At 43.6% G+C, this 144,179-nt stretch overlaps 5 protein-coding genes across 12 annotated transcripts in view; 2 read left to right on the top strand and 3 right to left on the bottom strand.

The window, feature by feature from the left end:
- Positions 1-8,839, top strand: part of plce1 (phospholipase C, epsilon 1) — an 84,520-nt gene extending 75,681 nt beyond the window's left edge. For 3 of the 5 annotated variants that reach the window (XM_076298506.1, XM_076298505.1, XM_076298508.1), the window contains 8 exons: positions 492-753; positions 1,385-1,566; positions 3,023-3,151; positions 3,978-4,211; positions 4,599-4,757; positions 5,023-5,235; positions 5,574-5,694; positions 6,380-8,839. In XM_076298506.1, the coding sequence (XP_076154621.1) occupies positions 492-753; positions 1,385-1,566; positions 3,023-3,151; positions 3,978-4,211; positions 4,599-4,757; positions 5,023-5,235; positions 5,574-5,694; positions 6,380-6,537 (1,458 nt within the window). In that variant the 3' untranslated portion in view covers positions 6,538-8,839. Of the gene's footprint in view, positions 1-491; positions 754-1,384; positions 1,567-3,022; positions 3,152-3,977; positions 4,212-4,598; positions 4,758-5,022; positions 5,236-5,573 lie in introns of all 5 variants that reach the window. The other 2 variants (XR_012990147.1, XM_076298507.1) reach the window with 2 other exon arrangements.
- Positions 8,840-9,133: 294 nt separating this feature from the next.
- Positions 9,134-22,002, bottom strand: noc3l (NOC3-like DNA replication regulator). Its single transcript, XM_076298509.1, has 21 exons — positions 21,863-22,002; positions 20,936-21,143; positions 20,445-20,571; positions 18,884-19,038; positions 18,602-18,658; positions 18,156-18,286; positions 17,645-17,806; positions 17,015-17,108; positions 16,608-16,783; positions 16,209-16,337; positions 14,990-15,121; positions 14,513-14,593; positions 13,884-13,984; positions 13,176-13,248; positions 12,509-12,572; positions 12,104-12,175; positions 11,492-11,673; positions 11,148-11,276; positions 10,234-10,331; positions 9,675-9,759; positions 9,134-9,345 (listed from the first exon to the last, which is right to left on the bottom strand). Exons 1-21 carry the CDS (start codon positions 21,872-21,874, stop codon positions 9,214-9,216), a joined length of 2,400 nt encoding a protein of 799 aa, XP_076154624.1. The 5' UTR covers positions 21,875-22,002; the 3' UTR covers positions 9,134-9,213.
- Positions 22,003-23,547: 1,545 nt separating this feature from the next.
- Positions 23,548-43,014, bottom strand: tbc1d12b (TBC1 domain family, member 12b). Of its 2 annotated transcripts, XM_076298503.1 has the most exons (14): positions 41,539-43,014; positions 40,745-40,856; positions 36,166-36,222; positions 33,583-33,716; positions 30,508-30,590; positions 29,088-29,205; positions 28,256-28,362; positions 27,320-27,400; positions 26,570-26,667; positions 26,241-26,312; positions 25,776-25,904; positions 25,217-25,326; positions 24,602-24,860; positions 23,548-24,055 (listed from the first exon to the last, which is right to left on the bottom strand). In XM_076298503.1, the coding sequence occupies exons 1-14, from the start codon at positions 42,852-42,854 to the stop codon at positions 23,984-23,986; spliced, it is 2,748 nt and encodes a 915-aa protein (XP_076154618.1). In that variant the 5' UTR covers positions 42,855-43,014; the 3' UTR covers positions 23,548-23,983. The 2 variants fall into 2 exon arrangements, with proteins under 2 accessions (XP_076154618.1, XP_076154619.1); XM_076298504.1 differs by lacking the exon at positions 36,166-36,222.
- A 1,025-nt stretch (positions 43,015-44,039) lies between these two features.
- On the top strand, positions 44,040-45,368 carry drd6b (dopamine receptor D6b). Its single transcript, XM_076299014.1, has one exon. It carries the CDS (start codon positions 44,040-44,042, stop codon positions 45,366-45,368), a length of 1,329 nt encoding a protein of 442 aa, XP_076155129.1.
- A 15,435-nt stretch (positions 45,369-60,803) lies between these two features.
- Positions 60,804-93,540, bottom strand: LOC143138078 (poly [ADP-ribose] polymerase tankyrase-2-like). 3 transcript variants are annotated; one of them, XM_076298502.1, is made up of 27 exons: positions 90,830-93,540; positions 90,257-90,481; positions 89,974-90,069; positions 87,432-87,468; positions 86,837-86,912; positions 86,149-86,243; positions 84,898-84,964; positions 83,826-84,012; positions 83,210-83,331; positions 82,857-82,948; positions 82,596-82,674; positions 81,751-81,922; positions 80,481-80,560; positions 79,600-79,745; positions 77,812-77,977; positions 75,328-75,547; positions 74,623-74,732; positions 72,599-72,787; positions 70,380-70,632; positions 69,018-69,100; positions 68,481-68,601; positions 67,698-67,795; positions 66,268-66,342; positions 65,766-65,871; positions 65,298-65,484; positions 63,770-63,926; positions 60,804-63,513 (listed from the first exon to the last, which is right to left on the bottom strand). In XM_076298502.1, exons 1-27 carry the CDS (start codon positions 91,035-91,037, stop codon positions 63,454-63,456), a joined length of 3,507 nt encoding a protein of 1,168 aa, XP_076154617.1. In that variant the 5' UTR covers positions 91,038-93,540; the 3' UTR covers positions 60,804-63,453. The 3 variants fall into 3 exon arrangements, with proteins under 3 accessions (XP_076154617.1, XP_076154615.1, XP_076154616.1); XM_076298500.1 differs by lacking the exon at positions 72,599-72,787; XM_076298501.1 differs by lacking the exon at positions 72,599-72,787 and having other exon boundaries at positions 67,698-67,765.
- Positions 93,541-144,179: the final 50,639 nt, after the last annotated feature.

The raw sequence follows: 144,179 nt of genomic DNA, 5'->3' as shown, positions 1-144,179 counted from the left end.
ACACACACACACACACACACACACACACACACCACTTACACCATCACGGTTAGAACTTATACAGGGTTACACACACACACACACTCACCACCTACACCATCACGGTTAGAACTTATACAGGGTTACACACACACACACACACACACACACACACACACACACACCACTTACACCGTCACGGTTAGAACTTATACAGGGTTACACACACACACACACACACACACACACACACCATCATGGTTAGAACTTATACAGGGTTACACGCACGCACGCACGCACGCACGCACACACACCACCTACACCATTACGGTTAGAACGTATACAGGGATACACACACACACACACCTACATCATCATGGTTAGAACTTATACAGGGTTACACACACACACACACACACACACACAGTACCTACAGCTACACAGCCTACACTGTTTCTCTAAGTTGAAAAACGTCCAGACATGTCCAAGCCCTGCCTGTGTGTGTGGTGCAGGTGGTGTCGGGTCAGAACGTGTGCCCGGGGAACGCGGCGGGCAGCCCGTGCGTGGAGCTGGAGGTGCTGGGCGCGCCGTGCGACTGCGTCCACTTCCGCACCAAGCCCATCCACCGCAACCCGCTCAACCCCATGTGGAGCGAGAGCTTCACGCTGGCCGTCCACTGCGAGGACCTGGCTTTCCTGCGGCTGGCCGTGGTGGAGAACAACAGCTCACAGGTCACCGCCCAGCGCATCCTGCCGCTCCGTGCGCTCAAGACCGGTGAGGCCGCGCCGCCGGACACTGACTGCCCTCACTGCATTCTTTTACATCACATCCAAGATAGCAAAATCAGATTGGCAGATAGCGGACCGCTAACTTGTCATGAATATTAAGAAAAAATAATAAAATGATATATGGAGTATAACTGAACAAATGAAAAAGATTTTAGACCATTAGTGGCAAAATATTGGTCAATTTGTCTGCAACCCGCCAGCGAACCGATGAGCAAAATGCCAGCGGACCGCCAGCTATGCCCCTAATGGACCGCCAGTGGTCCGCCAGCTATGCCCCTAATGGACCGCCAGTGGTCCGCCAGCCTCTTGCTATCTGGGATGTGGTCATGCTGAGATAAATGAAATGTAAACTTTATTATAGTGCTCATCCTGACCCTCTGTGTATGTGTCCACCCATCAATATATGCATTAATAGAAAGAGGGGGAGAGTCTGGGGTCATTATTGGTCATTTACTAGTTTAAGTGGCTAGTACGTCAAATTCCGACCTCAAGTAATATTACAGACTGTTGTTTGTTAGTTAATTGACCAGCAGTTAACTTTAAGTACATTATTATTTTATTTTATTTTATTAATCACTTTGCCGTGTATAATGTGGCTCTGTCTCTAATGTGTCCAGGCTACAGGCACCTGCCCCTGAGGAACCAGCACAACGAGTCTCTGGAGGTCAGCAGCCTCTTCATCTTCAGCCGCAGAGTGGAGGAGAGCGCCGGAGCAGCCGCACTTCCTGGTGTCACCACAGGGGGCGCTGTGTCCTCTGTCTCCAGCGGAGGCATGGCTCCTGGGCTCCCTGCTACCATGGTGAGTGGCTCAGTAGCACTCCCTGGTGGTGTGAAATACTGACACAATCTCAAGAAGTATTGGAATTTTTGTTTGTGTCTGTGTCCGAATGTGTGTCAGAGTGTGTGTGCGTGTGTGTGTGTGTGTGTGTGTGTGTGTGTGTGCTTGCGTGCTTGCGTGCGTGCGTGTGCGCATGTGCTTTAGCTCAGTGTTTCCCAAAGACTGGGTCGCGACCCACAGGTGGGTCGCAGGAGATTTTATTTGGGTCGCCAGCACAATTTATGTTGTCTAATAAATTAAATATTGGTGGTTGCATGCAGGTTGCATGTTAGATCTGAAGTGAAATCGGTCGCGATGGTCTGTAATTTTTAAAAAGTGGGTCCCCAGAAAAAAAGTTTGGGAAACACTGCTTTAGCTCATCAGCCCACATTCCCAAGCTGCCCACGGTGTGTGTGTGTGTGTGTGTGTGTGTGTGTGTGTGTGTGTGTTTGTGTGTGTGTGTGTGTGTGTTTGTGTGTGTGTTTGCTCATCACATACCACAGGCTGCATATCAGCCAGTCAGTAGTTTATCCTGTAGCTTACTAATCTCATTCCTGACCTTGCTCGCTGAGCGCCAGTTAAGACAAGCATTTCCCATAACAAGCTTCTCTCTAAACCTAAATAAACTCACTCATTGTGCCATTGTCACAAGCACCCGCCCACGCTGTCTGTGAACAGCAATCAGACCCAGTAACTGACCAGATAGCGCCCGTCCAGTGCAGGCCATCAGACAGGAGGAAGTGAGCCACAGGGCTAAGAAAACAGTGGAGATATTTCTTTTGTTTGTAAAAAGGAGGCGTACGGAGAAGCTCTTCCAAACAGTCCACTGGCCATCACAGGCCGGCCCGTCTGGTCTTTCTCTAAAAAAGGAGATGGTATGGAGCCGGACAGTGACGCAGGGTGGATGGAGGATAGAGAGATGGGGATGTGATGGAGAGAGAGAGAAGTAGAGTAGGGGTGGGCTGGACCAGAGTGACCGAGGAGACATTAGTGAGGGGTCATGGTGCTGGAGCGAATCAGCTGATGGACTCAGAGATTAACAGGCAGAGCCGGGGATCCAGTGTCAGCAGACACGTTGGTATCTGATACGTTCACATGGGGGATGGCTGAAGAATAGATTCTTGGACAGTTTTGTGTTGCGTTGAAAAGGACTTGTCAGTGGGAATTCCCAAGTGCCATGAAAAGATTCCAGGTTTAAAAGAACTTGTTTCAGTTTTTGTTTTTAGTCATTTGATATTTCTCGTTTGAGCAAAAGGGGTAGAACTGATGTAGTGGGGCCGCAAGCATGAACACAGAATTTATGTGTAGACATAATAAAAAGTGTGTGTGTGTGTGTGTGCGTGCATGTGTGTGTGCGTGCATGTGTGTGTGCGCGCGCGTGTGTGTGTGTTTGGCTCAGGCATTAAACTGTGCTGCCCCTCTTGTGTGTCCCCTGTAGCTGTTCAGCACTGAGGAGCGGCGTGCTGCTGTCCAGTACAAGGTGACCGTTCACGGAGCTCCAGGTGAAGAGTCCTTTACTGTGGTGACCGTGAGGGAACACACCACAGCCAAACAGATCATACACATGGTGAGACGGATGGAGAACTAAACCATACAAGGACGTGCACACACACACACACACACACACACACACACACACACACACACACACACAATCAATCTCTCCTTTACACACACACACATATACACACACACACGATCAATCTCTCTCCTTTACACACACACACATAATCAATCTCTCTCCTTTACACACACACGATCAATCTCTCTCCTTTACACACACACACACACACATAATCTCTTTCTCTCTCCTTTACATTCACTCATACACTCTCAAATACACACAGGCACAGGCATACACACACACACACACACACAAACAGACACAGACACTTAGTACGAGTATTCTGCCTGATGAAAAACAGATGAAATACCCCATATTTATATAGAAGTCAGCATGACAACAATCCCCTTCAGCTGTGGTGTACAGACACTGACCAGAGCAGCTATAGGGCTCCTGGACTTCATCTCGGAGTTGACAGGGACATGGTTTTGATCCACATAACTGATTATGTCAAAGAGGGGGTTTGACGTTTCTATGAATTTAGACTGTTGAGGTCAGATTGAGCCTCCCACCCCCGTCCTTTGTGATAGTGTGGGAAGTCCTAGAGCTCTGTGTGTGTCAATGGCCTCCTGTGTGAAGCTGGACACTGTCTGAATTCCATTGGTATTGGTCAGAGTTTCTCTCGACCCAAACAGTATTGACTGCAGTGCAAGTGTATGTTATAGTAGTGGAACGTATGTAGACATTATGATTAACTGTGTGTGTGCATGCTTTCGTGTGTGTGTGTGTGTGTGTGTGTGTGTGTGTGTCTGTGTCTTTCTTTCTCCAGCTTCTGGCCAGTTCCCCGGCAGACCACAACACTGACTCAGATTCGGACTCTGACTCCAGCGTGGGCTACTTCCTGTCTGAGGAGAGGGTTCCTCTGTCCAAGGAGAAGGGCGAGGGCAGGAGGCTGTCTCGCTGGCGCCCCCTAGCATCTGAAGAGGAGGTGGTGCGGTTGGTGAACAGCTGGCCCCCAGAGGAGGGATGCATAGGGAGACTCTGGCTCAGAACGCAAGAAGAGGTACTGCTCTAGCTGCACACTAATCAACGCCAGAAATTAATCTTTTATTGTTTGTTTTAATATCGGTGATTTATTTATTTTATTTTTTTATTTTATTTACGTTACGTTTTTTAGTGGGGGAAAAAAATTCTGTACAGCCGGAAACGAAAGAGCAATTATTTCCCTACTAATCCATACTTTGTAAGAATCAATGGATATGTTTGCACTCTTGTTGAAGGACTAGAGTGGCATGTTTGCCAGGCGTACTTTATGAGGTGTACAGCCAGGGAGCGCACAAATGCTCAATGAATGTTGCTCCCATGTGCCCCTAGTTGTTTCCCAGTGCAAGGTCATGAAGCTGTGCTGGAGACAGGGTAGTAACAGGCGTGGGTGGGTGTCCTCTGACAGGAGCTGAATGAGAAGAACGGGGAGATGGAGGGATCACAGGAGGTGAGGAGCGGAGAGGAGGAGATGTTCTTCGTGCAGGTGCACGATGTCTCGCCCGAGCAGCCGCACACGGTCATCAAAGCACCGCGGCACAGCACGGCTCAGGACATCATCCGCCAGGTACAGGCACCCTCCAACACACATACACACACACACACACACACACACACACACACATATACACTCTACTACACAGATGTAAATGCAATTACACACACACTCACACACACACACTATAACACGGCATAAAATGGACCATGGACACAGACACTCCAATTAAACAATTAAACTCCATGGAAACACACTCTCAAGAACACAGTTCAAAATGTCAATCTGGTGATGGAAAGTATTTGAACACAGTTTTGACCCTTTCCCCCCTCCGTAGGCTCTGAGCAAGGCCAAATACTCGTACAGTATCCTGAGCAACCCCAACCCTGGGGACTACGTGCTCCTGGAGGAAGTGAGCAAGGAGGCAGGGGGCAAGAAGGCATCGGTGGGCAAAGCCAGCCAGCGCGTGCTGCCTGAGAACGAGTGTGTGTACCAGACCCAGAGCCACTGGAGAGGAGCGGGCAGGTTCATCCTCAAGCTCAAAGAACAGGTGACACACACACACATTTCTACTGGCACCAAACTGTGCAGATATTCTCACATGTAGACATTCAAACATAGCAAAAACACGAGATGCAGAATACATGTACAATATTTACACACACACACACACATTCCTCCCCTTAGTAATATCCATAAGATTTAAAGGCCCATATTTACCACTATTTTGTTAAGATCATTTTACTCCTTAACTGTTGAAAACTATATATCATAAATCCCTGGAGTTGCAAGTTTTTCATTGGTTTCTAAGGAGTTTATATGGGGCTTTTCTACCTTTCCCAGTACTGACCATGTTTCTGTCTCTGCTGCTGTGTGTGTGTGTGTCAGGTGCGTGAGGACAAGCGTCGGGGTCTGTCGCTTGCGAGCGAGTTTTGGAAACTGACGGGCCGCAGCCGGAGCCTGGCTCATGAGAGCAGCAGCAGCAGTAGCAGTAGCAGCGCCCCCTACAGTAAGGAGGAGCGCTCTGCAGGCACGCCCAGCTGGGCCGAGCTCTCTGAGTGAGAGCCTCGGAGACCAGCCACCCACCCCACCTGCATCTGTTTCAGTGTGTGTGTGTGTGTGTGTGTGTGTGTGTACGTGTACGTATGTGTGTATGTGTGTGTATCTGTGTGTATGTAACAGCATGCACAAGCACCTGTCAGCAGCCTGCCACCCCCCTGCAAGGTACGAGCACCTGTAACGGTTAACTCTCCACCCTCCTGCTCCTCCTCCTGTCTCTCCTCTCCTCTCCTCTCTCTTCATGATCCTCTGAGGGGCAACTTTTAGTGCTGCAGTCTCATTTAAAGGCTGATTGAGGTAGAAAGTCATATTCATGGTTTTGTAATGCATGGTTTGAAACATTGCAAGTCTTTTTTTTTGTAATTGTTAAAACTTTCATAGAAGCTACAAGGAACAATCTTATGGAGTTAAAGTGTGAAGAGTTGTGTGTGTTTAACAGCAGCATGGCAACTGCTCCTTTACCCTAACACTGCACATGTGTGTGGACATGCCTTCATATACTGCTGGTACACAGTGACCGCACAGCAGGCTTCATAGACCCCATACGCTCACAGCAGGTTTCATAAGCCCAACACACACACACACACACACACACACAGTGTTGATGCATATCTCTCTCTACCATCTCTTCCCAGGTGTGCTCCCGGAGCAGCTGAGGGTGTGGATCAACACAGGGGGCTGGTCAAAAGGGCCGGCCGCCACACTGTCCACCAATCGCAGGCTCCCTGTTAGCGGCCCAGGCCCTTCCCCCTGGTCCCTCCCACTGCTGTGGAACTGGAAGCTGCACAAATGAGCTCCGCCCTCACCGGCCAATCACATTGCACATTTGTTTCCTTGACGTCGCCGACGGCAACAACAGGCTGGGTGATGCAGTCTCCAGCTGTGAGGGATGCTCCAGTTGTGGCTCGGAACTGGCTGTACCGCAGAGTCGAAGTGAGTTGTCCAATTCCGAAAAATGAGCATCAGGTGATTCTCTTCGCCGCCAGCGGCATCTGAAGAGCAGAGTCAAAGATGATGGCGACTCTTTCAGTGGGACAGTTCTCGCCCCCTCGCGGGGCTACCCACCAATGAAATGGCTGGGATTTCTTGATTTGCTTTTTATTGTAGCTTCACATTGCTGTCATTTCACAAGCCACCCACCCCATGAAGTTTCTGGGTGGTCTGCTTGACAATCGACCCAAAAACCAGCTGACCGGACTCTTGTCCAGTTTAGGCTCCCATCGGAACCTCCCTTCTTCTTTGTCAGTAATGCTCAGTGCTTTGCAGTGGCATTGCTCTATGTTAAAGGTCTGTATATTAACTTTAAAAGTAAAATATTTAAAAAATGTAAATGTATCTGGTCCCTTTCGAGGATAATAAGTATTTAAGTGAATCAAGTGGAATAGATTGTGTGGGATGAGATGTCAGTGTTTATTACTGTGAGTGCTTTTTGCACAAAATTGATGAGTGATACCGAAATCTTTTAGGTTACTCCAGTTTTGGTTAAAATTATATAAAATTACTTATTTCATTGTCAGTGAGGATTGTGCTGGCATCCATGAGCATTGTTGCACCTTTGAACAAGCAATTTATTTAGGAGAAAATATTCAGCAATTTCCTTTATTGAAATATTCAATTTAGTTTTAAAAATGTCCTCAAAGAAATTCAGAACTTTTCCTGCGAGGTGTTCTTTTATCGTTATAATATAGGCATGTTTGAAGGATATCATTTTAATCAATCAATTTTAATCATCTAAGTTGGTTAGATAACATTCTTGAATGTAGGAGAGCACAAGAAAGGATAGCAGTGAATGGAAAAAGGATGAGTGAATATATAAATATATATATATATGAATGATGTTTTAAGTGGGTCCAACAAAAGTTAGACAGAAACATGGTCAGTTGAAATATAAGATTATAGCCATGAGGATGGCCTCTCATTTTCATGGCCACTGTGTGTTCCTTCCTGTTTCTTAAGAGTTTTATTCCATTTTAGTATAAGCAAAGCACAGCTTATTTCTGTTTATGGTTTTATCTGTCTCCTGTCTTTTATTTTTGTTCTTTTTCTTATGATTTCCAAATGCATTTGTATTTTAATCTGCACACTTAAGTCCAGTGGTATGGTCTCAGGAGCACCTGAGATCGCTTATAGAGGTCTAGAAGAATCACAAGCACTTTGGTAACATGATGTTGCCTTTCTTTTTAGGCATGTGACACAAACATGTCATAATTCATTGGAAACCGGTCAGTGATCAGACACTATTGAAAGTGCTAAAAGAAGTAATGGCAAATGCCAGGGTCATAAACCGCTGATTATACCGCAGTGCTTGTATTTCAGATGTTAATAGCAGATTGGCTGCTTAATTTAGCAACATGTTGCTCTTGTATGTTATATTTATAATTATCCTTTTTTATCATGTAAAACCAACCAATGACCAAGAGTTGCTTTAAGAAGTGCTCTCATGGTGAAGTAGGTTCCTTTTTTTTCCTTTCCAACGTTCTTTATTTCAAGTGTTCTACACTACTACAGCAAAACAATTTTGCTATTTTAAATATTTATTTCCTGTTTTTGCCCAGGTTGGCTTTTGTCATGTTTTATAGCTGTTCAGTGTAAAACCGTTGGAAAGTAATGTGTAACTTATTTATTTTTCTACTTTTTAGTGGGTCCCTGCATTCACCTGTTAAGAGTGCGATCGCTCCGCTCTTTATCTTTTATACTCGTTTTAAAGTAATAAATACTATGGAACAATCAGCGGAGAAATACTCAACATTTCATGTAGACGCTCCGAGACACGGGGCCGATGTATGCTGAAGTGTTACGAGATATTTATTTAAAGCTAATTAGCCTCTGCTTTTAGAGTTCATGTATTTGAGATATTTAATATAATTTCACTGTATCGAGAGCTTAGTGGACCAGCTACATACAGTAACTCTGTGTGTGTGTGTTGTATTGTGCTGGCGTTGCTGATGCAGTTGGAGCACTTGTACGTTCATCCTGTGAATGTTCTTTTTATTTGTTGTTCTTGTGCTGTCAACTGTTTGACTACTTTCCCATTTACTTGAAACATTTATTGAACAGCTCGATTAATTAAAAGCAGTTACGAACTAGAAATGAAATAGTTGTTTGCCTTTTTCATTTGTCAAAGTCCATTGTTTTCTCCTGTCCACAATGTAAAGGTTAAATATGTAGTTTGTTCATACAGTTAGATTTGCTTTCAATTACAGCTGAAAACACTGACCGCTTATTTAGTTTACTACCTTACAAATACTTTATTTGATCTTTTACTGGGTGTTTTGTGTGCTTTACCTAGTTAAGCACCTCAGGTAAAAAAAAAAGAAACTCAAGAGGTAATTAAGAATTTCGGTTGGTATCATCCATTGTTAAGTTAAATAGATATTTTAGGGACACAGTTAAAACCTGTACATGGGTTTTATTATGATAGATTTTATAGAAAAGAAAACATTCCGAGCAGCATGTACAATAAGAGTCCTTATATTTGTTCACTTGAACTTCGATGTTCTGCAAAGTTCAACGTTGTGAGGTCCGGTTCCGCCTCTAGAACTTGGTCGATCTGTGTCTTTAGTTCCGTGTCAATAAAAGCATGGCCGATGGTGAAGTGATCCTAAAAACAACACAAAAAGACCCGTCATGCACTGAGACGTCATTATCAAACCCAGCCATCTCTAGCCACTTCCGAGATTATTTGGATTCAAGTAAAAACATGAATTTAACCACTAGCTTCAAATGAACACAATAGATTTCATTCATACATAAACAACTCAAGGTACACATTATACACAAAACACGATCAGATTTTTCAATTAAGGTGTAAAACATTACATTTTAAATATCATTTTTACATATCATTGTATTAACAATACCTTAATATAATGTTAACACACGTAAGAGTATTGGAATGAATACACTCTAAATCCATCTGTTGAGACTAACCTTTTTCTTTGAGCTGGGTGCACTCACTGGGGGGTTAAAGGTCATGTCCTTCACACTGTACTCCTCAAACAGCTCGACGGGCAACCTGGACAGGGAAGAGTTCAAAATGAACAGCAGCAACTTTCGCTAGCTGAACTACAAACTGCCTGTGGTTTAAAGGTGCCATGTGTAATGTCCGCCAAAAAATCAATTCATACTCCACATTCCATAAAAGATGGGGGCAGTATACCTCCAGAAAGTGAGTTGGTCTACCCTAGAGTAACAACGGATACACGTGTATTGCAGTTTGGCTGGTGGTTATGCCCGCATACCGCCTCCCATGGCCGAAACTGGTATTATGACACCTTTTGGATATTTTTGCCTCAATTCTTACACATGGCACCTTTAAATAATGTGTACAAAAATGACAAAGGATGACGTCTTACTACATTTCACTCTTAAATTCCAACAAAATATAAAATAAAAAACATTTTAACTCAAAGGCCGACCAAATACACCTCTTCAGGATTGTCGGTTTACTTATGTCCATTCCATTGGGAAGTTTGCAAAGCCAACCTACCTGCGGCTCAGATCCGCGCCGAGAGACCCAGCACCCTCACTCGGAGCGCCCTTCATCAGATGAGCAGCAAACTTCCTCACCACAGGGTGGTAGTGACGCTACAACACACACACACACACACACACAAACACACAGTTAGCTTCTCACATATAAAGGTTACTGATCTAAAATAAAGCGTAACATTTTCATTTAAGATAGTGTAAAGATGTATCTCTTGTGTAACATATTTTGTTTCAACTATTGGAGTATTAATATTTCTCTGTGTTGTATCTCCATGTGGAGCCTCTCAAGGGTTTAGGTTGTCCGGTTGTTGACGTTATTTTATCTCTAGAACATTCTGTGCCTCCTCACCCTCAACTGTTGTTATCTATGGACACACTGACTTGTGTTTTTCCTCCATTCATGCAGTATCACAAAATACACACACACATTCAGTCAGCCATGTCTCAGAAATACACCCATTATCACTGACTACAACAATAATGAAAGACAAAGACACACACACACAAACATACAAAAAACATACACACAGACCAACTTTACAATTTTTAAGTAATTGCGATACACCGATACATAAAAGGTGTGGATGGTCCACAAGGAGGAATGGCACACTGCCCACTGCACTATCCCAAACACACACACTGCTCTATCTGCACTGCCCACTGCACTATCCCAAACACACACACTGCTCTATCTGCACTGCCCACTGCACTATCCCAAACACACACATGAACATTTTCTCCCATCAGCTGTCATCCATTTCTCTGGCTGACACTTATCCAGAGCCACTTACAGATGTCAATTAATAGCAGGGCCAGACTCACAACTTTTCAGGCTGCAGCATGCAAACCTGACTCCTTATCCACCACGTTACCATCGCCCCCCCGTGGTTGTGTGTGCGTACGTGTACACACCTTCAGTGTGTGCAGCTCCCAGAGTGATGTGTTCTGTGGGTTGCAGTACTCCGGCTCATCAAGTTCAGGCAGGTACGTGCCACTGCCCTGCATCTCATTATCCAGCATGATGTCACTCTTAGGGAAGGCCTACAGCATGCACGCACACACGCACGCAAACACACGCACACACACACACACACACACAGATACAAAAAATACCAACAATTAGTCAATCACAAGCAATTCATCACTTATTTGATCATTCTCTAGCAGTGACACTGTTGAACAGTGACATGCACATGTCATACACTGTAAAAAATTCCATGTATGTAAGGTGTGTGTGTGTGTGTGTGTGTCCTCACATGCATGATGGTGCGGTTGGCGGCGAGGACTCCGATGGTGGCGTCTGGCAGCAGGTGGAGGCTGAGGGTGCTGAGGCGCTTGAGGAAGGCCTGGGCGCGCTGCAGGGTCACCTGCTTACGACGCTTGGTCAGCATGACGTCCAGACACTGCAGCACGATCCCCGCTTCCTCATTAAAACGAGCTGTGGGAATATCACACACACAGACAAAAACACACACACCATACAAATACACAGTTAAAAACACACACACCATACAAATACACAGTTAAAAACATGCATATACACAAAACACACAAATGCATTAGACACCATAATCCTGCTCATTTAACAACAGTCACTAAAACTTTAAAAAGTCACTTATCAGGTCATTCATCAATAAGAACTTCAAAAATGTAGGACTTCCTGTTTTTTTATCATAAACACATGAAACCACAGGGATTATACCCGCACAGTGATACTAAGTTCATGACTGGTGTACAAAGAACAACCAGCCAGGCAAAAGTTGAAGTACCAGTTGGAGTGGAATACAATACATATAAGCAGCACCGTCATAGTTCCACAGAGCGGTCAGAGAAACGCCTGCAGGCCAGGCGGCAGACACGCGACTCACCTGCGCTGAGGGCGAGCAGGGTTTTGTACAGGTGCGCGTAGAATTTCAGCGGGTCAATGTTAAGCACATCACCTGGTGGAAGACACAACAAAGCAGACACCTGAAACCTCCACTAGCAACCCACCTCCAGGTAGACCAGGTAAAGCACTGCTCCAGTTTCCACAGTATCCAGTCTCCCTGGCATACCAGTGTGTCCAGTACACATATTCACCTCCCTTCTCACAAAAAGCTGCTGGTCTTTTCCTGGCATCAGAATGTACTCAACGTATTATCAATAGATGAGGACTACATGTCCTTTCTTTACATATGACAATAGAAGAAGGGTCAATTTGTGGTTAAATGTCTGCGCACTAAAGTTGTCAGGACATAATGTTCGTTTGATGGGGGGGAAAAAACATCACTAACCTTGACCTGAGAGGATATGGAAGGCAGTCTGGATACAGTGAAGGCTCTCACGATTGGACAGATCCTGGGTGGGATTTCAAAAAGAACCAATCAGGCACCGCTTCCTAGTTGATTTTTTTATGCAAAGTCGTGGCATGAAAGTGTCGATTACCATCCTGCCTCTCTCCCCAGGCCACTGTGCTTATAGCCTAAACACTCAGTCCCTCAGTCCAATTCTGAGAGAGTTGCTGCTAAATACCTAGTCATTTCCATGGCTACTTTCCAAGGCAAATGAGTGATCCACATGTTTAAGTACTATCTAAGACACATATGTGTACAACCACAACAAGGAGATAGAGCTTTACATGGCTACAGTACAACTTGAAATGAAAAGAATAACCTCTTGATTAAGAGCGGGGTGGGGGGGGGGGGGCTAGGGACCCTGATTCTGACTGACCAAGCAACCTGAGGACCACTGCTGAATAAAAACAAAGTGACTCTCCCAGTGACCCTACATTACTGAGTGCATAGTAAAGGATAACCGCTCATGCCTCCACAGACCATAATAGGGGCTGCGGACAATAACGGATCTGCGGATCCTTGGCCAGAACATGACTAATTCATAACTAAGAAACGTTTCAGATGTCGGTGGGTGTGTTGTGTTATGATGGATTGTGAGTGGACTTACCCCAGAGAGGATGAGATTGTGAAGCACTGCCAACAAGTCATCAAAGAACTCCAGGTTAATCAAATGAGCAAACCTGAAAGGAGAACATTAGGGATGAATAAACAGGCATGACATTAAATTAGATTATTAGTCATTTATTGCTACTTCTAGTGAATTAACTACCAACACAGTCTCCCTGGAGCTCAATGATGGGAGACCCTGGGATTGAACACACAGCCATCTGGTGTTCCCAGGCCTGATACCTAACCACTACACCACCACCATGACTTTCACCAGACTGACTAATGTATAAGTATAGTTATAAGTATATATACTCTTTTTAAATTTGGTCTCTGCATTTATCCCAATCCATGAATTAGTGAAACACACTCAGCACACAGTGAACACACAGTGAGGTGAAGCACACACTAATCCCGACGCAGAGAGCTGCCTGCATCAACAGCGGTGCTCGGGGAGCAGTGAGGGGTTAGGTGCCTTGCTCAAGGGCACTTCAGCCGTTCCTACTGGTCAGGTTTCGAACCGGCAACCCTCCGGTTACAAGTCCGAAGCGCTAACGGCGCCCCAATTCATTGCTCTATAGAAGCACTAACCTGAGGTTAAATACCAGAAAATAGCAGAAAATGCATCTTATATACAGTAAATACAGACAGACGGAGACATTCTACATAAATCAACACAAACAAACGGTCCTGAGCACTAGGGCCTTACTTAGCCAGCCCCTCCAGAACAGCAGGGAGCAACACAGACTTCTGGGCTTTCTTCAGGATTCTGAAGTAGATGAGGAAGACGATATTCAGCGTCTCAGTGTGCTGTGGGGAGAACACAAAGGGACACACAGAGTCAGACACAGAGGATGAGGCACACAAGACACTTCACTTTTACTACTGCAATTCCTTAGAAACCGCAAGTCTTACTTGCTCTCCCCTAGGCTGCACAATGACGTATGTGTGTGTGTGTGTGTGTGTGTGTGTGTGTGTGTGTGTGTGTGTGTGTGTGTGTGTGTGTGTGTGTGTGTGTGTGTGTGTATATATATATATATATCAAAAGTATATGTGTTCTAAAGCCACACTCATTCTCACTAAGACAACTCTGCAACAATCTGTCCTGGGAATTGTCGAATTGTCAAAAATCGGTGAAATCAAAATAAAAAAACGCCGACAAAGCCTATATGACTGAGCGTGCTGCGCTAGTGCTAGGAGTGGTCATAATAATAGGGCAAAAGGTCAGATTGAACGGTCAGGTGTTTAATAATGTTATTGTGTTTAGAGTAAAACAGTGTCTGCCTGCAGTGCAGTGTTGCAGATCACAGTTGCGGTGTTGAGAGAAGAGCGCCTCACCAGTTTGAGCTTCCTGCCTGTGCTCTCAGAGGCCTCTGCTTCCAGCAGCTCTTTCTGAAGCTTCTCCTCGGCTTTCTTCCACTGGGAAACACACAGACACACACATTTCAATGGCAATGAAAATGATTGACACGCACCCACCCACTCATTCATTCATTCATTCCCTCTGAGTTCGTCCCTCCCCACACACACACACACAAACGCACACACACACACACACAATTAAAGTTCTTGAAAAATACTTTTTGGAGCATTGGAAGTCCTCTGGAGACTTGATGATTGGCAAGTCTATCTGTATTAGCCAATCAGGAAACACCAAAAGAGACAGGAAGCCATGTCTACCAATTATATTTCATGTACCCCCACATACTTAAGAGTGGCAGGAGAGCTTACACAGGGGTGAAGTTTGGTGGAAGTTACCGAGAACTGCTATCATTTCTGTAAGCCAGCTCGTACTGCCATGCTCATGTCCCGTACCTTTCTCTGCATCCTGGACAGGTTCTTCTTCTTCTCCTGGTAGGTCATAAACTTCTGCTTGGGCTTCAGGTCCTCCGAGTCCTTCTTCATCTCCACCTCTTTTATGCGCAGACACAGCAGAGTCTTCAGCATCTGCAGCCGCAAGAGAGAGAGAGGGGGGGGGGGCAACAAGTGGGGGGAGGACAGAAAGATAAAAAAAATGAATTCTGCTGCTGGCGAACAGCGCAACTCAAGCTTTGCAAGTTGGCAAAAGTTTGATCAACTAGCTCCGCTGGTGGGAAAACGCATGGGACTCATGAGTTGTAGCGCTATCCTATTGTGTGCAGAGGGGATTTGAAAGACAACTGTTTTGAAAGACAACTGTTTTGAAAGACAACGGTTTATCCCGGACAGAAAGATTAAAAAAAAAAGAGTAAGAGAGTGAAGGAGGGAGCAAACGCAAAAAAGAGGGAAACGTTTTCAGCTCTGTGTGTGTTGTAAAAATGGAGCTCTTTTAAAAAAAACATATTTGAGTAGCCTAGAAATCTAGACGCAATGTAATTTGTAAATGTAATTTACAATGTAAATGTAATTTGCTGCCAGGGTAGTCTAGCAACTCTCCGTTGGCTTGGGAGCTGGAAAAATGTAACTTCGCTCAGGCCAATCACATCGTGTAGAGTGTCGGTGGGCGGGCTTAACATAATGACGGCACAGTTGCGACGGTTCTGCATGAATTCCCTGCTACTTGAAAACAAAGAAGATGGATGATGCTGCTGGCGAACAGCGCGACTCGAGTTAAGCTTTTTTTAAGTTGGCAAAAGTTTGATCAACTAGCTCCGCTGGTGGGAAAACGCATGGGACTATCCTGTCCTACTAGCGCTATCCTATTGTGTGCAGAGGGAATTTGAAAGACAACCGTTTTGAAAGACAACCGTTTATCCCGCCCCTCGGATTGAGCACTGCCAATGGTGCCAATTGATGTGGGTCTGGCTCGTCAGGCTAATTTTTGGGGGCTTTTTATGCCTTGTGACAGTGATGAGAACGAAAGGAAGCGAGTGGGAGTGTCAGATGGGGTTAGACTCAAACCTGGGTCCCCCCTGTGAAAAGGGAGATCTTCTTTGAAATACATAAAGAGAGATGGGGGAGAGATGGGGGAGAGAGTGAGTGTGTGTGTGTGTGTGTGTGTGTGTGTGTCTGTGTGTGTGTGTGTGTGTGTGTGTGTGTGTGTGTGTGTGTGTACCTCTGGTTTGACGTGGTAGTTCCTGCTCTTGATGATGCCGGACATGACCTTAACCAGGGCAAGAGAGGCTTCTCCTAGCTTATCCTGCCTCAGAAGTTTCTTCACTGCATCGGAACACATTTCATTCACCTACAGCACACACACACAGGCATAAACACAACATAAAAATGTGTTACATCATAGATTAACCGCTTCAAAAGTTTCTACATCAGCATCACGCACGCACAACACGCACAAATATAATTTATATCCTTTAAGGAACTACCTATACCTCACACACCCAGCCCCAAATCTAGACGCATGCACAAATCTGGACCTCACACACCTAACCCTAGCGAGCCTCTAGCTTGTAACCCCCCACCCCCCTCCTCCCGTGTGGACTGTGGCTTGGGTTCTGACCTTGCGCACAGGGTCATTCATGTGCGGCACCACCATGACGATGATGTTGTTGTGGAAGTTGAAGTGGGGCAGGGCCACCATGAGCTCGCACATGCAGCGGATGGCCACCTCGGCCAGGCCCCGGTAGCAGTCCAGGGACACGGCACCACTGGCCTTCTCCTTCTTCTGCTTCCAGTCTGGGGTGGGGAGTTACAGTGATGAGGAGGACATTTACATTTGTGTGTGTGTGTGTGTGTGTGTGTGTGTGTGTGTTGCAGTAGGGGTATTGGAGGTTTTTATGTCTTGATGTGTGTGTCTGTGTGTCTGTGTGTCTGTGTGTCTGTGTGTCTGTATTCTGAGGCAGTGATAAAGATTGTGGATCAACTGAAGCTCTTCATGTGTGTATTTGCACTTTAGAATGTTGGTACCTTTGACGACCCGTTCTAAGTTCTCCAGGTAGAACTTGTACTGGCTCACCAGGCCCTCCTCAAACTCTCGCAGCTGCTGCGTCTCCTTTTTCACCTGAGCAACACACCAACATCACCCAGGTTTACACAAAGACACACACACACACACACACACACACACACACACACACACACACACACACACACACACAGACACACACAGACAAACACACACACACACATACATACACACAGACACACACACATACACACACACACACACACACACACCAGGAGCACACGGACCTCCACACCTCTGCTCCATCAGACCTAAGCACAGTTCAATAATGGAGGTTTATCTAGTGACCTAAGAAACTGGCCATAAGACATGCATTCACCACTAACGTCAATGGTTATAAATAACCCTCAGTAAAGAATGGCATACAAATACACAGGCCGAATCGGAGTTCTATGTTTTCAGTTGCAGTCTTTGGGGACATCATTTTCTATAGATTTTCCTTTACTTCACTATGTAAACCACAGGGTGTGTTACTGCTAGACTGTGCCATAAATATGACTTGACAATCAATGGAGATTAAAGGGACATCTGCTCAAAAGGGGGAGGAGGCAGAGAGCTGTGAGGTCACCCACCCTGGCGGTCTTTTCGGCCTCTGTGAGTGGGCGGATGCGGTAGGCAGGGACGATGTCCTTAAAGATCTCCATTAGGGAGACCATGACCAGCTTTCTGACGGTGACCGCCACGCTGGGGTCAGTCTCCATCAGCATGGCCCTTAGCTCCTTCACCTTCTTTATCTGCAAGAGGAACAGGAACACACACACACACACACACACACACACACACACACACACACACACACACACACACACACACACACACACACACACACACACACACACACACACACACACACACACACACACACACACACACACACACACACACACACACACACGAGACAGTGAGAAGATCAGCTGGGAGTTGGAGGTGTCCATTTTCACTCTTACATTGTTATTAGTAGGATCAGTGTGTGTGTGTGTGTGTGTGTGTGTGTGTGTGTGTGTGTGTGTGTGTGTTCTTTACATTGTTCTAAATGAGCATGGTTGAGGTCAGTTTGGCTGTGTGTGTGTGTGTGTGTCTTACGTTGGCGCTGGGGTCAGCGAGGATGGCTGAGCCCAGTTTGGCGATGCGCTCCTTACGCTCCTGCAGCTTCTCGTTCCGCAACTGGAACTGCTCTTCTGGACTCAGAACGGGGCCGGCCTGGGCTTCCTCCACTAGGGGACCACACACACACACACACACACACACACACACACACACACACACACACACACACAACCAGATATTCAATCAAGGCCCGCAAAAAATACCAAAACACAACAGTGAACTCATCCATTATGATCAACTATGTAACAAATCTATTATGACATGCTGTGGTTTTGAGTAACAAGTTTAGTTCAAACCATTGCTTTCATTGATATCAACTCTATGTATATAGGAGCTTAACATAATAATATATCTCAACGTGCTTTACAGAACTCAGAACATCAATCAACAATCATCACTGTAAATGAAACAGCCTGACTTACCCGCTTCCATTTCTTCTTCTGACTCTTGTTCTTCCTCTTCCTTTTCTTTCTGTTGAACTACAGAGAGAGAGAGAGGGAGTGATTGAGAGAGAGAGAGAGAGAGAGAGAGAGAGAGACTTTACTCAATGACTCTTGTGCCAATAGCTCTGGACATGTGTTGACAGAGGTACCCTTATCAGAGAATTTGACAGTGCAAATAGTGCCTCAATCATTTGACAGAAACAACATACACACACACGCACACACACACACAGACACGCACGCACACGCACACACACACACCTGGCTTCTCCATGCTCTGCGGGATGAGGCGGGTCTTGTCCTTGATTGGCAGCAGGTGGATGAGCTCCTTCTCTTCGTCCTTCTTCATCTTGCGGGGCGTCTTCTCATACGACTCCACTTGCTCCCCCTTGCGCTTCTTTGCGTGCACTGGAGCACTGGGCGAGTCCACAGGGGGAGAGACACAAAGACATCCTGGTCAACACACTTCTTCTGGACTGGACGTTATCATTGCTTTTTTATGCTTGGAAATCCTGTATGCAGTGCACCCATGTCTTCAGATGCAATGGCTTTCTTTGTCCATTTAGAGGTGTGTGTGTACATGCAGTGCATCATAAACAGGAGGAGTGAGTCATGTGGAATGGAAGTATAAGTATAAGTATAAGTATATACTCTTTTGATCCCGTGAGGGAAATTTGGTCTCTGCATTTATCCCAATCCGTGAATTAGTGAAACACACTCAACACACACACACTAATCCCGGCGCAGTGAGCTGCCTGCATCAACAGCGGCGCTCGGGGAGCAGTGAGGGGTTAGGTGCCTTGCTCAAGGGCACTTCAGCCATTCCTACTGAACGGGGTTTGAACCGGCAACCCTCCGGTTACAAGTCCGAAGTGCTAACCAGTAGGCCACGGCTGCCACACAAATTGAATGGAACTACAAATCTAAAATCATCACTGTTATTGTTACAATTAAAGGTGCGATTTGTAGGATTGTTAACGAACGTTCTGTAGGCCAAAATCAAAACACTGGTGAACGTTCTCAAGACTACCAGACGCGAGCCTCTTCTGGGTTGCCAGATGTAATGAAGACTTAGCTAACGTTAGTTGACCTGCAGCTGCTTTAACGTTTCTCCAACCATGACCCAGCTACACATTACGGAAACAGTGAAAACAAAAAATACCTCTCTAACCAACGTAACATATTTAGCTGAAGTTAGCGATGCAGATTTTAGAAGTTTAGCATAGGCTACCTGTTGTGGAGAAATATGGCCAGCTCTGCGTCAGACTTGATATTCTTAGTTTGACGAAGACGTCACCATCTCAGGAAGCTCCTCCGATGTCCACTTAATTTGTTTCTTGTTTTAATTTTGGAAATTTGCCTGCCTCATGACTACAACTGACAGCTGTTGACAGTTGGCCTTTGCTAATTTGGCAACCCAAATAGGAGGACGCGCTAGCCCATTATTAATACGCTATTCTAGAATTAATCGTTCAAAACATAAACGAAAATTCCAAGAGATTCCGCCCCGTAACTGATTTTTTTTCATGGGTTTTACAGGGTTTCACGGGTTAGAGTAATGTTGTCAAATAAGCCATTACTTCAATTCATCGTGTTTCCTCACTCTCTGACAACATATGGTGATCATTTTTGGAATGGTTACAGTTTATTTTCCATTATTTCCTACATACTGGACCTTTAAGTGTTACATTTAACGCTGTTACATCTGCTGTTACATCTGCAAGATACTTCTCTCTAGTGAATGTTTCAGAATGTTTGTGTCTGTAAGCGTCTTGACTGTGTATGTGTGTGTGTGTGTGTGTGTGTGTGTTGAAAGGCCTACCAGGAGGAGAGGTCTCGCGTTATGAAGGAGGCCCTCTGTGCCATGGCCCTGATCTGCTCCAGGTCGTCCTCCTCCATCATGTCGGTGGGCAGTGTGTCCAGAAACTCCTCCTCATCCTCCTCTTCCTCTGCAAAGAAGAAGCACATGGAGGCACACAGCTGAACTTAGACTCTAAATCAGATCACCAAAACCCAACCACTCCCGAGGTGAGAACTGTTATTATAACCATAGTTACTCATCCGTGTAATTAGAGGTCATTTATCATGAAACTGCGTGTTGAGCTTAGGGGGGGGGGGGGGAACAATCCTAATAAACCCTACAGACTAAATATTCTGCGTTTTATTATTTATCATTCTCCTCCACTGCAATTTCCCTTTCAGATCAATTAAGTAAATAATTCAATAAATCCATCAGTCAAAAGACTGGACTCCATAACCAAAGACATTATAAAAATATAACTACAGTAAGGACATCAGTCTTGAGCAGCTCACCTGGTTTCTTGTGATAGCGCTCCAGCGGCTGTGGGGTCTTGGTGGACACATCGCTGATGGCCTGCCGGAGCTTGCGATGCTCCTTGCGTTGCTTCTTGGCGGCGTTCTCTTGCTTGAACTGTTTGTTCCTGGTCTTGTTGTCCAGCTTCAAGTTGCTGGTTTTCAGCAGCTTGCGGAAGCTGGGCCGCCTCTTGTTGTGGTTCCTTTTCTGTGAAGAAAACAAATACAATGAATAATGCTTCTCTAGGAGGATATTAAAACACTGTGCATTTATGGAGATCATCATAATCAATTACATCCTGTACTATGTATCAATGTACACTTCCCTGAACTTCTCCAGTACATCTAAGGGCCCCAATAAAACACAAAAACTTGTAAAATTGTAAAGTTAAATATCAACTCATTCATAAAGGAATAAAAGTAACAGACAGAGTAGTAAAAGTGTCACCGCACACTGGTCAAAACAAATACCTATTATCTCCGAGTTTCCATTCGCATCTGTTTACATCTATTTAGACAGCCATTTCGAAATACACAACAACACAAAGGCAAACGCACTAAACGGCATCTGTGATATGATCAATTAGCAGCTTTAATGTTTAAAACTTTAATGTTTACATTTCCTGGCATTGATTTTCAGGCAGATGCAACACTAACCATATCCATACAGTTAACGTTAGCTAATAACGTTGGGTAACGTCAGCCAATGCTGTAGCAAAACAGACAACTCTAAACTCAAAAGACAACTCTACGCCTAACATCATGACATTTTTATTTTTCATCAAGTGTTGTGGACAACTTGAAATAACGTTAAATAAAACAAAAATATCGTGAAGTCAATTACTAACGTAACGTTAGCTAAGCATGTTATCTTAAGTATTGGGCTATGCTAGACTTAGGCAAAATCTCAATAAAATAATCACTTACCCCCGTTCCCATGATGCCCCGGTGTGACAGTCTAATAAGAAACTAAATTAAATAGTTTACTCTAAAGACATTTAATTACAATTGTTGTAAACTCATATTAAGAGGACACACTACACATGTGTTCTGGCAAGTGTGTTTTGTTACCGGAACTACGTATACGAGCGAAAGACAAGTCCTATAGTTCCCACATACTGCCACCTTGTGGTAGGGAGTTCTTGCTCAGGGTAGGCTACGTTGAGCGCATAGACTGTCTATGGTTGATATCACATAAATGTAATACATAATCACAACCAGAACTTGAATTTTCAGCTTCAATTTATTTACATGAATTTTATCTAATGATCTTTTAGCAAGGGCATAATCTATTTACATTTAACTCATAACTTAGTATGAAAACTGTACAACACAGAGAAAGACAGAAGACAAGATAGTGAATCAACTTATCAATTATGTAGTAGCCTACGATTTAAAATCAATCATACAGTTGCATTTTTTTTACATCAAATCATACAGCTTTAGAGCTTTAAAATCCAAAATAAAACCAGGTATCTGATAATATGCAACCAAACCAATCCATAAAACAAACAAACAAACAAACTTCAGTACTGAACTGAAATGGAGCGCTATTATAAGCATACCAATGCTGCTGCATCAATAGGAAGATTAATAAGGTCCTCAGTACAGATTAAACATTCACTGCATTTAAAAAAGAAAGTCATCAGTTGCACCTGTTGGCCCACAAAAGCACTGACACTGTGTAACACGCAAGTGTTGTGCACAAGTAACATAGCGACTGTATGCTCTCTTAACATATCAACCATTGCTGGCAGAGACAGGGAGGAAATAAAAAGCTTTTTTTTCGAGATTCCTCTCGATTTTGCAAGTAAGTACACTCAAGATGCCTGAGCATCAACAGTAAGACACACAGAGTGGCTATGCTCTGGGGGTTCCTTGCTGTCCTAAAGCTACGATTCACCATTGCACTTCAAAAGATCTGGCTTAAGAAAAAAACAAAAAGCAATTTATCTCTGACCGAGTGTGAGAGTGAGAGAGACACTACAAATCACATTTATCAGGCATTTCTTTGTTTTGTTTCTTTTTTTCAAGATTTTCAGTCCTTTTTTTTGTGTCGGGTTAAATAATCCTGATTAATTTCATTCCTTCATATAGGTAGCCTTACCTCTTGACGAGGCAATATCATAACATTAAAGTCCATGTTACAGTTACTGGTCCATTTAAAAGTCAGTCCATTTAACAATGCAAGACTTTTTCAAAGCAGCTACGATGTGCGATCTCCCCACAAGAGTATACCTAAAGCTTGCAGGGGTGACGGCTTGACTACTGGTCCAATAGCTCCTTGGTGGTCCGAGATACGACTAAATTAAAAAAGAAGCTTAGAGAGATGGTGTTTGTCAAAAGCTTGTTTTCTTGGAACTGTTAAAACACAGCTATCACTCACAGCTAGTCCGCTCCCTCAGCCTGTGAGCTCATACCGAGCTCTGGATCGACAGGTTTGTGGGGACACAAAGCCAGAACAGTAAAAGAGTGTGAGAGAGCAAAAATAGTGACAAGTTTCTGATGTGACTGAGTGTCTTTAAAAGTTACATCAGAAACCTGCTTCATGTGCAAGAGTTGAGACTTGTGTTGAGTTGAGACTTTGTTGGGGGGGTGGGGGGTGGTAGTGCTTTCAGAATTCTCTGCGGTCCACTCTTTTGCGCTGTCCATAGAAGCCCTGCTCCATCTCGGAGCCAGAAGAAGTCTGAAGTGTTTGTGAAGTGGACATGCTCCCACCAAAGCTCGAGCGTTACAGTGGGAGGGAAAGGCAGCAATTGTTCCGACATTGACCAAATAAATAACAACAACAATAACAACCATACAGTCCCATACTTCAAAGCCACAGTTTGTCCTGATCGTGGAAGTAATACTGGCAAAGGTTTTTTTGTTTTTTCGAGGATTCAAGTGTTTTCCCTAGGCTCTCTAGGTGACCTCTCGACATGTGAGAATTTGGTTTTGTCAGTTAGAAATTCATTTTTGATTTAGAATTGGAAAATTCTAAGTTCTTTTGCGGCATTATAAGTCCTCCACAATGAGAACTAGTAGCTTGTGTCCAGGTAAGCGCAGTTAGGAGCTTTTAAGTGCTGGACTGCCGGTCTTCTCTGCGTCTTTGCTGTCCTTCATGAGTGCGCTGAAGACCTGATGAGCACAAAGATAGAAACATGAGATAAAATCCACATGGTTTGATTTTTAAGATAACATCTATAAAGAGGGGTGACACACTGGTCAGACTGTAAAAAAGTAAAGCTATAAAATCATCACATAGTAAATGCAGAGTGAAAGTTCATGGAGACCTTTAATGGACCGAAAAGCATGTGAACTAACTAAAGAAAAAACTGCTGCATGGAAAACATTTTTGATAAACACCTACATTTTGAATATGTTACAAACAAATTCCCTGATATTCCATGACTTGGGTAAAGCATGATCAAATCTGGAATAGCTTTTTTTTTTATTATTTCATGACCTGTGGAAACCCTGTACAATACAATAAATAAACAATAAATGCAGGAGTGATCAAGTGAATAAATACACTACTGTTGAATGACTGAATATCTGTACTAATGACTGGACTAGAGAATGCATGAATTACTGAATGAATAAATAAGTGAATGAGTGAATATATGTACTAATGACGGGATAAAATACTGAATGACTGAGTGAATGAGCGTAAAAGAAGCATACCTGCGCCCACTTCCTGTTGCCGCTGAGCATTTGGGTGGCGGCAATGCAGGTGAAGAGTGCGTCGGAGGGCAGGTGGTCCGGCAGGCGCGTGAGGAACTGCGCCATGTGGATGAAGTCCATCTGCAGCAGCACGTCCTCAAACAGGCGCAGGATGCCCAGGCCCGTGCGGAACAGGAACTCCTCGCCGTCCCGACAGAACACGTCCCACACGCGGCACGCCACGTCCAGCGGCAGGGGCCGGCTGTACAACGTGAAGATCCTGGAGGGCACACACACACACACACACACACACACACACACACACACACGCACACACACACACACGCACAGATGTATATGGTCAACATACACCTGCATCAATGCTTCCATTTAGGGAATGCTAAGGCTTACAGTTTCATTAATAGATATTGAAAGTTAACCCACCATTCCGAAAGTACACACAAAATACACACACATATAGACACATAAACCATTACTCTAAAAGTGTGTTCATCTTAAATGAAAAGAACACTTGTCACTCTCCATACACCCTCAAGAGAAAAACCTGTTTTCATGATTTACCTGACATTTTCACCAAATTCATATTGTTCTTGTTTGTCCCTGGACTCTACTTACCAGTCTATCAGGTAGAGGTCTGGGGTGAGACTGCAGCTCTTGAAGTGGCTAAACAGCCTTGGGAGGTTCTCCTCAAAGAACACCTCAAATGCAGCAAAGTACTTCATCATCTGATGAGTTGGGAAAAATACATAAATAAAAATAAATGTATGTAAATTCATATATGTATACAATCCTATTAAAAGTCACACATGTTTACAACAATGGCATCATACATAGGCATGCAAAATGTACAGTTAATATTACAAAAATGCACCAATGTGCCTCACAACCTTTGGGCTCTTAAATCTCCATTCAGGCCTACAACAACCACATGACTTCAGTGTCCAGCCTGGAGCTAAGAGGCCAATCAGGTGTGGTTTCTCCCCTTGACATAACAAAGTGCCATCCAAATGAATCTGAGGATGCTATAAATAACTGACTACCAATAAAAAGAAATCTTTTGTGTTGTCTTGTCTACAAAAACAATAAACACCCATGCATTGAGGCTTGAAGCGAGCAGCTAGTGTAGAGAAGGAGCGCTGGTTTGCCTGAGGAAGGCTGCGGTAACAGGCCCTACCAGTTCATGGTCCACTCTGAAGAAGGCCAACTGGCAGGGCTTGTTAAGGAGGTTGGCGAAGGCGATGAAGGCGTCAGCTTCCTCCAGGTTGAGGATCAGCACGGCGGCAATGAAGGACATTCCCTGGACCTGGGGTCAAACGTCAGGAGGTCAGAATGTTCATTGTTCATTGCCAGGATTTTCATATATGACATCCTGACATGCATAGATTCCTCCTCACACTTCTGTAATCTCTACAACCAGGTGCAGTTTTGTGTGTTTAACACAGCAGCGTGGCTTTTATCATACACACACACACACACATCACATTTACTCTGCACTGAGAGACTGAAAAAAGGGGAATGTAAAGAGAACATTCCTAAGGCAGTTCCATAAACATAGAGTGGCAGGTTCTAGAATGTCCACCTGATGACCGAAAGATTGGAAGTCACAGCTGTGTGGGTGTGTGTGTGTGTGTGTACTCACGTATCCTACGTCTGGTCTGTAACAGGTATATGCCCCCAGGATGCTGTGCAAGACATCATGGTAAGGCCCACCCTGAGAGAGACGAAAGCCAAGAAACACAACATATGGTTAACACACAAACAAACACAAACAAGCAAACGCACACTCATCAGACATAAGAAAAACACACAGTCAGCAAACATGAGTAAATACACACAAACATGCCCATAGACACACACACCTACACTTACACTCAGAAGCACACACAACCAAACACACAAAGCAGTCATTACTCCCCCCCCCCCCTTACTTATTCACTGAATTGAAACTGTTAGGTAGATTTGTGTTACCTTCTGGAAGATGAAGAGGGAGGGGAAAGTGCGTGAGATGTCCAGCTTGATCACATCCAGACTGGACTCGCGGTCCGCCACAGATGCCCCTGATTCGGCTGGAGATTAAAGACATGACTTCAGGTCAAATACAAGGGCGAGCACAAACTTCCACTGGCCACAGTGATTAAGGGCTGGCACTGATGTATTCCCTACAGTCCCCAACATTAGATGTCCCCTCAGTAGGGGAGTTTTGAACATTACAATAAAAGAATGCTTTCATCAACAATGTTTGATCGTGTGTGATTCTAAAATTCTATATTATAGTCAATGGACCCTTTGGAACATTCAATGGAACATTCAATCTATATTCAAGATTGTACAGTATATGGTGTATGTGTCAGTGTAGGTGCGTGCATGCATGCATGCATGTGCATGTGCATGTGCATGTGCAGTGCATGTGCGTGTGTGTGTGTGTGTGTGTGTGTGTGTGTGTGTGTGTGTGTGTGTGTGTGTGTGTGTGTGTGTGTGTGTGTGTGTGTGTGTGTGTGTTTGAGAGACAGGCAGGGCCATAAGTTCTACTTCTGCTGGCATTCAACTCAGCACAAACAAATTAATCAAACGGAAAGTAAACTTTTCAGTTTGAACCTCATACACAAAGATCCTTGAGGGAACACACACACAAAACCTCTTTTCTCTCTCACACACACACACACACACACAAAACCTCTTTTATCTCTCTCACACACACACACACACACACACACTTACCCTCGGTCTCCGTCTCCGAGCCTATTTCACTGAAACTCCTCCAGCGTTCCTTGGCCCTGGAGAGGAAGATCTCGTACAGCTCTGGAGTCGCAGAGAAGCAGTGGAGGAGAGGAAGAGGAGGAGGAGTGGGGGAGGAGGAAGAGGAGGAGGAAGAGAGAACAGCGAGAATCCAGACAGTCAGACTGGCTCGGCAGGATCAAAGAGTTTCCTGGACGTCAGTTCAGAGCTTAAGCTCCTCTAGGGTAAACTGCAGCTCACAGTGATTGGGGGCTGCACATCCCCAAACACTTCTCTTTACACCAGCCAACTCAAAGGCCTTCTCCCAGACACACGCAGCAGAGAGGGGGCAGGGATCTAAAGCAGTCTGTTGACATGAGGTTAGGAAGGCAGTTTGTCAAACTGAGATTTATCTTGTTGACTTTGGTAAAGCCTGGCTAGAGTTTACTCCGAGACTGCGTCCAGTTTCATTAGCCTCTTCACTGAATGTGTGTTGCTGTAGCATTTTTTTGTTTGTTTGTTTTTTGGGGGTTTTTTTCGGTTGATTAGTTCTGTAGCATTTTATCATGTACAGTTTTTTGTCTCAGACTTGTAAAAAAAACTGAATTAGAGTGAGAATAACAACGATTAACAACTGTGAATTAGCAATAATGGTAGTAGCATTTAGCTGGCTATAACTGAATAGTGTATACGGCACCAGAATGCTTGGCTTAAATGAACAGCTTCCAAAACAGCATTGGAACATTGGGCACTACAACAAAACCTGCATCAAGCCATCATCCTTACACACACACACACACACACACACACACACACACACACACACACACACACACACACACACACACACACACACACACACACACACACACACACACACACAGCAGACACAAACGCAGCAGACACAAACGCACACACACACACACTTATCCACTTTACCAGGGGTGATGTTGAGCTCGTTCCCAATCGCCAGGCTCCAGACTTTGCCGCGGACGTTGGGTGGCAAGCCTTGCCACCACAGCTCCCTCACGCGGCGAGTGCCACGCCTGCCAACAGGACACACATGGGCACCGCCATTTACACACTGGCAAGGTCTCCAAGACACCTCTAATATTTAATATTGCTATGCAAATCAATGGAGTTTAATTTAATTCCTATTCAAACTGAAAAATACCATGTATTTGGAAACACTGAATTAATTTGATGCTATATATTCATTAGATGTTATTCAGTATCATCCTATTGTTAAAATGCATTGTTCAATCTGGTAAATAGCAGCAGTAACAGCAGAAACGTCAAGTAAAGTTTCCCCAAAAGCTTTGCTTTGCTTTCAGACGCTACCAATGTTTCACCAGGCGCTCCGCCCATCTGCAACTGGATTTGCATTTCCTGAACAGACTGGTATTCACATTCAGTTGCCCCCAGTGCATTTTGTTTACTTGTGCAGAGCCTCTGAGAGGGGGGAAGAATGCTGCATATTATGCTGCATATCCGAACAGTGTTTTACAATGCAGGCCATTATTATATGGAAATGATGTTTCCCTTTTGCAGTTCTATGCAAAATTCATGACAGTTGAGACGCTGATGAGGGCGGTGTGAGTTTCTGTGTAAGTGTGTGTGTGTGTGTGTGTGTGTGTGTGAGTGTGTGTGTGTGTGTGTGTGTGTGTGTGTGCGTGTGCGTGTGTGCGTGTGTGTGTGCGCGTGTGTGTGTGCGTGCGCGCGTGTGTGTGTGTGTGTGTGTGTGTGTGTGTGTGTGTGTGTGTGTTCTCACATGCTCTCCCAGTTGGGCAGGATCTCATTGTTCCAGGCCACCATGGCGCTGGCGATGCTCTCCTCCTGCTTGAAGCGCTCCTTCATCATCTTCTTCTTCCTCTGGGCCTCCTTCAGCTCTGCAGGACAAACAAGACAAAATCAAATAAATAAAAAACATAAGCAACAACAACACACACATTCAAAAATACATTTTCAAGTCAAATGTTTATGATTGATATGTATGGCTGAAATAGCAGTGTTTTTCTATGGCTGTGTGTGCCTTCTTGGAAGCTTTCCAGAAATTTCATTCAACTCATCACATCAATCAGATGTTGCCGTTCAAAGAGATTTCCATGTCACTTGTTTTACAAAACAATTGTCAATACTGCCCGGTCCAATCAAACAGAAATCACTTCTGTGCGCTCAGAACTCATTTTTGCTGAGCCTAGATGATGCATTTCCAGTTGGGATTTGACGCTGAGGAGGCCTGATTTGTGGTCAGGGTTTGTGGCTACAGCACGTGGTGGTGGGCTTAACAGAGCGCCTTCATCTGACTGCAGCTTGGGTGTAGGCTTTAAAACACAGACTGGAAGTGTGACAGTCTTGAGTTTACGGTCAGTGCTGGAATTTAGGGCTTAGAAGTTTACTCATTCGTAAACTTCATCCACACTGAATTAGACTGCCTAGTGTCCTACTGAGAGTAGTCCACACTGCATTACACTTCCTAGTGTCCTACTGAGGGGACATGGGGGGCTTTGAAAGTGTAGACACACTACTTGAGTTTGGGCTTCAACTTCAGTACACGCAACAGCTAGTCCAGACCTCTCTGAGGCCCTTCTACCTGACCTGGCCATGCAAACCTTTTTCCATTATCATGCAGTCATACCTGATAGCCCAGTACTCTCGCCCCCTCCTTTAAGGTGTAGCCCGTCTGGAAGTGTGCAAGGATTACGCTACAAGGGACAGCCCTATGAATGTTATGCCTTATGCAATGTTGCTTGTGCACCTTCCGATTGATAGTGAGTAACACATTTCCATTTGAAGAACACTGATGGCCACTTTTCGTAATCATCCAGATTCACAGGAGTGGCCCTCTGAGTCATTCGTCACAAGAGTGTGTTGGTTTTACATCACAGTGAGGGGTCATGGCAATCAGTCCAACCTGACTTAACATGTTGACTGAATTAGTGGTTACGGTTAGTGTGTAAGGGCTCCTAATTATAGGGGACATACTTCACAAGTCTGTGTGTGTTGAACACTGAGGAATAGGTCCTGAGAGGTCAATCTGACTTGACTGAGGATTTGAGGTTAGGGTGTTACGTCTGCTGGCACTAGCTTCAGCGTGTGCAAATCTGCTGGGATGGTGTAGATGTGGTGTGTGTGTGGGCTGTAGGTGTGTGTGTGTGTGTGTGTGTGTGTGTGTGTAAAAGGAGACTCACCTCTCTTCTTGGCCTCGGCCACCATCTCGTCGTACTCCTGCCTGTGGCGCTGGGCCTCCTCTGAGGACTTAGCCGGAAGGTTCCTGGAGGAGGACAGAGGGTACAGCAGACCGCAGTCAGCCAGGCAGCCAATCACAGACCACCAAAACAAATCACATGACTCACTGACACACAAACAACACAACAGAGAGGTGTGTGTGTGTGTGTGTGTGAACTACGTGAAGTGGATAAGTGTGTGTGCGTGTGGAGTTGTTGCCTGGAAGAGACCTTCTGAATGGCATGAGGCCAATCACATGATAAAGCCATAAATCTCTGCTCATGTGCCAGACAGAAAAAAGATATCCAGCACACCACAGCAAGATATATCGCTGAGCAATGAGGGCATACAAAGAAGGCAGAGCACTGGTTCCAACCAATCCCATGACTTCCCATGTGTCAAGTAGGGAGAGAGAAGGAGGGATAGAGAGAAAGAGAAAGAGAGAGAGAAAGAGTGTGTGTGTGTGTGTGTGTGTGTGTGTGAGTGTGTTTTAAGTAGCAGTGTGTATGTGTGTTAACTCAGGCTGAGCTCTGCCTTCCGTGGCCATTCATAGTTAATCACGAGCAGCGTCCTTGAGGGTGAAACACAATCACTCCTCCCTGCTACCTCAGTGCCAAGTCCAGGCAGCCCTGGCCGAGGACCAAGTCAGTGATATGGATCTCTCTCCCCTCCTCTGTCTGGACCTCAAATTAGGAAGACTCAGAGCAACACAACGGCACTGCGGCAAGGTCAACAAAGTCATCATCATAAGTTACAAACAAGCAACCAAGAGCTAGTGACCCATATTACACTTCACCTTTACACACCACTCTTACTGGGAATAGTTGTGTGTGTGTGTGTGTATTGCTATTCACTGAGAAAACACACATTACGAGGGTAATGGAGAGGTATTTTAAGCCCCATGAAAAAGCTAACTCGACATTTTTATCAAACTAATCAGTAGCCAGCAGATGACACGCTGACCTGGTTACCAAGCAACCAACTGTGTGGCCCCCCAGCACATGGCTGCAGATATTCTAAAGGGAGGTGGCTCAGAGGTATGGAGAGGTGGGGGTAGATCAAAAGAGTGACCCGACACAGGATTTGCCTCTAGTGGTTCCCCATCAAGACAAAGCTTCACATTAAATGGGTTCCTAGAGGAACATTATTGAAAGGCTTAATTTAAGAAGCATTATAGGGTTATGGAGCCGCAATGTTGGCAATGCATATAGGAAGTGAATATAATATTACAGGAAGGAGTTGAGCTTGCATCTAAATTCAGTGAGCTAAGATGACTAGCCAACAGCTAACACACTTGTCTTGAAAACACCACCATTGTGGGTACAGTGGGTGTGGTTAAAAGCTAGCCACCAGCTAGCTGACTACAGAACTGAAAGCAGTACAAGCTAAGCTCACACCTTAAGAGTGAAAAAACAACACAATGTTAAAAGACAATAGGCATGTTAAATCCTCCACTAAGGGGTTAACTCGTGATAACTAAAGCATTACTCTTTACAGTCCATTAGGAATGGGAGGCCCTAATACACCATCACCCTTTAATGTAATTCCCTTCAACATTTCCTTTACTGCTACAGAAGCAATCCATAAGTAAGGGAACATGCTTACCTTAATGGAACACACAGGCAGTGAAGCAATTATTCTTTTGTAACGTTGCCTGAGCTAGTTTTTATAGTTCAATCTTTCAATCTCATCTCATCCTGGTGTTCTTTACATTAGTGCAGATCCTATCCCTTAGGGCAGTTATGCCTCCGTGATGTGTACAATATAATGTAAATTTCTTCAGTCAAAAAGGTATATTATTATATTTATAAGAGGCATTTGGTGCATTTATAAATACGTGGTGCATTCATAAATGATGGTTAAGTTCACTTCTGTATAACTAACTAGAGATTATATGGCCCAAGGAGAATAGCTGGTGTTGGTGAGAAAGATTGTCTGCCATGTGATAGCCTATAATAGGCCCAGCATTCATTCACTTCAGCAGATGCCACTTATCCCAAGCAACTGGCAGGACAATGAAAGCATACAGTCATCAGGATATCAGAATATGAGCTCCTTATGAACTGGAGTCAGGGTTTCAATGGAATAAGAAGTACCATGCTATGCCGTGTGTGTGTGTGTGTGTGTGTGTGTGTCTCCCTTATCCAAAGCAATTCAAGCACAATCACAGCGCATGGTTATCAGAAGAATGTAAGCCGTGACCACATTAACGGTACCATTTGGTGTGTCTTTCGGTGTACACAAACATGTGTGTGTGTGTGTGTGTGTTGTTTGTGCTGACTCATTCAAGTCTCTCTTTTAGGTTTCATATTGTGGGGTGTGATATGTGTAAAGTATGTGAGAAGGGTGTGTAATCAAGGTGTGTGTGACTGTGGGATTGTGTGTGAAAGTGTGTGTGTTAAACCATAAGTGTGTCCTTCCGCAGATGGAAGGACGTGGGTATGTGCTTCACATGGGTGTTTCTGTGTGAGGAGTAAATGTGCACAGGTGAGCAAGTAAATAACACCTGCCAATTCCCCGAACGTATCCTGGTCAGCGTGTATCAGTGTGACAGTGTGAGTGTGTGTATGAGAAAGTGAGAATGGAGTTTAACTTTCGCTTCTATTGCATTTGTGTTCTGTCTGTTATACATTGTGCAAGCATGGCTGACGCTGACACACACACACACAAACACACACACACACACAGTTTTTCAACTTCTCAGTAGCCAAGGGAAAGGGGCACCCGTAGACAAACCACAAGACAAATATGCTTGTTCCTCTTTCGCAGCACACTGTAGCATGAACTGTGTATATCTGAGTGTGTTGACTCGTTTTGGTCTATCCACTGTGTAAGTGTGTGTGCATGTATGTGAGTGTGCATGCATGAGTATATGTGTGTGACAGCATATACGTGTGTATGTGTGTGTGTGTGTGTGTGTGTATGCATGTCCTATGCATGTCTGTACAGTATGTGTATGTATAGGAGTATTTAAGTTTATGACTGTGTGTGTGTGTGTGTGTGTGTGTATTTGTATTTGTAAGTGTGTGTGTACTTACGCTGGTCTGTCCTCCAGTATGAGGGCGGTGGTGGAGAGAGGCTCAAACTCCAGGTTCTTGCGGCGGCCCGGTCCACCATGGGCCGCCTGGGAGGGGGGAGAGTGGCCCGACTGGGCACGCTTGGCCTCGTACTCCTGCACACAGGGGAGACACACACACATGAGTCTCACAAATATACACGCTCAGGCCTATCTGTGTACACACACACACACACACACACACACACACACACACACACACACACACACACACACACACACACACACACACACACACACACACACACACACACACACACACACACACACACACACACACACACACACACACACACACACACACACACACACACACACACACACACACACACACACACACACACACACACACACACACACACACACACAAAACACACACACGCCCCCCAGCTTAATGCAAACACACTCTCCATAAAAACAACACCTATTCATAAGAATTTCACACAGAAGCAGTAAATGCAGATCAGTACACATGATCTGACACGCACAGACGGGGGGAAGCAGTGGAATGGGATCGTCCCGGCTTTGCGCAGTGAGAAAGCTGGGATCTGGTGCTGCTTGTTTTGGAGCGGAGCGCTTTTTAAGCAAGAGGCACAGCTGATTCGCATACTGTACACTGATCATAAGGCTCACACACACACACACACACACACACACAAGCCTCAGGGTATGAAAGGAAGCATGGGGCCTACTGTGTTTGAGCATGTGTGTGTCTTGTGAGAGAGACGAAGCAAAGGAGAACATATATGTGATTATGTCTATGAGCCTGTGTAAGTAACAGAAAGAGGTGTGTGTGGGTGTGTGTGTGTGTGTGTGTGTGTGATTTCTGAACACAGTGAGAAAGACTGCATGAGCACGCTGCCTGGAGGAGCAAAGAGAAAACGACTGAGTTAATTCCAGCATCATCCTGCATAATTATGCCCACCCAGGGGAGCCTGCCAGAGCCCAGGAGTTCCCATCTACACTGCCCACTGTTCAAATACTGTGTGTGTGTGTGTGTGTGTGTGTGTGTGTGTGTGTGTGTGTGTGTGTGTGTGTGTGAGAGAGAGAGAGAGCGGGTGTGAGGTTGTTGACCCTATATAACCTAAAGAAATATAAAGGCTACACTGTCAATAACACTGCTCAACAAATTAAGCTTAATACTGTGTGCATGTATGATTATAACCATTCGTGGGCGATTTGACCAACACAATGAGTGTGTGTGTGTGTGTGTGTGTGTGTGTGTGTTCTGCATCAGTGGCTCCACCCATCCAATACTCGTCCATTAATCTTTAACGCTTCCAGAAGCTTCCGATGTCTTGTGACACTTAGGGCAGTCAATAGCAGCACTGTCACGTGAACACCACCTTCTCCCTCAGGATGCCTATGGCCACAGTCACAAACCAATCACCAAGTCTTAACACACTGTTGACCACTACCGCTTGAGTTATGTCTTCTTTATACATTACTTCTTTGCAATTAAGAACTGAATGCCTCTATTTAAAGTTTCTATTTAACTTACTCTGTAAAGTTGAGCTGGCCCCGAGTATAAGAATTACGTTACTGGTATTGATGTGACATCTTTATGTGATGACAGACTAGAAAATTGAAACTTGGAACTTCGCAGACCTATCATAGTGAAGGACATGGAATATAGAGAGAATGTTGGCATTGCCATCATCATGACATCAGCACTTTTTTCCCCAAGTTCAGAGTTTGCCCTCGATCACTGACCAGTTCCATGAAAAGGTTTATCAGTCATCTCCAAGTCTACTGGACAAATAATTCTACTTAAATTTCACTGGCAGAAAGAACTCCGTTTCAGATGGTGGTTCCGAGACTGTTGTGTCAGCTATCTGAATTGGTCTGGGTGCAAAACTCTGACGCATAAACTGAGTAACGCGATAATAAATAAGTCAGCAGATTTGTTCCTGACGGTGTAATCAACGTGCCAGGAAGACTGGAACTCTGGAAGCCTCAACATCTCCCTATCAGTCTTTACTGGAATCTTAAAACATTTCACAGTGGCCATGTGTTGGGAAGACACTTTAAAAGACTCGGACCAAACAAGCCTGGTGTGAACGCACATGGAGAGTAACGGCAACTGAACTGACAGACTGACAGACTGACGGACTGACGGTCACAGAGACATGTGCATGGCATGGGGCGCTGATGGGTCACAGTGAACGCGTCACAAAGACAACTTTCACTTCCTTCTTCCCTTCTCCTCCTCCGGGCACTTAAGCAGAGATGGAACGGACGGACGTGTGCGTCGAGCAGACGGACCAACAGACAGACAACAGAGCGATGGGGGGATGCGAGGACAAACGGAGAGAGAGAGAGAGAGAGAGAGAGAGAGAGAGAGAGCGGGAGAGAGAGAGGGAGGGAAGGCGAGAACGAGGAGGAAGTCTGCGAGCAGAAGTGAAAGCTTTTCGCTGCCCCATGCACGGCCAGAATGCTTGGAGGAAGAGATGACGGAGAGAGGGAGAGAGAGCGCGAGAGAGAGAGAGAGAAGATAAGCGAAGGAAAAATAGTGAAAAAGCGGCGAAGAAGTAAAAGGTCCTACCGCCGGGCCTAAGAGACTGGGTGTGGAAACAGATGTTAGGCTGCCCTGGTTACTGTCCTACATGAGAGAAAGGAGAGAACAACCAGAGAGAGAGAGAGAGAGAGAGAGAGAGAGAGAGAGAGTGTAGGGGGAGTGAAAGAGAGAGAGAGAGAATGGGGTGAGGGATAGGGAAAGGGAGAGAGAGAGAGAGAGAGAGAGAGAGAGAATGTAAGTAGACTCAGCCAGAGGTCACCAACCCCAGACCTCCATGGAAACATCACACGTGCACACACACACACACACACAACACACACAACACACACAACACACACAACACAATCATAATGATTGAGGTCCTGGTCCGCCTGAAAAGGAACTATGTATCTTTAAAGAAAAACATAAATACACACAACTACAAAAACACCTCTAAAATAGGACACACAAAACACAAGGTAGCCCCTTACACATAATATGTGTATAATATGATATTATTAACAATGATCAAGCAATGATCAAAGTCTGATTCTGAACACTTAATAAACACATTAACGTTTTCCCCAGGGATGTTTCCCAGGGCTGTAATGATGTCCTAGGAGGACTGGTGACTGTGCAGTCATAGCGGGAAGCTCAGGGAGGGCAGTTTAGGACAGGGGACGAGAGGCTCAGTCTCATCAGTCAGTCTGCAGTCTGTGTGTGTGTGTTTCTCTGTATGTATGAAAGTGTGTAGGGAAGGGTATTGTCATTAGTTGTTGTTGTTGTTCTGTGTGTGTGTGTGTGTGTGTGTGTGTGTATGTTTCTCTGTATGTATGAAAGTGTGTAGGGAAGGGTATTGTCATTAGTTGTTGTTGTTCTGTGTGTGTGTGTGTGTGTGTGTTTCTCTGTATGTATGAATGTGTGTTGGGAAGGGTATTGTCATTAGTTGTTGTTCTGTATGTGTGTGTGTGTGTGTGTATGTTTCTCTGTATGTATGAAAGTGTGTAGGGAAGGGTATTGTCATTAGTTGTTGTTGTTCTGTGTGTGTGTGTGTGTGTGTGTTTCTCTGTATGTATGAATGTGTGTTGGGAAGGGTATTGTCATTAGTTGTTGTTCTGTATGTGTGTGTGTGTGTGTGTGTGTGTGTGTGTGTGTGTGGTGGAAGGGCGTTGTCATTAGTTGTGTGTGTGTGAGGGGGCTGTCATTGATTAGTGTGTATGGTTCTCTGTGTGTCTAGGTGTGTGTGTGTGTGTGTGTGTGTGTGTGTGTGTGTGTGTGTGTGTGTGTGTGTGTGTGTGTGTGTGAGGAGGACACCGGATGACTGGCTAATAAGGACAATTTATGCTGAAATTAATTTTTCACACACATGGAACATCATCTGACAGGAGCATCGACCTCCCAAATCTCTGAGCTCACACCACCACTCCAAAATGTCTCAGCCTCGGTGGTTGGAGTGAGTGTGTGTGTGTGTGTGTGTGTGTGTCTGTGTGTGTGTCTGTGAGTGTGTGTCTGTGAGTGTGTGTCTGTGAGTTCGCATGGGTGGAAAATAACAAGGGATGTGTGCATGGGGGAGACTAACCCACTGACTCAAAAAGAGCTTTAGAGCTCACTCCTGTGTGTGTGTGCGTGTGTGTGTGTGTGTGAGAAAGAGGGACAGAGAATAGTATAGAGTAATAGATTATAATCCCAAACCTAATTTGAGCAAAGATTAAAAGCTTCATCTCAAAATAACAAGCATCGAATTTTATCCCAAAGAAGCATGGTTGATGATAACAGGATTCGGGGGGGTATCTTATTTCCCTGCCAAGGCGCTCATCGTCTGCAAGCACAGCAATTACAGTAGATGAGATGTTATCCCACATCACATCAGATTACAATGTAACTGAGAGGACACATCACATGGGGTGGTGAGGATGGGTAGGGTACGATCTGAACACATCCTCAACACTGATTTCACCATCTGATCACATCCTCTTCCTTCTTCTGAAACAGGCCATTGGGACCTGCTGCTGACACCACCACACACAATAAGGTTCTTGTTTCAGTAGAGGGGTCATCCCCTGGCTGCGCCTCTCAGTTCAGGGTTTAGGACTAGCTCAGGCGTGTCCGCAGTCTGGCCCGCGGGCCAAATGGCGGATTTGAAATGCCCCCCTGGCCTCTCTCACAAGATACAAGAACAATGGCCCACCATGGTGCTGGCCCTACACTACAACATTAGAGCACATGAGAACCAGCGTTTCACATACATTGACTTATTTGTGGCGGCCCATCACAATATCAACATTGACCACCACACAATGATTTTTACAGGTTCTACTAGATTGTGCTTAAATCTGGTTAGCATCATAACCACGCTGCGCTAATTTGTTTAAAACTGTTGCATTCAAGTTAATTCCGCAAACCTACCACCACAAATAGAATTCAATTCTGGGGGAAACACTGAGGACATAGGCCCACCACATGATGACAGCACTCACTACAGCTTGCAAAACACTGATCAAGGAATGAAACTTGTATTCTCTAAGTATTCAGTCAGTGATATCCGACAGGCCACCACTTCCAAGAGCTGATTTACTGTTATGTGCACTGAAAGTAAAAAACAGCGCATGGGTTATGTACAAGTTGCCTTATTGTGCACTTCCTTCAACACACTACTATCTCTCTTGATTACTTCTGATTGTCACTTGGTTACTTATTGGTTGCCACTTCTGCATGGTCATCCTCTATTTATCAGTGTAATTGTAATATTTATTGTACTCTTAAGGGCTCCTTTTTGCACTGTAGCCTGACAGTCCTCATCTGTGACTCACTTTGAATTGTAGAGGTTTACAAACGTGACTAAAAACATATCTGGCCCTCAGGTATTGTCACAAAACTTTGACCATCCCTGGCCCAACCCCTGTCTGCTGACACTAACACTAAAATAATGACATACTTCCTGTGAGAGAGATCGTTTTGCACAATCACAGACATTCCTATTTGCCTCTATGGATAAGGTCCCGCACAGACACAGACAAACACTCCCCCCTCAGCTTGACTTGGAGCCCTGAACAGCTGCTCTGACAGAAGGCTTTGGCTGCAGGCTAGTCTGTGTGTGTGTGTGTGTGTGTGTGTGTGTGTGTGTGTGTGCGTGTCTGCAAGAGAGCACCTCAGAAAAGTTTAACTGTAACCTTGTTCTTGTTCTAACCAATTTCTATACAACAGGTAGGTAGCCCAACATCCCACAGTTTAACCATTACCTACAGATCCTTGTCATTAAGTGAAGCATTAAGAGTCCGCCTCCCTCTCTCATTCACCCACCCACACACACAAACACACACAGTCTTGAAAATCAGGTATACGTAAACATTAGAGACTCATGCTGTTTATCCAAATCCACACAAGCCGTTGACCATAGTGAAAAGGCATTAACCCCCCCCCCCCCACCCCCCCGTATCTGACACTGCAAAACCCTCACTCACCCACATGCATGCGTGTTTGCATACGTGTGTCTGTGTGTGTCTGTGTGTGTCTGTGTGTGTCTGTGTGTGTCTGTGTGTGTCTGTGTGTGTCTGTGTGTGTCTGTGTGTGTCTGTGTGTGCGTACATACGCACATGTGAGTGTGTGATTAGGCGCCCTTCTGCCTGCATGCTTTCTCACTAACACTATGCTGTGAGGAACTGAAAGTCAAACACAGAAGCCTTGACCATCATATACTCACAGAACTCTGCGCAGCACTGTAAGAGGCTTTTGCATGACAGTATCTCGTACATGAGTCAATAGTGTAGTCATGGGATGGGAGTCATTTTACCTCTGACCAAGTGAGTCTACAATGACTAAACTGTGTGCAAATAAATCTGAGTGTGAAATAGGCTACCAAATCACCTGAAGAGTGTGAATGTGGTTTTAACTAGATAGACCTACTTTGTTTACAATATTTCCAGGCTTCAACTAGCAAGACACAGAAAGAGGTAGAAAGAGCTGTTGGAGCCTAATGTAGTTTAACAGCACCTAGGCTATAATATATCTGCATTATGTGTGCAGTCATGAATAAATAATAAGAAATGCAGTACTGTATCTTTCTATATCAGTAAGTTAACAAAATAATAATACAAATATTATAATAATATTATGGGCCACATAGCCCAATATGCCTCTACCCTCTCCGGTCAAACACCTTATAACTAACATATTTCATGCAGGAAACACTGACTGCAGCTCATTTTACCAAAACAAATCGTGAGACAATCGCAATGTGAATCGTATGGAATCATGAGGTGAGCGCTTCAGATTTTAATTTGATAACGAATCTATGATAACTCCAAGGAAATGGGAAAATGCATGGACACATAAGTTAACTTCAGCTAAGCGTCTGGAATAAATGTTAACACGACTCATGCAGCAATGCATAACAACACCTGACAAACATCCACAACTGCAACTGATAGTTCGAAGCATACTTTGAGGAATAAGACTTAAAAAAATATTAAATAGCAAAGCAGGGTTCTTACCAGCTGTAGGCTAACGTGTTCACTGCGGCCACAGGTCATGCCCTACAACCCCAACACTCTTCCACTCTCCCTAGTTCACAACCATACAGACTGCTGACCGTAGTTCCATGGTGACCCGCTGCTATCTGAGAACTCACCTGCTGAATAGTTCTGGAATCCTTTGGGTTGTTCTCTCTGGGGGGAACCTTTCCAAATAGCTTCCAGCCTGGAGCACTATGTTGCTCACATTGCTTCTTTGAAAACAAGCCCCTGTCGACAGAGACAATATATATTTTACACAAGAGATACTCCATAATGCATGCGATAAATGCTATGACACATGACATAGGTTAACCAATGACAACTGGAGATTTAGTCAGTAACATACTTTGGAAGGACGTCTATTAAGAGGTCATGAACTTTAACCTACAATTATGAAGGAAATACTACTACAGGAATATCAAGTTCTCATTTAGGAATTATTCTTTTATTCATTTAGGAATTCTATTCTTAACTTCCCCAATTGTTATTCAGTTGAACTAATTAATGCACATAAAAATCAGCTACTTTGAATTCAGGCTAAAAATAACCATGAATGGAAATTCAACATGCCTGGTTGAGACCTAGTCAAAGGCGATACAGGCAGCACATAGCCTACCTGGCTCCGATACCAGCCAGTCTGTGCAACTGTTAAATGTTGAATGAGAGAGGCCACGTCTTGCACAAAAGACGGTGGTGTGCAATTACAAGGCCATTGTTGGTAACCTCACTTAGGGACAGGGTGTCCTTTTTTAATGGGCCAAGGCAACCTGTATATTGTTTACACCGGCAATAAATGTTGCTAGCTAGTAGCTAACCAAAAACACATTGTTATTGTGGAATTGTTGGACACGTAGACAACAACAGCACATTGTTATACTGTGTGTAAAGTAGTTGGTTCTTGTAATCATACCTGCCAAAAAAATCACTGATGCCATGCGTTTTCTGTTTGGACAGCTGATCAGAAGAGACGGCCGAGGCGACACTCATCCCCCCTGGTATGTTGTCTGGGACGCTCTGACGTCGGCTGATTTCATACGTGTTCCTAGAGTTCAGATTGACATCCATGAAATGTAGATCCCGCTCCGCGGCGGGGCGCAGGAAAGCGTTGCTCCTCTCCGGGCTCAGCGGTGTGGAATCGCAGCTTAGAAAGTGCGTGCTATGGGTGATAGATTTAAGAGACTGTGGCCTAGCGGTAACGCTAGTTTCCCTATCAGGCCCAAAGGTGAGTTCAACCCTTGGGACTGGGTCATCTCCGTGAATCTGGCGTGATAGAGAAGTGCATGAATCGTCAAACACATCACTGTCTTCTTTCAGCAGTTCGCCCATGCAGGGCTCCAAGGTCCTGCATTCAGTGCGGCTGCTTTGCGGCACTGCATGGGGCAAGGGATTTTCCACCGGCGGATTTGATAGACATGCCTCAGTTACTCGAGGTTGTGTCGAGGCCTCCAACCCTACCCTATTCTCTGTTGATATAACTTCTCCGTTAGCCATTTTAACGTTACCTACTTTTTCTACAGGCTCCCTCTGACATTCGCTGACAGGGGGGAGCTGCCCGGCGTCGTTCATGTTCCCATTGCGTAGCGTCAGCGGCTCAGGTTGTGAGGCCTGGCACCGGCAAATCTGCTGATGCTCGTGTCCATCACACGACGGTGACAAGTGCGGTGTGCTGTAAATCTCCTGGTTAGAGTTCGATGTGTCTTTTTGCATATCCCGGTCCGTGTTACACTTGGGTTGCCCCACAGTCCCAGCAAAGTCCCGAGGGTGAGCCTCGTCTGTGTCCGGTTGACAGTCTGCAACATCAGCAGCGCCAGACGGGCTTCCTGCTGAAGTACCCCGACCTCCGGTCGTTGATTCAACCATTGACTGTCTCATTGACTCGGTAACCCTGTTCAAAGAAGAGTCGATGTGTCGTTCTGAAGTGACACAATTGTTTTTAGCTCCATCAGATGTCCCTTTTGCTACGAAGCCAAGCATTGTACTACCAATCCCACTACACTCATCCCCTCCATGCAGTCCCGTTGCACCGCGACCAGTGGCATATTCTGCATTTCTTTCATCCGAATCCTTCTTGTCATCAAAACAGACCTTGTATACGCCTTTGTCAGCACTAACGTTGCGTTCAGAGGCATCGGTAGTTAGTCCAGGGAGAGAGAAACCCGTTTCCGTGTTTTCGTTCACATCAGTTGACAATGTCAGTTGCGAAGCTCCATTCTCGGCATTTTCCATTTCATTCACGAACCGTTCAACAAATCCACGACGCCATTTCTAACATTTATTTCCGCGGAAAGCACCGACATAAAGGTACAGAAGGTGCTTTGATGCTTATTCGTCCATTTAACGCTGAGCTCTGAAAGATGAGAAACCGGTAGCCACCTTCTCTAGCCATGTCCGGAAGCCATTTTGAAATTCCAATGACGTAGGTTGTGGATGGTTTATTAAAAGAGGCGCGTGGCTTGGAGCGACATCTGGTGTCTGTTTCAAACTGCTACACTGGCAAATAGCCATTGTCCTCACATCAAACATTCTCAAAGAAATACTCCTAAAGCTTGTAGGCTAGCCTACTACAACTGCATGCGGAATCTGACAACAGAATTTCAAGTAGCTTAATTACCGGTCACATGGTTAAATCATTGCAAACTATAATCGTTTATGGACTATCTGTCACTAATTCGAACCGATTAGGGTTACCCAGACAGGAATCCAGACAGGGATGAGACAAGTTAAAGGCTAGGCCTACTTTCAGGGTTGAATAACCTAAATAGACAATAGCCTAATTATTAGACAGTGCAAAGGAATTCAGATAAACTTTTACGTAACTAATACCCTTGGATCACAAATTGTATTTTAAATATTAAATTAAAGTATAGGCTATAGCCTATACATAGCATATCCTAGGCTATATATTTCAGAGCCATAGTCAATAGTTTCAGGGCTAGTCCAAGATCATCACAAAACTGACAGACATTTTAGAAAACGCAAGGCAGTAGGCTATAGGCCTATGCTGACAAAAAAAATGGCCTATGACGCGACACCGTTTTTAAGTCGCCCACTCTGGTGCGAGAAAAAAGACTCCTCAGAACGTCGCTCCTCGGAGCGAGACATTCGCTGGAGAAGAAACTAGAGCAGAGTGTCTGGAGCTTACACAGAGAGGGACAGCCAGATGTGCTCAGATGCGTGTGATGGACAGAATATAAATGAATTAGGAAGAAACTGTGAGCGGAGAGTCACTTTTTTGCCTGTCCTCTGCCTTGGACCGAATCAGTCAAGGCTACACCCCAAAGTATCTCAGTGGACAACACTTCAGGATAATAGCCTAGGCAGGGAACGTCTGAAGTTCATCACTAAGGGGTTCTAATGATAGCAATGTAGCCTAGGTTTTTTTTAACGCACAGGCTGTATTCTCGTCCAATGATGGAGACAGTTGGAAATAAGAGTGACATTGATAAAGGTCCTGAAACGGACAGCTCCGGAGACAGCGTGCGCGCGGCGCTCACTGGCTGCACCTTACTCATCTTAATTGTTTCAACATTGCTGGGGAACACGCTCGTGTGTGTCGCAGTAATCAAATTCCGACACTTGCGATCCAAAGTCACCAACTTCTTCGTCATATCCCTCGCAGTGTCCGACCTCTTTGTCGCTGTCCTGGTGATGCCGTGGAAAGCCATGTCTGAGGTAGCGGGCTGTTGGCTATTCGGCGACTTTTGCGAAACTTGGATCGCCTTCGACATCATGTGCTCTACGGCTTCTATTCTCAACCTCTGTATAATAAGCTTGGACAGGTACTGGGCTATCTCAAGTCCTTTTCGGTATGAACGTAAAATGACACAACGCGTGGCTTTCATAATGATCAGTGTGGCGTGGACTTTATCTATACTCATCTCCTTCATCCCGGTGCAGCTGAGCTGGCACAAAGTCGAAGACGAGTACGCAGTGGAGATCAATGAGTGCAACGCCTCTTTGAACAGAACCTACGCTATAGCTTCATCGTTGATAAGCTTTTACATCCCCGTTGTGATCATGATTGGTACATATACCCGAATTTTTCGAATTGCGCAAACGCAAATCAGGAGGATATCGTCGTTGGAGAGAGCTGTTGAGCACGCCCAAAATCACCCTCAAGTCCCCGACTGCGCAAACGAAAACTCCCTCAAAACGACTTTTAAGAAGGAGACCAAGGTTTTGAAAACCCTGTCTATAATCATGGGCGTATTTGTCTTTTGCTGGTTGCCTTTCTTTGTCCTCAATTGCATAGTTCCATTTTGTGACATAAGTGACCAGTCGGAATTGCCGTGCGTAAGTGACACCACTTTCAACATTTTCGTCTGGTTCGGATGGGCTAATTCCTCCCTGAATCCCGTCATATACGCCTTTAATGCGGATTTCAGAAGAGCCTTTTCGACTATACTTGGGTGCAACAGGTTTTGCCCCACCTCAGCAGTCGAGGCTGTGAATTTTAGTAACGAGTTGGCTTCCTATCACCATGACACCACTCTCCAGAAAGACGCACCGGTAGTATCCAACACTCAGCGTCTAGCCATGGTCCCAATCCTCGGAGAGGATGTGGACCAACCGTTTGACAAAGTCTCTGTTCTGTCTAATAATTCATGTAATACCAGAAATCTTTTGTTGCCGGCAATTATGCAAATTGAGTGTGAGGCTGAAATATCTTTGGATATGATGCCTTTCAGTTCGACTGGAAAAAACGAAAGTTATGTTATGCCTGGACAAGTGGAGGACTAGAAGAGAGAGCTTTGCCTTTGTGAGCTATAATATTCCAGTGACAGTGATGCTCATACACTTCAATGGCCGAGTACAGGGCACATGAAAGGTCAAAAGTCATACTAAGAGCTGATGTTTTGTGGCATAGAAAAATCATGAATTACTGCTATAGTGTTGCTGAAATAAAATTATATGCATTACTTATCAAGATCACTTGTAAAGAAAGACATGTCAGTGTGACTCCTTGCAGTATAGTTGGTGAATAGGCATGCGTATTTGCCCTACAACTCAATAAATCTTTTCAGCATGTTTTTTTTTTTATGTTGAGTTGCGGTGTTGGCTAAAGCTCGTTGGGTAAAAACGGTGCCCCATGCACAGCTCACAAAAATGCACGTCTTGAAATTAATTATCTGATCGCATGATATATAATAATAAGTGTATTACCTAGCCTTACCTAGCTATTCTGTTAATCTGTTTTGAGGTAAACGTTTCATTTTGAGCACAGGTAAAACTGTTTTGAGGCGAAAGTTTGATTTTGCAAGAGGAGTCAGAGGTTTTGTAAATAGTGTTTGAAGCTGAGGTTTTGTGTTTAATGTTTTAAGAAAACGGAGCAAGGTTTCAGAAATTGTGTTTTAGCAATTGAAAAAAACTGTAATTTTTTTTTAATAGAGGCCTACCTGAAAGCTAGCCTCTCAGGGTAGAACAAAACACTCGACGTTCCGGCATTTAATGGTTCCTATGACAGTACTACTTTTTGTTACGTTTGGTCTACATCCAAATGAAGCCTTTGATAGTCTATGTTATTATGCATACACTGAGGAGGAGTGTTATTGGGATAATTAGTTTAATTGTCGCTGCAATTTTCAGACGCTCACATGAGAATGCAGGTGGCGCGCGCGGGAAGCCCCGCGCCTGCCAATCTCAAGGCAAACCAACACAAGCAAACAGAACACTGTAGATAAGTAATTTCCTCGACAGAGAAAACATCGATTATGTACTGTAATTGACATCGATGGGTCGTCATTAAAGCTCCACTATCCAGCAGTTTGGATGCGTCCTTGCAAAATATTTGTGGACTGTGTAAAGTAAATATTGTCTTTCTAGTCTTGGGGAGCTCTGGACTACTCTTTTCTAAATATCTATTAATTAGAAAAGCAAAAATAACAAAATAGGCCTAATGGTGGGTCTCAGAAGTAGATTGGGTACAAACAAAATAAGAACTCATTTGGATGCAAATACAAAAAAAAAGACATTTGTTTGTATATCACTTTTTGTATGAGGCCCATTGTTTACTCCTTATGGTGAATACAGAATTGGTTTGTCACTGTTGTCATTGTTGCTTTCAAGCATTTTTTTTGTGTGAAAATGAACAAGATCAAAAAAGGGCATCCACTCTTGGTGCATGCAAATAACACATTTTTATTACGTAAAACAAGTGCACAAATGCTTATAATCTTCACAGACCAAAACCATGTGGCACAGATCTTTTTTCATGAGCTGGTAAGGGTTCATCTGGAGCTGGGGAGTGTGTGTGTGTGTGTGTGTGTGTGTGTGTGTGTGTGTGTGTGTGAGAGAGAGAGAGAGAGGGAGTGGGAATGATAATGTATGTGTGTGTGAGAGAGAGAGAGCGAGAGACTGCGTGATAAGTAGTTGAGTTTACAAAATGGCAGACTTGATTCAGGTTGGACATGTGTGTCTCTTTTAACACTTACATAACACAAGCACACACCTTTTTGTTTAAATGCTGCTGCAGAAAGGAAGAGCTATTCCAATTCTGTCAGGCACACCATCACTTTTGAAAAGCCACCTCGTAGCCTAGTCTATCTTTGAAAACATGGAGTAAATGGCATTTCACATTGTTTTCTACAGTTGTTTTCAACACTGCTTTTTATAGCTTTCTAATAAACCATTTCCCCCATTTCATTACTCTCAAAAGCACAGTGGCTAGAAAATGAGGCTTTCTTTTAAAATTACAGACATTTGCTCTTGGCCAGTGTGGACATGACACAATAAAAAAAAATTTGGGATTTTTCCCCTCTTATGTTACAATTTGAAATGCTTTCTCACCTGATGGGGACATCATGCTATTTTGTTTTTCATTGAGAGAGAGAGAGTGAGTGAGAGAGAGAGAGAGAGAGAGAGAGAGAGAGAGAGAGAGAGAGTGTGTGTTCAGACTTTTTGGAAATCTGTTTAACCCTTGTAAAAATAGTGGGCAGAATGTTAGAGAATCAGGCTCATGGGGACTTTCTGAGCCATAGGCCTGCCTGTGAAGACTAGTCTGGAGTCTTGATGGGTACCCTCTGATAGGTATCTTCTCGTTTGAATCACATCTTAAGTGAGCATTCATTGCAAACTCAATTTAGGCATGCTATCCCTGGTTTGCGGGAAATAAGTGTGGATAGGCTATGTGTGATATAGGCTATTGTGAGAAATAGGCTATTGTGTGAAATTGTGTGCTATTGTGTGGTATTCCAGGTCGTTTAGTGGCAAACCTATGCTGACTCTGAGTGCTGAGTGAGCACAGACATCTTCAAATAGAGAGCCCTATATGGCTGCACTCTCCACGCAAAACAAAGCCTATTCCGAACTCAAGTTTGGCACATAACAAAAAGATATTCATTGACCTCACAACTGATTCAGCCAGTTGGGGACAGATCAGGCTTAGATTCATTCCTGAGTCAGTCGCTATCTGAGAATCCATCTGCAGGCAGCTGTCCCATTTTCAATCCACTGAGAGAGTGCTCACATCATAGCCACACTTGCTGCACTCATACGTGGAGTAATGAATGCAGTCAAGGTGCGCGCAGGTGAAATGAAGAGGTTCCCTGCCACAGCCGAGAGTGGTCCTGCCTCTGCACTCCAATTAAGAGCCATGCTGCTTCCTTACAGCGGATTTGACAAAAAGCGCAATTCCCTCAGAGATTTCTGCCCGCCCCAAAAAGTAGAACTCGACTCATGAATATGAGAGGGTTGAGAAGAGTGGAATTGTGTTTTTGTTTCAAAGGCATTGCACAGAAGAACAAGGCAGAGCGTTTTGAAGAGATTTTGCCTGAAACGTCTCTACATTATTTCATTCACAATTTAACGTCAGAGTTCATTTGAGACCCAATGTGGAGTTTCTTGGATTGTAACCCCATCAGAGCATTAAGTGTTATTTCAGTGTTTTCAAGACTAAATGCAATTTCCTAAATCTCAAATGACAGCCCTTTATTTATGAATTAACAAGTTTGTATCTTGTTCATTCAGAAGAAGTTATAGTAAGAGAAGACACAGAGAAAATAATTGTTAGATAAAATCTACAACGACACTAATGCTCAGAAAGTATACTGTATGAGGTCATGAAACTCCAGACACATACCATGCAGCCATAAACGGTTTGATTTGTTTCTTTTAACAGTCTGAAGAAACTGTGATTGATAAATGATTGTTTGTGTAAATAATGCAACTAGACAGGAGCACAAAGACCTTACCTAGAGTCCCAGACAGGAGAGAGGAAAGACTGATCTAAGTAAGAGATAGACAACTGGTGTCATGTGTTGTACCGTGGTGTGTGTGTGTGTGTGTGTGTGTGAGAGAGAGAGAGAGAGAGAAGTCTGATGTGAAATTAGATGTGGTCCCATTAATGGTCAGAGCTGATTACCCTGGCCAGTGTTTACAGAGACTGAACAAAGCAGCCAAAGGACAATCAGAGTCTCTTATCAGAGGCGTTTGCAAGGACACATACTAAATCAGTCCCTATCTCAATCCAATTCTGTCTCTCTCTCTCCCTTCCTATCACTCTCTCTCATACACACGCACACGCACTCACACTCACACACACCTTTCCACTGCCCATATACACACTGCACATTCAGATAAGCACACATGCATGCCTCACACACACACACACACACACACACACACACACACACACACACACACACACACACACACACACACACACACACACACACTCATTTACTTATTCATACCCAAACGAAACGCCTTCCACTAGTCTAGGGGTCAAATCAGCGGGAGACAGCAGTTCATCATTTCCTTTGGATCTAATCAATGTGTGTGATGTTTAATGGTGGAGAGAGAGAGAGAGAGAGGCAGGAGCCTCTGATTGCCGTCCTCAGCCCCGTGATCACCACCACCTCAAGAGTCCGACATGGACACTGTTAGCAGAATAATCTCTGGCGTTTCCATTTTCATAACCCTCAAACACAGGCGGCAGAAAATGAGGGAGATCTATAATGAGTCGGGTGAAAACACTCTGTGGGATTTTTCGGAGCCGGAGCCAATAAAGTGTATCTGAATTTGGAAAGTTTGTGCAGATTCGGAACTCAAACTCATGAAAACAGGGTTGTTCTTGAATAAATGTCTCTGAAGTTATCTTTTATTCCTGATTCCTTCATGTAGAGTGACACACACACTCAGACGCAAATGTACACCTGGGATCAGGTTAGTTCAACTCCGGTTGCACACTATACAGTAGATAGCTGTACCTACATCATTCAGACCTGTCTTGGATCTGTTGTTCAGGGGTATGGGCTGTTCTTCTGCGGACAGTGTGGATTGTCACATGACAACAACCCAGTGCTTGGGTTGTTGTGCTGCATTGTTGTCGGTTGTAAACAAAATCTCTCTCTCTGCTGACACTCCTTGGACTTGTATGCATTGTTTTGTCATGGTTGTCTTGTCATCATACAGGGGTTTGACGGCCTTCACAAGTCTTCAGTTTTATCACAGTTTGCCTTGGACTCTGCCAGAAACACATAGGAAGATCATTTTGGCAGTAGCTTTCCCCCAGACTTTCTGCTAATTGCAAGCTCATTCACTTTGCTGAAAAGACTCTATAGGATCCTGCTGCTGAATACAGTCTTGATAGCTTCCTCAGCACAGTAAATAAATCAACTATCTTTATGTAAAGCTGTAATAATTTATTGGTGACTGGCAGCTTTGCAAACATAGATACCAATTGACATACAGTACCCTCCAGAAAATGTTGGCAGTAATCTGTCTCTACAGCCAGACTGTTGAAACTTTCATAAACAGTTTGAATTAAGCTTTTAAGAACATCATTTCAAACAGCAATAGCCAGCGCCATGTCATTGCTGAGTAAAGGATGATGCACTGGTCAAGAAAAACAACTTTATTCAGTATGTCCATCATCATTGCCATGAAAACTATATGTACCACAAAGCAGGTTTCCCACCGGCATGCAGTAATGCAATGCAAGCATTGCTTGGTTGCTCTTGATTGCTCTTGGTTGAGGTAATATCCCTTGGTTGTGGTAATGTCCCAAAGATTTTTGTTGTGCTTGCCACCGGATTTAATAAAGTATTAAAATGTGAATAAATAAAGAACACAATAAAGTATAATACCAAGGTCACCTACAAAATAATAATGTGTTAAGCACTGTAGACACTCTCAGGTACTTACCAAACAAAGGTTTTCTTCAAGGTCACATTTCAGATGTGATTTCTTAAGTCATTTGTTACCATCCTCAGGCTTCTGAAGCTTCATAATGGACTTTATATTCTCTTAAGATGTTTTCAAACTCCAGTTCTCTGCCTACCTGATTGGGCTGTTAACAGGGCAACACCTCTGCAGTTTCACTGCATGTCACTCCACGGTCATATTGAATGCTGAAAAATTAGTGATTGTAGGAGAAATAATGGTGACATCGCGATTTGAGCTATAGGCGTAGACATGTACAGGTTACCTTCAAACTGGATTATTGTGGGTAGATTTATTGTACTGTGTATGCAGTCATTTGATTCTTTCAGATTCAGCGCTGTAGATCTGCATAATCTATCAGTTATGTAACAATGACGGAGGGTTCTAAACCCGTTGGGAAAAGAGTAGACATGGGAAAGTACAGGCTCAGTGTCATGGTGAGTAAATAATTGGTCACTTTTCTTCTCTCCGACCCTTCAGCCACCCACTGGGAACTGTGACTAAATTTGGATTAGAGTTGGATTAGAATTTGGCTTGATTGATCTGTACAAATTGTGGTTTGTTGACACGTACAGACGCTAGTAAATGACCTGTCTATGGTCAGCAATGTCCATTCTTTGTTCATTACAATCCGCATGTCTGCCTCAGTGGCAAATCAAAGGTTGATGCAATCCATTGCTACAATGATTAAACTAAAACTAAAACTGAGGTAAGAATTCAGACGGACTCTCTGACATCCCTGTGAAGATACACAAAGAGAAAATTGCCTTGTCTGATTTTTAGTAGCAACTGATGAAGCACAAGGAGGACACATCTCTAGGCTATGAGGCCAATTGCCCTTTTCAGTGCAGGCCACTGCTGTGAGTGAACCTATTCATCCACACCATTATTTGCATCACCACCTCAGCAGTCAGCTGTTTTAATCAGATGCCTTCATCAAGAAAGAATTACAAATTATTCATTCCTGAGACTCCCTGAACATTTTAAATGATGCAAATTTCTCTCATGGGATCAAAAGAGTATCCATTCTTATTTGAACAAATAATAGTCAATTCAGTTGTGCGTTAGCCTATTATGATGCTTTTTTTCCCCCTCTTTTTTAAAATCATGTGCCATGGCACGATACAGTCATCTAGTACAGCTGTCCCCAACCACCGGGCCGCGGGACATGCGCTCATTAAGTAGTTCTCAGAGCAGTTCCCAGGCTAACCAGAACACTGGCACAGGTGTCACCTGTGAGGATTCCATAGATATATACACTAGATGTCGCCTTGACTACTGCTGTTCATTGGAACGAATGCGTCAATCGAGACGCCATCTTGCTTCAGTGATCCACTCCTCTATAATGCATTAGCGTCAATCTGGGCAAAGATCTAGCGAAAATAAAATCACCATAAATCGTCAAAATCTCAAGCAATTATCTAGTTTTTTGGGTTGTTCCAACTGACAGGCATGTATTTATGGTTGAGTCTAGAGAAAACTAAGCTTAAGACGATAATAAAGATACATTTTACCCGTCTAGCCCCATAGACTCCCATTCATTCTGCACTAGCTAGCGGCGGCCCCTAGAGGAACAATGAGTAAACTGCAACCAGGTTCGATACAATGAAAGTAAACAGGCTCTTCGTAGACAGGCTCTGGTTGAGGCCACATACCCCTCGTCTCGTTTACTCATGTAAGTTGTAATCTCACCAGAAGTTGCTGTAGATCTGTAGAACATTTACCTCTGCTACTACATAGGATACGCCAGTCATTACTTTTATAATCATGGGTCAGTGCCATGGGCAAACGAGATGTAGCTGAATTCATAAATGATAAAGCCATGAGAAAGGTGATTTTCTTACGTTTCAACAACAAAGAAGCCGATTTGCCATCATTGTGAGAAGTTCCCAAATTTGTCGCTAATTGCTAAAAAGGTTTTCTATCGCTGGGGATGGCCAAACGTCGCTAAATAGGTAACGCTGACAATACAGGAGAACTAGTTTAGCGCTTCAGATCCCTGTACCAAGATGGCGGCGGTGTTGACGCATGCTGAGAAGCAGAAGGCGACATCTAGTGTATATATCTATGTGAGGATTCCAACTGTCTCAGCTTCTAAGCATACAATCTAGCTCTACCTGAACTACACATCCTGTTAAAGTGTTTCCTGTGTGTCAAAATAAAAGTCCCAGCCATATCTCATGCATTCAGCATTATATCTCCAGAACGGCTTGACGTACATGCTTCAAATTTGGTACCAGTGTTTTTATGGACTCTAAGATGAAGTGAGTTGAAGTTGGAGGTTGAAGGTCAAATGTCAAGGTCAAAAACACCTTGAGTGTGATATCTGAATAATGCCATGTCACACAAGATTTGGTTACTCCAAAAGCACCTTTGCAGGTATCACAATTACCCTACCAACCAGCTAGCAGCAAGCTCACTTGAGCGTTACTTCCCATCCTCCAAAGATCCACGGCAAACCAATGAGTGGGTCCGCAACCCATTTGTCAATATCCCGAATAGTCCTAACTTGGCAGCGCAGGAGGAAGAGCAGTTGATCGAAATTGCAAATGACGGTGGTCTTAAGAGTGTGTAGGCTATGAGGACACCTCTCTGGCTGGATTTTGGATGAAAACCAAAGCAGAATATCCCGAGATAGCCGTAAAAGCGCTGAAAACGTTGCTATTCCATTTCCCACCACGTATGTACGAGGCCAGGTTTTCGGCAATGACCAGTGGCGTAACAAGCCAATGGTGGGCCCAGGTGCTAGAGCGCTACGCGGGCCCCATATCGACGAACTTTGGCCCAGGATGAATTAGCTCTGATACATGCAATACACATTAAGGGTGACTTCAATTGTTTATGCAAAGGGCCTGAGGCACCGAAATAGTTTAGTAGTTACAGATTACAATTTCAAATAAGAAACACACGACTACATATCTATTACATGTGAAAACATTAAAAATTATTTTTATTAACAGCCTGCAGGCCAGGGTAATCTAATATTACTGCATTAACATCAACTCGCATGGAATTATGGGAACACTCAATGCGCCTCTTCAACCCTCTGCTGAAACTGCAAGCGTAAATTGCTTGCTTATAAACTCGCACTGCGCAGAAACAAAACTTAATGTAACCTAATGTATTTAACCGTCCAGAAACCAAATAAAATCATTCATATGCATACAATCCCCAATATGCGTGAATTAGGCCATTAGAAGAAACCCATCTTACGAGCCTTTCGTTGTGCAAAATCGTCAACGATGTTCCCAATATTTAATGCTCTGGCTCTCGTATTTTCAATGGACAGGATAGCTAACCCACGGAGCCTCTCCTGCCCCATGCTGCTCCTTAGGTATAGGTCTTAATAAATTTGAGTTTGGAAAAAGATCGCTTAGCTGTTGCCACAGTCACAGGCATTGTCAGAAACAACATGAGTACACACTTCCCCGAATGTGGATGTTACACTGTCATAATCTACCACCAGCATTTTGGCAAGTTGAAAAATAGATGACTTCTGTGAAATCTCTGCTTTAAAGCAAGACCTGAATGAGAGGAGTTGTGTTGGGAATGTCGGTGCAATCACCTGCGAGTTGAAGGGTCATAGGACGTAAAGACTCAAACACATGACAAGTTTCCCGCATACTTGCAAATCTTTGGGAGAGCTGACTGATTATGATGTCCAGAGTTGCATTAAATACCTGCACTTTGAAGTATCTCTCTGCGTCGGTTAAGCGCTCATCTTCCGATAGATCGTCAAAGTGACGCTTCACTCTCCGTGCTCTAACATTCTAAAGTTCTAAAAAAAAAAGGAGGCAGGGCGGGGGTAGCGACGGGCCCCGGGAGGTCACGGGCCCTGGTGCGACTGCACTTGCTGCACCTACTATAGTTACGCCACTGGCAATGACTGCAACTAAGACCAAATTGCGCAATCGACTGGACATTTCAAACACACTGAGGGTGTCACTGTCTTCCATCACCCCCAGATGGAACCTTCTTGTTGCAGGGAAACAAGCACAGGGCTCCCACTGATTATATTCGTAATGCACGTTTAGTTCCCATGTTTTGTTACCATATTTTGTTAAGCATGTTCACACATGATAGATTTAGCTTCAAGTTGTTCAATTTTCATAGTTCATATTGTTCAATTTTCACTTCTTCAAGTTCACGTTTTTCACATTTTTAAGAGTTCGTTACCTTCACTGTTCATACATAACTGGAGCTCGTTCTTTTCAAGTAATGCATGCACAACACGGAAAATGGAACCCCCGAACCCCCCACCGGTCCGTGAAAAAAAAAAGGGAATCAAACCGGTCCATGGCACATAAAAGGTTGGGGACCCCTGATCTAGTACTTCTCCTAAAGTTGGTTAAACAGGGTCTGTTAGTGTCATGGCATTAGTAATTAGTAGGCACGTAACTTGGGCGCTGTAATTGATGACCGACTTAACTTCTCTGAGCATGTAACTTCAATTGCATCCTTTACAACATTAGGAAGATCAGACCTTATCTGACACAAGATTCCACACTTCTTGTTCAGACCATGGTCATCTCCAAGCTGGATTACTGTAATTCAGTAGCTGGCTTACCTGCTTGTGTAGTAAGATCATTACAGCTGATTCAGAATGCAGGCATTTTGGCAAACAGCCAAAGAGGACACATGTAACTCCTCTCCTAGTTACTCTACATTGGCTCCCTATAGCCAGAATTAAATTTAAATCTGGCCTATAGGACACTGACTGGATCTGCTCCTTGTTATCTTAATTCAATGATCAAGTAGCTCTGTTGTGTCGACCAGTCATAAACTCTAGGTCTAATTTAAGACTCTTTTCCTCGTTCCATGTTGGTGGAATGAGATGCCCAGTGCTCTCTGTTCCTGTGATAGTTTTGGGTCTTTTAAGAGTTTTGGTTGTTTTAAGGCATATCTGCTCAACATGCACTTAGTTCATTAAGCGCTTCTTGTGTTATGGTTTGTATAATATTGTTTTATTTCCATTAGGCTGTTGATTAATTTGACATTGTGTTTAATATTGATATTCTCCTTAATGTAGTCTTAACATATTGTTTTTGTATTATTGATTGAATGGACATTATTGTTCATTATTGCTTTTTCCCCCTCATTTTCATTGTTTATTTCATTAGGCTATTGATTGAATTGACATTGTTGTTTATTATTGCTATTCTTCTTATTATAGTCTGACCAACATTTTAATTGGTTCCTTGTTAAATTTAAATATTATATTGTTTTGTATTTGTATGTCGCTTTGGACAAAAGCGTATCCATAACCATCCCTATAACCATAGTTTAAATCCACTAAAATGCTGTTTTTTCCCAGCTGAGTGGGTCAAAAGTTTTTTCTGAAGAATAAGGAACAGAGACATGTAAATGTAATCACAGATGGCAGGGCCAGTTTGGCTGTAATCAAAGCAGCCTTTTGATTTGAGATTAGATGATGAAAAGACGGTCTAAATAAATCTGCCTCTGTAAGAATGACACAGTGCCAGTCCCATTCCTCGAAGCCTGGGTTTTCCTTTGAAGAAGTATGGCCAGTCAAGGGTAAGCTTTGTGTAAAATAAGGGCTTAAAGTTAAAGAAGCTAAAGAAGTTAAAGTTAAACTATTTGTTATCTGCTTACAAAAGTTACCTGAATTATACATTTGAGTTTAGGCACATAACAAGAAGGAAACACACACATCTGTGTGCACAAAAGCAGTTACTAAAAAACATACAGAAGCAAGATGGAAGTCTACCATTTCCAAAATGTACTGTTCTCAAAAGACTATGATTTTAGTGTTCAGGTAGAAAAAAAATCATTTGTAGACTAGGGGTGGATTTTGAAGCTCTTAGATTTATCTGGGCTTGCTACTTAAAAAGCAAAGATGGAGCACAGATGAAGTTCAAACAGTTTGACTGTTTTATTCCCCGAAACACATGAAAGTAATTGTGGTGAATAATTACTTAATGTTGATCTTAGACTGGCGAACTTCAGGAAAAACTCAGGAATCAGGTTTATTCTGTTACAAGCAGAGAGAGTACAAAAAAAGGTCTATGTAGGCCTAGCCCAGGCCAGGCCTAGGTTGGCCTGAAGCCAACTACTCTCTTCCGCTCTACATCCTTAGTCCAAGTCTAGAAAATCTGATCTCACAAACATTGCAGTTTAGTTACTTTTAAATGGTTTAAACAAAGAACAAAGTGGCGCCAAGAACAAGCCCACTTGATTGGTTCTACTGTTGGTATCAGACACACCTACTCACACCCACTTCACACCTATGAATTCTTGTCAGAATAGCATGAGGAGAGATATCTTATATATCAGAAATATCACTTATAGAATGTTCCAAACATTCTCACAATCACATCATTACAATCCTTGTAATGAGACTATCAAAATGATACCAGACATGAATACATTTACATTTCATGATACATGGATACATTATATCAAGGAAGCATCCTTTGTCTTGTGTAAGTGATAGGCCTTAAACCAGCACATTAGCATTCCATTGGGGGAGGGGATAGTGTCTTTGTTTAAAACCAAGATGGGTTACATGGCTAACTAAAAGTAGTCTTGAAGTTAAATTATTATCCATTTTAACCATACATTTTATTGCTATCAATTCCCCCTTTTCAAGTCTGAATGACTTGAAGTTTAAAATAAGATTCCATAACATGAGCCTTCTTGAACAATTTTACAATTTTTTTTTTTTGTTGTTGTTTTTTTTTATAAAGTCCATAATCAGTCCATAATCAATGTAAGTGTGTGCGTGAGCAAGGAAAGCAGCGTTCAGCATACATCCTTTCTTGCGTTTCTCTTCCGTTGAAGAAGGGTCCTCTTATGAAACTTGAATGTGTCTGCATTGTTTCAGTGTAAGTGTATACGAGTGCAAAGGGTGTGCATGCAGGCCGCGTTCGGCGTGCACCCTTGTGTCAGTCCAAACAGTCCATGAACAATGGGCCATGAGTGTCTTTGATGATGCGGAGTGCGAGGCTGCTTTCGGCACCCCCTTTCGTTGCTTTCAGTCAGTCCAGTTTTGTTGCTTCCAGAGTCATGGCAGTTGCTTCTGCCACTGGTTCCGTTGGACCTGTGGTTCCTGAGCCTCGTCCAGTTTCGTCTCATGACATGGCCTAGCCCCGACCGCTGCTGCTGGCTGTACCTAAGCCCAGGGCAGAGTTGTCTGGTCCATCAAGCTCGTCCAGTGGCATGGCCTGGTCTCCACGGCTGCTGCTCTGGCGTGGTAGCTGAGCCTGGTTGGTGGAGCCATTCGCCATCTTGAAAGGATCTTCTGATATGTTTGCTTAGTGGTAGTCGAAGACAAAGGCATGTCACACCTCCCTTTGTCCCTTCTGGCATGAAAGAGATTCTGAAGAGTGGATTCACAACAACTTGGGAGACATTAGCATGAGTGTAAACAGAGTCAAACAGTGTCTCGTGAATGCAGATTCACAAGTCAACAACAGTATGCTAATGTATTCAGTTTCTCAATTGGAGACAGTCACACCTACAGCATGGGTCTTCTAACATAGCAGGGCTATTTATCTCCAAACAGAGACTACACATTTGCATCTATTGGCAAAAGGCCAATATAAAGAAAATAAATAAACTTTGGTTAAGTTTAGATGTTTAAAAGAAAAATAATCCACAGACTCACGTGGGTAGGGTACCCCTACATGTCTTTTAAAGAGATTTTGCATTAGAAGTGAGGGTCAGTAAAACAAAACAGTAGGCATTTAAAAAATGACCATTTGAGCAATAAAACCAATAAACTTAGATGGTATTTCAAGTCAATACCATCTATCTCCCCCTTTTTATAGTTTCTTAACTATAACAAAAAAATACAAACTAAAAACAAATAAAAGGTAATTTCAAACAGAAAGAAACTCAAGTTGTGGGTATGAATCCATTCAATTGAACATTTGCCCACATCAAACAAGGCGTAAACATGTAGCAAACATTTCCCATTGGCATACAAGCAAAAATAAAAAAAAAATATGTCTTAACATGTTAAACCCAAAAGATGTCCCTCAAATGAAAGAAAGAAAATGGTTGAAATCAACAATGGTTTCCCATTATCACTCCTCTTAGGTTCATATCTCCCCAGTGAAGTTCCTTTTGTGTCCATGGGGGAGAAGCTGGGGGGTTGGTTATAGAATACAGTGCTGCTAGAACAAAGGCAGTGAGATAAGATAGCAAAAGGTGTGAAAACTTTTGACCCAAGAAAACAAAGAAGGACTTGAAACAAAAAATGGAAACAAACACATATAATGAAATAAACAAATTTCACACACACAGGGCCGGCCCACACGCGCATTCATTCATACTGGACACACAGACACACACAGCTCCATGGAGCTGGAGGACAACTTTAAACGGGCTGCAGGAAGAATTTCCTGCTTAAAAGAACAAAAGAAGTTTAGTCAAGCCTTTTCAGTTAGCTCATATTAGCTCACAAAGACATCTAGACGCCCCTAGCGGCAGCTAGTTAGCTCAGGCGTACTTAAAAGAGGCCTAACCATGCTCTCTTGAGGTTATGCTGTTTGAGCTTATGCTGTTTGCACACTTGAAAAAGATTACGACAAAAATCCTGGATTCATCATCTGAGTGTAGATGTAGCCTAAAACAAAACACCACATCTACTCAAAAACAAAACAAGACTAGTGTTAGCTTGGATTCTAGCCGCTCATACGCTCTTGGTGATAAAAACAAAAAGGGCAGCACCAAGTTCTGTCTAATATTCTGTTTTGGTAGTGAAGGAATAAAATGTTCTGTAAACACAAAGGGGCATAAGCTACGTAGCTTGTTAGGACATGATGTCCCTAAAACCCGCGAAAAATAGATTGCACACGAACCACCGTGTTTAATACTGAGCTGCCTAGCACACTCGCTAATCTATTTACTCCTTATATCCAATAAAGAGGCACCATTGGACTTCAATCCAACACATATATAGACGCTTTACAAAATATGGATTAATTCGTCTTGTGCGACGTTTTGCCAAAATCGGGGAAGCACAAATTTATGTCCACTATTAAATTACGGTTTTGCCAAAATATTGCCAAAATCGGGGAAGCACAATTTTGTGTCCACTATTAAGTTACGGTTTTGCCAAAATGTCTACTCACTCAGAATGCCTTTTCCGATATCTTACCGCCCATTCCAAACTGTGGTTAGTAGGAACCGCCCGGATTTACAGATCCACCTTCGTTCATCACCAAAGAAGAAATGCAGATAAAAAGCGTCCTTAACTTGGGAGCTGTCACCAGAGCGATGAGAAAAAGAAAAAAAAAAAAAAAAAACTGCGGCGTCTTAGAATCAGCGACAAAAGTATATTATCTCGGTGGAACCTCCATGAAAGTAATTGTGGTGAATAATTACTTAATGTTGATCTTAGACTGGCGAACTTCAGGAAAAACTCAGGAATCAGGTTTATTCTGTTACAAGCAGAGAGAGTACAAAAAAAGGTCTATGTAGGCCTAGCCCAGGCCAGGCCTAGGTTGGCCTGAAGCCAACTACTCTCTTCCGCTCTACATCCTTAGTCCAAGTCTAGAAAATCTGATCTCACAAACATTGCAGTTTAGTTACTTTTAAATGGTTTAAACAAAGAACAAAGTGGCGCCAAGAACAAGCCCACTTGATTGGTTCTACTGTTGGTATCAGACACACCTACTCACACCCACTTCACACCTATGAATTCTTGTCAGAATAGCATGAGGAGAGATATCTTATATATCAGAAATATCACTTATAGAATGTTCCAAACATTCTCACAATCACATCATTACAATCCTTGTAATGAGACTATCAAAATGATACCAGACATGAATACATTTACATTTCATGATACATGGATACATTATATCAAGGAAGCATCCTTTGTCTTGTGTAAGTGATAGGCCTTAAACCAGCACATTAGCATTCCATTGGGGGAGGGGATAGTGTCTTTGTTTAAAACCAAGATGGGTTACATGGCTAACTAAAAGTAGTCTTGAAGTTAAATTATTATCCATTTTAACCATACATTTTATTGCTATCACACAACACCACAGGAACAATTCAGAGACATCACCATGCATGACTGAAGATGACAGCCAGAGGAGGATCACAGGGGTTTCATTAGTGAACTTCAACAGCTCTATATACTCCACAGTGCATCCAGTTTGAAGACATGGTTTAAACCACACAAAAGTCTTCCCATACAATTAAGGCAGTAAGCCACTCTCATACATAACACACATTCATTTTTGCACAAACCACCACTGTGTCTGCTGAATGAATGAGATTGAAGCCAGCTCGCAACTGTAAATGGACCCGTCTGTATACTGCTGCTTCGATTGCTTAGCAAAGTGCAAACATGGCACCAGAGATCAGGTCAGAGGTCAAGTTCCTGGGTAGAGTGACTCCTGCTTTTGCAGTGTGCGTCCCTTGGTATATGTTTGATGTAAAATTGCTTTACATGAAAGCGTCTGGATGGAGAGGAGCTTCTCGAGGAGCTGTGGTGGTGGTGGCAGAGGAGACGTCGGAGGTTGATTGATAGTGGACGATTCTGCTGAGGCAAGAGACAGACCACACGGCGCTCCGACAAGACGCCTTGACAATTATCTCCTCCTTCAGAGGATGCTTGGTGGCCGTTGCCAGGGCAACAAATTATTGTCATAACCGTTCGTTTTTGTGTGTGTGTGCGCATGTGCATAAGTCTTTGTGTGTGTATATGGACAGCCAGTTGCTTCTATGAGAGGAGTGGATTTAGTCTTGCCAGGGATAGGGAGGACTGCTTTGCCTCCAACAGTCATTTAAGCATCGAAAGCGTCCGTTAAAGTGTACTCTTCAATTTACATAACATGCTAAGTACAAAAAATATACACATAATCTTCATTAAAATAAATAACATAATGTACTTCAATCACCGGCTTCACTGCAATGCACCTTCCAAAGCTGAGTGACAGTGTTTTGAGACTTTGCAACAACATTTGCCTGTTTACGATAAATTACTACCAACACCGACACAGACAAAAATGTGCATACCCTTCCAATTGAAATTTACAAAGTGCTGAAAATTAAATCAAAACAAATGTAAAAAACGAAGTGAAAAGCACAATTATACACTGTATAAATAATGTGCATGCAAATTTAAGTACAGTCAAATCGACCCCAGAGAAAGATGCGCTGATTTCCATTTAGACACAAAAATCTGCTGCAGCGCTTAACAAAGATCAATGGACGCGTTTCGCAAGTTGCTTCATCAGGTTCACGTTCCACCTGATTGTGAACCTGATGAAGCAACTTGCGAAACGCGTTGTTCACGCCAAATAAAGTCAGCAAAATATACCCTCCAGTGTGCGATGTATACTACTCTTTTGACTTTTTAATTTGAATACTTGTTTAAATTAGTAGGCCTAAAGTTAACCTGAGTTGGTAACTGACACTTGCTGCAATAATTAACAGACACAAGCACTGTTTAACAAAGCACGTTTTTACCCAATTAGGCTGTTTGGATGTGCCACACTCCTAGTGCACAGCATGGAATAGGGGATGTATGGAGGGGGGGGGGGGGCATACTACTACAGCCTACTATAGGGAGACCCCCCAATTACCACTGTGTATGTCACACACTGTGTAAATCCATTATGGGCCTAATACGTAGGCTATATTATCACTGCATCACCTAATAGTGTAACATTCTGCTCAATCATTAGGCTGAGACTGCCGCAGATGAATGACTAGTGTATGGACGGACCAATGGGAATTTGTCGGACTGTTGAGTGTAATTGGTAGTCGAAAGTCTGTGCAGTCTGACGGTATCCTGTTCCAAATCAAGTTATCTGTAAGGATTCCACGTAATGGTCCCATCTAGTCATCTCAGGGACCAGGTTTGCTGGTGAACATGCTTCTTGGCCATACCTGTGTAACTTTTGCAAAGTGAGACAATAGGAGGCTGTGAATGAACCAGTGTTGACACATGAAGAGAGTTCATTATGCCGCCATCACATTGCTGCATATTTTTAGCTCTTATTTTCACAAGCTGCATCCAGCCGGACGTTGACACTACACTCCTATTGACCGCAACTATAGATGGAGAGAGAAAAGTTACGGTGAGTTGACAGTATAACCTGAATTAAACCATCTGTCATACTTACGGACCAACAAAATGCTTTTGAAAATATCGTCAGATTATGCGGAAATGGTGACGATTGTAATGATTGTTTACAGCATAACCATAGCAACGCACTCTTCTGTTGGACACTTTCCACCTCTGTTGGATTCGCATACTTGTTCAAACCCCTTTACATGCGGCCTGTGAATCCTCATTAGGGACTGAGTTACTGCCAGCCATTTCGGAGCTGAAAATATGCAGCCATGTGAAAGCGGCATTAGAAACAAATTCCAAGAAGCAGCCAAGGAGTTCAAAGAAGTGTCACTGGTGTGTACCGACTGCTGTTCAGATAGTCTAACCCTGAGAGCCTCGATGCATTGTGACACAGGAGTCACAGTTTATGGTGGTGGGCACAAGAGGAGAATACTGTCGGGTACCGAGTTAGCCATGTGATGGGGTGCTGTTGGTGTAGAGAGGTGTGCGCCAGGTTGTCGGGGGTAAAGCTGCAGAGCTGAGGGCAGAAGGGGGGTGGTTGATCCTGTTAGCTGCCCCCCCCCCCCCAGCCCTTACCCTCCTTTCTATTCATCTCAAGAACATTCAGTCTGCTGCTGACTCTTGCTTCAGGATCTGGTAGGTGATTAAATACTCGGGATAGGCCTGTGAGAAAAAACATGTGGTCTATGTCAAATATATAACCAGTCAAATACATTCAGCAGAGCTGTGTCGTTCACACCAGACCATAACAAATCTGAAAGTCTCTCCGGACAAAAGCATCTGTTAAATACCTGGCCTTTTAAATTCAACTGATACTGTTCATCTGTACCATTTTAAACTACCACCCAGTGAATTCCCTGATGCATCTATGTATATATGTATTATGTGCACAGGTGGTGTGTAGCTGGGTCTGAGCTACCTGCTCTCCTCTGTAGATGACGTACTCGGCCAGGGCCAAGCCGTTGACGCTGGGCCTGCCCGTGACGGAGTGATGCCCTGGAGGAGAGTGGGCCATCTTCATGGCACTGAACTGCAGGAAGGACTTCCCTAGGGTCACCCGACAGAACAGGAGATGTCTAGGAGGGGAGGAGAACAAGAAGTGGGGTTAAAAAAACTTCAAGATCTGTGAAGTGAAAAAAAAAAAAAACAGTCTAATGAGATAAGTGTTGGTATAACCAAGAAAGCGATTTAGGGATGTCTGACGGCGAGTTTTTTTTTAAAGAGGGGCCAAGTGTGTGCTTATCTGAGGAACTCTAATAAAGAATGAGGTCGGTCTGCACAATGCAAGTCTCCATAATACAGAGGTCTTATAACCAACAATACAAAAATACTAATTTCAACACAAAAAGCAAACCTGTTTCTCCTATTACGCTAACAAGCGTTTGTCTAACCAGTTGTCACATTTTCAAAACTCTAAACACAATTGGCACAGCATCGGTCTTTTGTGACCATACCATTCACACATTTCATGTCGTTTTCACACAATATGCAGTCAGTGAAGACATTTCCACAATGCTTACATTTCTTAACAAACAAGCTATAGGCCTACCTCCCAACAAAATTATGGATTGTTTTTGCAGAATTTACGAATGTTAACACACAACATCCCACAATAGCAAAAACAATACTCTAAACCTTAGATACAGTATAAAAACCTCTGCTTCTGCTACCAAGCGGTTTTATCCCAGGTGCATTGCCTTGGATACAATATCAGATGTGATGTTGATGAAAACATGTGGCCTAACCCTGAAGATCGCAGAGATTAGATACAGTAATTTTGTGCTTTTTTTAGTTCCCCCCTTTTTATCTCGGCTTTTTGCTGTGTGTTTCATGGATATTTTGTTCACTGTAAGCAATACTGTAAAACTTTTTTCTGTTCTATCATACTGTAAACAGTATTTCTACTGAACCTCCTGTAGTAAACAGTAAAGGAAAAAAACTGATTTGCTTTTTAATGGAATGCTTTTGACTGTGAACATTACATGTGGACATACAGTTCAAAACCAAGAAATTTAGTGTAAAAACGGTGGATTGCATTTTTTGAATGCAAATACCTGTAAAACTGAAACATAAAAGTCTATGCAGTTTTTGTAATGTCAACAATAGCCAGTATTTTGAAACCTGGTGTACTTTGATTGACTGCATGTACCTTGTGAAGTGAAAACAAGTGTTATTCTTTGATAGAATCATTTCATTTTGAGTCAGATTTCCAGTGTTTTCGTAAAGTTAGTGTGTGCAGAGAAAGATGTGTTAGTATATATTTAACAAAATGTGTTTTTGAGAAGAAAATTATCCATTTGGCCAATTGTGTTTTGTAGGTGTGAGTCTGTGTTAAGAGTTTAGAAAAAGTATCTGAAGTATGGGTAAGTGCTTGTTAGCGATTGAAAAAAACTGTAATCTCATAGATCCAATGACTGTTACATGCCTGAGGTGAACCGTCTTCTCACCTCTGGCAGATGTAGCAGGATCTGTCCTTGTGCAGGGGGCACCCAGTGCCACCCCCAATGCCGTAAACATACTGGTTGCTCTTGGAGGAGTTCTCCGCAAAGTAGATGCCCGCGCCGAACATGCCCCCGATGTATGCATGCCGCTCGTCAAAGCCCTTGTGGATGATAGCGTTCACGAATGGAGAGCCTGTGGGGACAAAAACCTCCTTTAATTAATACATCCATTTATCAAAACAAAGCAGGGAGTAGTACATGAGATCAAGTTTCAACAGGTGCCTTCTACTGTGCATCTAACATCTTTATACATCTAACAATTTCCATACGAATAACTTCACAAAAACTACACAAAAAGCAATTGAGGGCTGAGACCAGATCTTCAGAGGAATACAGCGACTCTAGTTCTAGAATGTGTTGCTTGTTCTAAATGTGTTAATTCAGCGAGTGAGGTTGTTGTGAGGAGGCCCTCACCGTGGAAGAGCATGCGCTCGTTGGAGTGGTTGTGGTTCTCCTCGGACACCTCCTTCCTGCGGTGGGTGTAGCGTTCCCACAGCTTCTTATTACACACCTTCTGGATCTGAGCAGTTGAAACAAAGACCATTTCACACCCAAACCTCACTTAAAACATCAGCCTTCACACTTTATGGAATATAAATAGTTTATAGTAGTTTTAGTTGACTGTCAATAGTAGCACAATCAAGTACAACCGCAGTGAAAGGCAACTGTTGGCTTCCCTATACTTGTCACTCAATGAAACACACTAACTAAGCCTCCTTCATACCAAATCCTTGATTCCAATAGACATGTTTGTCTCTAGATACTGTATATATTGTTACAGATGTTGGATTCCAAGAGACTACAGTTGAGTATGTCAAGCAAAAGTACAATAATGCTCACTGTGACCAGCATAAAAAAATTTACCCATGAATGGATATTCACTGAGGTAAAAGACTGAGAGAAGAGAAAAGCTCACCTTCACTATGTTGTACCTGCTGAAGACCCCTCCTGCATGTCCACCATCCCTATGCTCTCTAATGGTGCTCTGCATCTGTGGACACAACGGTCAAAGGTCAAAGACACCAATTTTCACCAGTTATGCTGAATCATGTATTCACCAGTTATGCTGAGTCATGTGTTGGCTGAAAGGTTTCTATAAAAAAAAACTCATGGGAAGGGAATAACAAAGTGGCTCTATCACTTAGAGTTCTAAAATATTAATGTAAATGACAATCCTAAATGGATACAATATTAATTTCAGGTAGAAAGTCACATCTCCTGGCTGAGGCAGAATAGATTTGTGGGTAAAAAGGAGCCACGGGGAAATACATCACAATATCTTAGTGATTCAGTTTGGATACACTTAGGGCCTACACACGCGGCCGGTGATGAAGGGAATATTTTGTATTCATATTTTATTTGAATGGTTTAATGATTCAAGTCTTTATGACTTGAAGACTGTATAGTTGTTATGGTCATTTGTGATTTTGTACCCATGTGTACCCTGTGTGTGTGTCTTTGGTCTGTATGCAAGCATCATTTGTTTTATCCTTGAATTCAGTGAAAGCCTGTCTATAGCCCCTTGCCTATCACCAGGTGTGAAATGTTGATGTTTGTAGAACCGCATGTGTCCAAGCCTCTTAAGGACTTCCCAGGAAAGGGGGTAGTTTTAATTAAAAGACAATAGAAGCTGGCCAGATGTCACCCAAAAGGCCACATTCCCCATACACCACACCTTTACCTTGCATATTCAAACTGGGTTGGACCTAGAGGTCACTCCCTCTCTTTGTGTGTAACTTTAAAATATGGTCTCTGTTAGTCAGAGAAGTTAGAAGAGAATATTGAGAATCTGGTGAAACCCATGATGGGGTGACACAAACATGTACTTTTCTCCCTTGAGGGGCACTAGGCCCCTTATTGAAAAGAATAAAGCCTGGATTCTGACCTGCATCGTCCTGATTAAGTCTCAAGAGAAATATGGTAGTAAAAATATACTATCAGTGATACAACGGCAGGCGACTTATGGCGACCGGCAAAATGTTATAGAATCTATTGAAGTGAATGGGGCAACACATATTGTAAGTGGAACAAAGGCCGTAGCATTGCTCTAATCGGCCCCTTTCTATTTTTCAGGGCGATTTTGATACGTCATAATAGAAACAGCTGTCTGGTCAGTGTATGTCCACTGAATCGATGGATGATCGCCAGTAGTGTGTGTAGTAAAGCGATTAACAGAATTCCACCGTCGCGTTTGACTGTCGCATCGCCGGCCGTGTGCGGTGGGCTTTAGTGGCTTTGCACACATTTTCATCGTGTCCTAATGCAGATGCCATGCATGATAGAATCCGCACGGTACCCATAGAAACAAAACAATCAACAATATACACTACAATACAGTTAAAGTACCTCTTCCTCCACTGACTGGAATTCTTTGTCGTCTGCTGCCAGGTCTATGAGGATGGTCCCACTGTTGGCTGTGTTCAGAGGCAGATATGGGTTTAGACCTGCATGTTATCAGGACACACACAGTCAGCTAGAGAACCACAGATCCCTACTGATGTTCCTATCCTTGCAGTTATGAAAAATAAATTGCTCTGAAAAATTAATCGGGATGTTTCTCCTTGCCATGCGAGTTTTGCATATCTGATGTAAGATCCACTTAATTTGAGAATATTAATAGGGCAAATATAATTCCAAATGAAACCAAGATCCAAACCAAGATAATAGGGCAAATATAATATTGTGCTTCCACTGTCATGCAAAAAATATGAATGTTAAATCCACATTTAGAGGACACGACACTGATTTTGCAGACCACAAACTCAATAGGAAATGTCGTATCAGATGTATAAATATGAAGTCTAAGTGTGCAGTGCCGAGGAACTCTTTAAGCAGGAATGGACTGTATAAGGATAAGGATCATCAATATGGTGAATAAGAATAAAGAAGGTATGAATAAGAGTCATGGTGATTTGAGGTGGGTAGAATGTGTGTAGGGATATGTAGATGTTTGAGGTAAGAGACTGGGGAAATGTGGGCTATTTAGAAGGATGCAGAAGATTTGCAGATTTGATTCCTGGCTGACTCAGGATACAAGGAAACTGAATTGTGTGCGTCTCCTTAGTTGGTTGTCTGTGTCTGTGTCTGTGTGTGTGTGTGTGTGTGTGTGTGTGTGTGTCTGGGCCGTACTCTGTGGTCCGCTCAGCAGTCTCTCCACAGCCTTGATGATCTTGTGGCGGTGGCCGTATGCGTTGATGCCGATCTCCTTCAGCTCCTTGTGGCCCATCTCCACTAGCACGTCCAGAGTGATCTGACCAAGACACAAGACATGTCCCCTTACCACGGCAACCCGGAATATTTCACAAAACCCCATCATCCTGGAGAATTAACAATGATCAACGGACAGTCAAGTGTCTCATTAAGATTTCTATTAATAAGGCCTAATTTACATGACAAGGACAAGTTAAGACAGTGAAGTGTATGTGCATCTCTGACTTCTGGGACATACATGACAATCTTTAAGCAATTCCGCTTGGACATATTATTCAGGGTGGCATGCATTTTAAAATATGCACATATAGTCTATGACACATAGGCACAATTCATTTAATGTCCTATTAGTAACCACACCGCACATAAATAAAATATTCACTGAAATGAAACAGTGGTAGTGTAGTGAAAGGGAACATGTCTCAGTGGTGCTTCCGTGGCAACGGATGTTTGTACCTGCTCCCGATCGAAGATCTCCAGCAGGTGCTCCAGGCCCAAGTTGTGTAGGAACTGGCTGATGCTCAGGTCCATTCCAGTGTCTGCAAACAACCAAAACACACTCAGACATCATCCCTCCATCACTCAGCTGTTCCAACCATGTGGCTAATGACCAAAATACAGCTGGCCTGCAGTCTTAAGGCTCAGCATGACCACCACCATCCATCTCTACAACCAGATACACACATTACACACCTCATTATTTAATAACATTACTATACCATATTATTACATGTTATTACGTTGCATGAAATGAAACAATTCTGCTTACTAGCATCACATTTATGTAAGGGATAATGTATTGTTTAGCGGTCATTATAGGAAAATAAGGCCCGAGAGGGCGAACCCCAACACGAAATGAAAGGCCAAAACTTGCCAAAACGAGAAAATAAACTTTCACGGCTGAAAAAACAAATAGTTCACCACACAAATAGAGCTTGAAAGTTTCAGATGACTTGCTGTACTTGCAGTATATGCTGACTTTCACTTTCAATGAAGTTCCATATTGCAATAGTGAACAAACTACTCGCGGATTGATATGAAAGATGCGTATCAGAAGCACAAAACCCATTGCCATTGACAGCGGTCATTATATATTTGCAGCTGTCATTATACCGATTGAACCCTCTCTGTCTGATTGTTGGGAAGGCTCATTCATGTGAATGGAACCTTCTGCAGCACTCTGAAGAGCAGTGTAATAAACTAGAAATGCAATTCCAAGGAATTACCAGTGCCTGAAAATGCAAAAAAGTGATGTAAAATATCATATAGTTAAAACAGATAATGCAGAGATAGTTTCTATGGTGTTGCTAAGGTGAACATGGTGGTTGTTATGCTATATAAAGAGGTTGCTATGGTAGTTGCTAGGTTGGCATTATGGTAGTTGTTGCTAGGCTAATTGAGATGGTTGCTAAGGTGTCGCTAGGGTAGATATGGTGGTTGCTATACTAAATAATGCAGTTGCTAAGCTAGTTGTTAGGGTAATCTTGTTGGGTGCTAGGTATAAATAATGGTGGTTGCTAGGGTATATATGGTGGTTGCTATGCTAAATAAAGCAGTGACTAGGCTGGTTGTTAGGGTAATCATGTTGATTGACAATATCGAAGTGGTTGCTAGGTTGTTGCTAGGCTAATTGAGATGGTTCGTAGGGTGTTGCTAATGTACTGTAATTAAATCAAACCACTGTATTTCCTTATCTCCTTTTTCCTACATAATGCACATGTATCATATAACTCCATGTAAAGACATCACATATCATTACATTAATGACACACAATTACATAATTGAAATGACGATATGAAACCCATGTAATGACTTACCTTCCTCTTTCTTCTCCACATATGCAGCCCCATCTGCCCCTGAGGGCGCCAGCAGGGAGGGCAGCTCAGGGAAGCCTGAGCCCTGGGCATCCAAGGCTAAGGTGGAGGGCACCGGGCATGCAGGGGCGCTGGAGGAGAGGGCGGGGGGCACAGTGCCAACAGAGGCAGGCACGCTGATGACCTGAGGCTTGTAGCAGGCGGGCAGTGCTGACGGGGGCATGGCGGCAGTCAGCAGTGCCCGAACGTCATCCGCCTGTAATGAGCCAGTGAGGAAAAGGATGGAGAGGTCAGATCATGACATCATGACATGCCAACGGGAGCAATGGGGGGAAAAAAACATGCAGGAGATATAAAGACAGTAAGTTGGAATTCGCGAATCGCAGACAACACACATCAACAAAGGGTCAGGTGAAGAAACTAAGAGCTGCACTGTGTATGTCTGAATCCGCTGGCTGGAGTTGTTCAGCAGGCCCCTGTTATCTAGGCATGCACTGACCTCGCTCATTAACTCCACCTGCAGTCTCCAGTACTCGCCTCATGAATGCATTTAGAGGGCAGCTGACTCACATGCACTCCGGAATACTCTCCTCCTCGGTTGGGCGGTTGCGGGGTAACAACAGAGACTGTAGTGGCATGCGTCTGTAATCTCGCCTGGTATCCCAGCTATCACAGCAACTTTTTATTACTGCTTCTCTGAGAATTTTAATGATGACGACTGATAACAATATACAAAACGGAACTACATGCCAACCAAGCAGCGCAATTTGCCGAAACTATGTGTGTGTGTAACAGTCTGGCTACACCAGGCAAAAACTTTTAAAGGTAGTTTTAGAAGACTGGTCTAATTTTTTCAGATGTGCCCACCGCTCTCGAGCCTGGTGTAGCCAGTTACATTGACTACACTGAAAGATAATTGGCTGTAGCATACTCTCTGTGAAAGGAATGCTTCTGTGGTTTGGCTGATGTAGCCTGGCTATAAGACAGCACAGGACAATGAGCAGGGCAAAAGAGTCTTGGCAACGGCACTGTAACCATGAAACAACCCCCTCAGATGTTAAAAATGCTCAATTTCAACCAAACTCACCATGACAAAAAACACCAAAAAGAGAATGCACCGAAACACCACAATTTCAGTGTTATTTCAAATATTTGTATATCTCAGAATTTCGGTCCACAAACACAAAAATGCTACATTTCAGAGACCATGTAATGATACAGAAATTACTGTATATAGTAATGCTTTGTCTGACTGGGGACTATTAAACCACCACATTTACACAGTCAGTTTCCTTTAATTAAATGACAACACACACAATCATTTTTTATTGAGGTAAACAGTTAGGCACAATTCAAAGAGCCTTTCTGTCTCCAATGTCTATGTCCAGAAAGAATTGTGGCATTTCATAGAGCTGTCCTCCTACCCAGCTGTCAGGCGACCTTGGACAGAGATGACCCCAGGTCATCAAAGCGTTCAGACCACAGGCAGAGAATGAAAGAACCCTGAAGGCTACATGTGAGCTTACAAATGGAGGCGCAGCTAAGGGGAAAGACAGGTGGGACAGAGTTTGTGTCAGAGCCTGAGATTCACTTCACAATTGCAGCTCAGGTTATGGAGGATGCTGTTAAAAAAAAACAAAAAAAAGTCCAAAACGGTCCCACATGGACAAATGTAGAAATACAGAAGATGTTGAAATATCACCGATACCAGATCACCTGCTAATGTAGGCCATAGAGGACAGAGAGTTATCTCTGGTTCCTTATAAGCGTGTCTTAATTTCAGGCTCTGACTGCCATCATGCATTGCAGTGGCATAGAGTACAGTGGGTGATGACCCAGTCAGGGGTGGGAAGTCTCTCTCCCTCGATCGGTCCCTCCAGAGGTGGGAACAACAGGGAATGACAAATACCAAAGACAGACACAGGCTGTGATGAAGACCGAGAAATAAGGAAAGAGAGGAGAGAGACGGAGAGAAAATGAGAGCAAGCGGGTGCGAGAGACAGTGAGAGATGGATAGAGATATGGATAGTTAGAAAGAAAGAAAGAGAGATAAAAGAGCAAGTTAGAGAGAGAGAGAGAGAGAAGGGGGGGGGAGAGAGAGGGATATAGAGAGACGGCGAGAGAGGCGAGAAGGTTGTCGCACACACACATATACACACAACGCAGCACACCACTGATGCTGAGACAGCACGGCGAGAGAAGAGGGTGGGATTGTGGGATACCGTGACGAGTTCGAGCGGCGACTGTCCCTCCTGGTTGCGGAGCGTGGGGTCGGCGCCATGGGCGAGCAGGAGCGCGCACAGCTGCGTGCGGCCCTTCTGCGCTGCCTCGTGAAGCGGCGTGAAGGCCCACTTGTCGCTGGCGTTCACACACGCGTGGTAGCGGATGAGCAGCGCTGCCACGTCAACGTGCTGGCGTACACACACACACACACACACACACATCACATACACGTGTGCATACACACACACACACACACACACACACACATCACATACACGTGTGCATACACACACATACACACAGATATTCACACCCACACGTGCATACACACATTTGCGTATGCATAAACCTCGACACAGACACAGACACACACACACACACACACACACAGGTATGTGATATATATATATAAGTCTGGATTCCTAATTAAAGGTTTTCCTCCTGTGCTGCCTGATGAACTGAAGTTGTGATCTTTCACTCCCTCTGTTTTTCTCTCTATCTTCTCCTCTTTTCCCTCCCCCTCTCTCTCTTAATGCAGTCTAGCAATTGCAGTGCACCCATCACACTGTGGGGAAAACATCTGAACTTGATAATATGCATACTGAAATCTCACAATTAAACAAGGCAAAATATTTTAAAAAACTCTTTGACTGAAATAAATCTGGAGAGGGAATGTTTGTCTTTGCCCATGGAAGTGCTGCACATGTGTGTTTTGTACTGAAGTTTTAAGTGTTAAGCCCCTTGGAAGGACTTGTGTGTCTGTCTAAGCCTGGATGATGTTTACGTCATTGATCCTTCAAGAGACTGTGTGTGTGTGTGTGTGTGTGTGTGTGTGTGTGTGTGTGTGTGTGTGTGTGTCTGTGCATGCGTGCGTGCGTGTATGTTTGTGAGTGTGTGTGTGTGTGTGGGAGCCTGTATGGCTTAAGTGGTTGCCTTAAGTGGTAGGCATGTGGGACCGAGATAGAGTGTGTGTGTGTGTGTGTGTGTGTGTGTTTTGAGAGAGCTTTGTGTACTGAGAGCTAGCCTGGTTCATGATTAGCTCTTCAACGTTCCATGGTCTCTCTGAGCATTCGTCTCCAGAGTACCACAACAGAATGGAGGGATGCTACTCACACTCCACTTCTCTTTACATCCTCTCTCACTCTCTTACTCTCTATCTCTAGCCCTCCCTTTCTCTCTCCCTCTCTCTTATTCTTTTTATCACACTCTGTACTCCCCTGACTATGTCTATCTCTCTTCGCTTCAGTTATTCCCTGTATCTGTTTCTTTTTGCCCACTCTCTCGCTCTCTCTCTCTCTCTCTCTCTCTGTTTCACCCTCTCATTTTCATCACTTAGCCCAATCATAATCATCATGTCCTTATCTCAGGTGTATCTCAGGAATATCAGTGATAAACAGTGTGTATGTATGTGTGTGTGTGTGTGTGTGTGTGTGCGTGTGTGTGTGTGTTTTCAGTAAAATATGCCAGAGAGGCTTTTAGTGATATAATAAACACAGTCCAATTACCTCAAGAGATCAGGTGGAAATCGGGAGCGTCTTTATCAAGTGTGAGTATGTATGTGTATGAGTGTGTGCTATCTGTGTGTGTATGTGCGTTTGTGTGTGTGTGTCTGTGTTTCAGTGTGCACACACGTGTGTTTATGTGTGTGTGTGCATGTATGAGTGATAGCTAATGCTATGGTAATGGCTATGGTATGGTATGGCAACCCTTTCCTTTCTCTCTCTGTCTGTCTGCGTGTGTGTGAGAGAGAGAGAGAGAGAGTGTGTTTTTGTGTGTGTGTGTAAGCTCACCCCATATAAAGCCGACACCCTGCACAAGGCATCTCTGTCCTGTGAGTTCACGTGTGTGTGTGTGTGTGTGTGTGTGTGTGTGTGTGTGTGTGTACAGTGTGTACAGTGTGGTTGTATGTGTGTGTGTGTGTGAGTACAGTGTGGTTGTATGTGTGTGTGTGTGTGTGTGTGTGTGTGAGTACAGTGTGGTTGTATGTGTGTGTGTGTGGTTGTGTGTGTGTGTGCAAGCTCACCCCATATGAGGCAGCATTATGAAGGGGTATCAGGCCTCCTTTGTCCTGTGAGTTCACGTCAGCTCCGTGCTGCAGGACATACTCTGCCACCTCCAGGTTGTTGTAGCCCGCTGACACACAAACAATAAACAAACAGAAAACAACCAACACACAAACAAAACATAAACAGTCAGCAGCACGCTCAGCAACAAAAATAATACAACATTCATGCAACACACAACAGACAATTTAGTCTTCCTAAACCAGTGCTGTAGTCAAGTCACTAAAGCACAACTCCGGCAAAGTCTCAAGTCCCAATATTTTAGTCCAAGTCACTACAGAAGTATGCAAGTACAGCCCAAGTCAAGTCACTATTACCTGAACCTGACCGACATCGAAATCGAGTGTCCAATACCGTATCAAGCTGTTACTGTGGCCCTCTCAGTCCCTTACACTAGCTAGCAAAGTAAGTGTGCATTACAAAGGCCTTTTTTACAGTTTAGTGAAAATGCTGTAGTCCAAATCCAAACATGAGATGGACAAAAAAGTTGCCAATGTGTAGAATAGCATTTATGCAATTCACAGATGAAAAGAAAAGCTTGGAGGAATAAAATGAGCATCTATCAATATCTTATTTCAAGCTAGCATGTGCTAAGATACGCACGCACGTTCACACGCTCGCTCGCGCGCACACACACACACACACACACACACACACACACTGACCAGCAAGGTGCAGCGGAGTGGAGTGGCGTCCCTGTGTGTCCCTGCAGTTGACGTTGGCCTGGGTGCACAGCTTCTTGACGCGGGCCAGGCAGCCCTTCTTGGCGGCGTCCAGCAGGGCCGCGTCGCCCCGCAGCAGGTCCTGGATGTCCATGTCCCCGTCCTTCACCAGGTCCAGAGCCGTGTTCCCGTCTCTGTTCTTCTTGGTTGGGTCTGCACCATGCTGGTGAAATCAAGTTCAAAGAGACTTTTGAGACTGTATTTGATTTAAAAAGCCATACAAAAATAATCCAAATCAAGCGGCCATAATGACCTAATGAGTCTTCACAGAAATTATTTCCATCCCCATTTTTCCAAAGAGCCAGCAAAGACATAGCTGGCAAGTCCAGACATCGAAAACCCAGAGAGAGTAGGAGAGAGATAAAGAAAAGGAGTAAAGGGGCCGTTCACGTTCATCGTACCAAGAACGATAACTAAAACGATAACGGCAAAAAATATCGTTTTAGCTCATATGAATGACCCTGTCCACACATGAATAATAACTAAAACAATATGAAGAACGATATTGTTGGGGATCACTTTCAGAGCGATTTAGAGAATGATAAAGCTGACAAGCCAATCAGAATCCATCCAATTTTAGCCATCACATTTACCAACACAGAGAATTTCCTTATCGTTGGTCAGTGTGGAGGCTTTTATTGTTACAGTTATTGTTACAGTTATCGTTCCTGGTGTGAACAGCCCTTAAGAGAGACTTCCAGACACTCTCAGTAGACACACCCAGTGTGTATTACCAGGTGTGCATTACCCAGTGTGCATTACCAGGTGTGCATTACCCAGTGTGCATTACCCAGTGTGTATTACCAGGTGTGTCCGGTGTGTATTACCAGGTGTGTATTACCCGGTGTGTATTACCAGGTGTGTATTACCCGGTGTGTATTACCCGGTGTGTATTACCAGGTGTGTATTACCAGGTGTGCATTACCCAGTGTGCATTACCAGGTGTGCATTACCCAGTGTGCATTACCCAGTGTGTATTACCAGGTGTGTCCGGTGTGTATTACCAGGTGTGTATTACCCGGTGTGTATTACCAGGTGTGTATTACCCGGTGTGTATTACCAGGTGTGTATTACCAGGTGTGCATTACCCAGTGTGTATTACCAGGTGTGTATTACCAGGTGTGTCCGGTGTGTATTACCCAGTGTGTATTACCCAGTGTCAGGCCCGTCGCAAGAGGGGGGCGAGGCCCTGTGCGAACTTGACGGGTGCGAGGCCCTTTTAACTATACGTGCATGGAATCATGCAATAGCCTACTTTACACGTAACTTAGGCTACTGTAGGTGTATATTAAGTAGTAGGATAATACATTGACATGTCTTTAAGAGGGGGAATGATATATCACATTATAGCAGGCACATAAATCGTTGGCCATAATAAGCCGTTTATTATCCGTCACATCAACAACACAGACATACATGTTAACACAGACATAGCTAAAGGTGAACATTTTGACTTGAAGAAAATGGTCATGAAGTAGGCTATTAGGCTACTGAACGCAATTTGTCGATATCGAGCGCACGACATTCAAACTAAACTATTGAAGATATGTGCATTACATAAACTGACATAAACTGACAAATTAATAACACGCATAACTTAGATTGACTCACCATAGCCTACTTAGAAAAAATCGACCTTTCTGGCTTTCGTTGCTGCAAACTCCGCAATTAAATCATTGTAATTCAGCTTGCAGGCAACGTCATTTTCAATTGACAGAAGGGCGAGCCCACATAGTCTGTCCTGTGACATTGAGGTGCGCAAATCATTTTTGATAAGTTTCAGCTTTGAAAAGCTTCGTTCCCCCGATGCCACAGTTACTGGAATTGTCAGTAAGAGCCTGAGCGATCCAGAGAACCATGCAGTGTCTTGTTGAACTCCTCTTTCTGTTTTAGTTTCTTTCTTTTCTCAGCACCAGACTGAAATTTACGAAAGCAGTCGCGCGGACGTGCTGCCGACATTTCCCCTTCGTTCTGGCTCGCCTTCCCGGCCGCTACAAGCCTGGCTGACCGCTACGACAAGCCCGCTACAAGCCTGGCCGGCCGGCGGCCGCTACAAGCCTAGCCTACGTAACGACGTCATGAAATAAAATTAAAAGATATTCATTTTTATTTACTTTGTTTTTAAATCTAAGTCTATGCAGATTTAAATGAAATACAGTTCTTTATTTTAGAGACAAATTGTATAAAGAGCAGCCATAAAGATTTAGAGATAAATCTGCAACATTGGCCAGGTGCGAGGCCCATCAGAGCGCGAGGCCCTGGGCGACCGCCCAATTCGCCCCCCCCTTCCGACGGGCCTGCCCAGTGTGTATTACCAGGTGTGTATTACCCGGTGTGTATTACCCGGTGTGCATTACCAGGTGTGTATTACCCGGTGTGTATTACCAGGTGTGTACAGTATAACCCAGAGTGTACCATGCTCCTAACCTGCAGCAATAGTTTGCAGATCTCGTATTTGCCCTTGGCGGCAGCCTCATGCAGCGGCGTAAACTTCCACAGGTCGGCCACATTGACCACGGCGCCGTGGATGACCAGCAGCTCGGCCACCTCGTAGTGCCCATAGGAGCAGGCGTTGTGCAGGGGCACCAGACCACTGGAGCAGAAATAACACACACGCCACTGGGGTCAGTATAGAGAAAAAAACACCCACGTCTGTAATTGTGCTGAGTAGGTTCTTTATTAATAAAATAGAATCTTATCATTATTCCCGGAATGTATTAATATTACAGAATCTACAGAAATTTGCAGTGAATACATAAGTGAAAAAGTCAACATATTTGGACTTTAGAAAATATTTTGAGTCACCACTTTCTTACACCTCTCTTTACCATGCTGGTAAATCTGAGAGAATTTGACCATCCATAGCCTACTTTGGTGTTCATTGTTTCTGTATGAACTGAACGATTGAATTGGGGAGAATCTAACCAATCTAACTGCCTTTCATCAGTGGAGAATGCATGATTTAATCAGTGCCATTTACTCTAACTAGCCCAAGTGTGTGATCTGGTGGGCGTTACAGATTTTATACATCAAAAAACAGACCAGGCTTCTAATAAATATGGGCCCCCACCTATAAGCTTTCTTAGCTTCCTTGGGGGACATTCACTCTACCCAATTGATTTTGTACCCCAACTGTATTTTTGTAATGTTGAAGTGGTATTGTGAATAAACTCAAGCTCAAACTCAAACCTGTAGCAACACTTGGCCAGTAAAGGGACCTGTGTCTAATTGGGACTCAAGGTTTAATCAAGGTTTTTCGGTAGTTAGAGGAGAAGTATTAAACTCTTAATTACCATTACCTTCTTACAGAGAGGGTTAAAGCGGAGCTAGTAATCAAGGATCTTTGACTGGACCCTTATTCTTCCAATTAAAATGATTGATTATTTGTAGGAACGCTGAAACTAAGTAAGAGTTGGGGTGCTGTGTCTATGCATATGCAATGCATGATGTCTAATTGCATCATATTTGCATATTGCATTGCAGAATCCAACAGATTTCCAATGACACCACCATTAACTCAACAGGCATACCTCTTATGGACTAAAAGAAATTGTAACAAATCCCAGGCCCAAATCCCAGTTGATTTTTAACTATAGTTAAACAATAGTATTAACAATTAGTCCATGCAAATATGGAAAAGAGGAATGGAGGGGGGGGGGCACAATGGATCCAAGATGTGGAGAGAGAGAGGAGAGACAGATTTGTATACCACATTATCCCTCACCTACATTTTGGCGAGATTTGGAGCATAATTAATCCCCCTTGATCTCTTGCAAGTGTGTGGTTGTCTATTTATACAGTATTTACCTGCAATCCCATAGTCTCTATCCTAGGTGGAGTTCTGAGCTAAATACCGCTTCCAAAAACAATGAGGAAACATTGTGGTCATTCTGTGCCATGTCATGCCTCCTTGTATGCTATTATCACAACAATTGCCTTTAAAATAGATTTGATTAGTAATATTGCTTTGCATGCACAGCCCACACCAGCAGGGGGCACTGCAGCCTCCAGCGCCCCTGATCTTTTGTCACAGATTTCTTTTGTCTCAGCCTTTCTAAAAGCAACGCCTTTAGGCACCATCAGCTATTGACTGCTATAGTTATACTGCTGGTGCATTGGTGGGGGTCCTGGAGTTGGGTGGTACTGTGTGTGTGTGTGTGTGTGTGTGTCTGTGTGTGTGTGTGTGCGCGTGCTGTACGGGGGTTGATGTCTCACCCTTTGTCTTTGGCGTGTACGTCGGCCCCATGCTGCAGCAGGTATTCCACGACGCCCACCCTGTTGTAGCCGGCGGCAAAGTGCAGAGGGGTGGACTGCCTGCCCTCAACATCCCTGCAGTTCACATTCTGCAGCGTGCACAGCTTCTGTAAAACACACACACACTTTTTGAAATAGGGGAAGCCGTCATAAAATTAGTCAAATATTGCTTTAGTATTATTAGGCTACTATACAGTATTGTCCTTTGTTGGGTAAAGTGCCCAGATGCCCCAAACCTAGCTTAGACCCAGTGAGAGTTTCCGGACATGGCTAGCAGTCGGCTACATAATCAAATTTAAAAAAATTTGATTATATTTTAAAACAATATTAGAATCGTGTAGTTGTCATTTCATATAGCTAGCTTGCTAGATTGTAATTGTGCATATACATCACATTTTGTGCATATTTTATTGAACCGCTTTAGGAGGCAGAGCTTCCCTTGAAGTCTCAGGGCTGATTCAGACTGGCTCCGAGGCGTGAACATGGCGTGTCTGTTGCATGTCAGTTGCGTGGCGTCTGTGTGACGTTTTCTATGTCTGCACACCAGAAACGTGTATGACGCTGCGCTGCAGCAGCCTCTCTGCCTATTAAAACGTCTCTTCACTTTGTGTTTTTAATGGAAACGCTTCCAAAACGCTTGCGTGTCGCGTGAAAAATTGGCGTCGGTCCTATTCCTAGCATGCACGCGTTTTCGACGCGGCTAAAGCCGTGCCTGAGACGTGAGTGTCACGCAGGCAGTGTGCAAGCTCTAACCTAACGCAGCTGACACACTCGCGCCACACAGCCAGTCTGAATCAGCCCTCAAAGCAGCCGCCAATGAAGCACACACATACATTACACACCTTTACTACATCCAGGTCTCCTGATTTAGAAGCTTCCAGAAGCTGCCAGTCTGTGTCTGAGCTCCCCAACAAAATTCCCTCTGAGAAGAAACATTGTAAACAAATATCATAAAGCATACTTAATTGTACATATGCATTGCTTTACATCCTAAACTATACTAATAGAGAGATATAGAAAATGCATTTCATTGTCTTGAATACCTAGTCCCGAATGACATTTTTCATGTAAAACAAATCAATGATCTGGAACTGACCATTCTTCATGGATAAAAAACATTGTTATGACTGTAATAAGGCTCGGGAAATGACTTGAGACAGTGCACACACAAACACAGGTAATTTATCTTGGGAACCACCCCGACTGGTTTTACCACATAAATATCAGCCATGGCTCATGATTCCATCAATGCATGAGGGGTGTGGGAACTTAAATCCATGAGAAGAATTCCAATCTAGATCTTCAGACGAGATCCTGACAAGGTTAATGGTAAGGCCATCATAAAGCTTACTAGCGTCTTTTCCCTTTTGAACTGCTTAAGAAAAAAACTAAATAAAATATATAAACAAAATACACATGGACCACACAATTTTCTATAAAGGGCAAAAACCAAGTTCTAACAGGTTCAAGAGATACTGTTAAGGTTAGTTTAGACAAAATATTTGTGATGAGACAAGCTGGACCTACCTGAAGTCTTGTAACTGTGATTTGACATCACAATTGCAAATCATTTGCAACTGCATCAGACAGATTACAATGCTTAATTCACACGTACGTAAGTGCTTTGGCTCTGTGACATTCTGCATCGTCTCCTCACAAATCTTTGGTGTGAATTGACCTTTACGGCTAAATGTTAGTATATTCAAAATTTTCCCCTCTCCCATTCAAATACTAGCGGGGTGGAAGTTTAGAATGTTAAAATACTAGGAACCCCTACTTATGACGTTATTATGTGTGTGTGTGTGTGTGTATGTGTAAATGTGTGTGTGTGTGTTTGTTGTGTGTGTGTGTGAGTGTGTGTGTGTGTGTGTGGGGGGGGGGGCATATGTGTGTGTGTAGATAGATAGATAGATAGATAGATACTTTATTGATCCCCAGGGGAAATTCAAGGAACTTTCAAGGAGTTTTACCCACTGAAAAATGTCTTAGTATGTACTGTACATATTAAAATCAGTGTGTTCTCTCTCTCTCTCTCTCTCTCTCTCTCTCTCTGTGTGTGTGTGTGTGCGTGTGTGTGGGCATAATGTGTGTGTGTGTGTGCATGGTGGTCACCTTGCAGCACCTCCTGGACACTGTGTGATCCCAGCTGGGAGGGAGAGAAGCCCTGCCGTGAGGTCAGTAGAGGGTCACAGCCGGCGCCAAGCAACAGACGACATGTCTGCAGGTGGCCGCAGTGAGCTGCCCGGTGCAGAGCCGTCTGGCCCAGGGGATCCACGGTATTCACCTGGATATACACACACACACACACACAGAGAGAGAGAGAAAACACACAGATTTTGATATGTACAGTACATACAGATAAAGACATATTTCAGTGGATAAAGCGCATTTGCACATAGTATGTACTGTATGTGTGTGAGACACAAGAGGAACATAACGTCAGTAGATGAATGAAGGTGTGTGTGTGTGTGTGTGTGTGTGTGTGTCTTGGTGTGAGTTTCCTACTTGGTGTCCTTGAGCTTGTGGTGTGCTGCCTGCTATCTTCCACATATGTAAATTTGCATTCAATGTGTACTTACAAATACATACATACTGTATATACAAGTATACACATGGTTTTGGTAGGCAAAGCGAATTTGCCTATAGTAAGTGCATAAGTATGTATGCTGTGTGTGTGTGTGCATGCATATGGACACATGCACACACACTCTTTTGAATGTGCAATTACACGTTTGTGGGTAAAGTGAATTTGCAATTTACAATTTGAACTGTGTGTGTGTGTGTGTGTGTGTGTGTGTGTTAACAGTAGTATGTGGTACGTCGTGAACATAAATAAATAAGTGTGTGTATCAGAATGTGTGTATGTGTGTGTGTGTGTTTGTGTGTGTATGTGTACGACCCAGGGGACTAATAGTCCTCACACTTCTGTAGTGGTAGTGTGTGAGAGCGGTGCTTACTTTCGCCCCATGCTTCACCAGCACCTCGATCACGTCATTATGAGACTTCTCTGCAGCCAGGTGGAGAGGAGTCAGGAGGCTGTAACACACACAAAAGCACACACACACACACACAATATTTGTATTGCGATTTCAGTTGCGGTTCGCATATCGTTACAGCCTTATATAATAAAAAAATAAATATATAAAGTTGGATTCATCTGATGGTGATTCTGTTGAGAGCCATGTATCTGAGACGTCAGAAGACAGACACAGACTCACTCTTTTGTCTTGTCGTTCACGCCGGCTCCTTTCCTCAGCAGGAGTTCACAGATCTGTTTTCTTTTGGGGTAGGGTGATGCTGATGCACAATGCTGTCAATTTAGGATGGGGGAACAACACATTTATTCAACTTCAGACTAGAGTAGTCAAACACAACCTGGAGCATGTGCAAGTCTCTGACCAACAAAAAGAGAGATGTTACGGAATACGGTTGAATGTGATTTCTTTTCCTTTTCACCCAACATTGTTGCATGCTATTATTGCAATAGCGTCAGCCTGTGTGTTGATTATTGCATGTAATCCATGGTGTGTGTGTGTGTGTGTAAGCTGTGGGGCTACTGCAAGGGACGCACCAGGGCGGTTTCGTGGGTCTGGGGGTGCTTGAAATTGACAGTCTCCAGGGAGAGGTGCTTCTTGAGGCGCGCCAGGTCTGCTTCCCGAGCCGCCTGCAGCAAGGCGTGCCCACGGAACTCGTCTGAGGGGCAGGGAGGGGCAGAGGGGTGGGTGAGGTTAGGGCAGAGAAAGAGGAAGTGTCTGTTTGAAGGCAGGTGAACTAACAAACACACAAACGGCAAGAGAGACCTTAAATAACAGAGGGTGGGTAGACAGCTCACAGCACTCGTAGGGTTCACTACTGAGCTTTTTGACTAAGACTGCTGTGAGACTGCTGCAGATTGCTACAGACTGCTAAATAAAAAAAGCCCTGTGCATCTTGCATGTTTAACAAAACACTTAAAGCAATTCTGTTGATAACTTTTGACAGAAATTCCCTTAAATGACCATTCATACCATGAGGGACAATGAGGACATAAACATACTGACTCTTAAATGATTTTACAAGGATAACATACCACACAATACAGAGTATATGAAACACAATTTAATACATGCTGTAGTATTACATGGTTAGCACAGCAGGGAGAATGAATTGTTTACATTTATCCATTTAGCTAACATGCTAGGACTTACATGCTAAGCGCTCCATGAGCTGACTGGTGGGAGCCAGGTCAATGGCGCTCTTGTTGTGGCAGTTGAGGAAGGTGGGGTCAGCGCCGTAACTCACCAACAGGGAGCAGACCTCGATGCGGTTCTTAGAGGCGGCCTCATGCAGCGGCGTGAACTGCCACAGGTCCATGGCATTTACGCAGGCCCCATGCTGAGAGAGTGAGAGAGACAGAGAGAGAAGTAGAGAGACAGAGAGGCAGAGAGAGAGAGAGACAGAAAGGCAGAGAGAAAGAGAGAGCACCGTAGACACAGAGGTAGGAAGGAGCCAGTACAGGTGGAGAGAGGAAACAGGTGAATGACGGCAACAAAGATTGAGCATATTCTTCATAAAACATGCTCACACACTTGTAATCTCGCATCAAAATCTCTATGCATCCAGAGTGACATTTTCATTATGAATAACATCATACACATTTTAACCAACTATTCAACTATTATTACTACCACTGTTATATTGAATGTGATGGGCAAAAATACATCTAAATGAATTTTAAAATAAAATACCAAATAACTCAATTTTAAGTGTATCAAATTGAATTGAAACACTGCAGAGCATTGTGTTTAACATAACATGGTTGAAAATAATAGTGGAATCTAGAAGAGTGGTTTGGAGGATTTTTAAATATATGTATCAATCTATCATTGTATGTGTTAATCTATTGGTCAGTTAATAAATAATTCAGTGGTTCAATATATCTTTCCATTTAAAATTTCCATATAACATATCTCATGAACGCCTGAAAGATTTATTGAAGAATAGATTAAAAGACAATGACAATTTGTCATCAATGATTTCAGACGTTTCATGGAAATGGTGTAACTTTCAGTAAATTAATGTACTGAGAACTTCTTCATCTGTGCACAGACCCACTGGTGTTTGCATGTATCATGGTGTTTCTTGGTAATAAATTAGCAAAAAATTTTGCCTAGTTTGTTAAATTAGCATTAGTACTTGTGGGTCAATATTAATGCATTGCATGGCGCACTGAGTGTAATACAAATTAGATCCCAAAGTTTAAAAGAGAAACTAACTGACCTTCACCAGCAGCTCCGTCACTTCATAGTGTCCGTAAGAGCAGGCATTATGAAGAGGCACCAGATCACTGGAGGAAAACAAGAATCGTTTATCTGGATTTCTGGAAGATTTAAGGGGAGTTGCAAAATATGCCTATAATGTATAACTGGCCTTCGGGCCCCTTTTCAAAACTTGCCTGTCCTGACGGAACACCCTTGCACATACATACACACACACACACACTCACACAGTTTCTAGTGCGCATGGCCATTACTGGCATGATCAAAAACAGTTTCTCACACATGAATCAATACACACAAAGAAACACACACAGATACACGCGCACATGTGAGCACACAAGGGTGACCATTCGTCCAGATTTTGTCAGTCTGGCTTTCGAGCCCTCTGTCCGGACTTTGGTGGAGTGTCGTCCTTTTTGGGCACTTGTCCGCCTTTTTGACAAGTGCTTCACAGCAAACAATGTGCATAAGTTGCACTGTTACAAGTGCTCCACAGCAAACAATGTGCTTAAGTTGCACTGATACAAGTGCTTCACAGCAAACAATGTGCATAAGTTGCACAGATACAAGTGCTTCACAGCAAACAATGTGCATAAGTTGCACTGATACAAGTTCTTCACAGCAAACAATGTGCATAAGTTGCACTGATACAAGTGCTCCACAGCAAACAATGTGCATAAGTTGCAATGATACAAGTGCTTCACAGCAAACAATGCTTAGGAGTAGCAATGATACAAGTGCTCCACAGCAAGGGTTATAAGTGACAATTATAAAAAACAGTGCATTCTCTGTGGTGTCACATAGAATAAACTCTGTGTTCTAAACACACTGGTGAACAAGACCACTGGGTGGTTGCAGACATGCACACAGGCCGTTGTGGACACCAAAGACGCAGAGTTGTTCTGCATAGCGTCTGCTTTCTAGGGGGGGATATGCTCAATGTGAAAGAGAGGGCTATAACATTCAATTTTCATGAAATGCCTTGGTATTAAAAGGCATGAGAGTATGGACATTATCTTATATTTTGCTATTTTTCCTTTCCAATCACACTAAGCATCACACTGTTTAATGCTGTTAACGGTGAACCAAAAACTAACGTTGACAACTTTTCTGTCAGCCCTCACTGTCAGACTCAGAGTCTGGCTGGTGGTCACCTTAAAGCACACAAACAAACACCCACTGTTGCTAGCATGAAAACAAACAGACTATCTTAACTTCTTTAACACACACACACAAATCAACGCTTTCTCACCCTTTATCTTTAGCGTGGACGTCAGCCCCGTGCTGAAGCAGCAGCTGGACTGTCTTCACACGGTTGTAGCCCGCAGCCAGATGCAGTGGAGTCGACTGGGGGAATACAGATCCACCATCACATTTACAATCACATCCAGTGCATGGCTGCAACACACTCAGTTATATCACACATACTCAATCACAAGAACAAGACAATGTTTTACAGCACATCTATATAGCACATTCAAAACCAGTTTTTTACCACATTCACAAACACATTCACACACACACACACGCACACAAGCGAGCGCAGGTAAAAGCAGTTAGGGTTGAGACATGTCTGAGGTCACTTGGGAGATCAATCCAAAGGTTGCAACGAAAGCAAAACATACATCACACAAGCAAATCAAATTTACATCCACCATCAAATGAATATATTCAATCACATACGTACAGCATTACATTACACCCACTACAGTATGCAGGCATCCACTCAGAACATAGCAATAGCAACATATACATGTATCAGACACCAAAATGCTAAGTCACTCAATAGCCACATATACATGTATCAGACACCATAATGCTAAGTCACTCAATAGCCACATATACATGTATCAGACACCATAATGCTAAGTCACTCAATAGCCACATATACATGTATCAGACACCATAATGCTAAGTCACTCAGATCACAGTTTCCATACCTTCCTCCCATCACTGGCATGGCAGTTGACATTCAGAGGCGTAAGCAGCGTCATCAGTTTCTCCTCATTTCCACACCTGAAAAAAAAAAACCCAGAAGCAAATGGATACATAATGGTGGAACCACCTGTTCCTAGGTAGGCAATCCAGTTCCTAGGTTTGGGTTCCTAAAGGGTCTCTACAGATCCTCTCCCCTAGTGCACTCAGCATCGAACATTTCAGAAATACTGTATAGTGCAATGTAGCTATAGAGTTGCCTATAGACATACCCATCAATACTGTATGGAAAAGATATAGATATACAGTAGATCTTAAAGATGAACACTATAGATTGTCACTGGAGATGCTATATAAAGTGCCTGGAAAATCCAAAATCATTCAGTGGTTTGGATGCTCAGTCAGCATCTGCCATGCATCCATGTACACTGCATGACTAACAATAACACACACACCCTAATCAGAGTTGCGTAATCGATGTGATTGCGGCACTAACTAATCAGAGATCAGGGCAACCAAACATATTGTTAGGTCTAGCAGAGGATGGTATTAATGAAGTGCACTGAGGAATGTCACAGTAATGATGTATTAAAAACCCACCTGGCACTCTCCAGGAGTTCATCCTTTCTGTAGTCACCTAAGTTTGGCAGAGGACGTATATTTTTAGTTTGTTGCATAACTTCCTTTTAAAGTGCAAGAAATCTTTTAAAAACAGCAGAGCCCTGAACAAAACCGTTCAGGAATAATTTAATCAACAGTGGGACATATTGACGTATAATATTTCATTCGTATCTCCTTGTCAGAACGAATGAAACAGGCATGCGGGGATAAAAGACACATACAGTTTAAGGTATGGAAAACTTCCCACAACTCCAATGTTTTACAATCTAGCATAAATGGGCTATTAAAAAGGTGTTATTTTGGATCGATTGCTGGCGGGCTATACATCTTAGTGTATGTCAGTTAACAACTACTTGCCATCACCATCAAGCGTGTATCTTGCGGCTATGCAAATACTATATCATGAACTATGGATGGTTCTGCTCTTTTCATAGCTAGAACAGTAAGTGTTCCCATTTATATGATATTTCTATCATGCAAAATGTTATTTCATTGTGCTTATATGAGTTTAACCATTATCCAAATAATGTGGCCATCACGACCCACAGTCCATCAGTCCTCCATAGGTTAACATGGCGAAACACGATCCCCTACCTGACAGATCCAAATATATTTACATCTTACAAAAACTGCTTTTCCATGTCTCACCTCCACAAAATACAGTCACAGATATCTGTTCATTTACTTAAAATGTATGGGGTCACTAGCCTGGGTTTTCCCATGCTGCCTTACGCACGATTTTATTCACGCTGCTAGGCAGCCTGGATTCTATGGACTTCGTTTTCACCTCAACGAAGGAACCAATCACAGAACGGAGGGAGGGCAGCAAAACGATGACGACACACCGAAGCCTTTATGAGCTATGTACAGACGCATTTGATAGACATTCGTAGCGCCCAATCAACGGCTCTGGGCATTCGTAAAACATGTTTCAAATACGAGAAAATGAATGTCTAGTTCCCAGACCCCATCTCAATGAGATGAGGTCTGACGTTAGCCAGGCTATGGGGTCACTGCCTTGGTTGAGACAAGTGCAACAGGTGTTTTATTTCTTTTCATTTGCCATTATAGCCTGTTTTGCATTCCATGTAAACAAGCATGCTACACAACAGACCTTACTCTGAGCATGTCACAACAGTGACACTACCAGAGGTCAAGAGTTTACAGGATGTATGCACCTCACCATCTCACCACAGGGGTCCCCCAGGGCTCAGTACTGGGCCCCCTTCTCTTTGCTATCTACACCACCTCCTTGGGACAGATTATCCGTTCGCATGGCTTCTCATACCACTGCTATGCAGACGACACACAGCTCTATCTGTCCTTTCCACCTGATGACCCCTTGGTTTCAGCACGGATCTCGGATTGCCTCTCAGACATAGCTACATGGATGAAGGCACACCACCTCCAGCTGAACCTCTCAAAGACTGAACTGCTGGTCCTCCCAGCTAAACCTACCATACACCACGACATCAACATCAAATTTGACTCTCTGTCTGTTTCACCTACCAGGACTGCAAGAAATCTAGGAGTTGTTCTCGACAACCAACTAAACTTCTCAGATCATGTTGCCTCAGTCGCCCGGTCATGCCGTTTCGCACTCTACAATATACGGAAAATCAGGACTTACTTAACTCAAGATGCCACCCAACTTCTGGTTCAGGCAATAGTCATCTCACGACTTGACTACTGCAACGCCCTCCTGACAGGTCTCCCAGCCTGCGCAGTGAAACCACTTCAGATGATCCAGAACGCGGCGGCGCGCCTGGTCTACAACCAACCCAAGAGGGCACATGTTACCCCGCTACTCATCCAGCTACATTGGCTACCTATGGCGGCCCGCATCAAATTCAAGGCTCTAACGCTTGCCTACAAAGTAGTCTCCGGTTCTGCTCCCACCTACTTGAATGCCTTCATACAGACATACGCTACCTCCAGACCGCTGCGCTCCTCAGACGAACGACGTCTAGCTCTACCTCCGGTACGCTCAGGCCAATCCAAACTTTTCTCATCTGTTGTTCCTCGTTGGTGGAACACACTGCCAGTTCCTACAAGGGCAGGGAAATCCCTCTCCATTTTCAAAAAACTCCTGAAGACCCAGCTCTTTAGAGAACATCTCCTCTCATAGCAACACTACAACAAGTCTTGCTGATCTTAGCACTCACCAGCCGTCTTAAACGGACACGTAACTGTTAAAAACAGCACTCACTGATGCACTTATTCTTACTGTACTTATTCTTATGTTTTTTTTAAAATTGTCCTAATATTGTTGAGAATCGCTCTAAAACTTAAACTGTTTACCATGTTGTTAGTCGCTTTGGTTAAAAATGCGTCAGCCAAATGTAATGTAATGTAATGTAATGTAATGTAATGTATGAGTATGAAATATTATGAGAAGGAGAAGAGCAGTACTTTATTTATTTGTGAAAGCAGCATATTGTCTATGCAGCATTACAAATGTAACTGTGACACTGCAAGAGCACATTTAAAGGTAAGTGCATGCATGCATGTGTGTGTCCACCTGTGAGCACAGCCTTAGTAGATGGGTCAGCCAGGTCTAGTGCTGTCCTCCCGTCAGTGTTTCTTATGGTCGGCTCAGCCCCATGCTGAAGCAGCACTGGAACATCACAATAGACATGACCAATTAATAAGGCATACATGATTAGAAACTTAACAAATCAATAAACACATTGCACAGTAAGCTCTTGATTGACACGTTATAACTACCACCAAGGCTCAAATAATAGTCCTGACTCAGATTATAATCCTGGAGATTTTGATACGTGCACAATTAGTAGTCTTACTTATGCACACGTCGATCTTGCCCTTGATGGCAGCTTCATGGAGCGGGGTGTAGTTCCAGTTGTCTCTGGAGTTGGCATCCGCTCCGTGATGGAGGAGCAGCCTCACGACCTCACCGTGACCGAACGAGCAGGCGTTGTGCAGGGAGATGAGACCCCCGTCGTCACGGGCATGCACATCCGCCCTGTTCTGCAGGAGGAACTCCACCACGTCCCTGCGACCAAAGCCTGACAGAAGCAAAGGAAATAAATAAGAACGAATAAAATAATTTATCAACCTGCACAATGGCATGCAATCTACACCTACATCTTTGGTCTGGACAATAACAAGACCTACAGTGTAGATTTTAAGCCTAGCCTACATTTGGATTGTGTAAGGAAAAGGCCAAAGCTATATAAAGTTTCATCTGAATGAGAAATGACACAATTGAACAAAGGGCTGAATACTGAACTCCATAAAAAATATGGCTATGGCACAGACTTCAAAGACGTCTTTGTCTGGTTAAGCTTATTTAGCCAATAGGCTACTATAATTTCAATTATGTCAGCGATAGGCTACCCGTACTCGGGCCTTACCTGCAGCAAAGTGGAGAGGGGTGGATTTTCTGCCCGCTGTGTCGCGGCTATTTACGTTATCCAGATTGACGAGCTTTTTCACTCGCTCCACATCTCCGTTTCGACAGGCCTCGAACAGTTCTCTGCCGCCTTCCACAGCCCCGGATGTTTCCATCACGGCGCCCCCACCAGCAAAGCCGGAGCCCCCCGAGAAGCGACGGAGAGACATTGAAGCCTATGCACTCAAGTTAAGTTATTCCCGTAAATTGCAAACGGCGAGTTTCCACGCCGGTGTTATGGGCGTGCGTGCTCACATCAGAGAGTGCTATCCCTCCCAGTTATTCTCCAACATTATCCTGCCATTGTAAAAGGCAACAAATTGGTCTACTGGCTTCCCACTGCACGTTTACCGCACGAGCTGTCAAATTGTTCTGGGTTGAGAACAGCAGGACTACACGGAAAGCACTGCTATAATCGCTCAGTGCCACTGTTGTGCCACAGCTCCGACGTTCTGTCTTGTCCGGCGTCACCCGAACCTAAATATCCACACGAAACAGGTTTGAATTTAATGACAGACACATTTAGACAGTTAAATGAGTAATGCCAAACATTGCATTTCCAACCGTATCTGCATGCCTTCTCTGTTGACGCCTTGTCTTCCTCTCCCCAGCCAGACAGCCCAGGCAGCACAGCGGACTATTGTTTTAACTAGAAATACAGCACCCTCTAGTGGATGAACAAAGTGAGCAATAGGTTCCATGCTATCCCTCCCGTCCCCTAGGTCTAGTAGTGTAATTATTATTTTATTACATGATTAAACCAATAATACAATCAATACCACTGCAGACACTGGTGGCTCTCTAGTGGACCATAGGCTATTTATTATAATTGTATTATTTGTATTATTATTATACCTAGGGAATAAAATCACATTGAGATAGGTATCTCATTTACAAGTGAGCCCTGGCCAAGGTAGCAGCACACAGTGAACATAATAGAGACAGACAAAGTAAAAAATAAGTACATAAACAACAGTCATAACACACACATACACTAACAACGCTCTCTCACACACACACACACAATACAACAATGAAACAAAATTAAAAGTTAAGAACAGGTGCAGACAGTTTGGAATGTTTGCTTGAGATATGACTTAAAGGGCCCCTATTATGGTAATATTGATTGATTGAAGTAAATACTGTACGTTTCAACGATCTTTGAATCTCATTCCAAGCAGTTGATGCACCAAATAAAAGCAGTTTTTCCAAACTCTGTCTTCATTGAAGGAACTTTTAAGATAATATATCTACTTGAACGCAGATTATACCCTTGACTGTTGACAGTTAAAAGACTAGTCATATACAGAGGAAGCTAGCCAACTATGGCCTTGTGCACAAATGTAAGCCAATGTGTGTACCTTCTTAAGTGAAGTGAGGGCCAACCTACCCTTTCGTACAGTGCACAGTGATGAGTGAAGTAATGTGTACAAGTTATGAATCTTAGAGCGGAGTGATAAACAGAATCTAATGATTGTAAAAGAGCCTTAATGGTATTTCTGTAAAAAACATCTCCAAAATTTAAGACAGGTAAGAAGGTAGCTTCCACCAACTTTCTCTTGGCTGACTGTGAAAAACAGGCACTATTCGGAAAATAAAACCCCAGCTTTAGCCTTAACTTAGATAGTAATTGTTTAACATGTAACTTAAATGATAAGTCCTCCTCCAACACAATGTCTAGGTATTTGTAGGAGACCAGTTCTATAGCTTTACCCTGCAAAGTGTAAAGAGGTGGTAGAGAAGATTCGCATTTGTTTCCTAGAAAAGACCATGCATTTTGTTTTCTTATCATTCAGAACTAGTTTTAAAAAGAGGAGGTTGCGCTGAACTATTGTAAATGCTTCCTGCAGCTTTGAAGTGCAACTATCAATGGAGGATGCAGAGCAATACATTATGGTGTCGTCTGCATATAAATGAATACTTGCGTATGATAGGTTATCACCAAAATTGTTGATATATAATGTAAATAACAGTGGACCCAAAATGGACCCCTGTGGCACACCAGATTCAATACTGAGCCTATCAGAAAGACACCCCTTGGCACCTATTCTTTAAGTAGTTCCTAATCCAACCTAATGCGGTTTCAGAAAGACCAATACTGTATAGACGCGATAGAAGAATACTATGATTGAGCTTTAGTCAAATCAATACCGCACTGCAACACATGAACTTTCATTGTCTAGGGCGCAGGTAATGTCATTTAGAACTTTCATAGTGGCAGTTACCGTACTGGGATTCTTTCTAAAACCGGACTGAAACCTAGACAAAATGCTGTTGCTAACCAAAAATTCCTTCAGTTGTTCGCTGACTAAGATTTTGGCTATAACTGATAGCTTAGAAATTGGTCTGTAATTATCTGGTTGGATATCAGGGACATCAGGGACAATTCTGTTCTAAAGATAAGTTAAAGATATAGGCTAGTGGGCCAGCAATGATCTCAGCAGCTACTTTCAAAAAATATGGCTCAACTTCATCAGGCCCTGCAGACTTCTTGATGTCAAGGTTTTTTAAGGCTTTTAAACTTCACTTCTTGAGATTGGAGAAAAGCAATTGGAATTGGATTTGGTATATCACTCACAGAAATTCCGTTAAAAATAGAACCTGAAGAAATGAAATGCTTATTAAAGCTATTTACCATATCCGTCCTATTAGTAATGAGACTATCTTTTACAAAAATTTGGTCAGGGAAATCATTAGATAATTACAGGTCACAGGTGTCTGAGATTGATTTTAATGATCCAAAGAGCCCTGAGACACAATATCATCCACGGTGTAAGTATAACATTTACATTTATATAAAAATGTAAATATAGATATAAATGTTGGACTTAAAATGAATATGGTCATTAACCCCTGCCTCCAGTAGCCTACGACGTTCTCTTCCCCCAAGGAGGAGCGTGCGATTGGCGGAGTTGCCAAGATGGCGGCCAGTGCACACGCCTTGCGTTAAACTCTGAAGAAGTTTAGGGTAGGTATGCTTACTATATGAGAATTAATAGCCATATGCCAATCGAAAGAAATGCAAGATAAAGTAGTAAACTTGTGGTCAAGCTTGTGAGAACAAAATCAATGTTTTGTTCAGTTCAGAGAGTACAGTTAGTCTAATGCTATGAACTGCTTTTGCTAACAAGCCCACTAGCCTGTGATTGAACAAGACTGGAGTAACAAGCCCGCCAACTTGCCGTAGACCGAGCCTAAATTGAACATCGACATGAAGACAAGAAAGTAAAAGGGAACTTGCTGATGGATTTTGAGGGAGAATCTGCATCAGTATGCTCACCTCGACTTGAGACGCCTGTTATCAAGTCCGAACCAGAGGAAAATTTGTCAATGAAGAAGAGGTATCTAATTGAGACATATTAAAAGCTAGCCAGTTGATCTAGCCAGCGAATTCACTTCCCTTGAGCACAAGATTGGCAAGAATACCGCGGACATTAAAGTGTAATTCCAGCGCATCAGCTGGCAAAAGGACGTTATGAGAACCGTTTAGACTCTCTTAAAGTGACAATGCGACATTTAACAATACATCAAGTTCAAATCGGTAGAATTTCTTAAAAAATAATAATATGTAATACATTATTGGCCTTTAGTTTTACTTTAGTTGTTTGTGTTTTGTTTTTTTTGGGGGGGGGGGGGCAATTTGTTGTTGCATACACCTCAAAAAATGGGTAGCTGCGCCCCTAGACTGAGTCCCCGTTTATTACATTACATTACATTACATTACATTTGGCTGACGCATTTTTAGCCAAATCGACTAACAACATGGTAAACAGTTTAAGTTTTAGAGCTATTCTCAACAATTTTAGGACAATTTAAAAAACATTAGAGTACAGTAAGAATAAGTGCATCAGTGAGTGCTATTTACGTGTCAGTTTAAGACAGCTGGTGAGTGCTAGGGTCAGCAAGACTTGTTGTAAGTGTTGCTAAGAGAGATGTTCTCTAAAGAGCTGGGTCTTCAGGAGTTTTTTGAAAATGGAGAGGGATGTCCCTGCCCTTGTAGGAACTGGCAGTGTGTTCCACCAACGAGGAACAACCGATGAGAATAGTTTGGATTGGCCTGAGCGTACCGGAGGTAGAGCTAGACGTCGTTCGTCTGAGGAGCGCAGCGGTCTGGAGGTAGCGTATGTCTGTATGAGGGCATTCAAGTAGGTGGGAGCAGAACCGGAGACTACTTTGTAGGCAAGCGTTAGAGCCTTGAATTTGATGCGGGCCGCCATAGGTAGCCAATGTAGCTGGATGAGTAGCGGGGTAACATGTGCCCTTTTGGGTTGGTTGTAGACCAGGCGCGCCGCCGCGTTCTGGATCATCTGAAGTGGTTTCACAGCGCAGGCTGGGAGACCTGTCAGGAGGGCGTTACAGTAGTCGAGTCGTGAGATGACTATTGCCTGAACCAGAAGTTGGGTAGCATCTTGAGTTAAGTAAGTCCTGATTTTCCGTATGTTGTAGAGTGCGAAACGGCATGACCGGGCGACTGAGGCAACAAGATCTGAGAAGTTTAGTTGGTTGTCGAGAACAACTCCTAGATTTCTTGCAGTCCTGGTAGGTGAAACAGACAGGGAGTCAAATTTGATGTTGATGTCGTGGTGTATGGTAGGTTTAGCTGGGAGGACCAGCAGTTCAGTCTTTGAGAGGTTCAGCTGGAGGTGGTGTGCCTTCATCCATGTAGCTATGTCTGAGAGGCAATCCGAGATCCGTGCTGAAAACAAGGGGTCATCAGGTGGAAAGGACAGATAGAGCTGTGTGTCGTCTGCATAGCAGTGGTATGAGAAGCCATGCGAATGGATAATCTGTCCCAAGGAGGTGGTGTAGATAGCAAAGAGAAGGGGGCCCAGTACTGAGCCCTGGGGGACCCCTGTGGTGAGATGGTGAGGTGCAGATAGCTGACCAAGCCATGATACGTTAAACGAGCGTCCTGTGAGGTAGGATTCAAACCAGGAGAGAGCAGAACCGGAGATTCCCATGTTAGCGATTGTAAAGAGAAGGTTGCGGTGATTAACCGTGTCAAAGGCAGCCGATAAGTCAAGCAGAATGAGTACTGATGACCGAGCCTTCGCCCTGGCTTCTTTTAAGGCTTCTGTTACAGACAGCAGAGCCGTTTCGGTAGAGTGGCCGCTTTTGAACCCAGACTGATTAGGATCCAGAAGGTTGTTCTGTGACAGGAAGTCAGAGACCTGTTTGGAGACTGCTCGTTCAATGCCTTTGGATAGGAAAGGCAGGAGTGAGACAGGGCGGTAGTTCTCGACTTGAGCAGGGTTGAGAGAAGCTTTCTTAAGTAACGGTGTTACCCGGGCCATTTTGAACGATGTTGGAAATGTGCCGGAGGTTAGCGAGGCATTGATCACATGTGTGATAGCTGGTGCGATGGTCGGGCTGATGGACTGAAGTAGGCTCGTAGGTATAGGGTCCAGCGAGCATGTGGTAGGACGGCTGCATGTCAGGAGTCTAGATACTTCATTCTCGGAGAGAGGCGAGAATGCTGAAAAAGATGATCCAGCAGTCCCTAGAGGTTGTAGGAGTGTGGTATCTGAGTCAGATGCGTTGAGTGGGCATGTAGAGAATTGACTGCTGATTGCTGCCACTTTGTTTGTAAAAAATGAGGCGAGGGTATCTGCAGTAAGGCTGGATGGAGGAGGAGGCAGCTGAGGGTTGAGTAGCGATTTGAAGGTTGAAAAAAGTTTTCGAGTGTCTGTAGCGCTGTTGATTTTGTCATTGTAGAAGGCCGTCTTAGCAGCAGTGATGCTGGCTGAGAAGGAGGCCAGGAGTGTCTGGTAGTTTTTGAGGTCATCAGTTAGTTTGGATTTGTGCCATTTCCTCTCCGCGGCTCTGAGTTTGGTGCGCTGCGATCGGAGGGTATCATTTAGCCATGGATGAGAGTGTTTGGATCGAGCTGGCCTTGTGGTAAGAGGGCACAGCTCGTCTAGACACGAGCTCAGTGTGGAGCAGAGCGAGTCTGTGGCCTCATTAACCTCCAGAGAGGAGAAGGTGTTGAGTGGAGGTAGACCGGAGGCAACCACCAAGGAAAAGTGCGTTGGAGATAGGTTCCGGATGTTGCGGCAGAACGTGACCATCGGCTGAGGAGCCGGAGGCTGTTCTGTCAGGCTGACGTTGAACTGGATGAAGAAGTGGTCAGAAAGATGGAGAGGCGTCACCGTGAGGGTGTCTGTGCATATGGTTATACGAAGGGAAGACGCAGATATTTCCCTGCGGACCTCTCATTTACACGAAAACCCTGTTTTTATCACAGAAAACTATTACTTTTAAAAACTCCGACCAAAGTGGAGATTTTCTGAAAACGGCGGTTATGTGTTGTGTCAACTGGGAGAAACGGGATTTTTGGTTCTCATGCAGATTGGTTGGTCTGTTAAATGGTTGATCTGTTAAATTGATTGGGCTTAATTCGTTTAATAAGCCTGTCTTATTTTCGGCTACCAATTTCTATGCATCTCGGTATAGTTAAGATTGTAACGGTGCCCTTCACTCTTTAGTAGTTCTTTAAGTTTTTTGCAGGAGCAACCCAATTACAGTCCTATCGTTTTTTTTTCTTTCTCTAACACAATACCTTATTTTATTTTATTTTTAAGTTTCTCATGGCAGATGTTAAGTTCAACTCATTAAAAATTGTTTCACTTAATGTCAGAGGTATGAGAAATAATATCAAGCGTAAAGCAATATTCCTCTTTACCAGGAAAACCAATGTCAATATTATATTTTTATGTTGTTTACTGTTCGGTAATTCACCTGGTTTGTCCAGCACAAACAGAAATGTATGAGGATCGGTTAAATAAAGCTAGTAGGCTAGCACATCTTACTTTACTGCTAAAGCTACATTAACGTCAATCAGCTACAAATAAAGTTTGACTGGTTTGTTAGTTTGGCCAACAAAACAACAATGTACTTTCTTACGTAGTGTTTTTGTGAGTGGAATAAAGAGAATACATGTTTTGATGCTAACTGTGCTAAAACTGTGCTGGATAAAACAATATGCCTTAATTTACAAACAGCACCCCATTCACACATGCTGCCATTCCACTATCGAAGTTGTTATTAGCCACTTTCAGACCTACGTGTAAGACTGGAGGTTCTGTGGATGTTAAACAGTTGGACCGTATATCTGAAAAACATAAACGGTCATACGGAAGTCCGAATTTAAGGCGGCTGTTCTACTGCTCCCCTGTTACTCCCCGATGTAAGTCGCTACTGGATGTGAGTAGCACAAGTGTTGCTGTTAGCCACAGAATACCTTTTCATGGCATGGTCTCTGATGTCAGTTCTAGATTAGACTTCACTATCCTGAAGTAGCCTACAAGAACCTAACGAAAGACTGTGCACCTACATAACAAAGTTTGTTCACTGCTGGCTAATGTTAGAAGTAAGCAATCAAACACAATAAAGGCTGTCACTTGAATAGCGTTTGCTAATGTTAGCAATCAAACAATCACATAGATAGCTAAACATTTTTGAAACAGAAAAGTTTATTACTTTATGGATTTCAGTCGGATCTCTTGGCGTTTTGCCGTAAACCTATCAATCTGAGCATGTCCGACTACCCGGCAGTGACTCACATCGGGGAGTGACACCCCTCCTAGTATTTTCTATGGACATTATGTGAATGAGCACTTGTCTGAACGAAGCAAAGAACATGCTGTGCGATTCACACCACGTGAGAGGGTGTGTCGATGACGTTTCTTTCATGCATAGATGTGGCGGGAACACTTAAATGCCAGGGTCAAGCTGGAGTGGCATATTGCTGCACAGAAAATCGACAGAGAATGCCGACCTGGAAAGATGAAGACATCATGAAGCTACTCTCCATGAGGGCAGACAGCGTTGTGAAGGAACTCATGAAGGGAACGGCAAGAGACACCTTGATGTACGACTGCATTGTAAGGCAGCTGGAAGCCAAAGGAATTAACAGAACCAAGGCACAAATCATCTCAAAGCTGAAGGCGCTAAAAAGGCTGTACACCTACGTCGTTGACCACAATAACAAGAGTGGGTACGACAGGAAAACATTCCAGTACTACTGCTTTTGCGACGCAATATGGGGATCCAGGCACTCAACAAGACCATTGATTGTGTCTGGAAGTATGCAGATGCCAGGTGTATCCCAGACTGAGTACCTGGAGTATGAGGAACCACCGTCTACATTTGACAGCTCTGCCGGACAGTTATGCTGAGGGCGGTGATACGACATTGAACCAGTTGGTCTCGAGCATAGGTAATGTATTGTTCGTGTTGGCATTCTGAAACTGAACTTTTCACAAAATATAACTAGCAGCTGGCTTTTAATTCTGTTGAATCTAATGACATTTGGGTTCTTTCTCAAGTGTCACCCTGTTGCTCGCCGCCGAGGAAGGCACGCACCGGGACAGTGGCAGAGATGAGGGACCTGCTGGCGGACCTTGATCACGAGATGGATGACCGGGATTAGCAAAGGGCCTTGGAGAACCAGAAGCGTTGAGAGAAGCGCGAGAGGACCGGGCAATAGAGCTCTCAGCTCAATCAACGGCTCCTCAACCTCAACGTGGTCCTGCAGCAGATGGTCCAGAGGATGCCACTCCCTTAGGCCCATGGCCATATGGCCATGACCAGCGTGGAGGCCAGAGCCCCGTTACCATCATGACAACGGACAGGGTCATATACACGAACCTCTGAGCCCTTATCGCTTCATTCATGGCTTGCCATGTTGGGCACTTTCGGACATTTGTTCACTCACATAGCACAGCACATCGACACTTAACTCAATTGCCTAGGTTACTGGTAACTTCGGCTTTGGTGCAATTTTTTTTGTAACTTTTTAAAAACTTGTAATTTTTTTAAATGTGTGATTTGTCTGTATTTAATAAATTGTGTTAGCCAACACGGTCAGTTTTCTATTCATTGGAATATAGCCTTCTCCTCATGGCCTCACTGTTGAGCACAATATTTGTTGAAAATGAATAAGGCTTAGCCATATAAAACAAAGAAAATATAAGGCTGGTCACAGGACGTCGGATTGAAAATGAATAAGGCCTAGCCATGAAAATGAAGAAAAGTCCACATTTGGAATTTCACACCTACAGTATTTTACTAGTTTGCAAGACACAAAAGGCATGTGAATGGCTGATTATCATTTAGGCTGCCATTCAACGAAATGCAAATAGCCTATTTGATGGGCTGTATTTAGCAGGTGTGTATCCCACAAAAGGCAACTGCCATTGGGAGAGGGGATGCTTTTGGAAAAATAAACTATGAAAAAATGAACCATTTCACCGTCATGTTGTTAGTAGGCCTATGTGCTTTTTGAAGTTCATTACAATTTTTACAGCATTAGCATTGTGCTTCATAAGTTTGTGCATGCATCCTCTCTCTAACGCAAAAAAAAAGATTTGGGTAGCAAGCAATTCTTCCACTTAACATTGAAAACAGACAAATGTGTTTATTTGAAGGTGTAGGCTGTAGGTCAGCTACAAGTATGCGCACTTACGTGACTACATCAAGTATTACACAGAATAGCCAACGTGATTTTCTTTAGCCTATATGTGCGCTTTGTGTGCCTTCGGGCTTGTTTACAGACACATCATGCAATATATCACATAAAAGAGTTGCACAAAACTGCACATATACATAATAAAAAATTATTTACAACAGTTAGCACAACAATATGCATATAGGGTGACCAAATGTCCCTGCCTCCTAGCCCCCGTGTCCCCGGTAAAATACATAAAAAAAAACTACATTTGTCCCCACTTCTACATGCTAGCTGAAGCTCTTGAACTTTCTATTGGAAAACAAAATGTTTTTCAAATGTGCAGTATCACAATGACTGCCCTGAGGTCAGTGTTTTTAATAGAAATGAAACATACAATGTAGTTAAAAACATTAAACACTTTAAAAAGTATAAAAAACAAACTATATACAACAAACTCTAGCATATACAACCCTATTGGTCATCATCATCCTGTAGCAGTGCGCGTCTATAGGAGAATGTACCCCGTTGTTGGTTGATGCATGTTGGTGTTGATCGTCCGGGTGCATCTGTAGGCTGTACAGGTGTGTGTAGGTAGCCTAGTGCATTTCCAGGTGTATGCATGACCCCTAGTTGGAGTATGGGTCCTAAGGGTGTATAGCTGCTGCTGCTGCCATGGTGATATGAAAATTGCGGTGGGTAGTGGGTGCTGGGCATCTGAGGTGGTTGCTGGAGCATCAAATCCCTTAGCATTGAAAAGCCATCCTGGATGGTACTGATTGCGGTGGCCATGTTTGTCGTGATCTGCTGTAGATGTTCAGTGTTGCACCGTTCTGCACTCTCCATCAGTTCCAGCATCCTCCTCTTTATGTGAAGATCCTCCTGCATGGCAGTCTCTGCAAGAAGTTTCCTCTTCAATCTCTTCCTTTTGTAGCTGAACAGCTTTGCCTTGATTAGAGCAGAGGAAAAATCGAAAGTCAATTAGAAGGTAAAATAAGTCTTGGCATCCTGTACTAGACAAACACACCTACATAAAGAAGCACTTGCACCTATATATGCCTCTGACTGAGCTGAAGTGAAGTACACGTCGAACATTAGGCTACTGTGCTAGCGTACCAAATATCTCCATAAACTTGAAACCAACCTACCTCAAGCAGATGTCTGCGCTGTCTCACAACCATAGGGGGTAGACCGTCTGATGCTGAAGTTTCTGATTCTGAAGTTTCTGATTCTGCAGAATCTGAAGTTTCTGATTCCGCAGAATCAGGCTCTGATGAAGCAGTTGAAGGCGACAACGTGGAATCGTCCCTGTTGTCCAGCAAATCACCTGATTCAATTCCACCAGGGATGGGGCTGGCACCCCAGATTTCCTCACAGAGTTCGAAAAATCTGAGCACACCATGTCCGTGGCCACTCCGCCAGTCCACGGCCTGTCTGTATTTCAAACAGATATGTTTTAGCTTTGCAATGACCTGCTCCGAGCTGTGAGGGAAGTCTTTCCCTGCAGCCATGTCCCCGGTCGGATATTGCTGCCGCAATGCTGTTGTGATGTCCATATATTTTGTATGGCATGACTCCCAGTCAACATTTTCCTGGTTCTTTTTGGCTTTGTAGTCAAGGGTGACTCGAAGGAGCAGCTCCACCTCGTTGTCAGTCCAGATTAAAGAGTCCGCTCTAGCATGTTTATTTGCCATCTTCTCCTTCTTGTTGTGTTTAGGTTTGAACTGAGCACACAGTGAAGAGGAACCCCTTTATATGCATGCTCCACCCCTTCTTCCGGGGTTTTGGAGTTTTTCACTGGAGGACACTATTCATAAGATAACTGCTGCCATACACTCTGGAATGTTGATGGCTGACCTGGGTGCTAATGTGTGCCATTGGTGTAGAATAATAGACAGCCAGGTGCACTGGAGCACACTATTCATATGATAACTGCTGTCATACACTTTGGAATGTTGATGGCTGACCAGGTGCTACAGGGTACAGGTGCTAATGACCAGGTGCACTGGAGCACACTATTCATATGATAACTGCGGATTATCCAGATATTGTTCCTGAAGTACAGGTGCTAATACTGTATAATGAGACAGCCTTGTGCACTGGAGGATAACTGTTAAGGTTTCATTTCTATCCGCCATGATGTTCAATATATTGTTGTCATCCATCCATTAAAGAACAATTCAAGTATATCTTCTTTATATTATTTATTTGTTGGTTTAGCCTACATCTCATAGCACTGGCATAACATCAGTACCCGAGGGAGCGGTAACACATTCACAGTAAGAAGTTCTTACATTCACTTAACTCAAGTCAAAATAAAAGTCCCATTTGTTCACACATGCGCACAACGAACTCTTGCACATTTTGGCATACAACAGGCAGTAGCATAATATAAAATACAAAATAATAATAAGCAACATAACATAATATACATTTTTATGATTAATGAGAACATATAACTCAACACCCCCACTTGTTCTCATCATCTTAAGCCATGTACAATGTCATCACCAATATTTAGTTCCCAAACAGAAAACCTTTGAACTTTAGAATTTTAATTTTTGATATAGATTTTGACAAAATGTCTGCCACCATGTCTTCTGTTGGGCAGTACACAATATGTATTCTTCCCTCACTGACAGCATCACGGATAAAGTGATATTTCACATCAATGTGCTTAGATCTTGATCTATTCACTGGATTTCTACTCAATGCAATGGCCCCCTGATTATCACCATACATCGTGGTGCAAGTGTAAACACTAATGTCCATGCCATTTAGCAGTTGAGTCAGGTACATGCTTTCCTGAGTAGTATTTGCTAGACCAATGTATTCAGCTTCGCAGGTTGACAGTGCCACTGTTGGCTGTTTCTTAGACTTCCATGAAATAGCAGGGCCTTGTTCTGTCAGGCTGAAACAGTATCCTGAAGTGCTACGCCTATCTTCTACAGAAGATGCCCAGTCAGAATCACTGAATGCTATTAGACTTAAAGTCTTGTCTGTTTTCTTGAAACACAGCTCATAGTCAGCCGTACCTTTTAGGTATCTCAGAACATGTTTAGCAGCTACTAAGTCATGTGTTTTAGGCTTTGCAAGGGTTTGTGACAGTTTACTGACTATCCAGCTAATGTCTGGTCTGGTACAGGTCATTGCATAGATCAAGCTTCCAACAAGTTCACGGTATTCTTTGGGGTTCTCAATCTCGTTATTGTTTTCTTCCTCATTTCTATTACACTCCACTTTTAACTCACATGGGGTAGCTTTTGGTTTACAGTTTGACATTCCAAACCTTTCAAGCATTTTGAGAATGTACCTTTTCTGATTCATTTTAATTTCTCCCTCTTTTTGCTCAAACTGAATCCCCAAAAAATAAGATATTTTCCCTAGATCCTTCATGTTAAATTTGGACTTCATTATTTCTTTAAAGCTGTTGAGCTGATCCTCACTGCTTGCTGCAATTATCAAATCATCTACCCAGATGATCACTATGATTGTCTCATTTTCAATCTGCTTTCTATACACACAGTGATCAGACTGATTTCTCTCAAAGTTGTTTTGTTCCAAATGATAATTTAAAAGTTCGTACCAGTTTCTTCCAGACTGTTTTAAGCCATACAGAGATTTCCTCAACTTGCATACTAACTTGTTTCCTGTGTCAGATGTCTCTTCAAAACCCTCTGGTTGTTCTAAGTATATGTCTTCCTCTATTGGAGCATGTAAATATGCTGTTTTTACGTCCATCTGATGAACCAAGAAGTTGTTCTGAGTGGCTATTTGCATTAATGCCCGTATTGAGGTGAGATTTGCTGTAGGAGCAAATGTCTCGTGGTAGTCTATGCCTTCAGTTTGGTTGTATCCCTTTGCAACATACCTAGCCTTGAACATTTTTCCTGTTTCTGCATTTTCTTTAAGGGCATATACCCATCTTCCCCCTACTGTCTTTCTGCCTTCTGGTAGAGTTGTCAATTCAAATGTGTCATTTTCTTTAAGTGAGTCCATCTCTTCCTTCATAGCATGTTCCCATCCGGGAGCCTCAGGTGACATAAGGGCCTCTCTATAGGTTTGGGGGACTCCACACACTGCCCTGTAACAATAATCAACACTCACATTGGTTACATCACCTTTGGAGTATGTCAGGTAATCTTGTAAGTACTTTCGGGCTCTCTTTTCTCTTTTCGAGTGGTAATGTTTTTGACTAGCCGTGGCTGTTGGACCTGTACTGTTTTTGTTGTCTTCTCTGTCTACTTTTTCCACAGTTCCATCATGTTCTGACACCTCTGTATTATCTGTATCAATACTCTCCATGTTTCCATCTAGGACCTGGTTCTCTGTGCTTTCCTCACTTTGTGGAGCATCATCACTGTTCTCACTATTATGTGTCCTGTCTCTGTAACCTTGGATTTCTAAATCATCTTCATCGGTTTGTGTCTGTTGTTCTGCACTGCTCTTCCTAATGAATTTCACCAATCTATGTTTTGACACCTTTCCTGTCTGTGGATTGTATACCAGATAAGCTGGGCTATTTTTACTATATCCCACAAATATTCCCTTCTCACATCTAGGGTCCAATTTCTTATGATTGTGTTTGTACGCATAGCATTCTGATCCAAAAACCCACATTTTAGAAAGGTCTGGCTTTCTTCCTGTCAACATGAAGTATGGAGTATTCTTAATTCTGTCATTATAGCATCTGTTTCGGATGTGAGTTGCAGTTTGAACAGCATAAGGCCACAGAACTTTTGGTAATCCCTTCTCAATTAACAGACACCTTCCCATTTCAAAGATGGTTCGCCATTGTCTCTCAGCTGTACCATTTTGATGAGGAGAGTACGGAGATGATGTGTCATGTCTTATACCCTTTTCTCGTAAAAGTGACTGAAATGCATTGCCTGTGTATTCTGTGCCATTGTCTGATCTTATGCATTTGACTCTACCGTATGGTGCACTGTCTGCAAGGAACTTCTCTGTCGCTAGAGTAGTGTCACTCTTGTTCTTAAGGAAGTAAACAGATACTGCCCCTGAAAAATCATCTGTGAATGAAATTGCGTACTTATAGCCATCTTGAGAAGTTGGTTCAATGGGACCTGCTAAGTCAGTGTGTACCAACTCTAGGGCCTCACCAGCTTTTGTGTCGGTTTTCCTATTTCTGCTGTTGAGGAACTTTCCCTCAGTACAAACATTACAGTCTAGTTTGGTATTATCTGTGATTTCCATACCCTCTACCACTTCAGGTAATTTCAACACATCACTAACATTACAATGTCCCATGATCTCATGCCATGTTTTAACATCACAAGTTAGACTCACTTTGTCCCTGGACATCATATCAGTAACTGATGCATCAACACATTGTTTGTTGTTATTTACCGTTTTCAGATAGTACAGTCTCTCATGCTCTTCTATGCGGAACACAGCTCCATCCTTGCTTATCAGTTCATTCTGTCCTTCCTGGAAGATCACTTTGGCCCCATCTGTTGTAGCAGCCTGAACGGAGATTATGCTCTGTGGGTATGATGGTATGAACAAGGCCTTCTTTAGAGTGATCCTGACACATTTCCCTTCCACGTCCAGCAGCAACACCTCTGCGTCACCCCGCTTTAATGCCACGTTGTTCATCCTGGCTCCATCCGCCAGCTCCATGTAGTGTGACTTTGGGTCGAAACTCTCATCAAATTTCGTGAAATCGTTCTTCTCCGTTAAGATGTGGGATGTTGCTCCGCAGTCTACCAATAGTCCATTTCTCCTGATATTGTCTGGTAGAAATGTTTGGCTGACTTTGAACACAAATGTTTGTCCTTTCTCCTCTTGTTTTTCTGCAGCCTGCTTTGCTTCATCTTTGTGCCCGTCCTTTCTCCTGCGGCATGTCTCGTCAGTGTGTGTTGAACTTTTATGGTAGCTGCACCACTTAGGTACGCCTTTTTGGCGGCAATCGCGGGCTATATGACCGCGGTTTCCACATCCGTAGCAGGGGCCTGTACTACGAAGCGGGGTTTCTGGCTTATCTGGGTAACTTCGAGAGTAACTTGATCACGTGTGGCGTAACTTCCCGATTAACCCGTACTATGAAAGGTGGATAGGTTTTAACCGAGGTATGCTGCCATGGCAATTTACGCTGCATCTCAAACCTGCTCTGACCAGGTTATGTTCTTGGTTAACCCGAGGTTTCCGTTAACCACACCCTTTATAAGTACCACCCCTCCACTAACAATTTCTCCCGAGACATGTCGGCGTACCTGGATGATCCATACGACATTGGAGCGCAAATCGTGAGGGACTCTCTTCGCAGGGCGAGGGGTTTTAGAGACCGCCAGAAAATATATATAGCCTACCCGGACGATATTCTCTATGAAGATATAGATTGTCAGCCGAGGGAATTCGTTATCTTTGTCAGATGATCGATCTAGGAAGACGTCTCATAGCAATGCCCGTACGTGGACATTCATGTATTCAATCGGTGATGCAAGAATACTGTATGTCCTAAAATAAATCGGACATAGGCCTACAGTATGCTGAACATCTGAGCAAGAATAGCCTAAAATAAATCGGACATAGCCTACAGCAGGCCTAATAAATAAAAATCACCATTTTAACAAACTTGTTGAATTGAATGTCATATTACTGTACCCTGCACATAAAGGCTACACATTTCCACAGCACCAGAATCCGACCGAATGCCTCCCTCAACCCCCTCCATAATCGGCCTTCCACTATTATTTGCGATGGCCAACTCCTCTGCTACTGTAAAACACTCTGGTGCCTTACAGTAGTGTTCAAAGACACCTTTTTCTTGTTAGCTGTAAAACAGAGGCCAAGTGAAGGCTATAAGCATAGGCCTACATGTTTTCATAATTAGGAAATATTAATGCAAGCTATGACTATATAAACCACTATTCTGAATAATGTGTTTGTGTTTCATTTTCACCTGCTGCCATGTGCGTTTGGCAATGGTGTTGCATCTGAAATGTTCACAGGATTAGGCATACACTAAATCAGTCAATGGGGCTACTTAAACATTCAATTATCCTTATTACTGTAATCTATATGCCCACTTCTAAATTGTGTTGCATCTGTAGGCATTTCTATGAACTCAAAATAAGTAATTTAATTATTTCAACTCATTAAATACATTCCGCAAGCTATTACTCCTCCGTATTTGAAGAACATGTGGAAATAAAACTTTACTTTTAGGCATTTAGGATCTGCAATACGTTGCCAACAGCCTTGCCAGCATGCTTTGTTCACTGCCGACGTATTTGTCATAATAATTGGCATTCCTCATCCGTAAAATAAGGTGAACGCGTCATCACTGAAAGTGGTGATTTGCGCTGCAACCCGCCCCTTTTATGTGAACGCGCACAAACTCCAATGAGGTTAACCCCGGCTCAACAAATCAACTTCATAATCAGCGTCGTAGTACCGATTAACACCACTAAAGATAACCAGGTTTTGTCAACCCCGGTTTAACAAAGTAACCTTGGGTTACATCTGGGTTGGTTAAGCTCCCTTCGTAGTACAGGCCCCTGGTCACGGATGCTATGTGCACTTTCATCACATTGTCAGATTTGTGTTTATCATCAAATTTTTCTGTCTCTTCATAGCTTCTTAGTTTGCTTTTGAACTGGGTGAAAGTCAATTCTTCACTACTCTGTGTAGTATGGATAGCGAAAGGTTTGTAGGAATCTGGCAGTCCCTTTAGAATCATAGCTATTATCAGTCCATCACTTATTACTTCTTTTGCGTTTCTTAGGGAAGTCACCGCTTTCTCGGCTCGGATAATGTAGTCTGTTATCGTCTCGTCACACTCCTTATTTAACGAAGTCAGTTCAGTGTATAGGGCGATAATTCTAGGCTTACCCTGACTGGCGTAGTGACTTCGAAGTATTTGCAGAGCTTTCCTGCCGTCATCAGTCGCCTCTCGCATTACCAGCGACAGGCTTTTATCGTCAAGAAACTGGATTAGTTCTGCGTAGCACTCCTCATTCTTTTCCTCGTCTATATCCCCGGTAGACAGTATTGTTTCTTTTAAACCCATTATTCTCAGATGACCAAGAAATTTTACTTCCCATAGTTCATAGTTATTTTCGTCTCCGTCGAAGACTAGCCATCTTCCTCCTGTAGCATTGGCGCGCCTGGGCCCATAACCTGTTAAGGTTTCATTTCTATCTGCCATGATGTTCAATATATTGTTGTCATCCATCCATTAAAGAACAATTCAAGTATATCTTCTTTATATTATTTATTTGTTGGTTTAGCCTACATCTCATAGCACTGGCATAACATCAGTACCCGAGGGAGCTGTAACACATTCACAGTAAGAAGTTCTTACATTCACTTAACTCAAGTCAAAATAAAAGTCCCATTTGTTCACACATGCGCACAACGAACTCTTGCACATTTTGGCATACAACAGGCAGTAGCATAATATAAAATACAAAATAATAATAAGCAACATAACATAATATACATTTTTATGATTAATGAGAACATATAACTCAACAATAACTATTATAACCAATTTGATAACCAAAAAATGTAGGCCACAGTATTGAAACAGATCACCTCAGTATTATAAAGAAGTTGAGCCTGAGCCCCTGAGTTATGCAGGGGTAAGAAATAAATATTAATGGAACTAAATTATATAATAATGCTGAGCTTCATATATAGCTATACTAAAGAATATTCATGAACAATGACATCCCAAACACACTCTGTCACCCTCTGAACTTCTGATATTTTCTTGACAATTATTTTGCTGCCTCAAGGTTTTTAGCAAGGAAAACAAGCATGTCAATGTGTTCCTCAGTCAGCCTAATGCGCCTACGACTGCAGATAATGCCTGATGTGCTATATACTCACTCTGGCAACCTCTCCGGATGACTGTTTACTGCCAGGGAACGAGTCCTTGCTGTGTCTGGAAGAATGTCTTGAGGTCTTCCCTCACTGCACTGGCAGCAAGGGATGCATGTGCGGTAGACGTCTCGCTACATTTCTCAGGTTAGTGTCTTGCAACAATCCTCCTCCATTCACCTGGATGGTCCACCTGATGGTGATGCGGCATCTACGAAGTTCAGTGGGATGTATCTACAAGTTGGAGTCTGCGCAGCATTTGTGTGTGTAAGCATGTAGTGAAGAGGAACACATACCTTTATAACATTCACAACTTTGTCGGGGGGGAACTCCATGGGTTTCTGGAAAATCCTCCAGCGTGCAGCCAAGATGCCAAAGCTGTTTTAAATAACCCTGCGGGCCCTTGAGTGGCGGTAGAAGGGGGGATTGGCAATCTGTGCGTTCGGGAAAAAGTCCAGAACGGTCGACTGCCTGGCTCATGCCTCATGGGCCAAGTAGGGTGTGATCAAAAATATCCAGGCAACACTCAGGTGTGAGGAACCACTGCAGGTTTATTCACGATACCGGGAGCAGGTCACTAGCAACAGCATGTTCCAGTAACACTACTCAAAGTTCTCTAGGGCGAGGCCCCATCTTATACATGTTAATTACATTGGTAATACAAATCACATGAGTACAATGGTCTTTTCCAAAAATCCTCAAGCAAGTCATGTGGCTACTCCAAGTAAGTAGATAATTGGTCAATACAATACATATACATCCTTCAGCATTTTCTTGCCATAGTCTAGTTCCTGTCGGGATATTCCTAATATTACTGCCTCAGGCAGAATAGGGGGTCGCATGACCTTTATTAGAAAATCATGACATGGAGAGAGCAAATGACAGACAAAGCAAAGTTGATACACAGTATTGTATAAATGTATAAAGCATATACAGAATATAAAAAAAATGTTAGTAATCCAAAATTTCTCCTTCAAGGGCTACTGTAACTCTCCACATAATGCGTCACTCTGGCTTAATCAAAGCTATCAGTATGTCCATGCTACCAGTTGTCATTGTCATCCATAAAAAGTAAATGCCATCGCGTTTTCAATGATACAGGATAGGCAAGATGGTGCAACCTTTAAGGAACACAGACCTCCACTGCCAAGCCTCCTACTCACCACGGCAGATCCATCCAGCACATGGATGAGTTGGAACTAAGTATAGCAACTAACAACTCCCAAGATATTCCCAAATAACGGTCATTTTTGGAGGCAGCATCGATGCACACTTCATGCTCCCTCCTACCCATAATCCCTTGCGGCAACATCTGAAACAGCTGTGAAAGGTAAACAAACATGGCGGATGACATCGGTAATGGCTGCTGAATCTGTTTAAAATGTAATTTGTGTGACATTATTTTGCTTAGATTTGAAATGAGAAATAAACTATTTACTATCTGATTATGCCATTGTTGTAACCATTAATAGTGTCTGGTCTGATATATCTGCCAGCCGTAAAACTAATTTATACCGTTAGCCTGCTAGCTTACGTAAGCTAATTTAGTTTAACGTCAGGCCTTTGCTAACGTCATACCGTAGTGTAGAGCCAAAGATTCTAGAGTGCTACGCTCATTTTTAAAAGATGCATTTAATCCATAGTCATGTCTAGTGAGACAGCTCTCTATGTAGGGGGGGAGGCAGTAGGCAGCTGTCTTCCGTTTCAAACAGACCCAAGGTGTCCTTAAAGACTGAACTCCCCAGCTTTTTCCAGCATGTCGATTGTGCAACTAGAGGGAAAAACACACTAGACCATGTATACTCTAACATCAAGAAAGCATACAGAACTGCTCCTCTCCCTCACTTGGGCCAGTCAGATCACATCCAACTACTCCTGGTCCCAGCATACATCCTTGTCAGGAGGACTACACAGCCAAGTAGAAGGACTATCAAAACCTGGCCTGACACCGCCCTATCCCAGCTCCAGGACTGCTTCCAACACACTGAATGGGACCTGTTCTTTCAAAGCGACTTAAATGGTGACACAGAGGCTGTCCTGGATTACATCACATTCTGTATGGACAATGTCTCAGTCGAACGTCGCATCAGGACATATTCCAATTAGAAAGCCTGGATGACGGGAGAAGTCAAGAGACTCCTGAGAAAACGTAACATCGCCTTCAGGTCAGGGGATAGAGAACAGTACAGTTCTGCTAGAGCTGACCTGAAGAGGGGTATCAAGGAGGCATAGAAAGAGGAGGACAGAGGACCACCTGGCAAACAACTATCCGCGCAGAGTGCGGCAGGGAATACAGCAACTAACCAACTACAAAGGCAGCACTGTCAACAGTACCACCAACACTGCGCCTCGCTGGCTGAGGAGCTGAACCACTTCTTTGACAAGTTTGAGGCTGACAGACCTGCAACAGACCTGTTGTCTCCACCAGCCATCACCAGTCACATTCTCACTCTGCAGGAACACGAAATGAGATGTTCACTGAAGAACTTCAACCCACGAAAGGCAACTGGACCTGATGGAGTGCCGGGCAGAGTTTTTAAATCCTGTGCTGACCAGCTAGCAGGAGTCTTCAGCAGCTCCCTGTCACAGGCCACCGTTCCATCTTGTCTGAAATCAGCAACCATCATCTCCGTGCCAGAAAAGCCAGTTCCACAGGACCTTAACAGCTACAGATCAGTTGCATTGACACCAGTTGTCATGAAATGCCTGGAGAAACTGGTACTACGGTACATAAAATCTAGCCTCCCAGCCTCTTTCAACCTCCATCAGTTTGCGTTCCTGTCGAACAGCTTCACGGAGGATGCTATCGCCATAACAATGCTCTGCTCATCATTGCTTCCCATTCTCTCCCTGGCCCCTATCTCGCCTAGGTGGCTCATAGTTATAGGGTTGTGGCCCGTCACAGGCATTTTTTATTGTTTATAATCTCCTTTGAGTCTGTGTCAGGATCCATTACACCATTCATTGAACTTGACCTGTTTTCTCTCTGTTACCTCACTTCCGGTTTGTGGTTTATAGATGCTGAGAAGTTATTTTCTGACAATTTTCTCACAATATATTGTTTCTGGGGTAGTTATCATTTTTTCTTTCTGAGAATCTAGTTCCTTCATCATTTATCTACACAAGGATACAAGGAGGTTTATTTGTCACATACATAGAAATACTAACGTAAAGCATGTAGTGAAATTTTGTTTGGTGTTCAGCTTTTTCTGTGCGAGTGTAAAGAAAGAAAGATCAAGAAATATCTTTAATAAATAGCAAGAGAGAGTATAAAGTGCAGTGTGTGTACAGTGTGTAAAAAAAGTGTAAGTGTAGTTTATATAGTCTTGTGTGTGTGTTCAGGATACAGATTGCTTGAGGAAAGAAGCTCCTCCTCAGTCTCTCTATTCAAAGGGGTATTTCACAAAACCTATATAAGGGATTAAGCTGGGATTTTTGGTTATCCTGGATGAATAAAGCCTTGACTTGGTTTCACGAAAGACATAGCGCATAAGTTACCATGGGGATTTATTCTCTGCACCAACAGCCAAGCTTAGTTAATTCTGCTCCCTTATTGGCTCAGTGAGCCGTCACTCCAAGCGGTCAGTGAGCTGTCATTCCGTGCAAGGAGTGCTTTCATAAGTAGTAGGCTTGTTGAGATTTACTTGTAACAGCCTGCATTAAAACATGTTTATATCATGTGTCTTTTTTTGTTGTTTAATGACATAAATTCCTATATTCCTACCATTATTGTTCCATAACTATATTTTGTAAATGTGTTGATATCTTAAATAATTTACGCGTAGCCTACATTGGGTGCGTTTTTGAAATGACGAACACATCCAATGATGTTTCCAATAAAGTCAGTGATGACAGCAGTATATAAAGTGATAGGTCTACGAGTCTTTCTTCTTCAATGGCTAGCCCCTTCCTAGACGACGTGGTAGATGAAGAGGCCCTTCTGCTAAGAAGAGCCTTCCGACACGAACAAGTGTTCAGAGACAGAGCGGACCCCCTTGCATTCCACGACGACTTTCTATATGAAAGATTTTCAGCTGATGGGATAGGCTACCTCTGCCGTCTGCTGGGTCCCAGAATGGCACGTAGAACCAGACGGAGCCATGCCTTGACTGTGACCCAAATGGCACGTAGAACCAGACGGAGCCTTGCCTTGACTGTGACCCAAATGGTCTGTGTTGGCCTGAGATGTTTTGCCAGTGGCATGTTTTTATATTCCATTGGGGATGCTGAAAAACTCAGTAAGGCCACTGTGTGCCGATCCATCAGGGCAATGTATATGGCATTAAAACGCTACAGCCATATTTTCCTGACGTTCCCTGGCCACAGACGACTGTGCCACATCAAAGATGAATTCTACAGAATTGCAGGTATGCGCTGTGATAAGAAAACCACATATTGAAAACTGGTAGGCCGACAACAATTGTCACAGCACAGACTGACTCATTACAGGTTTCCCAAATGTTGCTGGTGCACTGGACAGCACCCACATACAAATAAAACGTCCATCTGAGAACGAAGCGGATTTTGTGAATAGAAAGTCCTTTCACAGTCTTAATGTTCAGGTAGGCGAAGACTTAGAGATTAGAGACTATATGTAACAGGGTGAAACTAGTCCTATAGCATTGCCTAGTTCCCTTTCACAGGTATCTTAAAGGATTCAAAGAGAGAAAAAGAGACTGGTATACAAAAATAATCTCAATTTATTATAGGGCGTGGGATCCGCGTTGCATTGTGGGACGTGGCGGCCATGTTGATGGCTACGCGAACGTTAAAATAACTCTGACATAACGTTGTTGAATGAAGAGATGTAGCTAGAAGTAGAGTTGAGAAAGAATAGATAGAAAAATAGATAGAAGAAATATGTTAAAATCCCGAAAAGGATCTGGAATAATCCCGAAAAGGATCTGGAATTTACCGGGACGCATTCAATAGAGAAGCCAGGTACCGGTATGTTGACAAAATCAGCATTATTAACGGCTGAGAGGGAGTACGCAGTAGTCATAGGCAGTAGTCTGAGTAGCGGTAAAGGAGGCAATCAACATGGCGGAGTAATTACGTCATGACGCCCACACCCTATTGCCAATGGTTTGGTTAAAATCAGGGGGTCAAGAGCGTGCAGATTAGCTTCGGCATGTTAGCATACGCCATTTTCAAATATGGCGCTGCATGGAGCATTTGGAACCAGCTCCATGCACGAAAATCCGTGTTGGGCACGAGCTCTCATGCGCGTACATGTTGGTGGGCGGGTACCTATCCGGCGGCTACAGCCAAACGTTATTCAGTGCGTATTTCTTGAGGATCCTATGAGAAGACGTGCATATTATGGTTGTTTATCCATCATATGACAAATAAACAAATAAAGAAAATTGTATTGATCTTGTTTCGTTGTTGTTTGTCCCGAACAAACATAGCCTAAACATGATTAAAGACAATAAATTACATAACAGCGGCATAAAGACCTTGTCTTGTTACACCATGGGTCTCCAACACGTTGCTCTCAACCTATAGCCGACCCCTTTGGAGCTTGCCAGAGGCTGAAGCACTAGGCTACTATATTTAAACACAATTATTGCCGCATGGCATTCCAGCCTACGAATTTATTAAAAAGTAAACCATGCATAATTTAAAAAAAAAACTCAGTTTAGGCTACTTCGCTATGCAATAAGGTTTCCATTAGAGCACAGCGCACGTTCAATGAATGAAGGAAAGGCCTTGTCTCGCAATAAACAGCTGGAAATTCCAACACTTTTTCAACTACACAAAACTTTACAGTGATCATCAAATACCCTCTAGATTTAAATGCCCATCAGTCTCAACATTTAGCTATATAATAAAAGTCAAAAAGTAAATTAAATCCCATACCAAAACCGAAAATCGTCTGCGTTTGATAGCCTGGTATGCCGCTCCAAACAAAACGCATGTCTCACAATAACGTACAATGTAAGAAATAAAGGTCTGCCTCGAATAAGCCTACCTCAAATAAATACCTGTGCTTTGCAGCCTAAGTAAATAGCAGACCCTGGACATAATTTAGGATTTACGGAAAGTATGCAATCATACTATGTTGGACGCCTGGCGATGATCTGGCCGTCTGTGCCTCTGACACCGCTGCCTCATTTGGATGGTAACTCCACAGGTGAGCGCGAAGATTGGATGTCGTGGATGCGTAAGTAAACTGTTTTTTGCTGAGTCCGCAGACAACATTCTCTTTAACCGTTACTTTACCATCTGCGGTGTACAACTCAAAGTAAAGACCACATTTTAGATGAGTTGGGGACGTAATTGTCCGCTCAGGCTGACCGTTCTGTGCGTTATCTTCAATATTATTTTCAAAACAGGGTGGCTATTGAGGGCTCTGGCTCCAGTCATTATTGTGGCTACTGGCTATTATTGGCTTGATTTGGTCATGGGCCAACGCTAAAATACGTTTAGAGCACCCGCTGAGATGGCAAACAATAAAATAAAAAACAAACTAATCATAGACTGTAAAAATGCGCTACACTTGGCACTAAAAACCGAATAGTTTATTTATAGTTCGACTACGGATATTTCACGTCATGTTCGAATGCATATTTGCAGCAGGACAGCAGGCAGACCCACTGATCTATAATAGATCAGTGAGGCAGACCGCTCTTAGTTAGAGCCGCTGTGTTATCCAATGAAATTAAGTTGCGCTTCAGGCCGACTCCACTCGGACTCCATGCGCGTTCCCGATCAACTTTTTCTTCTTCTTGTTATGAGGCAAGGACTGTATGTGCATTATCGCCACCCTCTTACTGGAGGATGACTCTCTTTTTACAGAATATCCAATAAAAATCGACGTTGGTCCATGCGTCATTTCCAGCTTTGTAACTTGGCGCATGGTCAGAGCCGACTGGCGCTGGATCCGAACCCCAGTGTTCAAGATGGCGTTGACTATGAATTGGCCGGATTTACTAGCCTAGCCTCCACCATTCATTTGTATGGAGGGCGGGACTTAGTCACTCTCTCCAGTTATATATAATACCTCCATGGTTAAAATATTGACGGTTGGCAACCAATACAGCCCGAGGGCACACAAATGACCAACAGCACGGCCTCACTACCACACAAAACACAATGTATCAGACACCTCAATCTCAGTTAGCACTGCAACCACAATAGGAAAACTCTGTATAAGCATGCAAGCTCAACACTGGGTAATACATATGAAGCCACACCCCATCTATGTTGGAGGCTAACTGCGGGCAAGTGTTGTGCGATGTTATAATACTGCTTTGGTAAAACCATTCAAAATAACAACCATCCCTTTAAAAAAAAGAAAAGAAACAAACAAAACAAATATACAATGAGTCTTGGAGGTACAGTACAATTCTTAAAATTATGATAGGGGAAAGCGGCAATTACACCTAGGAGCACTCGGTGTCGTTCCTGTTCACAGCAATACAGCAATTTGCCAGTGTGAATGAAAAACTCTCGCTGCTCCAGCTCACGACGTCTCTGCTTTCGGCTGAGAACAAAGGCGATGCGCCGACCAGTATGACTGAACTAGCCTACTCTCGTCCAACTTTTAACAAGTTGTGCTTGACGCTGAGAACAAAGGCTATGCGCAGACCAGTATGAATGAACTGCTCTCGTGCAACTTTTAACAAGTTGTGCTTGACGCTGAGAGCAAAGGCTATGCGCCGACCAGTATGAATGAACTCTCGTACAACTTTTAACAAGTTGTTCTTGACGCTGAAAACGAGGATTCTGACTCCAGTATAAATTAACTTTTACCAGCTAGCACTTGACGCGCGCTGACCGGCCCAACCAAACAATTAAGACTTACCATTAAGCCAAAGATTGTTAAGGCGGAGCAAGATACTTCGTCGTAGTTCATGTCTATGGGCGCGAAATGGGGATCGAATCCTGTCTGCATAAAGAGGCGTGTCGATGACGTTTGATGAGCGTACGTTGCAACCGGCCAACAGCAGCGGCATAAATAACCAGCGCAAACCTGATATAAAGTCGATTTTCTCCAGACTGGAATGCTCAAAAATGCTAAAAATGTACCTGAAATGTTCAGAAGGGTTTGAGGATTATGAAAACGTGCCCGAAATTCACATTCCTAACTCTATAGAACCAAGACCTTAGCATATGTGGTAAAATTCTGAGCTATGCCCATAGACTTCAATGGAGCAGTCGCTGCCTCTGCTCTGCATAAAGGGGGATTTTGACCACCCCCCCCTCGTGCGATCCGGGTTCCCGGAAGTGGCTCCTGATGAAATATCTTGCTCCGCCTTAACAATCTTTGATTAAGCCACTCTACACGCTGCTTCTTATCTACTTCCTAGTCCCAACCACGCCCTAGAGTACCTGAGTGGAAGACCAAATACAGGAGGTTAGCCTACAACGGACTCCCTCTGTTGGAGGGGAGTAGGTATAGACAGCCTACCTAGGTGTCAGTCTTAACACACTTCATCCGGTCACATATAGATTACTAATTTCTGCTTGGCCACATTTTCCCACATCAGATGATCTGTGATGCTGAATGTCGCTTCAGCAATGTAGAGGCAAAGTGGCCAGGATCAGTCCATGACTCACGTGTCTTTTGGGCCTCTCCAATTTACCAACGACTCTCACAAGGTACAAACAAAATGTTACATCATGCTGTTAAACAGGTATTGTGGCTTGCATATATTTGGGCCTACATTTAGGCGATATCTTGTCTTTTTAGGTGAATTTGCAGGGGTGTTGCTGGGGGATAAGGGATATGCCTGTCAGCCCTTTCTGCTGACACCATTTGCAGATTCCCAGACTGCTGCTCAGCGCGCATACAACCTTGCCCATGCCCAGACCAGGGCAGGGATCGAAATGTCTCTTGGGATTTTGAAGTCACGCTTCCAGTGCCTCCACTACCTGAGGGTAACACCAGAGAGGGCATGTGACATCACAGTTGCTTGCACCGTGCTGCACAATATTGCAAACATCAGGAAGGAACGGGCACCTAGGATGATTGTGGAGAGGGACTGGGACAACTCTGCATTGTTCCCTGATGACGCCACTGGTCGACTGGACAGAGACCATTATGTTGTACATTTTTTCAGTTAATTAATTTAGTTTTGACAGTTCACAGCAAAGGATTCTCTGTATCTTTTGTAACATATCCTTCCAAAGTCCTCAAAGCTCCCCAGTTGTTTGAGTAGGCTAGGCCTACCGCATCTTTATTAAAGAGGGAGAAAACACACAAAATGTGTTCATCTGTTTATTTCCAAAATTTTGGATTGTTGTTGTCTTTCATCTGTTGGGAGTGGAAGGTGTGTGTGTGTGTGTTTGGGGAGTGTGGAGGGGTAGAGAGAAAAAGTTACGACCTTATCATAGTGCTTACAGTGATTTTTGGAACACATCACATACTTGTCTTGGCGAGTATGGATCTCCAAATCCATTTTTTCGGAGTGTGCGCCGTTTTTATTTCAATATCCAGCTCCACCTCCACTATCTTCCTTTTGTGGTACTGGATCTGTACCTCCGCCAATTCGATCTGGCGCTTCAGGTGTGTGCTGTACAGGCACCTGACGGTTTGTGAATTCTATAAAACCTATTAATTAGCAATGCAGGACTTTGCCATGAATGTTATTCAATTGTGGGCCTTTTATACTCACTAGATGTACTGTTACTAGATGGCCTTTCTTCTTCGTTCAGCGTCTGGGTCCTGTTAGAAGTTAAATGTTGTATGAGTAGCAAACACATAATTTAAGTACCCATTATGGACTATTACTATTTCCAGAACATTAGGCTACCTCGAGCCCTGCGGAGTCCACAGACACGGTCTCCTCATCCATAGCAGATGTACCAGCTACCTGCTACAATCACAAAATGTGGCCAATGAACCTGTTTCATGTCGGTGGTAGTTGTACGCAATATTGTTGCCCATAGCCTGGGTTTTCCCATGCTGCCTTGCGCGCACGATTTAATTCGCGCTGCAAGGCAGTCTGGACACCATGGAGCAAATTTTCGCCTGAGATAGGGGACCAATTACAGAGCGGGGAGGGTGCAGCAAGACGATGACGACACACCAAAGCATACATTAATACTGCTCTCAGGGCACCTTACCCTATGTCCATTCAACATTCATAGGTATCCCATTTACTGCTTCAGGAGAAATAAATTTTTGTCTTTTGTCTTTGCCTGTTTAGGGAAATGAACAACAAATGAACAGTAAGTTATTCATACTATTTTTGAGATGCAGCCCTTAGAGTGTTTCTATTGGGCCCCCGGGCACTTATGTAATAGGCCCAAATATCAGACTTATGTAATAGGCCCAAATATCAGTGAAATACTGAGAAATGCTGGGTACTGTAACATGAAACATCATTGGCATGGCATTCAACTCAACACAATTAGGCTATGTAATTGTACAATATGTGGCCCCTGACTTGCCTCATCATAGTACATGTGGCTAAAACTGTACTATGATATAATATGCTCTATCTGCCTGTTTCAAGCTGGTGTGGCACTTGAGACAGAGCGCTGTAGGGAAGTTAGACTACGTATTTTGATGTTTCTCACCAAAAACATTAACAAATCGGCAAAACAGTCGCTAGTCTATAAAATGTGAATTTTGGTACCCAGAGATTACAAAAAGCAGAAAAAACTAAGTCGCTGAATTGCCAACACTACTTTAAAGTAGTTTAGCATGCTACATGTACTAGTTGATTGGATTAAATTTGTGCCATTACCCTAAGTAAGGTTAACTATTTTGGGACTTCATTTCTTTACCTATGCAGACTTAGGCCCTTTGTAGTGAAGTTGTCCTTGGGACTGTTGGGCCGTTCAAAATCTTTCTGGGCCCATTTGAACTTCCCGATGAGGTAATTTTCTATTTCTTTTCAAAAATGATCGATCCTCTAGGCTATATAACTGTCAGCCTTTCACTTCAACTTGACTCTATTGTGATTTATTGTAATTTTTATATTTGATTATTTATTACTTCTTCAGGTAATGGATGCCCTATTTCAAGTAATCAGCAGGGTAACCCATACCTTTATAATACTCTCTCTCTCACACACACACACATATATACATACATCAAATATAGATATAACATGATTTAATGACTTAAACCTGACCAGTCGTCCACCTGACCCTCCGTCCCTGGCCAACCGTCCACCTGACCCTCCGTCTCTGACCGGCCGTCCACCCGGCCGCCCGCCTGACCCTCCTGCCGTTAGCCCCTCCGCCCACCCGGTTTGGACCTTTTTTTGTTTGGGCCGTCTGGAATCTGGCCCTTGGAGGGGGGGTAATGTAAGGGTCCTGTCGTGTTTTGTTTTCCCTGTTTAGTGTTTTCCTTCATGTCTGCTCCTCTTGTTTACTTCCTGTGTCCTGTTCCATGTGTTTCTTTGTTTGTTTTGCCATGAGTTTCTGTTCCCTGTGCCTGTGTCTCCGCTCCTCACCTGATCTCGTTAGTCTGTTAGTTTAATTATGGTTTCCACCTGTCTCTTGTTTTACCTTGTTCATTGTCCACCTGTGCCCTGTTACCCCTGTGTATTTAAACCCTCTGTCTCCCGTCAGTCGTCGTCGGTTATTAATCTTATGGTGTTGTGTTACACATGGTTTGTTCAAGTACTGAATAAAGAATCTTGTAATTCCAAGGTTGTGGTGCCTTGCGTTGCGTTTCGGCTCAGCTCTCCCCAGCCTACCGTGACAGCAATAGAGTGAAGTTCTCCATTAACGGTTCAGCTGTAAACAGAAAATGCGTTCAAACTGGACAAGGGTTTGGTCAACGTCATCAACCTCTAAAGGGGGTATTTGACTCATTGTCATGGGGTAAATACCCTGGTGTCAAGTTTGCCCAAAATATCACTTTAAAGCAACATCAAAGCACTTTTCCTATGTTGCACACACACTATTTGTTTATCCAGCAAATAACAATGTCCACAGACAAGGTAGAGTATGTTGCATGATTTTATGAAAGTATGATGTATTGCGACATCGAAGCAAGTCAAATTTGTAGTTTCTTATGTCTCATTCCATCGAAATACAGATCTGCTACCCGACCTGGTAAACTTATATAGTGTGGTTAAAGCCGATAGAGGGCAGCGACACGAATGCAGAAGTGTCGTTCACCCTGTTACAAGTTGATGAACCACTGAAACGATTTTGGAAACATTATTTTAAAATGCAAAAACTCTTTAGTGTTGCTTTAAGGATTTAGATACTTAATTTTCATGTTACATTATCGTTTTCATAGAAGCTTAACTTGTTTAGAGTGATTCTAACAAATTGACAAACCTGCAGAGGATGAATCGGATAAAGGTGAGCTTTACTGGCTATATGCCTATACTTAATATGTCTGTCTGTCTGTCTCTCATTATACACCCACACAAAAATGTCCATAGTCACTTAAGTTTTGAACTTTTTAAATTTGGTTTGTATTTAAATGAATGCAGAATCGGATCTTGGTGGAGAATCAAAGCCAGCCTCCAACCTAACCAGAACGCCTCCAACTAAACCAGTTTGCAAAGGTACTCTTTGAAAAACAAGCAAGCATTTTTTTGAGCATTTTAAAGGCAAATATAGGCAGGTTGACTAACTTTTCCCTTAGTTCATTCAGGGTCTAGGGTGTTTAAACGGAAACCATGGTTGAGTGAGGTCATGGCTGTGGAGAAGCATTTGAAGAGATTCATAAAAATATGCAAAGTCCCTGGAAAAAGAGATTACGAAGATTGCATTAAGGCTGAGGCTGATGCCTTAAAAGATAGAGACTGTTGGCTCTTTGTGAGTTCTTTGTGAAAAACAGAATTGTTGCACTTAAAAGAAGATTGTAAAGTTTATACATATGTACAGTACAGTATGTACACAATATTTTTATTTTTTCCATTTATTTTCCCAAAATCTTGGACTGGACATCACTGACTGCATAAAGTGATGGAAAAATCTGCGGGACAAATTTGTTCGTCTCCGCAATAAGCTGGCACCAAGAAGCGGTGATCCAGGCGGCAAAAAGGTGCCTGCGTTTTACCACTTTCTGTCTTGGCCCCATGTCAAGCACCAGGAAACTGAGTCAAATTTCGAATCTAAGGTAGATATAAGTTTGTTTTTTAACTGTTTGTGTGGGCTACTAAGTTAGCTAGCTAACAATGCTATCAGGTTGTGCAAATACATGTTGCCATGGTACCTAGTCTGTAACGTCTGTGCAAACAAAATGTAAGATAACATGCTAAAAATGTTGTTTTGCTATACTATTTTCATAGCGCTGCTAATTCCATTATTTTAAAAGACTTCTGGTCGCAAATCAGACTGCATAGACCACAAACATAATTACCTGCACAGACAAAGACCAACCAACCAATCATCGTTGTCTTTGTACTTGCACTCTGCACAATAAGAGTTGAATCTAATCTAATCTGGCATAACTATAGTAGGTGCAGCAAGTGCAGTCGCACCAGGGCCCGTGACCTCCCGGGGCCCGTCGCTACCCCCGCCCTGCCTCCTTTTTTTTTTTTTTTTTTTTTTTTTTAGAACTTTAGAATGTTAGAGCACGGAGAGTGAAGCGTCACTTTGACGATCTATCGGAAGATGATCGCTTAACCGATGCAGAGAGATACTTCAAAGTGCAGGTATTTAATGCAACTCTGGACATCATAATCAGTCAGCTCTCACAAAGATTTGGAAGTATGCGGGAAACTTGTCATTGAGTCTTTACGTCCTATGACCCTTCAACTCGCAGGTGATGATGAACTGCTTGAAAAGGCAAGACGTTTGTCAGACCATTATAGCAGGGACATTGCACCGACATTCCCAACACAACTCCTCTCATTCAGGTCTTGCTTTAAAGCAGAGATTTCACAGAAGTCATCTATTTTTCAACTTGCCAAAATGCTGGTGGTAGATTATGACAGTGTAACATCCCCATTCGGGGAAGTGTGTACTCATGTTGTTTCTGACATTGCCTGTGACTGTGGCAACAAAGCGATCTTTTTCCAAACTCAAACTTATTAAGACCTATACCTAAGGAGCAGGAGAGGCTCCGTGGGTTAGCTATCCTGTCCATTGAAAATACGAGAGCCAGAGCATTAAATATTGGGAACATCGTTGACGATTTTGCACAACGAAAGGCTCGTAAGATGGCCTTCTTCTAATGGCCTAATTCACGCATATTGGGGATTGTATGCATATGAATTATTATGACCGCCGCTAGCGAAGCTAGCGAAGCGGTCATATAGGGATTGTCAAAGTTTTTTTTTTTTTTTTTTTTTTTTTTTCCCGTCATCTACTTCCTGAAATTTTGGTCAACGATACCTGGGGCACCGAAACACCGGGGCACATGAAATTTGGTGGGTATGTAGCCCCACTAGACTTTTACGGAAAAATTTCGTTTGGTCCCCGGGGGCCACTCCCCCTCCGCGCTGGGCCCCCCGAAACCCAAAAAATGCAGTTTTTCCTAAATAACTACCTGAACCGTGGCACCGAGGATGAAGAAATTTTTATGGTATGTTGGTCTCAAGGGCCCACATCAACTTAGCCCATAATCACTCATTTGTGATTTGCACCCCCCCGGTAAAAAATGAAAATGCAATATCATTCTGCTTTAATCGCCCCTCTCTTCAGTAAAGACGTTCAGAACTGCACCAAATTTTATGTGTATGATTAACCTGACATTCTCTGGGGGTATGCCAAGTTTCGTAGAATTTCATCCATGGGGGGGTCTAAAAAATTAAGTTATGTGTACATTTAGTGACTCTACACTCATTGGCCTGTAGATGGTGGTGCACACATATACACATGCACACACACACACAGGCACCCACATACTATCGGTATTAGAACGGCTGATACATAATTACAAATTCAGTAGGATTAAAAGAAAGCCAAAATAAATATTCATCATCATCATGGCTGCATTTCCAGTATTGGCGATAAGTAGTCGTTTGTCCACTAGATGGCGCATCGTTGCAGTGAGACGTAATTTTGTTGGAAGTTAATCTAAAGTGGGTTAGAAAGACACTATGCTTCCTATAAGGACAAGACTGTAGGCTACAGTAGTTTACCGCAGAGAACGTCTAAGGGTAGGATGATTTCTGCATGAAATGTAATTCCCATTTCCTCTTGAAGCCGAAATAAATCTGAGAATGTTTATCGGACATGCTTGTTTTTTACTGCAGGTAGGCTACGTTAATCCTATCAATAGCAGAACGTAGGTAAAATAATGTTACCGTTAGCATGGTTGAGTGATGGAGGCCAATTTGATTATTGATGTATTTGTAGAAAACCATAAATGCGTTTATAGGCTACCAAGCAAATCGATAACAGCACTAATTGTATCTTTCGACTGTCATCTCATTTGCTTATGACCATAACCTAGGCTACTAACAGGAGCTAAGTGAGTTAGCCACAACACGTTCGCTACGTGATGGTTTTTTAATGGAAAATATATAGGCCTAGGCTACCTGAAAGATAACCTGTCTATGATCCCGTGATGATCTACATCTCCATTTAAACCAGATGTTTTAGAGCGCACGTTGAGATGTATTCAGGGCAGGGCTGTACCTACACATATTTGTTGCACGTGCTACAAAAATCATTCTTTGCGATGGATGATTTAATACCAACGTTACACCGGTCAGATACAGTTTTGCCTATGGCTATTCCGTGAGACTGAGGCGCTTTTTGTTTGTTCGAAGTGCGTGTTTAGGGTGTGAGAGGGGAGTCGATGTGCTTTGATTCCAGCTTGGTAGTTGTAGTCTATGCGATTAAAAAACACGTGTGTGTGAAGTATCCAAACAATGATAACGCTTTCATTATGGCTGCTTTAGCCACAGACCTTGAGTTACTGTACAGTGGGTTGGGTTCCATTTAGAAGTGTCCACTTCATTCGCCCTTTCCGTGATTCACAGCTACGTGAAATGTATTACTACTGATATGCAAAACTATTAACTTTTCGCCAAGAGGTGGCAGCTTGATACTGTAAGGTGTAAGCCATTGGTTCCAACGGATATTTTATTTGGGTCGCCAGCATAGCCTGGTGACAATTTGTGTTGTGTAATAGGCCTAGCATAGGGCCTACCTTATATAGCTTATAGTTTGTTAACAGTCACGGTTTTGTCATGCAATGTCTATGCATTTTTGCATTTAGAATAGCTCTAAAACCGGGGGGCGAACACGTCGCAGGGGGGGCGCCAGTGCGTGGATATCTCAATCGCAAAATTAAACAATATTTCTATCGGGCGCCTACCATGGACTAGGCTGGGTGAAAATCAAAAGATTGCGTCAAAAGATTGAGCTTAACCATGGACCTCATGGTTGCAAAATGCAAGGGAACATGAATCAGCATATTATTTGCACAAACAATAACGGAGAGTAGCTCTTCAACTTTGCCCGTTAAAATGTGTATGAACAGTCTCGCAACGCATTTCATGAAGGCCCTTTTGGACATGTCAGTTATTTGCACCACTGGGTAAAACGGCATTTTGTTTTAGACTACTGGTATTTAATTTGTGCATTGACAATAAAGCTGAATATAATTTGAACTAGATGACTAAACCTATGCATATGTAGAAGAAGAAACATTCACAAAAATCCATGACATGACCTCTCTTCTTGATAGCTGTTGAAAACTGCATGGAACTGACAGGGATTGTTTTAGTTTAATAATAAATAAATAAATACATTATGCTGCTACCTTCTGCTTTTCCCAAATACAATGTAGCCTACAGGTGTACCTTTCATCAGTCCAGTTGCAATGGATGGACTATGATGAACTGCCCTACTTGTGATTGTTTAGAGATTTTAAAGGTTTTATAACAATGTTACAGATTTTTTGGCCCAGAAACAAATCTATTCACCTTTGCAGCGCCAGTAGGCTACTTTGTGTGCGGAATGTGTGCAAACACACATTCCAAACAAGCATACACAAAAGTTTCAAGAGTGGGGGATGGAGTAGAAGATGGAGACAAATTCATTAATATGATTTATTTTCGCGGAATGGATGTGCAGGACTGAGCGGCGGTCATATTTTGTACCGCTACGCGGTACATCTAGTTTTATTTGGTTTCTGGACGGTTAAATAAGTTAGGCTACATTAAGTTTTGTTTCTGCGCAGTGCGAGTTTATAAGCAAGCAATCTACGCTTGCAGTTTCAGCGATTTCCCTAAGACTACAGGGGAAGCTCAGCCTCCTCTAAAATATCACGGAAAATCGCATCAAATAACACTATTACATTAGCTTCTAGCCTACTATTCCAACTAGAACATGCTGAAAACATGTTCATCTTCATGGCTAGTTTGTTCTGCAATAAGGTTTTGTCGGTCATTTATCATGATTTCGCACCCGTAATACATTGCTGTGACGACACGATCCATCAAAAACCATGCAAAAAACCCATAGACGCTCGGCTTCACTGGACTTTCAATGGCACTTACAGAGTGGGCTACACGTTTATTGGACAAGCGCCACAAAATCGTCATTTCCAGGGAAGCCCGGCGTCTCTGGGAGTGAATGGGACAGTGGGATGGCCTGGACGCCGAGCTTCTGTATGATGATTGGAGGAACCGTCATAGAGGCTGGACTCTTTTTGATTGACAGCATATGTCGCGATCTGACAGGAAGTGGTTCAAGTTCAAGGGATGCGTTAACGTTAGTGTTGACAGGTGAAGTCGAGAGGCAAGGCAAGTTATACAGTCGCTTTCTATTGTCTTTGTAAATAGCATACTGTAAATAAAACCTTAATGTGGAGTTACAGAGTTTGTGACTTGCTTTTGTTTCAGTTGTGTATTTAGGCTAAGTTAGGTATAGCGCGCTATATAACGGTGTAGGCTACATGATGCCATGCCAACTCTATAGCCTACTGTTTGGCCTATTCTGGGTTTTGGGATAATGTTTGCCCTCAAAGAACAATATAGCACCTTAATAAAAAAAAAAATTTTTAATAATTGACCAGTTCTATCAGAGCTTCCCCTGTTCCAAAGAGCAGCAATCGCCACTGTGTCACAGGAACAGACCTCACCAACATCATCTCATTCAGACTCCAAGCCATCCACTTAATCTTCCCAGCCATCCTTGGTGTCCCCCCCAGCCACAAACCTGACCTGCACAGCTATTGTCTTTATCCACCCAACCACCACCTGTGCCTGCTAGTGATGGGACAACCGACTCTTACACGCAAGTCGGTTCAACCGGACGGTCTGGTATACCTCGGTTACGGTCTCGTTTAGTAGGCGAAGTAGCCTGATGCGCGGTCTCTTCGTGACAAACGAAGCCAGCAACATTTAACTTTATAACTAGGCTACCCAGGTAGCCTATTTGAAGCTTATGTGATTCCCATCAATAATGTGTAAATTGAACACAATCATCTACGATACTAAGGCTTGGTTAATAACTAACTTGTCGAGAACCTAGACCGTTTGATAACATTAGACTCACCCTCGACTACAGTCTTGCTCAGCCTGGCACGGTTTTCGTGAGGCTAAGCAACATTCCCTTCTCTAACATTTAACTTTATAACTTTAAGATAATATGACGTGTAGGCTAATATGAGATGTAGGCCTACTTCCCCATCGATAATGTGTGAATTGCCATGAATAAATAATCTAGGCTACGATGCACTAAGGCTGGTATGAATCAAACTTGCCGAGAACCAGATAAAGGGTACAGCGGTTGTTGCACGGTTACATTCGGTCTCATTCTGTCTCCTCGTGACAGCCTGCAGCCTACAGTCATTCACTTCTAAGCATTTATTTAACATGACTAGGCTACTAAGATAACATTAGGCCTATGTGTATTTGTAGGTATGTGATATAATACTTTACCATCGATAAAATGTCCATGAACATAAGCATCTAGTTTGCACTAGAAAGGCTTATGTGATCGGTTGATTACAACTTGCCGAGAACTGTTTGACTCGTGTGGCAGCCACGGTTACGAGGCCCGGAGAACCTAGCGAACTGTTTGACTCGTTTGACAGCCACGGTTATGAGGCCCAGAGCCATCTTAGGCTCATCATAGTTTGACTGATTATACTACCACTCCAGTAGAGGCGCTAATACGCGATACGATGAAAGAGTAGCGACGAGAACACTCGAGCACAGCCAATCAAGCCAGTGTTGCTCTGTAGCCTATGTGAAAATGGATGTTAGGAACACTGAGTCGGTTTTTGACGTTTGGCACTCGATTCTCCCGGCTCAGTGACACGAACCGGGTTATTTAACCGACACTTCGGTCAGTTCGTCAACACTAGTGCCTGCTGTGTGTAGCCCACCAGCTTCAATGCTAGGTGAGTCACCTGTGTCCCGAGTGGGGTCCAAACGAAAGAGGAACCAGGATGACTGGCTGGTTAAGCAGATGGCACAGCTAAATGAATGCCGGATGGACCTACAGGAGAAGCTGGTGCAGGACACAGACAATGAGTGTAGCAGATTTGGCCAGACAGTGGCTGAACTGCTACGGAAGGTGCCCGATGTTTAATGTCCATAGGATGCTGTATGAGAGCAGACAGCAGCAAGACTGAACGTTTGCACCATTGTACTTTTGTAAATAGTTAAAATGTCTTAGATAATGTTGCATATTACAGTTAAATTATATTGTTATATTGTGTTAAAGTTTTTTTCTTGTAATTATAACTAGTTCCTGTACTTAAACATTTGCCCTTTGTTTTTGGCACTTTACTTATTGCACATTAATAAATCACCAAAGTTTGTTTTGAAAAAATTTGAATATTGGGCATAATGCAGAACATTAAACCACATATTGGAATATTGGACATAATGTTCTATTCCACTTTCTCTCATTACATTACAACATTCATGGTTACATCATCGATATTTACATACACTTATTAAGCCACGGCACACTACATCATCCTGCCATGGCACAGTTTTTACGTGGAGGCAGGAAAAAAGCCTTCAAGTCATTCCGAACAGCTATGGCAGCTCTGGTGGAACGAGCCCTGGACATATGTGTTGGATCTACGGGTGTAAAGTTTGTGTCATCTGCCACCATTCTTCACCACTCTCCAGGCTGCGCCGAGTCACAGTCAGGGCTTAATTTGAGCCGGAACACGCCGGAACATGTTCCGGCACCTCCGATGTTGGATCCGGAACCTTTTTTATTGGATCCGTCAATTAAGTCAATATAAAGAATAAATCACCTAAAGAAAAATAAATAAATTACTGTTTGTGTAGTGTTCAATGTTGATATCTTTCTTATTAGTCTTTAGAAATAGGGGAAAGACCAAACAGGATACAACAAGCTATTGGATGGAGGATTTGAAAGTGCTTTATCCACAATATTGGTCACAGGAGGGTGACGCGCTGTTCGGGGAGAGAGAAGTTGAGACGCTCTTCCAGCAGTTTTGCATCGATAGCCCGCGGAATGTCAGGGCTTTCAGGGAATACCATCTCCTCCCCATTTGCCTTGTCGGCCCGCCGCTTGCCTGGTTCAACCCCTTTCCTAACGTGAGGTCATGGATTTTTTCATGAATTGTATTTACATACCTGGAAAGGGATGCATGACATTTGCAGTGTAGGGGGAAGGCAGCATCAGCAACGATAACGTGGGGGATTTGGACTCCGGTCCCAGGAAGTTCAGCTGGTTGGGGCAGATTCATTTGGTGGTCCAGCAGCATTGACCCAAATCTGCTCTCTTTGAAGACGCCACCATCGCTTTGCAGTCCTCTGATACTATGGAGGACACCATTCTCACAGCCATTTTGTAGCCCCACCCTGTGATCTGTTGGCTTGCACCTGAAGATAAAATCTTCAAAGCCACTGCCAGTCTCTAAGCTACATCAGTAGGCATACAGTGTGCGCTGATGTTGTATTAAAGGTTTTAAACGATGAGCAAGATTGTCAAATCGACCTTTCGACATCCGAAAATACTTGAAGTGCATTTGTTCGTCCAAGTCCGCCAGTGGTTGAACAACCGTAACAAATTCGCCCATCTTTGGCCTCTCTTCGTTCACTGGGCATACAGACCACCTTCACTGATGTCTTCTTTTCCTTCTGCAATTTAAAGCAACACCAAAGAACTTTCCCTCTGTCGCACGCACGCTATTTGTTTATCCAGCACCGGCTTTGCAAATAACGATGTCCAAAGACAAGGTAGAATATTTTGCATGACTTATAAAAGTATGATGTATTGCGACATCAGATGCAAGTCAAATTTGTAGTTTCTTATGTCTCATTCGATCGAGCTACAGATCCGCTACCCGATCTGGCAAACTTACATAGTGCGGTTATAGCCAATAGAGGGCCGCAAAGCGAATGCAGAAATGCCGTTCATCCTGTTACGAGTTGATGAACCACTAAAACGATTTTGGAAACATTATTTTAAGGTATAAAAAAACTCTTTGGTGTTGCTTTATGTCTAGGGGTGTGACTTTCGAAACCGACGTCTCGAATCAGTCTCGATGCTTCGAAGCACAAGTGTTTCGAAACACTGCTTCGAAACGTAGTTCAAAACAGCCATGTCATGTGACCACTGCTTCGAAACATCGTTTCCATGTGTGACCAAAGTTAAGTGAACCTTCGGTGCATTTCACCTGTGGCGGCAGGCATGCCCGCGCGTTCAATTGACAGTGTAGACTTTTCTTAAGCAAACCATGATGGTGTAGTGGTTAGTGAGGGTGTTTTTGCACGGTAGCCCAAGCTGCTCAAATGTGGTTCGATTCCTGTTTGATTTGTAAGGTATTGTTTCAGATCATATCTGTTTATATGTTTTCTTACTTCATCATTAACCACAGAGTTTCAACTAAACTCTCAGAATGGTCAAAAAGCAAACACATTGCGTCATTTCATAAGAAGGTGATTTAGAGAACACTAGTGGCAGCAATAAGATTCTCTTCATTGTCACTTCATGTGGTTTCCCATCCAGTATTTGACCAAGGGCATTACTGCTTAGCTTTTGACCAAGACTATAACACAGGTAACACAGCGAGCCACGGACTTCAAAAACTACATCTCTGATACGAAGCATTTGACAGATTTGTTTCACCCTAAACAGCTCTGAGGTGTCGGAATTGTTTCTAAGCTTCGGAACAATTTGCCACAGTTGCTTCGAACGTTTCAGTGTTTCATAAAGCCTCATTTTGCCCATCCCTACTTAAGTCTAACTAAAGTGTCTGTTATGGACAATGTCCAAAAGCACAAGTCAAAACTGTTGTGGTTAGGCAGAATGCTCCACTGCATGTGCTCCTCTCTGAACTGCAGAGGCACAGGTTTTAAAGAAGCAAGCCAGGGTTAATTGGAGCAGGCCAGGTGTACCACATCACGGGTTAATTGATCAGGCACCTGGGTGAAGGCAGAGACACAGAACAAGACAAACACAGCACTAATGCCACATAGCCAGCAGTGGGGTGTACTACGAACCTCGATTAGTGGCTTAGCGAGGTATGTTGCGCTCAAAGCCAGGGTATGCTGTAACACGAAAGTGGTTCAGTTTTAGCGTCGCTGTATCACCATGGTATCTTATGCTGTCAACCAAACCTGGTCGGGACCAGGTTATCAGCTAAGATTTCGGGTTAGATCGGCTACTTAAAGCACTAAGCGCAGCTCTATAGCCCCTCCTCTGACAATGGCGTCACCATTCGTAGGTATTCCCGTGGATCTCGGTGCACGCATCGTTCAAGGGTCCCTCATAGACAGAGGGTGTTTCGGGACAGATCCGATCCTTTAGCATTGCCTGAGGATATACTTTGAGAGATACAGGTTCTCATCAGAGGGTATTCGCTATTTGATCGCTCTTGTTGGACCTTATGTAGGTAATACCACAAAACATGCAGTGTGTCTGTGTTTCACTGCGTTTTTTTGCCAAGGGAACATATTTACATGCAGTTGGTGATGCGGAAAATCTAAGCAAAAACTAGAGGTGGGTCGGTCGCGAACAAACTAGTTCGTTTAAAATGAACGACCTGAACTGGTTTGCCTTTCCAGTTCGTCGCTGAATCACACTGACCTAGTGCTGCTGTGAATGCCTATGGCCCAGCTTCCTAAGGCGAGAGCCAAACCAATCGTATGCTGTTGTCTGTATTGTTTCTAAAATGTTCCCATCGAATTAGCCAATGAGGGGCATGAAAGCATAGCAACCGTTTCCATAAAAAAAAAGTGAGACTAGTGGGAGAGCATACGATAAAAAATAACGATAATGGTTTACATTAACAATTCCATTTTGCATTTCAATATTGCCATTTACATTTAAATATCTGTCTAATGGTAGATGCATGCTGTCTTTGTATTTTCTGTGTCATGCCAGGTTAATAAATGTCTCTTCAATCTGTCTCGTTCGTTCGTTCGTTCGTTCATTCTCACGCCAAGACCCCCCACCTGTTTCACTTCGGTCTATCGTTCTAGTTAAGTCAGTCACTCGTTCTTGGCTAGAGAGTGATTATGGCTCTGTAGCATAGGCAAAATGGGGTGCCTAGTGGTGTTTCCTGGCTTTTTGCCCTCTCAAACTATGAAGGAAGGATTCTATCAACTTTCAGGTGATACTGTTACGATAGGTTAGGGTCACATTGTAGGGCAAGCACTGACTTACAGGTGGGGTTTCAGTGATGTCACTACCTGTGGCTAATTGGTAAATGACACCTGTCCTCTCAATCAGGAGACTCAGACACAATTGGTTTTTGAGGCCTGCTGGATGAGCATGGCAAAAGTTCTCCCCTTCCGTTTGTAGCTACATGAACTGTGGCATTAGGACAACCTTTTGCATTGGATTAACTTTTGGATTTTACACCACTTTAAAGATAAAGAAAAACTTGAACTTAAAAGCCAAAACCGCTTGGGCTGGTCTAGCTACACAGAGGAGTACCGGGCAGGGAGTGCCAGCACGCCACATCTTAACTTAAAAAAAGGAGATATCAATTATCATCAACAATGACAAGCCAGCTGGAAGCTGCTACTCGTTTTCTCTCCCTCTCACGTGTGCTCAGACGCGTTCTCAATTAAATGCAGTAGCATAGGGCCTACGTTCAAGTTGGATCTTTATAGAGAGGACCCGAAAAGTATCATCTTTATGTAACATGCTGTTGGTGCATGTTTACATTGTATATTTTCTCTAACAAGAGTAAAAAACAGTTTGCAGTCCAGCTAGGCCTACTATTTATTGACTAAATATTGGCCCCTCCTCTGTCTCTATGCACAGTGCGTGATGCGTGTGGTGATCACTGATCAGGCAACTTTTTAAAACTGATAATATTCGCCTATACAAGCTTCTCACATTCCTCTCCATCTTCAGCTATAGACAATAAAATAACCAATCTAGCTGCCTAAGGTTTTGCGGCCTCCGCTACATGACATCAGCCTCCCACAAAGGAAATAGGCTAGTAAACACAACGCGTTAATTGCGTTAATATTTTGTAACGTGTTATGTATTTGTGTTATGTACATGTGTTATGTACTTTTAACTCCCTCCTCGTTCAGTCTATGCTCCCTGCTCTGGCTCCGTTCGTTCTTCTAATTCCTTGAGTTTTCTGGTAGACGATCCGTTCGTTTCAGTCTCTCGCGCTGGTTTCACTCCAATCTGCGCGCAGTCAATGGGCGTATCACGTAGCATTACGGCACAGTGGTCATAAGAAATGTTGGAAGTAGGCCTACTGCCAGGGGGGATATGACCGAGAGCTCGTAATGCCTCATGCATCACCAGCCAAACTGGCTAGTAAGTTTTTATTAACACCCGCCAAAATGTATTGTAACCTGCATTTGGCGGGTTCGCGGGTGTTAATTTAGAACCCTGCATGCATGCACACATGGATAGGACCTACTACCAAGCTCTGCACACCACACGTAGGGTTAGTGTGTAGGGAGCAGTTAGGTCTTTTTTGTGTTTGTTTTGCTTAGTTTGGGTTGCGATTGCGGAAGGCTTTAGTGGTAGTTAACATACCCTAGACAACGAAGAGCTTGGGCCAAAGACCGCCTCGTAACAATACAAAACCACTAAATGTGTGGCGGTATGGAATAATCCATATTATTGTCACATGGAATAGTTATACGCTAAAGGTCATGGAAGTAGTTTTTTTAACGTTCTACAATTCTCTAATCCATTTCTAGGATTCCCCAAACTCAGGTGCTATTGATTGTACCCATGTCCCCATCAATGCACCTTTAGGGGGCATGAGGCTGACTTTGTGAACCGAAAGTCAACACATAGTATCAATGTGCAAGTAAAGTATTAGGCTAGATCATGTGGGATGAGCAAATGCATGCAGGTACTAACGTTGTACTGGTGCTTCATAATATCCAGGCTATGTAAAAGAAATACCATTTGCAGAATACTTGTGACCATCAGCTGATGATAACCAGTATGGACGCCAAATGGCCCGGCTCGGTGCATGACTCGCGTATTTTCCAGGAGTCTAGTCTTTGCCGTCAATTCCAGTAAGATGTGGAGTAACGCATTAACCACACCGTGTTCTCCCCCTTTAATAGGCCGTTACAGTGGATTACTCGTAGGGGACAGACTATGCCTGTATGCGGTTCCTGATGACTCCGTACAGTGATCCAGGAGTTTCTTGTAGTTGTCCAGCTCAAGGTTGTGCTTATACAGCGCCCTTACAGTGTCTGTTCTGACCTGATGACCTGAGAAATGATGGGTTAAAATAATAATTCACTGGTCAAAGCCTTGTGCCGCACCTTACAAAAGGACACAATATGCAGGGGATTTCACTGACGAATTTACATGATCTGCTATTTTTTGCCAGCACGCCACCCTGGCCTTATTATGAGCAACCGTGTTGCCCCTCGCAGTGATTTGGTGCTTAAACTCCTCGTAGGAGTTCATGATGATCACTTGTTCCTCCTGGGTGAAATACTGCGCTCTTGATCTATCCATTTTCTGATGGGGTGAGTAAAATGACGCGATAAACGCCTTTTTTATGTGCGCATTGAAGAGGAAAACCTGGCTTGACAAATTGAGTCGTCAGTGAGCTTCGTGTTTCGATCTAGGTTATCCGAAGAAAGCCTGGGTATGTTCAGCGAGGTTCGTAGTATACCCCACAGGGTGTGCCAAAAATAACTCCAAAAGTAATGTAACGATTTGATAGCGACACACACAGTTGTCCAATCAAAAGGTTTATTCACTGAGAACGAGAGCAGGGACACAGACCAAGACACAGAACACAATGCACACAGGGCAGGTCAAGTAGACACACTCACTACACATACAGGGGAGGACGCAGCCTCCCACACAAAAAGGATCACACACGAGGGAGAAATGGAAGCGTAAGCGCTAGTTCTGTCAGGAAGACTTAATTGGTCACTCATCATTCATTATTCATTACTTCCGTCCAATCACCTGTCTGCATCAGTCTTTATAATGACATGACTTTGCACCTGCCTGTTGCTTTCAGGTGCCGATTTTCGATGTTCCGTATCATGCATGGGTAGCTAGTCATTCACTTCGCCAAAACTTCAACTTGTGATGCAGTCACAGATCTTACCTTACGTTCGCTTTCAACTGTTTTGGATGCATCACCAAAGTCTCGGGGTTCCATTAATGTAGGAGGATATATCTCGTAAACGTCGGAGAGTAGGTAGGCCAAATTGTTGCCACTTGTTCGGGTTGTCTGCTTGGTCTTGTCAACGGAAAGAAACAAGTTGCACGGCTTTTGAAGGTTTCTCTTTTTTACCCTAGTCTCGTTAAGATCCTAGTTGCTTAATGATGTTACGTTCGTATCGCTAACAATGCAATTGGTCGCTAAACCTTCTGACGGAAACGTCAGACTTATTAGGCTACGCTGTCACCATAAACACACGGAACCCTCTTAAAACTCAGTTATTCCAGTTACTGTAGGCCTATCGATACAGCTTTGCTAGGTCCACATCCTAGGCAAATTGGCTCGCTGGTTAGGCTACTGTTGTGTATGGAAGGCCAACAGGGACAAAAGTGGCTACTTTCCTTGTTGTCTGCAGTGCACTGGGCTGTTTATGACTGCAGTTCAGGAGACTGGATGTTAGTTTGCAGAGATTTATGGTAGGCCTGTTGGTTTTGTCTGCAGGGCTATACTATCGTCATTAACCCCTAATAGTTCCGATGCACCTGAAGGCCATGATTAATCCATTTTCATTCTCATGTCTGGCTGATCCTTATCGTGTCATTGTCTGTTACTGTCATGGTTAAATGTGTCTACATAATATGTAGGCCCATACATTGTTGATTTAACTAATGGCAATGTAAATGTTTCGTGGTCGTTTATTTGCCCGTGTGCTAGGTCCTTTTAAAAAATTCTGTATGTATGCTATTCTGTATGTCTCCTCTCTAACCACTCTATTGCTCCTTGCAGGTCTTCAGGCTGTAGGTACTAGCCTACTAGAGCTTTCCACAAACTCTTTCTCTGCCGAAAGAGCAACACCTCTAGCAAGCACAAAGTCTTCAGGCCAATACTGCACCCAGTTATTCACCTTTTTTCCAAGCACAATGCACTGTGCTTGTCGTCATTCGTAATCCCCCATTAAGTCATGGCAGCCGCAAGCACAGGGATGACATTACTTCTACATTAACATCTTAATCTTTTAATTTCAGGAGTAGCTCCTCTTTAATTTAAATGCCTCACTCTCTAAGTTACAGTAAGGGCATGCATCTGTCTGCAGTGGAGTACTAGTCCCCTAACTCACTGTAACTATCTACTTCACGCATGGATGCGGGTCTGGTTCTCGTAGGCTATAGCCAAAACATTCATTGAGGGACAATGCTTTGGTTCATATTTAATCTTACTTCATCCAGGTCACGTGGTGCCAACTTAGATAAGGAGGTAAGTAAGCTATATCTAACCCTGTACTCTTCATGTCTTTATCCCACCACAGTAGGAGCAGCAGCATGGGGAACTCGCATCGTTAAATCTTTAGATCTTGCAATTCACTTTTGAATATCCCTGGATCTCAATCACATATTTCTCAATCGTCATATGATCAAGTCAATTGATTATAAATTCTCAGTCATCAATTATTTGGCTACATCACCAATTCCCTGTAACTATCTACTTCTTTACAGGGACTGTGGTGCTGCTTCACATACTAAACATCCATTTAGTGTTTGCTCAGGAGCAGTGCATTGTTTCACATTTAATCTTATTTCACTCAGTCAGCATGTTGAGGATTACTCTTCTATCTCTTGTCTTGTTTATTTAAGTTATATGCTAAATCATCCTCAGCGACCATCCATAAGTGCCAGTGTAGTCCAGCTATCTGTTGATTGTATTTTGTCTTGTATTTTGTCTTGTTTCAAGTTATGTTGTGCCCTTAGGTCTGCTGCTGGTTAGTTAGCCCTGGTTTTGAGCTCTTCAAGCATTCTTTCAGCAGCTCTGTGTTTAATGGGTTCAATCAGGTGCTCTGCCTCAATGGTAGTCCTTCTGCATATGGGATTCACGGGAGGTCTTACCTTATTTACATTCACAAGGTACTGGTCTCATTTACTAACCTGATGTTACTAATGCACTTCTTATACCTGCTGGTTGTCTATGCCTAGGCCTAAAGAAAGGTTCACAATTCATTTAACTGCCATGGCTGGGAGATGTGGCCTCTACAATAGGCCTTTACTGGTTGTTCGTTTAGTATTGGTACTGCCTCAACAGCAGCTGCACTAGGATTACCCGCTTCCTCAATCAAGTCGCTCGGGAGCTGGTCCTTTTCTGCTTACGAATTTTATATACAAGACCTCAGGATCAAGTGATTCTGGTCGCTCCTGTAGCGCTGTCAAGAATCTAAGGTAAGCTTCTTTGCAAAGGTCTGGTGGTGGTTCAAAGGCTCAGCTAAAGCCTTATCTCGATTGTCCCAAGCCATTCTGATTTCAGTCACTTCGCACCGCCGGCACTTAGGCACAGAGTTAAGTAGCATATTCATACATAATAGTCACATACGCACCGCCGCCCCTGGTCAGCTTCTGCAAGCTCAAACCATGGCATGTTTAGTCACAACATTTCATGCCTATCCATTTCACTTCTTAGTAAGCACAACACTTCTCAATCGACATCGACATATAGGCTCATCATTGACGACTCGGCAGTCGTCTCGAATCGCATCGTTCGTCAAATCAGCACAAATCCACGGGTGCTGCACCACATTTGCACCACATTCTTGCATCGCAAGAACTGAGCTTATGCAAGCTCCGAGCTTATGCAAGCTCCTGCACTTCGAATCGACCTCTGCATTACCAATGCTGGTTATGCTCATCTTTACACTTGAGAGAGCACTCATCTCCATGAGCTGTTCTTATTCCTCGATCCCTATTCTAAAGAACTTATTACCCATGGTCAATGTCTAATATTCATGTTTTCTTGTCTTGTTTAGCTAACGTTACCTATGCTGCTCATCTTATTTTGGGGGGTTTTCCAAGAGCAAGGTGCAAAAAGCATGGCCTCCCTCATTTCACCTTGCCCTTGGGTCTGCTTTAGCTTCATTCTGTTGCAGGATGCGGCTTGCTCACAGAAACGGTCATCACCTTTTAATAGGGGTAGTCCTTAAATCAGATTTATTGTCTTGTAATCATGTATTTTCTCTTGCAAATGTCTGGTGGTGGTTCTTATCTAAATGTAATCTTACTTTATTCAACTTTTCTTCGCTTCGTTTCTTCCAGGGCTTTGGCTTGGTGGCATTTGTGCAGCTGACACCTTGTGCACTGGGTCTGGGTGCTTGTGGGTTGTCTCAATAGTACCGCTGCTCGAATAAGGCCAACTCGGGCCACCATGCATCGAATCATGCACCATGAGCTTCTGCAACTGCAGGCTCTATTTCTTCTGCTCTAACCCTGAGCATTTGCAACGGCAAGCTCTATTTCTGCTTCACTACAATAAGGACGCCAACATTACACTCAAAACTAAGGAAAATTAACGACATAAACCCCCCGATTGTTCGCTCTCGTGTCCCAGCATGCTTTTCGCCGGAGAACGGTAGCACAGTCTTTTTGCGCCGACGCTACAGTAAATTAAGAACAGTGTCCAAAATGCATTCATAATATTTGTTGAAGGGTAAAGTGAGGAAGTGCAGTCTTGAGCAAGTTGTCACACTCAGGAGGACGCAGAGGAGTACGTTTGAGGATGGGAATTTTTATTGATTCCCAAATAAGGCCAATATTTGGCAAATAGAAAAAAAAACACTTTCAATAAATGAAACTAAAAATTGACATGATTGTCACAAATCAATATCATAATCGTAGCCGGCAATAATATCTGACCTTAACAAGTCAGCATAGTCCAGAGCAAATAGGACTCATGTCCTGTCACTTACACTCGATAAACTGAAAGGCATGGTATAAATAGGCCTGAGAACCACCACTAAGATTGGCACATACCAACTCTGAACAAAAGACAGGGGTGTTCCAGGTAATCCATCATGAAAAAGCTAATACAGCTATCACCAATCAATCTATTACACTAGAAATACATATAAACCATAATTCACTACCGTGCTCAGTTTGACATAGTCAAAATGTGTATTAAACAGCAAATAATATAAAATACCCTAAAGTTTGAATCACTTCCGGTTGACCCGGAGGTTTCACTGACATTAAACGGGACAGTCGCGGCACCTTCTTTTATACAAACAAGACGAGACAAGACGAAACACCGGTAAGACAAACATAACACTGTGATAACACATGTATCTACTAAGCTAAATAAACGGAACAGTTAAGACAAAGACATTTGTGTTGCGTGGTTATTTCAACAGAAATATGTAATGTGAATAGTAAATGATTGTAAACAGTAAGCGATGTAATGATAGTGGTTGGTAGCATGCAATAAATCACCGTAGTGTTTGATGGTATGTCGACTAATTAAAACAGCTACGGGATTACGGCAGAGGTGTATGATGAATGACAATGTTAACAAATGATTTTAAAACAGTATGGAGGTGAACTGAACACATAAACACGTCGGACAAACACACACAGGTAACAATTACACTCAGTCCGTTTGCATACTAAAGGTAGCGCCTCGGTACCGTGACGGTGGGTATGCACCCGTCACACACCCCCCTCCTTAAGAAGGAGCGTCCATCTCGTGGCGCGACAGAAAGTCCGCTATTACATTGTCTTTACCGGCCCTGTACCTCACCGTAAATTTGTAAGGCTGCAAGGACAAGTGCCAGCGAGTAATCCTTGAGTTAAAATCCCGCATGCGATGGAGCCATTGCAAAGGCCTATGGTCTGTCTCTAGGACAAACTCCTTCCCCACCAAATAGTACTTAAGAGTGTCTAGTGCCCATTTAATGGCGAGACACTCCTTTTCTATGGTGGAGTAACAGGTCTCTCGAGGGAAAAGTTTGCGGCTCACATATTGCACGGGCCTTTTGTCCTCCCCCTCACCTTGCAGCAACACAGCCCCTAGGCCAAGGCCTGAAGCGTCCATCTGCACTGTGAAGGGCAAGGAGAAGTCAGGGCTTTGCAGCACCGGCTCATGGCACATGCTCTCCTGCAAATCCCGGAAAGCAGTCTCACACTCGGGAGTCCAGACCACCTTGTTAGGACTGGTCTTACGAGTGAGGTCAGTCAAGGCAACAGCTCGACTGGAGAAGTTAGGGATGAAGCGCCTGTACCAGCCGACCAGTCCCAAAAAGGATCTCACGCCCTTCTTGGTTGTGGGTGGCTGACAGCTGCGGACGGCGTCCACCTTGTTGACTTGAGGACGGATAGTGCCACCACCCAGGACGTACCCAAGGTAGCACACTTCGGACCGGGCAAGCTGGCATTTGCTGGCGTTGACTACCAGCCCGGCCTGATGAATCCTCCGGAAGACGTCTCCCAGGTGCTCCAGATGCGCCTCCCATGAAGAGCTATGAATCACCACATCGTCAATGTATGCAGCAGCATAGTCCTCAGCGCCGCTTAGCACCTGGTCCATGAGGCGCTGGAAACTTGCTGCAGCACCGTGTAGTCCAAAAGACATGACCTGGAACTGGAAGAGGCCAGGTGGAGCTCTGAAGGCCGTCAGCTCTTGTGCTCGGGGGGAGAGTGGTACCTGCCAGTACCGCTTACACAAGTCGAGAGTGCTGAGAAACACAGCCTTCCCCAGACGCTCCACCAGCTCATCCACACGGGGCATGGGATAAGGGTCAAATGCAGATATGCTGTTCACTTTGGAAAAGTCGATACAGAAGCGGAGTCCCCCGTCCTTTTTCGGTACCAGGACCACGGGACTACACCACTCTCTGTGCGACGGCACAATCACCCCCATCTCCAGCATCGCCTCCACTTCCTGTTTCAGCGCGGGGATCAGTCGTGCTGGAACCCTGGTGGTCGTCTGCCCGATGGGACCTGGAGATATCAGTCGGATGTCGTGTGTGATGACGTCAGTCCGCCCTGGTCGGTCTCTAAACAGGCCTCTGGGGATGATCTTGCGCAGATCTTCCTGAAGTTCAGGTGTAAGGTGGGTGACGGAGGGGTAGGTCGATTCGCCGCACGCAGTGGGAAAGTACTGCTCCAACGGCTCTTCTTCCTCCTCGACAGTCCGCGCCCACAGCTGGTCTTTGATGTCAGACGATGGTCGGTCTATCCATTGTTTGAGCAGATTGATGTGGAAGGTCTGTTTAGAGCGACGTCTGCCAGGCATGGCGATTTCGTAGGTAACTTCACCAACTCGGCGAAGCACCTCGAAAGGACCTTGCCACTTTGCCAACAGACTGCTCTCCGTTGACGGCAACAGCAACAGTACTTTCTGTCCAGACGAGAAGGTGCGGCTGTGTGCACTGCGGTCATACCACGTTTTCTGCTGTGCCTGGGCCTTGGCCAGTTGATCGTGGGCCATGGAGCTCAGCTGGTCCAGCTTCTCCCGCATCCTAATGACATAGCTCGCTACGTTGGTCAGCTGGCGAGGAGCGTCCCCCTCCCAGCTCTCACGAAGGATGTCAAGCAGGCCTCTCACCTCCCGTCCGTACAGGAGCTCGAAGGGGGAAAACCCGGTGGATGCCTGCGGAACCTCTCTGTAGGAGAAGAGCAGGTAAGGGAGCCACTGATCCCAGTCAGCTCCAGACTCAGACACAAACTTCCGCAGCATTGATTTCAAGGTCTGGTTGAACCTTTCAACCATGCCATCAGTCTGCGGGTGATAGGGTGTGGTTTTGATACCTCGGATCCCTAACAGGGAGTACACCTGCCTCAGTGTTTTGCTGATGAAGTTAGTACCCTGATCTGTTAAAATTTCCTTAGGGATCCCCACACGGGATAAAAGCTGGATTAAACAGTTGGCTATCTGTCTAGACTTGGTATGTCTGAGGGGGAATGCCTCTGGGTAACGCGTTGCATAGTCGCATATGACCAGAATGTAGCGGTGACCTGCCCTACTTCTTTCTAGGGGCCCTACTACATCCATGGCGATTCGACTAAAAGGTACCTCAATAATGGGAAGGCTGATCAGAGGTGCTTTCAAACCTCTCTTAGAGCGAGCAGTTAGTTGGCACTCTGGGCATGACCTGCAGAACTCTGCTATGTCTCTCTGAAAACCTGGCCAGTAAAACCTGTGCTTAATTCTGCTCTCGGTCTTCTCTTTCCCTAAATGGCCAGACCAAGGAATGCTGTTTCCCAGATGTAGAACTTTGGCTCTGAGATGTCCAGGAACCACTAGCTGTTCTATGTCTGCACTCACTCTGTACAGCTTCTCATTATTTAAAACAAAGCACGTGTCACCCTCCTCAATGGCTTCCCTCGCCTCATCTGGGGTTTTTACAGCAGAAAGACAAGAGCTAAGTGTTGGGTCGACTTGCTGGAATTGTATGAAATCTTCTACCAAGACTTCATTGCCCTCTAGAGGTGGGGAGTCAAGACTTTCCTGCACTGCCGTGCCCCTCACTTTTGCTCTGCGCCTTTCTGCCTTTGACTTTTTGGTTTTGCCACCCGGGCAGCAACCAAACAGTAACTCAGACCAATCCTGATCTTGTTTCACTTTGGCTTGTGCTCTAGTTGTGACGTAAGCAGTAGCCGTGTTAACACTCTGTAAAAGATCGGTAAGAATAGGTACATCCTGGCCTAGAATCACCGCGTAAGGGCATTTATCTAAAACACCGACGGTTAACAAGTACCTCTGTCCATTAATGTCAAAGAGGACCTCACTGGTCTGGTGCTCAGTCTCATCGCCATGGATGCAACGAACCTTGACCTTTCCCACAGGCTGGAAATCGGACTTTAAACAAGACTTAAGAATAAAAGACTGACTACTTCCGGAATCAACTAAAGCCTGCAGAGTCTTTCCTTTTACCTTTACTGGGATAGTGACATCAGACATACCAGGTAAGTGCTTGCTAGGGCCAGGGAGATAACACAATCTGGAGTCAGACACTTTCTTCAAAGGACAGTTAGGCCTGATATGGCCTTGCTGACCGCAACCATGACAGACAGGGGTTCTAGCTGTTGCAGCTGAGGTGGGGCTAACATTGTAGCTAACACTGTGGCTATTGGGGCTGCTAGATGGCTTAACCACACGACCACTATCACCGGCAGACTTACCAGATGCTGAGGTCTTCTCCGGCTCTCGCTGGGCTGCTTGGTGGGGTCTTCTCCAGTAGTCCTGTTGAGGGCCCATATGGTAGCCTCTTCTGGAGGGTCTGGCCGCCATAAATGTCTCCACCAGTTCTGCTGCTTGTGTTGAGAATCGTGGGGTGCGTTCTCTTACCCACACTTGGAGCTCAGGGTTCAGCATGCCCAGGAACTGCTCAAGCACGATCTGGTCACACACCTGGTCCTTGTTCAGTGTCTCTGGAACAAGCCATTTCTCCAACAAGTCCTTCAGCCGAGCTTGAAGTTCCTTCGCCGTCTCGCCTTCAAGGATGGTCTTTGAACGGAAACGCTGGCGGTATGTCTCGGCGCTGATGTTGAACTTATCAAGGATGGCTTGCTTCAATTTGCCATATTCCTGGCTGTCTTCAAAACTCATGGCTATATAAGCAGCTCTGGCCTTGCCCTTCAACAAGCGCACAAGGTACAATGCCCAAGTGTCTATATGCCACTGTGAAGCTGCTGCGAGCCTTTCAAAGGTAGTTAAATAATGTTCGATGTCCTCATCTTCTTCATAAGGAACCATCCTTGGGGGTCTCCACCCCAGTTGAAAGTTTGGCGGTGTGGCAAGGCCAAGAGTAGTGGAGTTCAG

The sequence above is a fragment of the Alosa pseudoharengus genome, unplaced genomic scaffold (genome assembly GCF_046254945.1).
Source record: "Alosa pseudoharengus isolate Yale_2024_CS ecotype anadromous, Long Island Sound unplaced genomic scaffold, YU_APseudo_1.1 YU_APseudo_1.1_scf_21, whole genome shotgun sequence".
NCBI lineage: Eukaryota > Metazoa > Chordata > Actinopteri > Clupeiformes > Clupeidae > Alosa > Alosa pseudoharengus.
Note: the sequence above shows the minus strand (reverse complement) of the source record. Positions and strands in the feature narration are given on the sequence as shown.

Coding starts and splice junctions, on each gene's coding strand:
- tbc1d12b (XM_076298503.1), bottom strand. CDS start 42,854: ATGGAAAATGCCGAGAATGGAGCTTCGCAACTGACATTGTCAACTGAT. Junction 33,717..36,165: donor CCAGTCTCTTAGGCCCGGCG/GTAGGACCTTTT, acceptor CCCTGTGTGCAG/GAGTACGAGGCCAAGCGTGC. Junction 24,056..24,601: donor GCAACAGGAAGTGGGCGCAG/GTATGCTTCTTT, acceptor TGTGCTCATCAG/GTCTTCAGCGCACTCATGAA.
- LOC143138078 (XM_076298502.1), bottom strand. CDS start 91,037: ATGTCTCTCCGTCGCTTCTCGGGGGGCTCCGGCTTTGCTGGTGGGGGC. Junction 90,070..90,256: donor CAAGATCGACGTGTGCATAA/GTAAGACTACTA, acceptor GTGATGTTCCAG/TGCTGCTTCAGCATGGGGCT. Junction 86,913..87,431: donor GAACTCCTGGAGAGTGCCAG/GTGGGTTTTTAA, acceptor TTTTTTTTTCAG/GTGTGGAAATGAGGAGAAAC.
- drd6b (XM_076299014.1), top strand. CDS start 44,040: ATGGAGACAGTTGGAAATAAGAGTGACATTGATAAAGGTCCTGAAACG.
- noc3l (XM_076298509.1), bottom strand. Junction 16,784..17,014: donor CTTAGAACGGGTCGTCAAAG/GTACCAACATTC, acceptor TCCCCACCCCAG/ACTGGAAGCAGAAGAAGGAG. Junction 11,674..12,103: donor CCTGCTCGCCCTCAGCGCAG/GTGAGTCGCGTG, acceptor ATATTCCCACAG/CTCGTTTTAATGAGGAAGCG.